The sequence below is a fragment of the Myxocyprinus asiaticus genome, chromosome 18 (genome assembly GCF_019703515.2).
Source record: "Myxocyprinus asiaticus isolate MX2 ecotype Aquarium Trade chromosome 18, UBuf_Myxa_2, whole genome shotgun sequence".
In the NCBI taxonomy this organism is placed as follows: domain Eukaryota; kingdom Metazoa; phylum Chordata; class Actinopteri; order Cypriniformes; family Catostomidae; genus Myxocyprinus; species Myxocyprinus asiaticus.
The window spans coordinates 40,912,711-41,014,656 of NC_059361.1; the positions used below are offsets into that span (position 1 = coordinate 40,912,711).

General features: G+C 38.5%; 1 protein-coding gene across 1 annotated transcript; it reads left to right on the top strand.

Annotated features, from left to right (window-relative positions):
* Positions 1-648: 648 nt before the first annotated feature.
* LOC127456340 (tumor necrosis factor alpha-induced protein 8-like protein 3) lies at positions 649-64,023 on the top strand. Its single transcript, XM_051724786.1, has 2 exons — positions 649-919; positions 61,023-64,023. Exons 1-2 carry the CDS (start codon positions 874-876, stop codon positions 61,583-61,585), a joined length of 609 nt encoding a protein of 202 aa, XP_051580746.1. The 5' UTR covers positions 649-873; the 3' UTR covers positions 61,586-64,023.
* The last annotated feature ends 37,923 nt before the right edge of the window (positions 64,024-101,946 follow it).

Sequence of the window (101,946 nt, forward strand, 5' to 3'; positions counted from 1 at the left end):
GATCTTCCTACTAAACTGCAGAATCCAAATGTATCAGGCAGCAGATCACATGAGCTCCACTGCCTGCACTCCCATTGGTACTCGCAGCACTTCTCATTTACATAAAGTTGAACTCTGCTCAGCTTTCTGTTGCTTATATCACTGTAATCGCCAAGTCTCATTGAAAATGAATTATTACCAGTCACTATGGTCCTGCAAATAACTGTCAGTGTGATTGATCCTATTGACTTATCACCTAGTTAAGACAGTATCTTACTCTTATTATTTTTGGAGCTGGATAGTCTAGCAAAGCAACACAGAGTTCTACAGAACCATCCTCAACATGGTTTCATTTCTCATTCACTTCTCTTTTATTTTAAAAGTGAAGTGAAAGCATTTCATTTACATGAAAAACTAAACTTGCCCATTAAATAGCACTCAACAATGCCTCAGTAAAAGAAAACCTCTTTAATCTACAAAACATTCCTTACAGGCAAAAGAGTGATACTGGTACAGAAATAGTTTTTTCTCTTTAATGTTTTTGTAGGCATCACAATGTCTGAGCCAAGGGAAGAGGGGGAGGAACGAGAGAGAGAGAGAGAGAGAGAGAGAGAGAGAGAGAGAGAGAGAGAGAGAGAGAGAGAGAGAGGAAGGGAGGGGAATGAAGCAAATGAGAGGAGAAAGTGGAAGTGAGCTAGTGTCAGTAAAAGAAGGCAGTCTGACTACCAAGAGAGAAAAGAGAGTGCTCAGCAAACAGCTCGCACTCATTGTGTCAGTGAAATTCTGAACACGGACAGCTGGTGCATTTGAGCTGAAGAAAACAGTTTTCAGTGCACAAAAACAGAGGAAGTGGAGAGAAAAGAGATAAGGAGAGGAGAGGTTCTTCGTGGAAAGATGGACTCTGATTCTGGGGATCAGAGTGAGGGAGAATTCTCTCCAGGTAAGACATCCATTCTCTCTCCTTCTTTCTCTCTTCATTTAGTTCTCAAACTCTGTTCAGCAGCTGCTGTCTGGCAGCGCAGGCGAGCACAGGCACGTGCTGTTACTTTTCTCATTAGCACATTTAACATTCATCATCATGCTCATCTGCTTTGCCAAGCGTGACAACCAGAGACGGCGTCTATCCTCTAAACCCTTTTCAGGGCTGTACGTTAGCTCCTGTCTCTTCAGAGCTGTATTTCTTTGGCTGCTCTCTGAGAGGAGCAGTTAATCTGTGATATTTGAGCTCTCTGAATGCAGGGCAGTGGAGAGCTGAACACCAGCACTTTGCTTTATGAATGGGGTGACTGATATTCCAAAGGTTCACAGACTACTGCTCATGATACAACCTGATACAACAAACTAAGGGACAAGAGACCTAAAAAAGCATAGTAGGTAGTTCCTTGTAATTACGATAAAAATCTTGTTGCGAAAGGAACTGCATGCTGGTACTGATACAAAAAAAAAAGTATGACCAACATCAGAGCCTGCACACATTAAATATCACAAACCAGTGTTATCAAAATGTTTGAACTTCTTGAGTTCAAATAACTTTATGGAAGAACCTGTTAAGCAAGCAGTTGATACATTTTTATTTTTTCACTTACTTGCATTTCATTGTTTAATATTGATGATTATTTGCTAAAATTACTTGCCGAATAATTATTTCAGGGACTTGCTTTGGGTTAAATGTTTTACTCAAGGACACAATTTTGACTGAGCAAGATAGTGATCTCAACTCGACTAGGTCACCTTGGGATGCACTCACCTTTATGGGGGGTTAATGCAAAGAAGATGCTTTTTGTTGCTTTTTACACTTAGTGCAAATAGCCTCTGCCATATATATATATATATATATATATATATATATATATATATATATATATATATATATATATATATATATGTGTGTGTGTGTGTGTGCGTGTATATATATATATCAGCCTGATTAACATGATAATGGCAACATGTTTGCAAACCAAAATTTGTTTCATTACACATTTGGCTGCAGTTTCACACTTTAACACAAAAGTATAAGACAAATAATTTATTTCAAGCAGAAAGGGTAAATTCATGAACAGTTTAAAAATATGACTATTTAAAAGTAATGTGGACGATTAATATTGATGATATATTTGTTGGTATAATCAAATAATTATGTAATTAAAAAAATTCTATGTAATGTATTATGTTTAATTTGCCATAAATCCCATGAACCAAAGATTATTTATAGTCCATCACATAAAACAGCTGAAAATAATTTACAAAAGTTTAACTATGAAAAACTGAATAGGCTCCATTATGTGAATGAAGAAAAAGTTGGACCACTACTGTCCAATGTTGCATTTTTGTCTCAAATTTATGAAAGTTGATATTTTTAGGGAATGTTATCGTTGTTTAATCAGTAAATATGTTTACAGATCAAATACTTACTTCCAAAAGTTCCAAAAGTGCTACTGTGTCAACTAGCTGTGAACGTTTTGTGCAAATTTAACAAGCGCTGACAGTTAAAATGCATTTTTTTCCACCAAAACTGTTGTTGTGATACAGTTAAGAGTGTCAGCTATTGTTATGTGTATTTAATTAAAGTTAGATATTTTTAATTGCTTTTAACAAACACTGCAATTCTGCTACATCATGCCGGGTCTGAGTCAGCATGTGAAGCTCATATTTTTGTTAAACCACTTATTTTATTCTTTTCATACAAACATGTGTGTTATTGGGCGAATAAACTTCTGGTCATGCGTTATCAATGTAATTTCAGTGTGTGGATTTTTTGTAAACAGTCCCTGTCCGGTATCCTTGTGCATACCATGCAAAATTATTAGGATTAAAGGCATTGCATAGTCATGACAGGAGTTTAAAGATTGGTTAAAACTTTACACAGACCCATTTAGTTAACAATTTAATCACAGTATTCTCAAGTTAAGATGTTTAATGTAAAGTAATGTGTCTATACTTTCGAAATTGCATATGTATTTGAATGTCTATCCATGTGCAGCATTTTGCTCCATTGAGTAGTACTGTGCAGCATTTTGCCCCATTGTGTAGTACTGTAAAAGACACATTTTTTATTTTTATGGTAATCAACAGCATTGAGTGCTGTGCATAGAGCTTAACTTGTATTTAAACCCAAATATTCAGCTTATGGTGCTACAACCCCAATTCCAAAAAAGTTGGGACAGTATGAAAAATGCTAAAAAATAAATAAATAAAGGAGTGAATTGTAAATTATATTCACCCTTTGCTATACTGAAAGCACTGCAACTAAACATTATGTGATGTTTTACCTTGTGAATTCAGTTGATTGCAACACGCTCCAAAAAAGTGGAGACAGGGGCAATTTAAGTCTAATAACAATTGTGACAACACCACTCGCCACTGCATCCTCAGATGCAAGTTAATATTTTACTATGCAAAGCAGAAGCCGTACATCAACACTGTCCAGAAGCACTGCTGACTTCTCTGGGCTCAGCCTCATTTTAGATGGAAAGTAGGACATTTAAAAAATACAGCCGTCGTGTTATCCGGGTCCAAAGAGGAAAAGGACCATCCAAGATGTTATTATCATCAGGTCCAAAATCCAGTGTCTGAATGGGCCAGGGGTGTGTCAGTGCCCATGGCATGCGTAACTTGCACATCTGTGAGAACATTATGAATGCAGACAGATATGTACAAATTCTGGAGAAACATATACTGCCATCCAGCACCGTATTTTCCAGGGACGTCCAGGAATTTTCCAGCAGGACAACTTCAAACCACATACTTCCCAAATTACAAATGCATGGCTGTGTGAGCAGAGAGTGTGGGTGCTAGATTGGTCTGCCTGCAGTCCTGACCTGTCTCCAATTGAAAATGTGTAGCGCATTATGAAGCACACCATATGGCAACGAAAACCCCATACAACTGTGTAGCTAAAGACTACATAATGGATGAAAGGGGACAATTCCACTTTCTAAACTTAACAAACTTGTGTCTTCAGTGCCCAAATGCTTAATAAGTGTAATTGGAAAAAATGGTGATGTTTCACAGTGGTAAACACTCGACAATCCCAACTTTTTTGGAGCATGTTGCAATCATGTGATTTGAAATTACTGTACATTTAATAAAAAACATCATATAATGTGTAGTTGTAGTGCTTTCAATATAGCAAAGGGTGAATATAATTTACAATTCACTCCTTTTGTTTTTATTAGCATTTTTCATACTGTCCCAACTTTTTCGGAATTGGGGTTGTATGAAAGTCAGGAAAACAGATTTTAATCTGGCTGCCATCATGTCTCGATCACTTTGCCCCTCTTGCTCTCTGTTTTCCTGTCTCTCTCAACTTTGCTATACGTTAAAAGGCAAAAAGCCCATAAAATAGGCTAGTGCTGTTGGATCCTGGACTGCTGGGCGACTATGAGCCCATTGCTGATGAAGCATAAATGTGGTAATGTCAGTTGTGCATGTGTAAGTCATTAAATTAGTGGGGCGTCCCTCAGACCAGCTCATTTCTGTATTTGGGCTCCGAGAGCTGCTCAGTATGTCTCTCTGAGGGAAAGTTTGAGGTCCTCAGACAACTGTGAGGTTTGGATGAAGGTCTCATTTTGAGATCTCTGGGGTTCTGGACTTAAGGATCTATCATGTTTATACTCTTCTGTGGTCTATTTTTCTTTGTTTTATTGGCTAACTAAGTCACCAGTTTACCTCAAGTTTCAGCCTCATACAGCATGCCCGCCGACCACCCACAGTCCATTCACTCACATCTGATACATACTGCACACAAAAATGGCAAGAACTGGCTGAAATGGGCAATTCCAGTCTAATTGGCTTACGCAAGTTTTGTGTGTGAAACAGGCTTTCATTTCAGTCCGCCTGGAAACATAGTCATGTTAACAAGGTACCGGGTTGAAACAATGAGTGCTTCTGAGGAAGAACTAATCATTGGATTTGCCAAAGTTGACCAGGTTAGTGCCATCAAAAGGTGCACTTTGAAAGTTTTGTTTGAAAGTTAACTAAATATCTAAGATTTGCAGAACTGTATATTATGCTTTATGTCTAACTAGTACTTATTACTTTTGGACACACAGATATTCTGATCACAAAGTCGACACACATTATCATCTATTTTTCTGTTTGAGGAGACTGACTGCCATGCCATATGGTTAGGGTTAGGTTTAGGTTTATGGTATATGCATCTATTAAAGCCATTAGTCCGCGTTATTTTAACTTAATAAAAAAATAAATTGTGTTTAATATCGGGATTTCTGTTTATGAACTACACTACTCATAATCCTGAACAGAATACATCAACCAATTTTAGAATTATGGCAAACAAACCAGCGACCGCCCACTTCCATGACCTACTGTGAATGATGCAGTCAAGTTGCTCTCCCTACACTCTCAAACTACTTACTGTTTATATCTAAATATTCTGCAACACAATTAACACATATATTGTTTTTATACTTATAATCAACTACTTAAAATCAGCAGTTTACTATTTTTACATTGTTTTTTATTTGGTCATGCCGTTCACAATGCTTCATGGGACTGTAGTTAATTCCCTCTTGAAAGACGTTAAGTACACGTAAAGTGTCTTTTTGTCAGTTTTTCAAATAAATTTTTGCTTCAAATCAAAGTCTGTAATGTTGCGATTTACCTCGGAGCTGGTTGGTTTGGTTCACGCTTATAAATCTTTTATTAATTAACTTTATGAAATCCCTATAGAAAAAATTTATGGGAAAAATATTTCCAGAACCAAGAAGGCTGAAAATGTGGGTGGGCACTGTTGTGCTCTATTTGTACCATCTATTTCAGATAACCCCACACCTAAATGGTACATAAAACAAAACTGACAGTTTTACATTTCAGTCAGATGGTAGAATAGCATCCACATGCTTCTGTTCTACACATACTCACACATTCTTTCTCTCATACACATGCTGTACTCATGATGAGTAACTGCAGAGTTGATTAGAGACATCACAACACACAGAACCACATGTTAGACGAAAGACTCCAGGTTTCCCAAAGTAAAACATTCATAGCTTATGATTTAGAGGAGATTTCAGTTATAAAATCCTGCACTCTCAAATCAGCAGAGATAAAGTCAATATAGCAGAAAAGCAAAACAACTCACAGTTTGTGTAAAGTTTGTACATGTGTGTCAGTACGAGTCCTCTGGGAAATAGAAACCGCAGACAGTTTTTGGAATGTCTATTTTTCCAAAAGCCAGCAGTTTTGAGTGGATACTGCTGAAATGTTGTGCTTTGGGTCAGAGTGTGTGTTTTAGTAATCAAAGGTCTTGATCGTCTACCTGGGAAATCTTAGACTGTTTTCCAGAGAACTGGTTTGCGATTGGTTTGCATGCATGTGTTTGTTGTGTCAGCATTCTTGAGCCTTTATCTCTGAACTAAGACAGTCTGGAGCACACTGACATTACTGTTTTAGGAGTAATAAATGTACATGTGTGCATGTGAGTGCGTGTGTGTATGTGCATTCCACAGGCTCAAAGCCATTTGGTAAAATGGAACAAAAAAATTATAACACATGGACTCGAGTGGCATATTGCTTTTATAAAACAGCAACAACAGCACTATAGTAAAAGAGCAATGTTCAATACACAATAAAAAATAAATAAAAATAAAACAATTCTTTTGAAAAGGAATATTGTTCATTATCTTGTAAGCTGTTTACGGTTTCCAAGCAATGTAGCAACTTGGCACCTTGATATAAAGTGGGCGGTCATGGATGTGTGTTTATTTACAATGACCTCGAACATAGTTCATCCAATCAGAATTTAGAGTCTGAACCAAAGTCCGTTTCTAGGCAAGTCAGTCCACTCGACGCCCATCTTGGGAACACACCAGGGCAGCTATTTTCTATATATTTAAGCTGCATAACAGAATCTACTTGAATGGGGAAAGACCGAAATCTCCAAAACAGTTGGTCAAGACTATGATCAAAGAATATATTTCAAATCAGCTGTAAAATCTGACAACAATGGTATTATAAATTGTGTTTCTTTAGCTCAGATCACGGGCGGGGGGGGGGGGGTTGATGCAGCTGGATACTGCGGTCCAGTAGCAATGTCTAATAGCAATCAACATCACAGAGAATCAGCGACCATTAACGATTTAATCAGTCAGTGTGAATGCCCCTAAGTATTTTAACATTTAAAAATTACAGATTTCACTTTTAAAAGAGTTAAATAAAGTCTGGATCCATGTAAGATGCGCAAGTGTTCTTAAATCAGCTCAAACCAAGCCGACAGTAACAGGCTTATAAAGACTCACTCAAGTTGGCCTATGACCTGTTGCACCACATGACCAACCAGCAGTCATCATTAAACATACACATTGCAGAGAGAGGTCAAGAACAGAATGAAGGAAAAACTCTCTTCTCTCTCTCTTTCCCTATCTCTCTCTCACCTTTATTTTGTGGATCTGTGCCCAGTGAAAAATCTGCCCCTCCAAAAATTAATAGGACAAAGATTCCGAACTGGACAGCTCAGGAATGAGAGGGAGAGTGGTTTCCCTTTCTCACAGCATGAAAATTTGGTGTGTTTCTATGACTGTAAATGAGAGAAATAACCATCTCAACACTATTCTGAGCTTCTTGGCACTCTGTGTTTTATTCCTGAAAGTAGAAACATAATTTTAGCTCAAAGACATCAAGAGGGGGGAGAGAGAGAAAATAGAGCATTTTGCTGAAATGGGGGAATATTTCTCATCCACATTTAACAACATCACATCAGTGAAAACAGACAAAAACATTAGTGACTATAAACTCTATCTCTTTCTCCCCAAGGCGTACCGCAGTTATTTCCTTTCCATTCTCTTCTTTAACAGAGGAATGCTGTCGTAAGCACTGTTAATTGAACTGCTTGTGGTCTGTCAGGGCTTTATTAGTAAGTCACCATGTTTACAACATGCCTAAAGTGTTCAGATAATAACAATAATAAATAGATTTGCAGTTACTAAAGAAAGTAGCAGTGCTCGCAAGGCAGCAAAACAATTGTGTTAAAGGAATATTCAGAGCTGAATACAAGTTAAGCTCAGTCACAGCATTTGTGGCATACTGTTGATTACCACAAAAACAAAAAATATATTTTTAAAAATTTTCTTTTTCTTTTTCTTTTAAAAAAAGCAAAAATCAAGGTAACAATAAGGCACTTACAATGGAAGTGAATGGGCCAATTTTGTGAGAGTTTAAGAGGTTAAACCATGGCGACTTGACATGGTTACATGGCAGGACATGGAAACATGGTGAAACAAGGTGTGCAGCATGAGACCAGGGTGGAGCCCGTGGGGGTGGAGCCATGAGAGGCTCGAGGGACAGAGCCATGGAGAACTGGATACCAAGAGAGTAGCCGATGACTTGAAGGGTCAGGGTGGAGCTGGATGCAGGGAGAACCAAGGTGGCGCCGGAGGTTTGGAGGAGCAAGGTGGAGTTGGGGGATCAGAAGACTGAGGACCAAGGCAGAGCCGTAGGGAAGGAGGTCCTCGATGGAGCTGAAGGATCAGAGAGATGAGGCATAGCCACAGGATCGGAGAGCCAAGGTGGAGCCAGGTGACCGACAGACCAAGGAGGAGCTGGAGGGACGACCCTGGTAAAGCCGACAGGCTGAAGGACCACGGTGGAGCCGAGGTAACGTAGAGCCGAGGTGATGTCGAGGGATTGACAGGCCAAGGCGGAGTCCAGGGCTTGGAAGGTCTAGGCGGAGTCAGAGGTTCGAAAGTTCTCTGTGTCTGAGATATCTCAGAGGGCAATGATCGAGCCGGTGGCTTGGGGGAAACCGACTGATCAGGAGAACGGCACAAGGGCGGGAACCAATTCCAATTCAAATAGCCCAGTGAGAGATGGCTCTGGAATGGATGAGGTTTGCAACGCTGGCTCTGGGACGGATGAGGCGTGCAAAGCTGGTTCATTGGCCATGGCAGATGTGGGTGTTGGCTTGTTGACCGTGGCAGGCTTGGGCATTGGCTCGTTGACCAGAGGTGAGACTGAGACATTGCATGGAGCAGACTGAAGCTTGGCTGTGACATGGCATGGAGCAGGCTGAAGCGTTGCTGTGACATGGCATGGAACAGGCTGAGGCGTTGCTGTGACATGGCATGGAGCAGGCAGAGGTGTTGCTGTGACATGGCATGGAGCAGGCTGAGGTGTTGCTGTGACATGGCATGGAGCAGGCTGAGGCGTTGCTGTAACATGGCATGGAGCAGGTTGAGACATTGCTGTGACATGGCATGGAGCAGGCTGAGGCGTTGCTGTGACATGGCATGGAGCAGACTCAGAATCCGGGGCAAAAGATGGCGCTAGCTTAGCAACCATGACGTGGGACTCTGGCTTGGCGGCCATGATGTGGGACTCCGGCTCGGCATCCGCCTCCCCCACAGTGAATGTAGAACCAATTATCTGCAGGGCAAGGTTGATATCCTGAGCCAGATTGAGGGGACTGCGACCGCCAGGTATGAGGAAAGAGATTGGCTCATTCAATCCCACCTGGAAAATGTCCTTGAGGGCAACTTCATTAAAGTTCACCTGGCAGGCCAGAGCGCAGAAGTCCTCCACATAATTTTCCTGGGATCGATCCCCCTGGTGAAGATGAAGAAGCTGGATTGCTGGGTTCATTTTGGTCAGTCATGTATTCTATAACGTAGTCAAAGAGACGATGATGTGTGATGAACCCAAGTGCAGTTTTATTTACAAACGTGATATCCAAAAAACCATAACTCCAAACGTGAACAAAACATAAACATGAACTTGACTTGACTTAACATGACTTGACTATGAACTTGGCATAAATAATAACACAATGTTACACAAACAAACAATACCTGACAATGGACAATGGCAAACATGAGGCTTAAATACATGGACAAGGGTAACAAGTTAACCAATGACAAGACAGAACTAATAACAAGGTAACTAGACAATAAACCAATGAAAACAAGACACTTGAACATGGAGGGAAACATGAAATCACATGACCAGGGGACCACATGACAAGATCACATGACAGGGAAACAGGAACAAACATGGCATGGAACAAAACACATACAACCCTGACACGTCACAAAAATGCCTAATGTAGGTGGTGCTATAACACATTTTAGCCCTCGCAGATGTGTTCGCCCATAGACATTCAGCCTCATTTTCTGTTCTTGCACCACCCTCATTTTTACATTGAATATCTCGGCCTCTGAGTGGACTAGAAGCTCAATTTAGAAAGCTGAGATCCTCCCCTTTGCAATGATGTATAACATTTTAATAGTATAGTATAGTATTACATTAATAGTCGATAACATCTATTTCCGATGGTTTGTTTAGCATGCTTTTCCTGCGGCACAGCATATTTTGTCTGGACATCTAAGATCTAAGATATAACATTGGAAGCTTTCAAATGCCATATGCCTGTCTTACTGTATGCATACAGGGACTTGAGCATTTTAAGCATAAACTTTTTTTGTGTTGAAATCATGTTAACATACATATTGTTTAAGTCTTGTGTCTGTACTTTTAAAACAGGGAGTATTTAACGTTTACGGATTGGCCCCCATTCACTTCCATAGTGCCTCACTGGAAGCCAGATTTTTGCTTTTTTGAAAAGAAAGGAGGGACAAGTCGCATTTAATGTTAATTGGTAATCAACATTATGCCACAAATGTCCTTGAGTTCTTTCTAAAAGGTTGGGGAGCAATGGAACACATGTAATGGGACTGCATATTTAAAATACAAAATATAAGTAACTGTATTCCACTACAGTTACAATTTAAATCATTGGTAATTAGAATACAGTTACATTCAAAAAGTATTTTGATTACTGAAGAGATTACTTTGCATTTTATTGTCATTTGTTTCATTTAATATTTAGTCCTTTCAGATGGAAAACATTTATACATATAAATGATGCGATCCAAAGTGCATTTGAACAGCGGTGAAACACTTTCTTATGATGTGTTACATTCATACGAGCAGACAGAGAAGTAAGTTTGAAGTAAGTTTGGAGCACAAGAAATAGAAATAAACCTTGTGTAGATTGTCAGCTTTACGCTAAGCTAAAATGCTATTTCTAGCCATTTTACATGCACATGTTACCAGGCACGATCATATTTGTTTATCAAGAAAATTCACGTTGGATCATAATTTCAATTTTTCTAGTAAGATCTTTGATATTAGGGCAAAAATCGTATTCTTGATAATAATTTTTGTATTGTTTTCCTGTAAAAACATCTAAAAATCCTTAAAACAAGATCAGTTTGATTTATCTTGTTTTAGAAACAACACTGCATAAGATATTTAGGTTTTTTAGAGAATGTATTTTTAACATATGTATTTTGTCTTACTGTACTGGCAGAATTTTTATAGTCAAAACAAGTAAAAAAATCTACCAGTGCTGAAGAAGTAATCCAAAGTATTTAGAATACGTTACTGACCTTGAGTAATCTAACGTTATAAATTACATTTTACAGCATGTATTCTGTAATCTGTAGTGTAATACATTTCAAAAGTAACCCTCCCAACCCTGTCTTTCTTAGGTTATCAGAATTTTTACAGAAGAAAACTCATGCACACTCCCACACAAACACTCACTGCATCAGACTGAAGGAATTGTTAATCTCCTTGCTCCATTTTCCAAATTAATATGTAAAAATCATAGAATATATGGCCTCTGTAATTATAAAAGAATCCATTTATAGAGCTGTGAGAGTGAGTGAGACACTACCCCACACACACACATTAGTGTTATGGGAAAGCTGGCAGGCCTGACTCGAGCTGAGAGCTTTTCTGGACAGGAAGTGACCCACTGAGTCTGAGACTGCAGTTTGGGGCTTGGGGGTGGTGGGGGTTGGGGGGTTGTCTGTGCTGAATTGAGTGGTCTTTACCTGGATGTGTGTTTGGTTATTTCTGACCTAGTTTTACCAGTTTTGTGAGTACAAAATTGAATATTAATATCCTCAAAAGCTAAATCTGGTAAAAACCTGAGGTAACACTTGATATTAACTACACTGTATAAAGTATTTATAAAGCATTAGTTTATTGTTAATTTATTAGTTATAAATTATTGTTTTTATGTTGTTAGTACATTAATAGGCTATATGCGAATAGTATGTTATTCATTCATATTCACAGCAGCAAATTATTTATTGTTTAATATGATCAGGTATAAGCAGTTTCATAATGGTTTTCATCCTTAGAAAACAAGTATTTTTCAACCTAAATAAGGTGTATTTTAATTACCACAGAAGCACGTCAAGTCTTAACTATCACCAAAATGCAGAATGAGACATTTTTGTCTGCAAGCGCTTTTCATGTGAAGTTCAAAGCGGAGCTTGAGGCTGGCACTGACACAAATCATGAATGTGGCTTCACAAAGGCTGTAACAAAGGGGATAGCCACAGTCTGCCAGCTGATTAATATTGTGGAGGATGAGAGTTTAAGAGATTTAATGCCCATTGCATTGAATATGAAACCTATGTGGGGACTTGCTCTTTCAATTAGTCAAACTCCCACTTATTTGTTTAATGTTCCTTGAAATGGTGCTATTTTAGAGCATTTCTTTATACTGTGAAAGGTTTTGTTTGGAAAATGTTAGTAAAGCATTATATTGTTATATATTGTTTTGCTTTCTTTCCTAAGAAGAAAATAAATGCATTCTGACAAGAAAAGAAGTACTGTATATTTAGAGTCAAATTTCAGCCCTTTCAAAATCTGAGATTAATCACGATTAACGACGGAAAAATTATGCGATTAATCACAATTAAACAATGTAATCGACTGACAGCACTAGTTGAAACTTTTTATTTAAATCAATTTTTTAAATGTTTTATTAAATACAATTAAATATATTATATTTATTAAAGTTATAAAATAATTTATTATAATAAAAACTGTGTTGCAAATATTTATCTTTCAACAAGTGTAATAATTGATTTGAGTTTCACGAAACCTTATTCACAAAGCTATAAAAAGAATTCAGCCACTCTGACTGATTAAATGAGTTCATCAGACTGATTTAAGCTTGTGAGTTGGTGAGTTGTTTTGAGTGATTCATTAAAAGGACTGGCAAATAAGAGTAATTTTTTCATGAAACGGACGACACCAGTTATGCTGCGTTTTTTGTTGAGGCAGCCAGTGAACGCAATGGAAAGACGAGCTGTTTTGTTGATATTTTACACTATACAGTCTTTTTACGTCACCACATTCAATTCAGATGACGAGCTCAAAACTATCGACAAGAAAAAGAGAAAACCACTTACTGCTCTTAGCTTGATAGTTTATCTTGAATAAACCATCTAAAATCAAATATTAACTCTTATATTTATCCTTGTACAGTATATGACCATGTTGTCAACTGTTAGCATGAGAGACTCGCACAAACTTCCCTGTGGGAATGGTTCGCCATGGGACTGTTGTGTCACCTTCAGATATGCGGGGCATTCGCTGATATTCGTGAATCCACAAGCTCTGAGTGTAATGCGTCATAAAAAGAAAGGTTCCACCAATAATGCAAACTATAACGTGCGTGTAACACCGCAAATTAAAGTGTTTATTTGTCCTGCTGGCTGTATGTTTGACATCTCTGTCATAAACACTTTTTTACCACTGGTTTGCATCAACTGAAATACCTTAGACATGGTTAACTAGTTGATTTCTGTCAAAAGTCCCATCTGGGGTTGTTTTGTACATCAAATAGTGATAAGAGCTCCTTTCTCAATCACTTTATCACTGACACTGACCCTGCATCCCAATCCAGACCCTATCCACCCTAAACAGTACCGGAAATGAGAATTAGGGTGTCCCAAATCACAGTTTGTGGAAATGAGTGTCCCAAAGTAGTCCGGATGGTCCACTATTTCCTGTAAATTTTCAAAGTGCAGATCCGTGAACACTCTTTTGGCTAATACTGCCCACAATCCCTTGCTCGATGGAAGAGGAGTTTGACTGTCTGCTTCAGAACTACAATTGTTATACTTAAAAAACTACAAACTTGATGGTGAGACCGACGGCGCATCATCTCTACATCATGTTTTTACAACATAAAACAACATTCAAATTTACGTAAGTTTTGTTGAACGCTGTTAAGAGAAACTACGTTGTTCTCACTGTCGGACAAAGATACTGATCGGCTCAATAAATAAAGTGACCCAGCGCACAGGTTCATTCAAGTTTTCAGTCTTTCTGACAGTATAACATTCAAGTTAAATAGATAATCCAAAATTTTGCCTTTAGTTGATTATGAAACATAAGATCACAACTTCAACTTGAAATATAACTGGAAAAGAGACAAGTTTGATTTGCATTAACTATACGTGCATAATTCTATCAAAATATCAGTGGCTTTCAACACAAAACACCCCTCGATAGATCTTCAATGACATGCTGTTTCTTCTCTAATAAGGGAGGAATCATTGTAGGCTATCACAAATGAAATGCAATGAAGAATAATGAATGAATGATAGTAAAAATGAAATGAGAAACGTGCATGTCATGATACCTGTAACAGGGTGATTGACAGGTCGGTGTACGGTGACAGGATACACGTAATAATGCGAAAGAAGGGTCTTTTGTTTCAAGGCGCGATTTAATTACGTAATAGTATGTCCTAATTCCTGCAAACTTTTTTGATACGCACTAAAAAGTAGACACTTTTCCATTACAAAAAAAGTGCACACTTTAAGGGCATAGTATAAGTAGGCAAACTGGGATGCAGCAAGCATCACTGCTGTGTGTGTTTGCAGTGTAATGACACTGGGTGGACACACTGCAAAGGTTCCACCCTTCCAACCAGTGTTTATGCTGGTTTATGCTGTATTAACGGTATATGCGTTAATCGTTATTAATAAAAAATAATGCATTAATCTTTTTTAATTAATCGCATGTGTTAACGCGTTAATTTTGTTAGCTCTGCTTTAAACATTAAAAATAGTAATACAATGACGCTTCGTCCAATCCGGCACGTGATTAAAATGTGTTTGACACCCCTAGTTTATGAGAACATTAAGAAGCCATAAATTCATAGTAAAGAAATTATATACATTTACATACTGTATAAGCCCTACAATAAATTGGATATTCATTTATGCTTATTAATGTGTTTATTACTGTTTTAGGAACACACTCACTTAAAGCAATTAATGCTTAATAAAGGTCACAGCAAGGCACTGACTAATTTCTAGCTATGTATTTTGTGTGACACATAACCTAAAGTGATATCTATATATGCCTAAGTAGACATTTAGTAATGAATGGGAAATTTACACATAAAAAACATATGCTAACAGTAATAAACGTAAATGTATGTAATTCATTACATATGTAGATGAAAACATAATTTGTTTTATTAATTATGGATTTGTGCCTTCTTAATGTTCTCACAAACACGCCTTTACCACTGCTTTGCGTCATCTAAAATAGCTGGGTATGGCTAACAAGTTGTTTAACAATTGCTACAGTTAATATCAATGAATAACATACTATTAGTACAGTAAACTCTGTTATTACACGGCTCGCTGAAATACTCGATTCTGATATCAGTCATATCAGACTGGGTATTGCGAATCATCTTTCCTATTTCTTGGATCACTCTGCAATCTCTACAAGATAAAATGATTTCAACTCATATCAATGTTTTATGTCCATTTATTTATTAATTTGGCAAGTAGTCTTGTAATAAGCTGGATAATGAGCTGCCATACGGTCAATTTTTACAAAATAAACACCAACCAAACTCCAGCGCAAACCTGAGAAGGAATTCAGCTGTTCTCAGCTGTCAGCGATCTCTTTCTTCTCATATAATTTCATGATTTTAACATAAATAAATATTTGCTGTCCATTTATTTATTTATTTGGTTAGTAGATATGTAATAAGTGGGGTAATGTACAGTCATCTGGTTGTTATCACAATATAAACTGCTTCAGGGTGATACAGTAATAGACCCCTCTGTTTTGCGTCGGGGTCCTGATCACCCTGACAGGGTTTATTGTGCAGTGACAACCAGCTGCACATTATCCCTTATGTATTAACATTGTAGGAACAATGATTTATAACTAATGAATCAACTATAAACTACTCTAAACGTATGTTTTACAAATACTTTAGTTTATACCGTGTAGCTGATGTCCAGAAAAGGAAAAATAGTTTGTTAAACACTACATTTTTAGACAAGGGCGTAGGTTTGGTTTGAAAGCTGGTAGGGACATATTGTGAGGAGGATGATTTTCAAAATATTGGTATTTAAAAAAAAAATACACACCCTTACCTGACAGTTGTTCATCCTCAGAGGTGTTTTCTTCAATAAGGCACTAACTGACCGAAGCAGAAACCTCCATTAATTGGGCTGTATGCAAGCCTAGGACAATTATTTATTTATTTTAGTTTTTTACTTAGACTGAAAACATTTGTACACGAATATTATGCTGGTTTAATCTATCAGTTTCAGTGTTTGGATGGAAATCTGCCTGTGTAATCTCCAGAAAATGGTTTTAAAAACTCTTTACGCAATAATCACAAACGACTGTTCTTGGAGCTTACAGATGCCATGTGACAACGCCTTTTATGCGTAGTTTCTGAAGAGGCAGGACAATAATTTAGACTTGAATAATTACACTAAGATAGTATTTTCTATGTGTTAAATTGCCCAAATTTTGGTTGGGAAATTTTCGATACCAACCCTACTTAAATCTGCGCCTATATTTTTAGAAGTCTTTAACTTCTAAAAAAGCCAAAAGTCGTACTTTAGATAAGATTTACAGTTTGTGTAAGGTATTTTATATCATATATTTTACTGAGGCAACTGTGAGTGCTGCTTGCCTACAGTATGCAAAACCTGCCGCAATGTTGCTGTCATTTACACGATATAACCAAACGATAAAAGCTTAAAACAAAACAGCTCTAACTTATGTCCCTGTGATAAAGACAGAGAGAGAAATTACATTATTTTAAAACATCTAGAAAGGGAAGTTTGAATTCAGGCAGGTCAGATTATAAGAAACTGGCTTCACATATCTACAGTAAGTGTGTTTCTCTTTATAGTATGGCAGATGTCTGTGGTCTGATCACAGAGGTCCATCAGCATTGAAACAGAAGAAGACTAATATTAAATCAAGTTGTACAAGTGAGTTCTAGATAGAGGAGCATAAAGGTATCAGGGCTCGTCTGGCATTTCAAAATCTGTTGGGGAGGATACTAAAACTGTTAGCTACCATTTAAAACCTCCTGTGGTTTGTTCTGAGTCTGGAAAACGCACGTGTGTGCCAGACGAGAGGGAGCATAATTCAGCCCTCAAAGCGTTCCTTAAATCCATAAAATCACCCTGGGCTGTTCCTGCTTCTTTTCTGGAGGGGAACATTTATATTTGGCAGTGGTTGGCCAGTTATCTTTCTAGTTTTCTTCCTTTGTTGTTCACCTCAGCAGCTTCTCAATGTGATATCTCACAACAGCAGATGAACAGAGTGTCATTTCACTCTTTAAATGTATTGTTATGTCTGGCCTTTTAGTATATTCAGTGCATATTCCATAATTAGATTTGATTTCAAGCTAAGAGATTGGCATGTGCTTCTCTGTGCATGATGGGGAATTGCCCAATACAAATTAGCAATTTGTGGGTGTGTTTGTGCTGTTACCTACTTTGCATAGTAATTTAGTGTGATGAACAATCGGAACAGATGACATTCATGAGCCAGTTTATAGCAGAGCCTCTCCCTAACTATCAAGGCAAAGAAGAGTGGCTCCATTTTGACTGGATCATGGCAGGACCAACACAAACAAAGGTCAAGCACAGTGTGACAGAGAACTCCGTCACCGGCCGGGACAGCACTCACACTCCTGCACCCTTATTGTTCACTACACATCTCCACACACTCTTACAGTTGTTTAGCTTTTCCCTCAGGTGCACACTTGGGAATTCGCTACCGCTAATCTCATACATGCATACAGTCTCATTATACATCAAATATCTCCGCTATTCACCCTCTCAATAACCACACGCACACACCAGATAAGTTTAATCAATACAGCTTTATTACTTATCTGTATATTTGTTGTCTTTGTCTGTGTTTGTGTTGTGGATTATGCGCCATGTCATGTCTTCCGGGTCCAGTCCACCGAGGGTACGGCAAGCGCAAGGGGCTAAACACAAACGCCGGATCGCAAATCCTTAAATCAGAGAGTTTCCCATGCCACGCCTATGCGATGTCTCTGGCGGCTGGACTGTCCTATGTGTTTATGTGTCTGGGGGAAGAGGGGAACATTCCTGTTGTTAATTTATGAAGAATAACAATAGAGAGTGTGAAAAATATGTATATTCATAATATATTTATATTATGTTTAGTGTATTATATTATATTATATATGTATATAATGATGTTTACTTACCTGTTTGTAGATGGTTGCTGTACTGATACTTACCTTTTTATGGTATGATCCATGTGGGCGGAGCCTCGACTTTATAAGCGTGGCTCTTGCTTACATTTGGGGAAAAAAGAGAGCAGTGGGAGTTTGGAGATGTATTGTGTTGTGCAAGTGAAGTGGCAACGGAATTTATTAGTGCGATCCTTTGTGTAGAAGGAAATCCAACCAAGAGCTGTATATATATATTCTGTAAATATTTAATCTATTATTTTTGTTCCCTCATTCACTATTTTTATAAACATTTTTTTGGTGCACTTTTTGGGACTTTATTTGAACATGGACACTGTAAATAAACATCCTTGCACTGATGTGCTATTGCGGGTGAGCCATCATTCTTGTGCAGAGAGCCTCTACCTTCACGCCTCATAAAAACAGCCATCAGATAAGCTGCTCGGACAACTGCCAGACACCCCTTACAAGGCAGGAAGGACCTTCCAACATGTTGGAAAAGACTTCTCATTGGTCCACGAGTGGTTTCTTAGCAACCTCTCAAACCCCCGATTCTAAGGTTTGCCCCAAGACCAGAGTTGAGATAAAGACCACAAATATTCTTCAAGACCTCTCGAAACAGCATTAACTTACCATGTGGCAAAAGTTTAAACAAATAAGCCACAAAGACAAATCTTTATACACAAATTTTTACTCCTAACATAAACACCAACTGCAACACATCCACTCCATGTTTGCTCACAGAACTGTTTATGTAAATTGCAGTTGTTCTATTAGCACAATTGTGCACACAAACTGAACTATGGTGGTATAAATTAATGCATGCGTAATATGTAATCTTTCAATATCATGTTTGTTCTCTATATCTTCAGAAAAATACCAAGAGTATTTTTGAAGAGGTTTGGAAAAGGAACAATGCATAGATAAAACTTTAAAGACATTGTTCTAACTATGTACTTTAAAATATGCAAATGTTCCACACAGAGAAGGGAGGGTGAGCCACACTGTGTGGGCCCTCTACGATGTCAGCAACCAATCATACACCTGAAACAAGAAGCGCCAAACTGAAATCTCCTCCTCATCAGGAAGGTATAAAACTATCCTCCGGATGACCACACCTTCATCCTGAGTCCCTGTCCAGAGGGTCATTAACAGGATACACTTCTAAAACACCTTTGTCCTGAGTTGCTGTCCAGAGGGTCATTAACAGGATACACTTTGATAACACATCTCTGTTCTGGTCTCGCTCCAAGAGAGAGAGGATAACAGATCATCCAACGTTCTTAGTCTCCATCTGAGAGACAGCAGAAGATCGACCAATTACCAAGTCTCACTACAAGAGACTATTACAACGCCAAGTTCGGAATCCCTATACCAGGGAGATAACTACATCGACAAAGTTTAGCTCTGGCGAACAAACCTTCTCTTCAAGTTTCATGCATCAGCGTGTTCCAGATAAAGAAACTTGCGCTGACAGTAGGGCTATATATCTGCGTGTTCCAGATTGCAAGAACCCTCTCAGTGCTTCCAGGAGATCAGTGTTCCTCAGCACCATCATGTCCAAGGCTGTTGAAACGGAATCCAGCTCCAGCTCACTGTAACGTGGCCCTGAGCCCCAGTGAAAGATGTCGCCGTCACCAAACTCATTGACTGATCAAGGAGAATGTAAATATCACTACTAAACCTCTTTCCAGAGACCTTGGCATTAGTGTATACTATCAGTTTATGATTTTCTAATGTTCTTTAGATGACATAACCTGTGTATCAAATGTCTTGCAAATAATCTTTGAGTTATTTATTTAAATAGAAATAAAGTTTCACCTTTATGAATGAATTAACAAAGAAACGGCAATATATCTTTCCATAAGATAATAGTCATACTTTGCCATTGCTACATCCAGTTCAACCACTTGCATCTTTCCATCCTATGCACTTTTATTTACCTGTTCATTTATATTATTCTTTTAGTATATTAGTACCATTTTGTAGTTTTGTTAGTTATTCATGTTTATCTTTTTGTAAATAAAACTCATTTTATTAAAACTGTGTGTTCCTTGTTTTGATGATACAGAAAAGCTCTAAAGAGTTAGGCCGAATCTCATGAATCCTTCAGATTAATCAGATGACCAGCTCAGAGTTCAGTTCAAGTTTACAAAATTTTTCACAATAAAATAACTCTGACCTAGCTGTATAATTTACAAGCACTGATAAGCAAATCATATTTGTCCATGCGTTTGCTGTAGCAATGAGATAATCATTTACATAATATGTCTCTATATAGGGTTTGGAGAAGATTTCACAATGCATGGCACAACTCTAACCGGGCCAAAACACAAAACAAAAAATTTGTGTAAAAGCATAATGCAGGGCAACAGTCCACATACCGTCAAAAGTAGCCTACACGCTCCAAAACACATTTTACAACTGTACATCAAATTAGCCTGACCTAAAAACTCTTATGCAGTCAGTGAATCAGAGAGATCTTAAATACCACACAGTTACATACTAAACTGTTAAAAGAATAAAACTATCATCTCGGGACAAAATCCAGCAATTAATTGAACTGACAGATGACCTTTATGTGTGATAATGTCTAATCAGACATAACAGAAAAGCAGACTTGTGGAAACAACACACAGTCACAGAATAAAGTTAACTTTAACCGTCATAACCTCAATGTGTGTGACGGTGACAGCTTTTCCAAACCCCAATGTGCTGCCTCATTACACAGGCTGCTAAATTAATGACCAATTCTAACCGAAATGAACCAATTCTAACCGATATGGAAACGTCTTAACCCTTGTGCTGTGTTGACAATTTTTGTTCCCTGTCAAAAATGACTGTCCTATTAAAAATTGCTTATAAATCTCTTGTTATGCTATATTATCACCAAATATTGGATTAGATATTTTTGTCAACTTGTTTTCTTTCAATTAACACAGGTTTTGTATTTCTTTTTGGAACTTAATGATCGTAGGCCTCATAGACCTGAGCTTATGCACCTCCATTTTTGAGTGAAAAAAGCATTTTTAAAAATATAAAAACATTCTGTACTATTTATCACACTAGTGTGCTTTAATGTTTAACCAGGAAGTTTGTTTTGAAATGCTTTTATTTTGTACAAAATGGCACAAAGTCACACTTGTGGTGTTCCCGGTCAAAAATGACCGGCCATTGAAAATGAATGGCGGAAATCAAAAATAAGAGAACAATTGAGTGTTCAGGAGCATGTTCATCATGTTCATGTTCACGTATGTGCATGTGTGCTTGCAAACATAAAGGCCTCGGACCTGTGCATGTGCACATACACACACACACATGCGCATGCACACACAAACACACACATGCTCACAACCACGCACAAACTCTTTTGAGTATTACATGCTATCTTTTTCACAGAGATGAACTTTATCCATCCCTGAACTGCATCCAACATTCATCCATCCAACATTACCACACACACACACACACACACACACACACACACACACACACACACACACACACACTCCAACAGAATCTTTCTTTGATGATCTTTATTTCATCAAGCACTGTGTTTCAAATGCAGAGCACACATTTGCAAGGCACATGCAAAATCTATTGTCAGTCATGTGCATGAGGACACAAAACCACCAGGTGCTTGTTGATTTGGTTTGTTGTTGATTAGAAAATATAACAGGAATATGAACAGTGTTGGTGTTTTTGTTCCATGAAATATTCTTTATCTGACAGTAGTAATGTGTAAATAGACTTAGGCCAGTTTTCTTTGTCACAATGGTCAGATATGACATGGAACACCACAATTCTATTGATTTTATTGGAGAGGGGTCACTGTGGGGCAAAGACAGTTCTGGTGTGTGTGTGTGTGCATGTGTGTGTGTGTGTGTGTGTGTGTGTGTGTGTGTGTGTATGTGTGTGTGTTGTTATGTTGGATGGATGAATAGATGCTGGATGCAGTTCAGGGTAGGATAAAGTTCATCTCTATGAAAAAGAAAGCATGTAATACCCAAAAGAGTTTGTGCATGTACGTGAGTATGTGTATTTTCATGTGTGCACGCATGTGTGTGTGTGAGTGTGTGTTAGTGCGCAAGTGTACAAATCCGAGTCCTTTATGTTTGCAAGCACACATGCACATATGTGAACACGAACATGTAAGAAAGCATGTAATACTCAAATGTGTGTGTTTGTGTGTGCGTGCGCGCATGTGTGTGTGTTAGTGCGCATGTGTGTGTGTTTGTGTGGTAATTTTGAATGGATGAATGGATGTTGGGTGCAGTTCATGGTAGGATAAAGTTCATCTCTGTGAAAAAGCATGTAATACTCAAAAGAGTTTGTGCGTGTACGTGAGCATGTGTGTGTTTATGTGTGCTTGCACATGTGTGTGTTACACATGCACAGGTCCGAGGCCTTTATGTTTGCAAGCACACATGCACATATGTGAATATGAACATGATGAACATGCTCCTGAACACTAAATATTTCTCTTATTTTTGATCTCCCCCATTCATTCTTAATGGCTGGTCATTTTTGACCAGGAACACCACAAGAGTGACTTTATGCCATTTTGTACAAAATAAAAGCATTTCAAACAAACTTCCTGGTTAAACATTAAAGCACACTAGTGTGATAAATAGTACAGAATGTTTTCATATTTTATGTAATATTGCCAAAATTATCCAAAAATAATGCTTTTATGCACTCAAAAACAGAGGTGCATAAGCTCAGGTCAATGAGGCCTACGATCATTAAGTTCCAAAAAGAAATACAAAACCTGTGCTGATTGAAACAAAACAAGTCTAATCCAATATTTGGTGATAATATATCATAATGAGAGATTTATGAGCAATTTTTATAGGCTGGTCATATTTGACCGGGAACACCGGGTTGCAGTCAGCTCAGACACAAACACACCCCTTACACTGCGCTGCTCGAGCCAGAGCCTGTTACCGGGGAAATTGAGCAGTGATCTTAACCTATTGATAATAGCACATCACGGTTTTTGCTTATGTTGAGGCTGTACCTGTTGAGAAACAAGTAAGTTTCTCAAAGAGAGAGAAAAGATCACAATATTTCAACATTTGGAATCACAATACACTAAATATAAAGGGAAAAAAAACACTTACCCGTGCTGTACATCCCAAGATATGTGCATTTACAAATATGAATAAACTCTAGAAGCATCCAAGTCTCATTGTATTCAGTAGTGATCACCTCAGCAATTTTAAGCGTGAAATGTCTCGAACACAACCGTGAATTCACCTTTACTCCTTCTTTGAAATGTAATTTCAAGCCAGCTGGAAGTTTGGGGTAAGAAACGGGAGTTTTGGGGGGAAAATACACCTTTTCATCTCTGCATTAGCTGCTTTGATGTCAAGTTTGTTTACAAGACTTTTGAAGGGGTGGAGTTAAAACTGACTACCACTTGCATACGTCAGCAGTTAAGAGAAAGTCATTTCGCCGGAAGAGCAAGTTATGATATTTTGATTAAAGATTACGTGGACAATTTTTTTTAATATAAAATGGCAAATATGCATGGATGAATCCTTCACAATAAGACCAGTAACATGCATTAATCAAATAAATAGTCAATTTAGATTTTATGCAGACTTAAAGTGATGATTTAAGAAGCTTTTTAAGGGTAACTTTACACAAAGTACGCCAGAACTCAATTGTGATTAAAACTCATTCAGCTATCAGCTGATTGCATAACAGTCTTGAAAGAGTTGTTAGCATCTTGCTAAGCTAATTTATAATAACGGGTACAATTTCTGTTATTTGTGACTAAAACAGTACTTTTAGCAGTGCTTACAGTTTAACAGCTATGACAGAAAGTTGATCTAGATCAACTAATAATATTTAATATTTAAGTCGACCAACCACAAAAAACAAAAAGAAAACACAAGCATACCGTCAGTGTCGGGAAAGCAAATTTGAAACTGTAGCTTCCCAAGCTACAAGCTATTCATAATTTAAAGTTGTAAAAGTACAAGTCAAGCTACATTTTAAATTAACCATGGTTTTACTACAACAGTAAATATTATGAAATGTGTACTAATACTATATTAACCACAAAATTTTATGTGATTACTACAGTCATGGCTACTACAAAATTACAGTAGTAAAACTATGGTTAATTGTATCAAAACCATGATTTCCGCAAAAAAACAAAAAACAAAACAGGGTTACTACAATATTACTGTAGTAAAACCCTGACAGATTTCACAGTAAAATCGGAAACAGTAGGTTGACTGCCCACAATGGCCAAAGCGCAAACTGTTGTTGGTCATATTGACACGTGTGGACTCCATTTTCCAGGTGTAATGTCCACGGAGGGGTGTCAAAAGAAATTTGTTAAGCTAGTTGTTTTCAGCTAGACAGGATGAAATACAATGAAGAGGAATGCAAAATTTTATAAAAATTATAAAATTATAAAAACTTTCTTTTCCTGTCTCTGCTTTTCTTTTAATATAAAGAGCTCTGACCTTTTCCATCAAGCCAAAAGCCAAATAGAGTAGATCACTCTTTCCAATTAATTTTACTCTCTGTCTCTCCATCATTGCTCACACTTTCCCTTGCTCTGCTCTCTCTTTCGTTTCCTTTCACATTTTAGCCATTATCCCATTCCCGTTTCCTCTCTGAGATGGAAAGAGTGAAGTGTCGTTTAGTTGTGCCAAGCGTTCACTCACTGTGAGTGCCATCTCTGCCTGTGCGTCTTTTGAAAGTTGACAGCTCCTCACAGGACTAAACGTCAGTGTGGAGTTGGTGCAGATCCCAGTCGGAGAGGCCCACAACTTGGCCACCACCACACAACTAATCATACCACAAAACGTTATTGCAGTGCTTGCAATGCAACACTGTCTTGGTATTCCTCAAACTTTCCCATTAGATTTTTTTAAAAATTTGTTATGAATTCGGCCCAGACCTCTCAATATTTGTTTTGTTCATAATTTCAGCCTTAGATGTGTCATCCAATTCTGATATTTGTAAACTTTATACTTTAAAAAGTTTGAAAATCCACCGCTGAATTACATTGATTGAATGTTCAGCATTTAAAATGTAAGAAACTGATTGCATGTCATGGTAATATTTACATACTGATATTGTTAACCATTTATAAGCACTTTTAGGGGCCTTTCACACAGGACACTTTCTTTGTGTTATTCTGCCCTATTTTTAATTGTTGGCCTTTGTAAACATGTGCTAGAAGTCTATTTTTCTTAAGCCAAAGGTGCATTTTTAAGATGCCATGTAAAGTTAAACTTGTAAAAAGGAACAGTTTACACTAGAGCTGTCAGTCGATAAACAATTTTTTTGTGATTAATCACATAATTTTTAGTAGTTAATCGCTATTATTCTCAGATTTTGAAAGTGCTGAAATGTGCCACTATATATACTTAATTGCTTGTCAAAATGCATTTATTTCCATTTTAGGAAAGAAAACAATATGTAACAATATAATGCTTTATTAACATTTTCCAAACAAAACCTTCCACAATATAAAGATATAAATGCACTAAAAATATCACCAATTCAAGTAATATTAAACGTTTCCCAACGTCTAAGTGGACTTTAGGAGAAAAGACAGAGAACACAGCCCCATCACCATCAATGGAGCACCGGTGGAGAGAGTCAGCAGCTTCCATTTCCTGGGTGTCCACATCACTGAGGAACTCACATGGCTGTCCACACTGAGGCCATTGTGAAGAAGGCTCACCAGCGCCTCTTCTTCCTGAGATGGCTGAGGAAATTTGGAATGAACCGCCACATCCTCACACTGTTCTACACCAGCACTGTAGAGAGCATCCTGACCGGCTGCATCTCTGCCTGGTACGGCAACAGCACCGCCTGCAACCGCAATGCACTGCAAAGAGTGGTGCGAACTGCCAGACACATCATCGGAGGTGAGCTTCCCTCCCTCCAGGACATCTATACAAGGTGGTGTGTGAAAAAAGCTCAGAGGATCATCAGAGACTTCAGCCACCCGAGCCATGGGCTGCTCTCACTGCTACCATCAGGCAGGCGGTATCGCAGCATCAGGACCCACACCAGCTGACTACATGACAGCTTCTTCCCCCAAGCAATCAGACTTTTGAACTCTTGATCGCTCACGATACATATATCAGCACTACACTTTATTAATCTCACCCTGGACTGTCATAAATTATATTTCTCTTAACAACACACTGGCAACTGACTATCAGCCGACAGCCTGAATGTCAATACAACCACTATACAACCTTACTGCACATTTATATATTATTTTTATTGTATACTGTGTATTCCATATTGTGTGTATTGTACACTGTACATTGAATATTATTATTTGTATATTGTGTTGTGAGTAATTATGTGTATATTAGTTTCGTAAATTGTGTTTTGTAAATCTGATGTTTATTGTAAATTGGTATATGTCTCATCACTGTCATAACTGCTATGTTGCTTGGAACTGCACCCAAGACATTCACCCACTGCTGCGTGACAATAAAGTGATTTGATTTGATTTGATTTGATTTGAAGTGGGAATTTGACTAATTGAAAGAACTAGTCCCCACATTGGTTGCATATTCATTGCAATGGGCATTAAATCTCTTAAACTCTCATCCTCCACAATATTAATCTGCCGGTAGATTATGGCTATTGGCTTTGTTACAGCAATCGTGAAGCTGTGTTCATGATTCGCGTCAAGACATCAACACAAGCGTAAAGCTTTGAACTCACCATAAAAAGCACTTCCAGACAAAAACACGATGGTGATAGTTAAGACTTGACTTGCTTCTGTGGTAACTAAAATGCGCCTTACATATCCCATCTGGGCTTGTTTTGTACATCATGCAGTGCTAAGAGCTCCTTTCTCCATCATTTTACCACTGACAGGGAAGCACTGTCAAAGATTATTTAATTTTCTGATATAACAACCTCCGCGGCTCTATCATAGGAGAGTGTTACAACAGTACCGCCCATAGAATGTCTATGGGACTGCCACATCATGCTGTTTTATGCTAAGCTTGTAGGCTCATCTTGGTAGAAGGGCTCTGGCACTGTTGTGTGTCTGTTTGTGACGTGCGTGACAGTGTAATGACTCCAGGCGGACACATTACAAAGGTTCCGCTCTTCACCAAAATCTTTATGCTGCATTAACGGTAAATGCATTAATCGTGATTAAGAAAAATGAACACGTTAAACTTTTGAAATTAATCGAATGCATTAACGCTTCAATTCTGACAGCTCTAGTTCACACAAAAATTATAATTCTCTCATCATTTACTCACCCATATGATGTCTCAAACTCGAATTACACAAATAAAGATATTTTGATGGAGAAATTATGTGCAGGGGTGTATGGTGATGTGAATATATATATATAGGAAACTATAACGGACAGTCAGGACTGCTGAGAGGATTATTGGTGCCCCCCTACCCACCCTCCAAGACCTGTACATCTCCAGAGTGAGGAAACATGCAGGTAGAATCACTCTGGACCCCACACACCCTGCCCAATCCCTCTTTGAACTGTTGCCCTCTGGCCAGTGCTACAGACAGGGTTGGGGAGTAATGGAACACATGTAACGGGATTATGTATTTAAAATACAAAATATAAGTAACTGTATTCCACTACAGTTACAGTTTAAATCATTGGTAATTAGAATACAGTTACATTCAAAAAGTCTTTTGATTACTGAAGAGATTACTTTACATTTTATTGTCATTTGGTTCATTTAATAATTAGTTCTTTCAGATGCAAAACATTTATACATATAAATGATGCGATCCAAAGTGCATTTGAACAGCAGTGAAACACTTTCTTATGATGTGTTACATTCATACGAGCAGACAGAGAAGTAAGTTTGAAGTAAGTTTGGAGCAGAAGAAATAGAATAAACCTTTTGTAAATTGTCAGCTTTATGCTAAGCTAAAATGCTATTTCTAGCCATTTCACATGCACATGTTACCAGGCACGATCATATTTTTTTGTCAAGAAAATTCACATTAGATCATAATTTCTTTTTTCTAGTAAGACCTTTGATATTAGGGGAAAAATCGTATTATTGATAATAATTTTTTTTATTGTTTTCCAGTAAAAATATCTAAAAATCCTTCAAACAAGATCAATTTGATTTATCTTGTTTTAGAAACAACACTGCATAAGATATTTAGGTTTTTCAGAGAATGTATTTTTAACATGTGTATTTTGTCTTACTGTACTGGCAGAGTTTTTATAGTCAAAACAAGTGAAAAAATCTACCAGTGCTGAAGAAGTAATCCAAAGTATTTTTGAGTACTCTAACGGAATACGTTACAAATTACATTTTACAGCATGTATTCTGTAATCTGTAGTGGAATACATTTCAAAAGTAACCCTCCCATCCCTGGCTACAGAGCACTGAGCGTCAGGACATCCAGGCACAAGAACAGTTTTTACCCTCAGGCCATTTTCCACAGGAACAATTAAACTGCCTTCAGGACTCTCCCATAGTGCAATAATGTAAATTAATATCTCATGTACATACCATGGACATACATTACCACTTGCACATGTACATACGCAATTCATACGCCATTCTGTTATATGTCCTATTATTTGTGTCTATTTATACTCTTACCTTGTTTTATATTCTGTGTCTCACTGTAATGTTCTGTGTGCACTTGTTTCTCCTATCACCAAAAAAAAAAAAAAAAAAAAATCCTTGTGTACATGAGAAAGCTCATATCATGGCAAAATTATACATTTCTATAGATTTACTGTTTATAGGTATGTGTTTCAGTAAAATTAATATTTTTGTTTTATTCTATAAAGTACTGACAACATTTCTCCCAAATTCCAAATTCAAATATTGTCATTTAGAACATTTATTTTCAGAAAATGACAACTGGTCAAAATGACAAAAAAGATGCAGTGTTTTCAGACCTCCAATAATGCAAAGAAAACAAGTTCATATTCATTTTTAAACAACACAATACTAATGTTTTAACTTGGGAAGAGTTTAGAAATCAATATTTGATGGAATAACCCTGATTTTCAATCAAAGCTTCCATGCATCTTGGCATGCTCTCTACAATTTAAAATTGCTTCTTTAAAATTGCTGTTGGGTGACTCTATGCTACTCCTGGCGTAAAAATTCGAGCAGCTTTGTTTGATGGCTTGTGGCCATCCATCCATCTTGATCACATTCCAGAGGTTTTCAATGGGGTTCAGGTCTGGAGATTGGGCTGGTCATGACAGGGTCTTGATCCAGTGGTCCTCCATCTACACCTTGATTGACCTGGCTGTGTGGCATGGAGCATTGTCCTGCTGGAAAAACCAATCCTCAGAGTTTGGGAACATTGTCAGAGCAGAAGGAAGCAAGTTTTCTTGCAGGATAACCTTGTATGTGGCTTGATTCATGTGTCCTTCACAAAGACGAATCTGCCCGATTCCAGCCTTGCTGAAGCACCCCCAGATCATCACCGATCCTCTACTTGGTCGTCTAATGGTCAGACAGAGACCTGGAGAGGCCTTCAAGCCACAGTGTCTCGTACCCACTGTGAAATTTGGTGGAAGATCGGTGATGATCTAGGGGTGCTTCAGCAAATGAAGTGCTTAAATGCTGATCCAAAACCCAAATTGTTTTGGTGAAATACAATTGTGCACAGTAAAGCATCACAGTATTAATGAAAGCAGTGATTAAACTCTTGCTTGAGATATTTCCTAAATAGAATCAGGGGCGGATATAGGCATGGGCCTTCAGGTAGGTCCTTCAAGGTAGCCTGGAGAGGTGAGGTATCCAGGCCACACCAGCTGCTTACTGGGGTACCTCAGGGATCAGTGCTTGGGCCACTTCTCTTCTCTATATACACAACATCACTGGGACCCATCATTCAGGCACATGGTTTCTCTTACCACTGCTACGCTGATGACACGCATCTCTACTTGTCATTCCAACCCAACGACACCACAGTGACTGCTTGAATTTCTGCCTGCCTGGCAGACATCTCGGCCTGGATGAAGGAACACCACCTGCAACTCAACCCAGCCAAGACTGACCTCCTTGCCTTTCCAGCCAACCCTGCTGTTGAACACAACATCACTGTGCAGCTGGGTGCAACTACAGTAACGCCTTCCAAAACAGTCAGAAATCTAGGGGTAACCATCGACAACAAACTAAATTTCACAGACCACATCTCAAAGACCACAAGATCATATAGATTTACACTCTACAATATCAGGAAGATAAGACCCTTCCTCTCTGAACATGCCACACAATTGCTTGTCCAGTCACTTGTCATAACTAGACTGGACTACTGTAACGCTCTCATTGCAGGCCTCCCTGCATGTGCAATTAGACCCCTGCAAATGATCCAGAATGCAGCAGCAGTCTGGTCTTTAATGAACCAAAGAGAGCGCATGTTACACCACTCCTCATCTCTCTCCACTGGCTGCCGGTTGATGCACGTATCAAATTCAAGGCTCTGATGCTGGCATACAGAACAGTAACTGGGTCTGCTCCAGCATACCTTAAATCATTTATGTAGAGCTACACGCCCACTAGAAGCCTGCGGTCGGCTAAGTAACGTCGCCTTGTTGTACCAACACAAAGAGGCATCAAAACACTTTCCCGGACTTTCAGCTTCATCGTACCACGTTGGTGGAATGACCTTCCCACCTCCATCCGTGAAGCTGACTCAGTCTCTGTCTTAAAAAACCACTAAAAACACAGGTTTTCCATGAGCACTTAACCAGTCATTTAAAATAATAATAATAATAATAATTCTTGTTGCACATTAATCTGTTTTGAATACTATTATGATGCTAGTGAAACTTTGTAATATGGCACTTTTCATACTACTGTCTCCTTAAGATGATTCGCTTATATCTTCCTCTTTTGTTAGTCACTTTGGATAAAAGCGTCTGCCAAATGAATAAATGTAAATGTAAATGAAAATGGGCGATATGGGCAGCTGCCCGGAGCGCCCACAACAGTTCACTATCTGGGCAAACATACTAATTAAACTGAAAAAGGCTATGATTTAATTATATAAATATATAGTCTGTATGTGCTGTGCTTTACAGTGAATAAAGTTCTCTGCTCTTTGTCATTAATACACACGCACGCACGTGATGGTAATGATGCGTTTAGTGTATGAGTGCCCGGATTCTCACATTAACTTACTGTCGAAGCTTGTATTTTTGTTTAATTAAATTTCAGCCTTTTGTGGTTTTACACTAGGTCATATCATGATTTAATTTGATCTCAAATATGTCAAATTCCATGAAATCCCATGTTTTATAGTTAATTTAGTTTTTATGACTTTTGCAATTCTGTCCTTGTTTTCTGCATTGCAGACATCATAGGGCCCTATGAAGGCAGCATAAAGGTAATCCTTAAAAGGATAATTCACCCCAAAATTAAAATTCTCTGATAATTTACTCAGCCTCATGCCATCTGAGATGTGTATGACTTTCTTTCTTCTGCAAAATACTTTTGAAGATTTGTAGAATAAGATCCAGGCTCAGCAGGTCCTTAGAATGGAAGTGGATGGTGATTAGATATTTGTAGGTCCAAAAAGCACAGATAATAAGCATAAAAGTAATGCATCCTATCTCCAACGATGACATTAATGTCTTCTAAATCGAATCTATCACTTTGTATGTGAAAAAGAAAGATATTTAAGCACTTTTTAACTATAAATGATCGCTTCCAGTCAGGTATTGACGAATGGCTGAATTTACACGAGTGCTACCTTGAAGTGCAATGGCATGTGAACTGATGCGTGACAGACACACAGCCAATCAGTTGAAGGAACATGCCAACATGCTTACGTCATGTGAGCACTCAGGTAAATTAGGCCATTCGTCAACGCCTGACTGGAAGCAATCATTTAGAGTTAAAAAGTTTCGGATGCCATTCATAGAAATTTAGTATTCACAGTCAGCCACGATTACTTTAAACAATGAGTGAAAGAGTCAAATAACAGGATGGTTACTGAGATTAAACGAGTAGTATTTGGCTGGTCATGTGATTTTAACATGGCAGCCCCCATGTGCGGACCCTCTCCATGTAGAATAAAACAGCTTTTATAAGGTTACTGATATGACTGGAGACTTCATTTTAATTTGAGTGGTCATGATTTCTTACATATATTGCAAAATTACAATTCATGTCTTTAGGAGTTAAACTTTTATAATGAGAAAAAATTACTGAGTGCACTGATCAAAATATAACTATTTTTTCACTATACATTTTGACATCTGCAGTGTCCTTGAAGATCATGATGCATCAGCTGAAATCATGAAAAGAAGTAGAATTTTTGAACTATTCCTTTAAGTTTAAGTTTAACTTTATTGCTGCTGCCGCCAGTATTGCCACTACTAATTTTCTCCATTCATACAGCTTCATTAACCTGCATTTTTAGCTCTGGTAGTTCAAAATAGAATCCACATATGCAATCAAGTTCTTTACCTTTCAATGGACAAAATAACAAAAACAGAAAACAGATGGGATTTAATGACAAAAATAAAGTACTTTGTGGCCATTGTACGATGGAATTTTATTACCACAGAAGCACGTCAAGTCTTAACTATCACCTAAAAGCCAAACACAAGATACATGGTGCTGATGAGGGACCACAGGAGCAGGCTAGCTTGTTGGATTTCTCATGAGGAAGGTCTGTTGACTATATATTTATATTCGAGCACTGCACACATGTGATAATATGCTTCTATAAATGAACTCATTGAAAAAACATGTTTGCAGCAGGTATTATAAACACCTTGGTGTGAAACTTTGCCAATACAATTTGTCACATGAGCTGTGTCTAGCTGTTTTTGAATGAAAGAATGCATCATGCTGAAACAACTCCTCGCATCGTTTCCTAACCAAATGTAATGTGACAAGTACTTTGCCTGTTCAAACTGAAAGCAAAAATGTTGCGCGACATGGCACAGTATCAGCCATTCGGAAAATATTTGATGTTTAATATACAGCTATGTGAAGAGGGATTTTGGATCAATGACATTTCAATGTGGGCAGGGCTACCCAGCACAACACTACAGAAACAGAAACCAAACAATCAACAAAATGTCGCTTGTTGCAGCCAAAAATTCATATTTACATGGAAAAGATTCCTTGTTGCTTTGTTACATTGCACCTGGTAAGGATGTAGTAGAACAAAAACCTAAACTTACTTAAAACTTTTACTCTATTGTTTTTCTGCTTTGCAACCACTGGTATTTCCTTTTGGGAAATGCAAATTCAGTTTCCAAACTAAAACTGATCTCTCACACTCTACTTGGGATTGCAACTCGCAAAGTTAGATTTTCTTTTGCTGTCTCTGTTTTTATCGTTTAGTGTATGAGTCGTGATTTCTTGTTCAGAGTAGGAGAAATATGAGATAAGTTGAAGCTGTTTTTATGTTGAGTCTGTCCCTCAGGGGCCACACCAGAGAAGCTTTCAGAAATCAGAGTGTTCCCCTTAAAGAAAGAAGGAAGGGAGAGATTGAGTGAGACAAAGACAAGGAGGAAGAGAGAGAATAAGTTGTGCAAATTCATGGCATACTTGTATATACCATCGACCTCATGACCTGCAGTGTCCCTGCCTCTGGACGACATCACTTCCTCCTCTCCTCTTGTCCCTTTTTTAGCCTAAAGAGATTTTTTTTTCTCCTTCTATATCTTTTCTAGAGAGAGAGGGGGGAGTTTGGTTTGATGTGTCATAACAGTAGAATAACCACCGGAAAAGACAGAGACAGAATATGACAGAGAGAGAGAGAGAGAGAGAGAGAGAGAGAGAGAGGTGTAGCCTATGGACACATTAGATATAAGATATAGGACAGAAAAAAAGTCCTGTTTTTCATAAACAGGAATATTCCCAGAGGCAAACTGTTCTCAAAGCTGGGAGACTTCATCTCTTGTGGTTAAGATGTCTTTTTTGTGGTTATTAAATTATGAGTGTTTGAGCTTTATAAAGGGATGTGGAAAAAAAGGCTGATGAGGACTGCTACTGTACCATGTTCTACTGTAGATCATCTGCAGAGCAACAGAGCATTACAGTAGTCCAGTCTTGAGATGACAAGAGCTTGAACCAGCAGCTGCACAGCATGTACAGACAGGAAGGGTCTGGTTTTCCTGAACAAGTGTGAATGTGAATTACCAGGCAAGGAGTTGTCAAGATGTAGGCAGTGAAGTTCAAGTGGTCATCAAACATTGCTGAACCTAGCTGTATGGTGATGTTGTGATCGATTGATGGGCTGGCTGGGTTGATGAGGAGTTCTGTTTTTGCAAGGAGCTGAAGGTGTCAAACCCACCTCAAGGCTGAGATATCTGAAAGTCAGACAGAGATAAGAATTTAAAAGAAAATTCCAGGGTTACTTTCGATACTGTCTGTACCACATATAAAGCTGTTGATTAGTACATATGACTGTTTTGAAAGTACAACACTTAAACATTACATGCGATATTACATGCAACACAACATTACAAACTAGGAAGTAATTGTGTTCACTCCAAGACACAGGTTTGGTCCCATGGAAACTAGAAATAATGAACCAAAACTATGGTAAGTGTGATTCTAAGGTTGCATTTTTGCTCTAAAATTATATTTTTACTCCACTGATGGTTAGGTTTAGGGTTGGGGTTAGGGCGTATTGTTAGTAAAAGTTCCATAGTAACTCTATGGAGCTAAAACAATGACTAATGTATTTGAATATACATATGTATATACAGTATATATATATATATATATATATATATACATACATACACACACACACACACACACACACACACATACTACCGGTCAAAAGTTTTGAAACACTTACTCATTCTTTATTATAATTTGTTTTTCTTCACATTTTAGAATAATAGTAAAGTCATCAAAACTATGGAATGACATAAATGGAACTATGGGAATTATGTTGTGACTAAACAAAATCCAAAATAAATCAAAACTGTGTTACTTTTTTTTAAATTAAATTTTAGTTTTATTATTAAATAAATTAATATGGTGGCACAATTATATTTTTTCTACAAAACAAATTTCAAACATTTAAGCATACGCCTTCAGATCAAAAAATTTTAAGATCATGAGAAACATTTCAGTCAAGTGTTTCAAAACTTTTGACCGGTTGTGTGTGTGTGTGTATATATATACAGGTGCATCTCAATAAATTAGAATGTCGTGGAAAAGTTCATTTATTTCAGTAATTCAACTCAAATTGTGAAACTCGTGTATTAAATAAATTCAATGCACACAGACTGAAGTAGTTTAAGTCTTTGGTTCTTTTAATTGTGATGATTTTGGCTCACATTTAAGAAAAACCCACCAATTCACTATCTCAAAAAATTAGAATATGTTGACATGCCAATCAGCTAATCAACTCAAAACACCTGCAAAGGTTTCCTGAGCCTTCAAAATGGTCTCTCAGTTTGGTTCACTAGGCTACACAATGATGGGGAAGACTGCTGATCTGACAGTTGTCCAGAAGACAATCATTGACACCCTTCACAAGGAGGGTAAGCCACAAACATTCATTGCCAAAGAAGCTGGCTGTTCACAGAGTGCTGTATCCAAGCATGTTAACAGAAAGTTGAGTGGAAGGAAAAAGTGTGGAAGAAAAAGATGCACAACCAACCGAGAGAACCACAGACTTATGAGAATTGTCAAGCAAAATCGATTCAAGAATTTGGGTGAACTTCACAAGGAATGGACTGAGGCTGGGGTCAAGGCATCAAGAGCCACCACACACAGACATGTCAAGGAATTTGGCTACAGTTGTTGTATTCCTCTTGTTAAGCCTCTCCTGAACCACAGACAACGTCAGAGGCGTCTTACCTGGGCTAAGGAGAAGAAGAACTGGACTGTTGCCCAGTGGTCCAAAGTTCTCTTTTCAGATGAGAGCAAGTTTTGTATTTCATTTGGAAACCAAGGTCCTAGAGTCTGGAGGAAGGGTGGAGAAGCTCATAGCCCAAGTTGCTTGAAGTCCAGTGTTAAGTTTCCACAGTCTGTGATGATTTGGGGTGCAATGTCATCTGCTGGTGTTGGTCCATTGTATTTTTTGAAAACCAAAGTCACTGCACCCGTTTACCAAGAAATTTTGGAGCACTTCATGCTTCCTTCTGCTGACCAGCTTTTTAAAGATGCTGATTTCATTTTCCAGCAGGATTTGGCACCTGCCCACACTGCCAAAAGCACCAAAAGTAGGTTAAATGACCATGGTGTTGGTGTGCTTGACTGGCCAGCAAACTCACCAGACCTGAACCCCATAGAGAATCTATGGGGTATTGTCAAGAGGAAAATGAGAAACAAGAGACCAAAAATTGCAGATGAGCTGAAGGCCACTGTCAAAGAAACCTGGGCTTCCATACCACCTCAGCAGTGCCACAAACTGATCACCTCCATGCCACGCCAAATTGAGGCAGTAATTAAAGCAAAAGGAGCCCCTACCAAGTATTGAGTACATACACAGTAAATGAACATACTTTCCAGAAGGCCAACAATTCACTAAAAATGTTTTTTTTATTGATCTTATGATGTATTCTAATTTTTTGAGATAGTGAATTGGTGGGTTTTTGTTAAATGTGAGTCAAAATCATCACAATTAAAAGAACCAAAGACTTAAACTACTTCAGTCTGTGTGCATTGTATTTATTTAATACACGAGTTTCACAATTTGAGTTGAATTACTGAAATAAATGAACTTTTCCACGACATTCTAATTTATTGAGATGCACCTGTATATATATATATATATAAATTAATTGTAGAATTGTGACATTGTGAAGATTTTTGTGGTGTATTTTGTAAATGTGTATTTTCAAAAAGATTATTTTTTTAGAGGTGGAATTGTAAATATTCAGATTATAAAATTATTCCAATTTTCAGATTATGAAGAAATTCAGAACTCCAAATACAAATCTGTCAAATTCAGATTGCAGAAATTTAGATCATAACTAGGCCAAAGGTCAAGCTTTTGTGTTGTACATGGACAAGTAGAGGTTATCAGAATAGTCAAACATAGCATTTCGGCCAATCACAGAGCTCTATTCCCTTAGCATTCTGGCCAAACTGCTAAATTCGACTATTCAGATAACCTCTACTTTTTTTTTCTGAATGTTTACAGCTAATTTCACCTCTAAAAAAATCTAAACCAAACGTCTTCTGTAAAAACATACAAATATATAAATTGCGCCATAAAATCTTACATTTTGTAAATTGTCACATGTCTAGAATTCAAATGAACAAAATTCAGATTCAAATACTTTTGTCATTGTTCTAGCTCCATACAACTTGCTTTTGGTGCACACAGAAAATTCCAACTGGAAACTGGTCAAGAACACTTCCAGCTACGGCCACTGGGGGCAGTGTTTCAGATTTCAACAAGTACAGACCGATTTTAGCAGCAGAACTTTCAACCTCCTGTTGCCGAATTCACAATGTGATCAGTCTGTGTGAAACTCAACCCTTTCTGTGTAAAAGTTCAATTTTTCAACTCATGCCATGAGCAGCTAAAAATGTAAACATTTGCTTGATGTCTTTGCAAGGATACCAGGAAGCGATGTGATGTAACTATTAATAAAGCACTGTTTACATGCAACTGAGCTCTACAAACTCCAATCACAGGAATTACATCAGTAATACACAGTTTAATCACCTAGAAAAGAAGTCCTGCCTCAGAAGGATGATTTAGACTTCATTGCTTCAATAGCAAGTATTTTAACAGAATAATTCTAAAAAAAATCTTTACATATCTGCTTTAAATCCATTTAACAACTTTTTACACAATAGACTCCCATTATTGTGTACAAGTGTATTACTGTAAATATACTGTTTATATAAAATGAGTTGAAATCATTGTTTCATCATCGACTGCAAGTCACAGATGCTGTCCATAAATCAAAAAAATATTCCTTTAAGTGCTGTGTGGGTGGAGTGTGTTTTTGTTTGGGCTCAAGGTCAAATTTCTGAAAGAGATCAACACACACACACACACACACACACACACACACACACACACACACACACACACACACACTGTACCACAAGTACATTTTCATATTAGTGAACATCACTCTTAATTTCTCATCTTATTCCTCAGACTATCTCATCGGGTAACATTATTTCAATGTCTTTGTCTCTCATTAATAAGAAAATCTATTCTCATGGCTCATGTCTGAGCTGTGCAAATCTTTAGGGACATATGTGCCCATATAGTTTCTTACTCTTAAACTACAGCTACATTATACATTCAAAATATTCATAATGTCTACACCACAATCCCATCCACACAAATCAGCACACGAACACAGATAGAAAACAGCATTTGTTTATGTAAAATATCATATTTGTTTTTTCGGTACAGTTGAGGCAGTGAAAAGCAGGGACCTGTGTTGTGTTTAGTGTCATGTGTTTTCAACAACTTTTTAATGAATTCTTCAGTTTAAAAAAAAAAAATTATAGCTGACAGTTTCACACATTCATACACACATGAGAGGAAAAAATAGATCTGAACAAAATCTCACACTTACTTTCTGTTATATAAGATGCAGCTCAGATATAGTGTATGAAAATAGAGGGAGAGATGCATTGGATCAAATGGTTCGAAATGTTCGAACCTGTGCAAAACTCCATGATGCTAGCTTGTTGTGGATCGCTGCAAGATTGATTTCATGAAAATAACATGACTGTGGTGACATTTTAGCAAAATTATATTACGTGGGTCTTTACACATATCGCGGCTGTTCTCAAATATCCACTGTGTGGCATTAAAAGCGAGTTGTTCTCCCAAACAGATGAGGTTTTTAAGATTAATGCTCTATCGAGTTTTAACCCTAACCCATAATAAAACATACCTCCCTACCCTAAACCTTAAACCTAAACCTAAATGAAAGTGTCATATAAAGCAAATGTGAGATGAACAACTGAATTTCTTAAGCAACCATGTCATTTTGTGGTAGGGATGTGCCCAAAGCCGAATACCTTATTCGGTAAGGCACGAATAATGACTTCAAAAGAATAACGGATTCATCCAAATAATATAAAAAAATATTCGTATGACTGATTATCCAAGAGGCATGAGGATAAAGCAACATTTTAAATCAACATTTACAAATTACAATGAATTCATGAATCTGTGCAGCCAATATTTCTAAAGTGTAAACATTATGAATGAAAATGCGCATGTTGTGATTTCAGATCGGATGGGTTTGGTCTTAACTCAGTTTGCGTTCTCTGTTAATTGTTCGCGTCTGGAGCTTATCAAGTCTAACATTAAGATACGACATCATATACACTTTCCACTTCTTGAAATGTCTACAGTATGTTAATGTATCACACGATTCACACGTGATTCTCATGTATTTATTTAAAGCCTAAACCTGAGCGCGATGTTAAATTTCTGACCTGAAGTGATGACTTCACGTCGGAGCCCGTCTATCCGTCTTTTAAAGTTGACCACATTTATATTCACATCAGTGATTAAGGAAATGATCTGGTCAAGACTTTATTTAAAAATTATCCATAAAGGTTTAAATGCTCCTTAGAGTATTCAAATATTATGAATATTCCTCCTTATGTAAAACGAAGAAACTGAAACATGCTCCATCTTTTTTTCTTCTTCTTCTTTAACCTGTGCTACCTCTGGTAAGGTGCTATTTAAATTTAACATTATTATTATTATTATTATCTAACTAAATAATGGTGTCTTATTGTAAAAATTCCTGATAAATGTATGCGAATTTCACCTGTTTATAGGCTATATTGATTTTATTTTCATTTATTTTAATGTTTGAATTTGTATTTATTATTCACTGCAAAATGTGTGATTGACATTTAACATTTAGCTTGACACCGCCTGCCTTTAGAATAATGTTGTTATACATGCACAGACAAACAAAAATTCTGTTTCATGCAGCTATTAATATCAGAAATACCAGGAGAAACCACAGTTAACAACATATTCCACAGTTAATGTAGCCAAATACAAATTCAACTTCATCTGGTAAGAAAAAAAAAAAGAATAATAAAATAATATTTTTTTTAAATACTAGTTGCATAATAATAATAATAATAATAATAATACATTATTATTATTATTATTATTAGGCTATTATTATGAAAAGGCATTTACAAGGTATATTTTATTAATAAAAACTATAAATGTAAGAGTAACATTTAAAAATGGGCATTTCATTTAGTTTTGACACAGTTCCGGTTTAAGCCTCACCCATACACGGTTCTATCCGAATACAGAGACAGATACAGATAATTTTGTCATATAAACAAATACAGATAATGGCTTCACTGTACACCCCTATTTCGTGGTGATTCTATAACACTTTCGGCTCACGTGTCGACTCGCATGCTCTTTACGACTCATACACCGGTCCTTTGCATCATACACTGGCGGCCAAAAGTTTGGAATAATGTACAGATTTTGCTGTTTCGGAAGGAAATCAGTACTTTAATTCACCAAAGTGGCATTCAACTGATCACAAAGTATAGTCAGGACATTACTGATGTAAAAAACAGTACCATCACTCTTTGAAAAAAGTCATTTTTGATCAAATCTAGACAGGCCCCATTTCCAGCAGCCATCACTCCAACACCTTATCCTTGGGTAATCATGCTAAATTGCTAATTTGGTACTAGAAAATCACTTGCCATTATATCAAACAGTGTTTGACAAACACAGCTGAAAGCTATTTGGTTCGTTAAATGAAGCTTAACATTGTCTTTGTGTTTGTTTTTGAGTTGCCACAATATGCAATAGACTGTCTTAAGGTCAATATTAGGTCAAAAATGGCAAAAAAGAAACGGCTTTCTCTAGAAACTTGTCAGTTAATCATTGTTTTGAGGAATGCAGGCTATACAATTCTTGAAATTGCCAAAAAAACTGAAGATTTCATACAAAGGTGTACACTACAGTCTTCAAAGACAAAGGACAACTGACTCTAATAAGTATAGAAAGAGATGTGGTAGGCCAGATTTACAACTAAACAAGAGGATAAGTAGATCTCTTCTCTGGGCATCACAGGAACTGTGCTTGTCTGGTTTAATTCCTATCTCTCCGGTAGGTCCTTCAAGGTAGCCTAGAGAGGTGAGGTGTCCAAGTCACATCAGCTTCTTACTGGGGTACCTCAGGGTTCAGTGCTTGGGCCACTTCTCTTCTCTATATACACAACATCACTGGGACCCATCATTCAGGCACATGGTTTCTCTTACCACTGCTACGCCGATGACACACAGCTCTACTTGACTTTCCAGCCCAACAACACCACAGTGACTGCTCGAATCTCTGCCTGTTTGGCAGATATCTCGGCCTGGATGAAGGAACACCACCTGCAACTTAACCCAGCCAAGACCGAACTCCTTGTCTTTCCAGCCAACCTTGCTGTTGAACACAACATCACCATGCAGCTGGGTTCAACTACAGTAACACCTTCCAAAACTGTCAGAAATCTAGGGGTAACCATCGATAACCAACAAAATTTCACAGACCACATCTCAAAGACAGCACGATCATGTAGATTTACACTCTACAATATCAGGAAGATAAGACCCTTCCTCTCTGAACATGCCACACAACTTCTTGTTCAGTCACTTTTTGTAACTAGACTGGTCTACTGTAAAGCTCTCATTGCAGGCCCCCCTGCATGTGCAATTAGACCCCTGCAAATGATCCAGAATGCAGCAGCACGTCTGGTCTTTAATGAACCAAAGAGAGCGCATGCTACACCACTTCTTGTCTCTGTTCCCTGGCTGCCGGTTGATACACGTATCAAATTCAAGGCTCTGATGCTGGCATACAGACAGTCACTGAGTCTGCTCCAGCATACCTAAAATCATTTTTGTAGAGCTGCGTTCTCACCAGAAGCCTGCGGTCGGCTAAGGCAAGTCGCCATGTTGTACCAACACAAAGAGGCACCAAAACTTAATCGTTCCACGTTGGTGGAATGACCCTCCCAACTCCATCCGTGAAGCTGACTCACTTTCTGTCTTCAACAGCTAAAAACACATCTTTTCCATGAGCACTTAACCAGTCACTAAAAAAAAAAAAAAAAACATTTCTTGTTGCACTTTAATCTGTCTTGAAAACTACTATTCTGATGCTAGGGAAACTTTGTAATACGGCACTTTTCGTACCACTGTCTCCTTAACATGATTCACTTGTAATGTATTCCTCTTTGTAAGTCGCTTTGGATAAAAGCATCTGCCAAATGAATAAATGTAAATGTAAATGTACATCAGCGTCTTTAGTTTGAGAAATAGACACCTCACATGTCCTCAGCTGACAGCTTCATTGAATTCTACCCGCTCAACACCAGTTTCATGTACAACAGTAAAGAGAAGACTCAGGGGTGCAGGCCTTATGGGAAGAATTACAAAGAAAAAGCCACTTTTGAAACATAAAAACAAAAAGAAAAGGACAAAGTGGACAAAGAAACACAGACATTCATAGTCAACATTTTTTTCAAATTGTAATAGTAATTTTTCACATTAATAATGTCCTGACTATACAGCAGTTGAATGCCGCTTTGGTGAATAAAAGTACCAATTTCTTTCTATAAGAGCAAAATCTGTACATTATTCCAAACTTTTGGCCACCAGTGAAAATGCAATGTTCTATCAGTTGAGCTTTTTGATTGTGCTCAAATAAGCGTATAAATGTAGTTGGTTATGTAATGCAAAAGTTAAAATACATCATCTTAAAAGTCATGCGCTATAGTAAAAGTGTTTCGATGTCAGAAGATAGTAATGTGCGAGAAACAGGGTGACAAGTAAGTGTTGTGTTAGTGAGGAACTGATAATCTGCTGTTTTACCAGTACTCGTGACTTGTGTGAAAGTGAATAAAAGTCATTGTTCATTTCACCAGGAAATTGCCATGATACATACAACGAGCTATGTAAAAAATCATTTAGCAAAAATTTAGATATAGTAATGTGATTCTATGAGACCAGTTTATGCTATGCATTTGCGAGGGTGTTCTAAAATGTTGTAAGGCATTGCTAGGTGTTGGCTGTAGCTCCTCTTTCAATGTAAATCAGCATAACTTCCTCCACAAGATTTAAGGTAGCATATCAGGTAGCAAAAACTGTGTGGGATGAATTACAAACTGAAGTTTAATAATTCGAGTTAGGAGTTTGTTCAAATCGCCAACCATAAATATGAAAATAGTAATAGTGGTACTTGCCTTAGCAAACACCTTTAAAATTGTTTTCTCTTTAATCTGTTACAATTGACTGGAATTTGTGATGAAAGACGTTTTCTGTCTTTTGACATTCAGACTGATTACTCTTTGAATTCAGTGACAGGAGATCAAAAGTTCTGTTGCTGAAATCGTTCTGTGCTTACCGAAATTTGAATCACTGTCCCCAGTGGCTGAAGCTGGAAGTGTTGAGGGGTGAAATGTCCACAGAGTGGCAGCAAAACTAAGTTGTATTTTTAGTAGTAAATTACATTACACAGTCAACAGTAATGCATATTTTATTAAGCCTATTCCCCAATCAAAACATATTTTTGCCTATTTTTAAGATTTTAATTTAATAACAAAATTCCATCAAATTAAATAGTGTTATTTTAAACAGATTAACTTAAATAAAACAAATAAAACTCAGTTAACCCTGTGAGGGCCATGGTTGTAATATTACAACAATTATTTTGAGCTATCCTAAAAAAAAAAAAAACATCTTTAAGTTTTTTTTTTTTTCAGACCACATTTAAATAATCAATGGGTCATGTTGGTCTGCCTCTGAATCCTATTGGCCATTAAAATGTATAAAGGTGCCGATCCGAAGCTCACTCAACCTGCAAACTTTCTCGGAGCAACATAACCGGTTTTTATTGGATTGAATAGTAAGTAAAATGTCTTAAATATTTTTTTTAGTGATTATTACAATGTGTACAACATGTAGATATTTAGCTACTGTGAAGTTTGTTTAAAAAAAAATATTTTGAGCTTATTATATTTGTGTTGCTATTTTACAACACTGGTTGAGTCAGGTAGCATTTTTTCATGGGTATACATTGCACTTCTCACATGTGCCCAAATGGAAAACTAATACTAATAGAGATATAATGTCTTTGATTATTCACTATAACTAAGTTCTAAATGTGATTTCTTTGTTAACATTTTGAATTTAGACCTGAATTGAATAAATTACTACATTCTAGTTGTAAAAAATTACATTGAACTGGCCCTGGGCTTCGTTTGTTAGTCAGAAACAGTATAGTTTGTTTTCAAGAATACTCAATTCAGTTTGATGGAAATTTTGTTATCATATTGAAATGCGTAAATATTATAATTATTTTTTGAGCGTAGCCCAAACCCCAACCCTAAACCAAACCATCAGAGAAGTAAAAATGTAAACTTAGAGAGCAAATGCAACCTCTGAATCACATTCACCATTGTTTACATGAACGTGATTACTTCCTGGTTCCCACAAGACCTGAACCCGTGTGTCAGTAGTTGCGCTATCAGTAGCGATAATAATGTCTCGGTTACTGTCGTAACCTCCGTTCCCTGAAGGAGAGAACAAGATGTTGTGTCGATGTTGTGACACTAGGGGTCGCTCTTGAGAGCCCCGAACACCTCAGATCTTTGAGAAAAGGCCAATGAGAATTGGCGAGTGGAATTTGCATGCCACTCCCCTGGACGTACGGGTATAATAGGAGCTGGCTCACAACCACTCATTCAGGTTTTGTGCTGAGGAGACGAGACAGGGTCCCGACCACTTCAGCGGGTAGGACAGCATTGTGGCAGGGGGGACACAATGTCTCATTCCCTCCATCAGGGAACGGAGGTTACAAGAGTAACCGAGACGTTCCCCTTATGTCACTCACTCGACGTTGTGTCGGCCGCGGCCTTTTCTATCTATTGACGTTGTGCCAGCTGCGGCCTTTTCTCTCTCTGTTTTCTCTCCACAGAGTATTCTGTTATTCGGCTGGGGCCATTTTAATGCTCAATATATACGCCGGGGAAGATGTTCTTTTCCTGTCCTATTCTTTCAGGAGGAAAAGACCCCTCAGAGACCACATCCTGCCCAGAGGGGTGGTAACATGTGGCAAGCACGTCATGTGGGCTCAGAGCCGCACATGGAATAGGCGCAGTGGAAGGTCCTGCCTGAAAGGGGAGGAGCTCTACAAACACGGCGACTGGGACAGAGAGGGCTCTGTCGAAGGGAGACGCAGGTCTGCTAACAGGGAGACCGTACTGCTGAAAATACATCACAGGGGGTTACCAGAGTAACCAGCACCTGTGGAGCACCTAGCTCAGTAAAAGCATATTAGCACACGTACTGGTTCCGGCTGTGATTTCCTCAGCTGAATTCGCGAGCCACAGGGCTAGGGAGGAAGGACATCCAGGGTTCACGGGGTCGTGAACTCGCATGGGAAAAGAAGAGCACATCTTTGCCTCTTTGGAGGGGAAAGGCGCTATACGCAAGCGATACACCCGGTCAGCTCTCCGTATTCCCGAACTTACCTGTTCGTACCTGACAGAACACGGGACGAAACTGGCTCAACCCGAAGATTGTAAAATCTCGCAAAGGTATTGGGTGTCGCCCAGCCCGCTGCCCTGCAGATGTCTGCTAGAGAGGTGCCATGGGCCAGTGCCCACGAGGATGCCAGACTCCTTGTGGAGTATGCTCATATAACCAAAGGGGCAGGCACGGCCTAGGCCTGGTATGCCATAGCGATGGCATCCACGATCCAGTGGGCAAGCCTCTGTTTGGAGACAGCGTTCCCTTTCTGCTGTCCACCAAAGCAGACAAAGAGCTGCTCAGAGTGTCTAAAGCTCTGCGTGTGATCCAAGTAGATGCGCAAAGTACACCAGACACAGCAACAACGGGGCTGGGTCTGCCTCCTCCTGGGGCAGCGCTTGCAGGTTCACCACCTGAACCCTGAAGGGGGTTGTGGGAACCTTGGGCACATAGCCCGGCCGGGGTCTCAGGATTACATGAGAGTCACCCGGACCGAACTCCAGGCAGGTATCGCTGACAGAGAATGCTTGCAGGTCCCCAACCCTCTTGATGGAGGTGAGCGCAATCAGGAGGGCCGTCTTCAAGGAGAGGGCTTTCAACTCGACTGACTCTAACGGCTCAAAGGGGACTCTGCGAAGGCCCAGGAGGACCATGGAGAGATCCCATGAGGGGAACAGGCGTGGCCTAGGAGGATTCAGCCTCCGGGCACCTCTCAGGAACCTGATGATCAGGTCGTGCTTCCCTAAGGACTTACCATCCACTGTATCATGGTGTGATGCTATGGCGGCCGCATACACCTTCAAGGTGGAAGGGGACAGCTGTTCTTCCAGCCTCTCCTGCAGGAAGGAAAGCACTGACCTGACTGCACATCTCTGAGGGTCTTTAGCTCGGAAAGAACACCAATTCGCCAACCGACGCCACTTCAGGGTTTAAAGCTGCCTCGTGGAGGGAGCTCTGGCCTGAGTGATCATGTCTACCACTGCTGCTCCTCAAATGTACTGCTCCTCATCCTCCCTGACATTGCTCGTGCCGTGACTTTCGTCGCCCGGAGGGCAAGGGCGGTCGCCGAGCGCAGCTCCTGTATCACATCGGGATCAGGACTACCTATGTGCAGTTCCTGGTGTACTTGCAGGAAGGCCATGGCATACAGGGCAGGGGGTGGCCTGACCAGCGGCGCTGTAGGCTTTGGCCGTCAGAGACGACGTCATCCTACAGGCCTTGGAAGGGAGTGCCGGGTGATCCCACCAGATGGCTGTGCTTTGCGGGCACAGGTGCACCGCAACCACCTTATCCATCTGAGGGACCTCCGTATACCCGTGGGCCGCCCCGCCATCGAGGGTAGTGAGAGCGGACGAGCTGGGAGGTTGGTTTTGGGCAGAAAAAGGTCCCATCCATGACCTTGTTGTGCACTTCCGGGAAGAAGGGGGGGGGCTGTGAGCAGCGCCCCGAACCCAGGAACCAATCATCTAGCCGTGAGGGCTCGGGGGGGGGGGGGTAGGTGGAAGGTTCCACTCCAACCCCACCCGAAGATGGCATCCCAGTCGAGTCCTCGGCGTCTGACATCACCAGTACGCTCTCCGATGCAGCGATCGAGCACTCATCCCGCTCCGGAGCTCCAAAATAGACACTAAGCTGGCCCTGGGGCGAGCTGGTCTCCTCTCGGAACTCGCCGGGGGCAAACGAGCATGCTGGGGAATGGGAGGTCCACAGGGATTTACCCGCCGGAGCCGCGCCCATTGAAGCCCCCAAATCACCTCCAGCACCAGCCGGGCTAGATTGGCTTTCCCCCGGAAGAAGGAAAGCCGAGACCGCAAAGCTGTAATGGTCATATTCTCGCAATGAGAACATGTACCATCCACGAACGCTGCCTAAGTGTGATCGCTGCCCAGACACATGAGGCAGCACCCGTGGCCATTGGAAGCGGAGAGTTAGCGACTGCATCCAGGAATCACACAAAGACGTAAAGGCATCTTTATAAAGAGGCATCTTTTAAAAAGACGTTCGACATCAATGTGTGTGCTCTAATAGAGAAAATATACTCTTTAGCAGGAATATACACACTTTTAGCGCTGTCGAAGTGCCCAGGGGCGAAATCTGCACTCGTCGTGCAGAAGGAGAGAAAGCCACTGGAAATGCGCCATATATCCAACAGCATATGCTTCTTAAGAGGTGAATGGAACAGCAGTAGTATTCAGCTCACTGATAGTACAACTGCTCGGCTCCGAAGAAAAAATCTGAATGAGTGGTTGCGAGCCAGCTCCTTTTATACCCGTATGTCCGGGGGAGTGGCACGCAAATGCCACTCGCCAATTCTCATTGGCCTTTTCTCAAAGATTTGAGGTGTTCGGGGCTTTCAAGAGCGACCCCTAGTGTCACTACATCGACACAACGTCGAGTGAGTGACAGAAGGGGAACTGATGGTGATGACGCTTTTCAGTTGTTTGTCATGGCAATTTCCTGTGTGATCATGTAGGGAAAATCTGGGATTATTCTATTTATTTCTACTCTTTGTCAACTGCTTGTTTAACCCTTTAAGCTCTGAAGGTGTTTTTAAAGATTTCCTGTTTCAGTGGCATATCCAAAATTAAAGGCTAATAACTCGACAAAAACAAGGAGGGTCAAATGTTTGATATCATTGTAAAGAATATATATATATATATATATATATATATATATATATATATATATATATATATATATATATATATTTTTTTTTTTTTTTAATGAAATAGATTATGATACACTCTGATACTCTCATCATAAACAGCTAGAAAATGTAGCCAAAAATGTACGTTTTTTTCTTATTTGACATTATATATCTCTGGGTGTAAATAAGGTGGGTCCAAAAACTGCTTTTGTTTTGTTCCCAATCATGTCAATGGTATCTGAGACAGATTTTTTTTTATACGAAAAAGCAATCAAAAGTTATAGCATTAGAAAAATAATTGATCATATATAAATGTATCATTTATAATAATTGTGCCTCTCCAAACAAATAAAACATAATAATTGTACATAAGAACTAATTACACATGCAAACACAGTGACTAAAGGTTTGTATAGCATTGGAGACATGATTTTAGTAATGAGATTTTACAGAATGAGTGCATTTTGACTCAATGAGTCTGTTATTTACATGGCGCCATCTCCTGGTAGCCATATGTAACATTGTGCTTTGTGTGGAATATCTAAAGATCTATGCATCCGATTGCCTTGTGTGAGGGCTCCTTTGAAAGATAATCACCTCCTCTAAGTAATAGAGTATGTATGTGATATTTATCTATATTTATTTTATGTGAAGTTATAAGCGAAACATGGTATATAAGCAACACCAACATAATTGTCAAAGACGTACTTAGCTATAAAACAAATGGGCTGGTTGTATTCTACTCTTTGAGAGCTTTTCAACAACATATGACACATGGCTATTGGAGGAGTTTGATGTTTTTACTGACTGAAATAATATGTAGACCTTGGACCTGACAAAACCTTTCATTGTAAAAGTGCAATTTAAAAAGATTTTGTACGAAAACAGTCACCCATTACATAGTGATAATATGTCATATGTGACAAGTCCTCTGCAACGTCTGCATCCAAAATCAGACCAGAACCGATTTCAACAGCAGATAGTGTCACCTGTTTCTTTAATCTAAATGTGTCAACAGCTGTAAAACTTCAATGATAAACATAAATTAAATAAATATTTATAACAGAAATCTGCAAAATTAAAGTGGCTGAGGATATAAAAACGTACAAATGTAAACTGCAATAAACTTAATTACTGACAGACGATATTTTCCACACCAAGGTTAAAATTACTATACAAACATACTAGTACACTAACATTAATGTGAATGCTAAACACACTTTCAAATACACACACCGTTTACCACATTACTGCAGTGGTAAAGCTGGCATGTCATCCAGATGGAGTTTAAACTGTTTAATTTAAACCAGCAGATTCTGTTCTAAAAGTAGAGTATTTGGGTTTGGTCCCGCGGGTACAGTAAATACAAAGCCAGCTGGACACAAGGGGAAAATCACTAATGATTTAATCCATTAGTTTATTTGGTTTGTGTCCAAAATAAGCAAGCAAGCTCACTTGAAAAAGTTTACCTAAAAGTATTTTATTTTTTCCACGTACTCAGACAATATTTAGTATGTTTATTAAGCCTGGTCCCCATAATGTAAGCAAAACCTGACCTACACACACATAGACAAAGATAAGTACCTCATTGAGGTTAACTGAATTACATTTACATTAAAATGATATTTTATGTTTTCTCTTGCCTGTTTCCCTCATCAATCAGTCAGTTAAACTTGCCACACTGACATCACTGATTAAATTTACTAAACACACAAAAACACAAAAACATACAAACATACACACACACACACACACACACTGCCAAAATACCCCTCAATAATGTCTATTTGTGGCACACACTGTGACAAGCTTGTGTCATTCACACACACACACACACACACACACACACACATTTCCCCCTGCGGCAGGAAGATGTACCACTCCCTGACTCTGGAGCTGTGAGCTTGTCAGGTGAATTTAAGTGTGATGCTGTGACAACTCAGCAGTCATTAGAAGCTCTCTCTTTCTGTCACCATCATAAATGACTGGTAAAAATGGAGGATTATGGGTACCAGAGTGCCCCGGGCTGCTGTGACACACTACAGTCATTATTATCCAGATTTTCAACTAGAGTTTGTGCCTGCTGCAGCACAAAGTACTTGCCATGGTTATATATATATATATATATATATATATATATATATATATATATATATATATATATTTTTTTTTTTTTTTTTTACAAGGAAATGCCCTGTTTTATTTATTTATTTATTTATCTTTTAGGACATATATCATGAGAATGCCATGGTATTCTTTAAAGTACCATGGAGTGGTAAATATGTAATCAGTTAGTACTATGGTATTGGCCTATATCAAAGTCCCATTATTGTACCATTGTTCCACAACAGTACTCTACAGCCAAAAACATACTCTACTCAAGTACACAAATACAGGCATGAATGTGTAGCTAGCTAGAAATGACTAACTTTAACTTGTCCTGAAAGATTATTTTCAAACTGTTGCCATCACAGTAGTTGACTTAAAAAAGAAAACTAACCATAAAGGAAGACTATAGAACATAATAGTCTTGTTCTGGAAATCTTTTTTTTTTTTTCATAGGGGAATTGATTATTAACAATAACTTATAAACCTTTAAAGACAAACCTACCGTAAGCACTGAGGATATTAATCAATGGTGTATGCTTCTGTTGAAGCCATCAGTGTTATTTCATTACAACTTGTTAAACAGCAGATTTTGTGGTGAAGAACTACAGTGCCCATGATCCTGAAGGGAAGAGATCCACCATTCAGAGAATTGTGGCAAACAAACCACAGCAAAAGAGCTCTGCAGTGAGTTACCGTCAACTCGCAAGATGCACTGTGATTGACGCAATGGTGTCGGTCTCCCTAAACTCTCAAACTGATTATAAATTTGAATATATCTGAATAATTTCCAAAATATACTAATAATACTTTAAATATATTGTTTCTAGAGTTATAATCAACAACTTGAAATCAGTCGTTTTATATATTTCCATTGTTTTTAATTCGATTGTGTCATTCGCATTGCTGCATGGGATTGTAGTTTATGCACTTATGAATGAGGTAAAGTACACAGTCTTGTACCTTTGTCTTTTTATCCAATTTTCAAATAACTTTTTGCTTCAAATCAAAGATTGTATTGTTTTGATTCACTTCAGAGCTGGGCTGCATTTCTCAAAAGCATCGCAAGCTTAAGTTGATCATAGAGACCATTATGGTTTCTATGTTCTACTTAGGCTTACGATGCTTTTGGGAAACACTGGTTTGGTTCATGGCTTAGAACTCTCTTATAAAGATTTTATGAAATTCCTATGAGAAAAAAATTAATGGGAAAAATACTTCTGGAACCAAGAAGGCTGAAAAAGAAGGTGGGCACTATTGCGCTCTATAGTGCTCCTTGTGACAACATTGAGAATGCTACGCATACTTGTGTTGTGTTATGAACTGACACATTGGGCTCTATTTTCATGAGTGCGTAAAGCACAGCGCAATGCGTTACGACCGTGTACAACATCTTTTCCAGTTTTCATGAATTGTAATTGTAAGTGCACTTTTCGTGCCAGCACAAAGCACAAGTGGGCATGGCTGGGAGTGTTTGCGCTACTGTGGGTGTGGGCACACAAACTGTGGATGTATTGTATTTACATGAATTGGGGCAAAGCGCAATTTGCTATTTTCCTGAGAAATATGTCATTGTGCTAAGACATTTCAATACCACCTCTTAACTCAGCGCAAAGTTCAAATTTAGTTCAAAATCAATGTCGTCCGGTAGAAGTGAAGTGCGTACCAATACACTGTTAATACTAGCCAGGATCTGTGTGTCAGTGGATGCAAATGATTAAGAATACTTACAATCTCTGTAATTTAATGGAGCTTACATCCATATCCTGAACCACATTTTCTGTATAAAATGAGCATGTCTCATTTAACAAGGATGCACAAAGTAATGTAAATCCATATTTTTATTTTTCCAATTCATTGCATACAGTCCATTTACACTACCAATTTCTTATGAATGTACTGTCTTTGTTTATATCATTGGTGCTTGACAGGGAAAGGACTGTATAATAGGACGGAGGCGGTGCCGGAGAAAAACCTCCACTGACCTAATTTGCATGCGTAATTTCACCAAACCCACTTGCGCCTACACTTAGCGCACGCTTGCACGAAAATAGCAACACTTCATGGCCATGCCCATTGACTTTGTGCTTATGAGTTAAGGCATTGCTTGCAAGTTTAAAATAGGGCCCATTTTCTCCAATCACATCTTAATATGCAGAGACATCTATAAGCAAGTCATTTGTAGGTTCATTTTCTGGAAAACTGTAAAAACATTGTCTCTGTGCTGCTATAAAAATTCCTCTGTTTGTTTTGAGAGGCCCGTCTAATGTGACACAACAACATTGACTCAACCAATGGCGTGAGTTGGGGGCAGGACTATCTGTTTGATCAGTGTCTGAAATTAACTTTTACATTAAGGGGCAATATTTGCCCCCTGGATTGATTTTCAGTGGAATTTTTTATCTTTATGGGGACATATGATGAGACAGTTTCTTTTAAATGGTTAGACATATTTTAAAAACTTAAATTTAAGTGATCCATTAATAAAATTCATACAAATTATTAACACAAATTGAGAATTTATTACCTCTTACCCTAAGAATAAAATGTTAAAGTCTTTTTTTTTAATTCTTTTTTTACTATAAATCCCTGCCCAGTAGGTGGCGATATGCAGGAAGAATGCAAATCGACAAAAGCAAAAGAAGAATGTGAAAATGGAGATTGATATTAAAAAAGGACTTAAATATTGATCTATTTCTCACCCACACTTATCATATCGCTTCTGAAGACTTGGATTTAACCACTGGAGTCGTGTGGATTACTTTTATGCAGCCTTTATGTATTTTTGGAGCTTCAAAATTTTGGTCACCATTCATTTGCATTGTAAGGACCTACAGAGCTGATATATATATATATATATATATATATATATATATATATATTTATTTATTTATTTTTTTTTAAATCTTTGTTTGTGTTCAGCAGAAGAAAGAAAGTCATACATATCTAGGATGGCATGAGAGTGAGTAAATGATGAGAGAATGTACATTTCTGGGTGAACTATACCTTTAAGTCAACATCAATTACTATTTTTGTGGCGCTAGTGGCAAAGAAATTTCACATACTGTGGACACAAATATGAAAAAAAGCTCTCACAGCTCAAGCGGGGAAATAGCCAACATAATATGACTGGATTATTTGAATCAATGATTTTCTAGATTTTCCTTAATTTAAAATAAAAAAAAAAAAAATTAATAATTATTTATTTAAAAAAAAAAACTGTGGCAGTGCACAGTTATTTTTTTTTTTTTTTGTTCAATTTTGGTCAACAGTAAATTGTCATTAAAACTATTTAATTATTGTCATGATGCATGTTTTTTCATGTGTCATCTTCATTATTGACAAAATAAAAAAAACTCTTCATCAACAAACATTTTCGTCAGTAATTTCATTGACAAGATTAACACTGACAGCAGTAATCCAGCATCTCATCTCAGGTTACTGTACACACAACCTCTGTACAGCATGGTCGGCAACAACCTGAAAACAAACCCGACTATGAAGGAGAGAGAAGCACACAGTGTGGTTGAGACAGCGAGAGAAAATCAGTGTTATTCAAATAGACACCTCTTTTATAGGACAGATGCTGACAAATATGTCTTTATTCCAAAGACATTGCCAGGCATTTCACATCAGTAAAACATTATTTACTTTTACAAATAATTTTTTAACCTTTGAGGACGTTCCCTCTAGACCTTTTCCCTCTAGAACTTTTGAGGACAGTTCTGTCATATTTAGCTGACTTCTGGGGGACAATTTTGTTCCAAAGTATAGCTAAGCAAACACACATGCTCTGTTTGTACTGTTTTCACCTGACCCTCTATGCCTCCTTAAAACAACAGCACTAAAGAGGGCAGAGAGTGTTTTCAGGTTTGCTTTTGGCGCTTGTGGTCTGTGTTGATGCCACAGGTTATCTCAAACTTTAAATCATCACAGAGAGAGATGGTGAACAAAGACTCGATTCACATCAACAACAAACAACAGTACTGACAGGGAGAAGCAGTAACTCGAAGACAGTCAAACGCCTGTGCACTGCACAAACAACCACATGCAATACAGACTCCAAATTCAGAGCTATTTACAAATCATTTATTTTTTGTGGTGTTTGCTAAGGAAAGCATCACTTTTACTATAACTCATACTGAGGGTTATGCATTTGAATAAACCTCTTATCCCCAAGTATTAAACTCATCCCGCACCATTTGTTGGATGTTACTTCAAATTGTGTGGCTTGTTGTGGGAAGGGTCTGCTATTGCTTTTCTATGCAATTAAACACACACTTTTTGCCTGGTGGATAATAAAACGGTGAAAAGACCCCATAAATTTACCAACCTTGCCTCATAGAATCACATTACTAGAACTACATTTTTTAATAATGATTTTCACGTGGCTCATTGTAAGTGTAGCGGCACATTCCTGGTGAAATGAACACTAGAGGCGCTATAACTACAATGAGTTCACTTTGTACAATGAGTTTTGTTCACTTTCACACAAATAACGAGTAAAACAGGAGATTATCAGTTCAAAAACACGTACTTTTTACTCTGTTTCTCACACAAAGCTATCTTATGGCATCTAAACACTTTTACTAAAGCACATGTCTTGTCAGGCGATACATTTTATCGTTAACGTTACATAACCATATACATTTATAGGCTTATTTGAACGCAATTATGTTACGCAGTAGCTCATCTGACAGAGTGTTGCACTTGCGATGTAAAGGACCAGGGTACGAGTCCTAAAGACCATCAACATTTGAGCCAAAAGTGTCAATAGAAGCACCACAAAATGACGTGGCTGCTTCAGCAATTGCGTTTTTCACCTCGCATTTGATTTTTATGAGACAATCGGTTAGGTTTAAGTGTTAAGTTTAGGGTAGGGAGGTAGGTAGGTTTTGTTGATTTAAAACTCGACAGAGCTTCTTCTTCTTCTTTCGGCTGTTCCTGTTAGGAGTCACCACAGTGGACCATCCGTGATCCGCATATTTGACTTGGCACAGGTTTTACGCCGGATGCCCTTCCTGACGCAAACCCCAGTGGCTGGGGGACTCTCACTGACACCTACAGGGCAATTGAGGCTCCAATTCACTTAACCTGCATGTTTTTGAACTTGTGGGGGAAACCGGAGCACCCAGAGGAAATCCACGTGTACACGGGGAGAACATGCAAACTCCACACAGAAAAGAGTGAGTTTCCTTCTTGCTGTGAGGCTTAAAACTCAATACAGCATCAACCTTAAAAACCTTATCTGTTTGGGAGAATATTTAACTCGCTTTTAGCACCAAACAGTGGACATTTCACCAATAAATTGCCACAATATGTGTAATGAACCATATAATATCATTTTGTAAAAAAGTCACCACAGTCACAAGATTTTTATGAGATCAGGCTGCTTTTTCATCATTTCCTGTTCTCTACTGTTTCTGTGTAAATACATTTTGTAGCACCAATTTTGTAATTTTCATAAATGTTCTAAGTGAGCTATGCATTGTGTCTACATAACAAATTGAACTGTTATTTCATAAGAGCAAGATAAATCCTGTTTTATGATATGACCCATATAAGCCAACCAAACTCTCCTTACAGAGCCCACAAATGCCAGCACGCCAGAAAACATTAAACTTTCCTTTATAAGCCACAATTTATTCCAGATACACAGACACACACTCACACACACAAAATATCACTGCTTAATATTAGCGGTGGTTGATAAGGCAAGAATGACTATAACTATTGCTTAAACTGAGGGCTAGGGATTTGAACAAAATTAGAAAACGTAAAAATCCAGTAATACTCTGTTTTATACATTCACAATCCCTTTTGTTAGTTCAGAAAATCAGTTTGTCATTCAGAACGATCATCATTCCCAACATAGTCTCATAACATATCATAATACTAAGTATGATATGGAGAAATTGTAAAATATCATATGACTTGGCTCTTGCAAAAAGGTACAACTTTTATTCCCATATAGACCAACCAATCAACAAACAGAATTTCAAATCAATAAAATACAGACATCAAATTTTAGCTAGCTTCCTTTCCAACACTTTATTTTAGAAAACAAAATTGGTTTCTCATTCCATATTTATCTACTGTATGTAATTAGTGCTTTCAATCGTTTAATCGCAATTAATCGCCAGATTTTTCATAGTTAATCACGATTATTCGCAGATTTCGAAAGTGCTGAAATTTTACTCTGTACTTCTTTTCTTGTGAAAATGCATTTAGTTCCTTCTTAGAAAAGAAAACAATATGTAACAATAATTATTAATATTTTCCAAACAAAGAGCATTCCACAGTAAAAAGTTTATCATTAAAAGTTACACAAAGTGTAAGTGGGAGGTTGACTAATAGAAATAACTAGTAGTCTGCGTATTCATTGCAATGGGCATTAAATCTCTTAAACCCTCATCCTCCACAATGTTAATAGTTGCAATCCACTTTGCTACAGCAATCGTGAAGCCGCATTTACATGATTCACGGCACTTTGAACTCAGTATATGAAATAAGAGAGATTGGAGCGCTGGTCGGGCATTTCTGTGGCATTCTCGTGCCATTCTGTCCCATTCTCAAATGACGTATTTCCAGACAACCCTGTTGACACATAACAGTGATTTGTGTGAGGCACTAATTGAGAGCAATGAGCCGTCTGTAGAGGATAGACCAGCTTCTGTAATGATAATCACTTCTGTAGTGTGTCTGGGAGGTATCTAAATAAAATTATGATATCAGACATCACAATGGCCTGTCTTTCTGTCTACTGCCTATGTAGGCAGCTACCTTCCAAACCATCTTGGAACTTCATAAAAAAAGCGACAAACACATAGCGCTCCTCATGCTAAGTGCACAGGAGACTTGAAGGAAAAGTTCACCCAAAAATAAAAAAATATGTCATAATGTACTCATTCTCATGTCATTCCAATCCCATATGACTTCCTTTACAAAAAATCGAAACTAGAAATTTGCAGCAAATTTGCTGCTCATTATTATCACATGCAAATGAGCTTGTGATTCGCCGCAATTGTTTTCCAGAAGTTTGCAGCTCTTCACCGGTAGTGGTGAACCTCTGGCAAACCTTTAGAAACAATGACAATTTGCCACAAGTTTGCAGCAAAGCTAATTTGCATATTACAATTATCAGTGGCACATCTGCGGTAAGTTTGCGGCAAATTTGCCATGAACTCTCAATTTTTGAAAAGGCTTCTTTCATATGCAGAACACGAAAACTGTACTGAACAATTCAGTGAAGTCTGCCTTTTCAATACAGTGGCAGTTGATAGTGCCTGACTTTAAAACTTAAAAAAGGACCCAAAAGGATTATCAAAGAAATCCTTGCAACTCGTGTGTCATATTCCAAGTCTTCTGAAGACAAACGATAGGTCTTGGTAAGAAAGAACCCAAAATGTAAGTACTTTTTCAGTAAAAACCTTGACATCCATTGCGCATTCATAAGCGCTTTGAGAGAAGCTTGTTCTCAGTGGCAGTTATTCACATTGTTCTTAGCGCTAAACAATATAAATTATCACGTAAACAAGTGAGCCACTGTGAACTAGCTTTTCTCATACCGCTTATGAACGTGCAATGCATGTCAAACTATTCCTTTAACTAATTAATTAATTCCAATGAGGTTTGACTTGTTGCTACGCTAACAACACAACGGACACTTTTACTGAGTGATGACACGTTTCCACATTATTTAGCAGCATAAAATTTGCTACATTTTTTATATTTTCAATTTTGTACTTATTAAGTGTAAGTTTATAACATTATAGGCTACCTTTTATTATATTACCTTAGTATTAATAATAAAAAAACAAAAAACAAAACAAAAAAAAAAAAACTAGTAAGCACTGCTGCAATGGGGTTTAAAATACAGCTGCTAAGGGAGTAACAGTAAATTAGGCACCTTTCCCACTTTACTGCCGTAATCCACCGCTCTCTATGGATTTTTTCTATTGTTGATGGTGCAAATGTAAATGCAAGAATTAAATTAGCTGTGGTCTCCCATTCACCACTTTATAAGTTTAACCTGCTATAGTTCACTTCCACATTCCAAACCTGGAAATGTGAAAAGGGTCATGCTCTAGTAAGCATAAAATACTCGTGAATGTTTTCACTCATCACGTTTTATTTGGGATTGCCTTCTCTGCAATACAGTACATGTGATGTTGCATTGTATTTTGGCCATAAGAAGGTATATTGTGTTGAGAGCACACCGTTGATGCCTAGAAATGCTTTCTAGATAGGCAACTGGCTATGTTTCGGAACAGTGTTATAAAAAGAGGTGTACAAACAGTTTTAGTAATAAAAGGGGTTCCTCTCAGAGGAGTTCTCCATTTTGTTTCATTTAAGTATCAACTTTTTCATTTTGTCTCTAATTTGTGCCTAAAAAAATCCTTGGGAGAGATAAAAATAGGCAGAAATGAGACTGTTGTTGACACACAGTCAGATTATAGAGCTATGAAATGAGTTTGAGAGTATGATACATTGCCGAGATTTCTTCTAAAACAGGGTCTTTTTCTCAGGTGAAACATCAGTAAAAGTCTCCATTTATTCCCCATTTAATCTTATTATACTGTCTAGGTCTAGGAAAAACAGTTGAGATATCTCATTTGTGATTTTTTTGGCCAGGTTTTATTTCAATAATCTAAAAATCAAGGCAAAACTGTTGTGAAGTTTTGCTAGTTGGTTGGCATGTGCTTTAAACACACACACACACACACACACACACACACACACACACACACACTTCCTGGTGAATTTAAAACACAAATGAAGAAGTCCATTATTAATGGGGCGAGATTAATTAAAGAGGAATATGTCAAGACAATGACATAATTTCCACTGTACACAATCTTGAAAAAAACTGAAAATAAACTTCTGGGAGTGTGTATTTCCTCAGAAATGAGTGCACATTACACATCCCTGATGTCGATTATCTCCAGGGTTTCTTTCAGTCTGTTTAGCATCAATGTGCCGTGACATGATGTTTGACCTAGTAAAGATTCAGAGGAGAAACCTGCCCATACGAAACCATAAATCTGCTTCTCAGGTCACAAAATCCTACTTGCAATTCATTGTCAGAGCCAAAACAACCCTCAGCCCTCCGTAAACTCAATGCATTTTTTCATTCCCCTATTTTTGGCCCAGATCTTGTTATTGAGCTATTGAACGTGCAATTTCCACCTCTTGGACAACAGATCAGAGAGACAGCAAACCTCAGCAGACTCAACTCACAGACCTACTGACAGTGGTCTCTCATACACCCACTCAGGAACTCTGGGTACCACCCACAGTGAGCCAAACAGCACAATCTCAGCAGTCTGAACAGACAGCTTGTGCTAATATTCATGACAGCTTATAAGACACTGTATAAACTATTGAGGAATTGACAGCACTGACAGTTTTTCACACCTCACAGTTATGGTGACACACATCCAGTGGCCCACAAGAAGTATTTGGAGACTTAAGCAACACTTAAAAATGTTATTTGAATGCACTGTCTGCATTGTTTTTGCACCAGATGCACTAAAGAAATGATGTAAATAAGGCAACAGCGCAAACACGGTAATAAAATCCAATCTGGTCTCATAGAATCATGTTATTACAGTAAACCAACATTTGCTGAATTATTTTTACATTGCTCATTGTATGTATTCTGGCACTTTCCTGGTAAAATTAACACAAGAGACACTACAACAACGACTTCTATTTAAGTCACGAGTAAAATGGCAGACTATCAGTTCATAAACACTTTTAGCTCTGTTCCTCACACAATGCTATCTAAATTTTTACTATAGCACATGACTTGTTAGGCGATACATTTTAACATTTGCATTATATAACCAACTTAATTTACAAGCTTGTTCACTTGCTTCACTGTAACCCTAATTGTTTTGCTTTTTTTGAAGCATCAACATTATTCCACAAATGCTGTCGATTGAGCTTAACTTGTACTGAACCTGGAATACTCCTTTAAGATAGCATCGTTTAGCTTTTAGCAGCAAACAGAAGACATTTCACCTCTAAACTGCGGTGATTCTTGCAATAAACAACGTAATATAACTGTAAAAATGACATCACGGTCACTTAATTTTCACAAGCTCAGGCAGGCAAATTCTGTCTGTCAAAATCTGTGAGCCAGAGCGAAAGTAACGCAAATGCTTAGTGAATTTGTTTCTATATCTCTTGTTTTATCAAAGCAGAAAAATGTTTGAAACAGGCTCTTTCAGAGCAGAATATGTATCCAGTGTCGACAGCTTTTAATGTCTGAGTGTTTTTATGTCTTAAGGGTTTTAAATCTTTCAGTAGAACATTTTGTTTGACATTCATGTTTTATAGACTGTCCATGAACTGTGTTCAACACAGCATTCACAATGCTGTAGCCCATTCACAGAAAAAAAATTCCCTAGGAAAATCAACATTCTTGACTTTCATGGCGATTTATATAAGAAAAAAGCGAATTAGGTGGCTTACTTTGGTTTCTTCTTTGTCCATCTCTTCAAAGGTCAAGAGAGCTTCAACTCCAAGAGTTTGGCCCTTCAGGCCCAGAAGAAGATCTTGAGTAAAATGGCGACCATGGCAGTGGCGAACCTCCTCACAGACGACATCAGTAGCGAAATTCTGGATGAGCTTTACAAGGCCAGTCGTGAGTATACCAAGAGCAAGAAGGAAGCCCACAAGATCATCAAAGACATCATCAAGATCGCGCTGAAGATTGGCATCCTCTACCGGAACCACCAGTTCAGCTCTGAGGAGATGGAGACCGTTGAGCGTTTCAAAAAAAAGATGAACCAGGCGGCCATGACGGTGGTTAGCTTTTACGAGGTGGAGTACACATTTGACCGTGGCATTCTGTCTGAGCTGTTGATGGAATGTAGGGACCTTCTTCACGAGTTGGTGGAGCATCACTTGACGACACGCTCCCACGGGCGGATCGACCATGTTTTCAACCATTTCGCAGATGTGGATTTCCTAACTGAGTTGTATGGCCCGTCTGAAGAGTACAGACTCAACCTGAGGAAGATCTGTGATGGGGTAAACAAACTCCTGGATGATGGCGTACTTTAACCAAACCTCCAGTTTGCGGTTTCTCAGACTCCATCAGGCTGTTGGGATTTGAACTGACAGAAACATGTGTTGTTGTTTCTATGGGAAATATAGGGTGTCATGGTAACTTTATGATGTGATTGTAACTAGGGCTGGGCAGTATTTTAAATATTCACACTGGTTCTTATTTCTAAAGCCACCTTTTCACTGTCTCCGACACACTTACAAAAACTGAGAGTTCATGCAAACTTGCAGCAAATGTACCACTGATTATTTCCACATCCAAATAAGCTTTGTGGCAAACTTGTGACAATTTGTCCATTGTTGCAAAAGGTTTGCTGCAGGTTCACGCCTACCGGTGAAGAGCTGCAAACTACTGGCAAGTTTGCCATGAACTCTCGATTTTTGTAAGGGCATTCACATACGACTGAAACATTTGTTCACAATGGACTGTATTCTTTGCAAGGGAGAGGCACTCGTGGATCGCCTTGTCAAGTACCCAGTCCCTATATATTTGCAATGTAAATTATTATTTCTGACTCCTTTCATAATCATACAATTTGCCAAAGAAGCAGGCATTTACAATAAAGTTTAGGACAAAGGACCCATTGATATTTGTCACTTCACGCTCATAGTTTTTAATGAAAAACATCATATCAGTTCGAGCGTTGCATATGGTCTAGTCGCACGAAATTGAAATATTTAAATGCATCCAATGCTCAAATCCAATCTGAAAATTCTGCATCCACAGACTGTGGGACTCTCTACTGGAAATGAATGAATGATCTTCTGTCGGATGCAGTGAAAAGGTGGCTTAATAATTAATTGCGTATAAGTTGCGTTCTTAGGTTCATTAAAAATACTTTGTCTCAGACAAACATTCCGCCAGATTAAAAAAACGTTTCAGACACACATAAATTTGTTGTTACCTTCGTTCTGTACCATCTGTAATGGTTTTGATGGAGATATAAAATTAAACAAAATTGTGAATATTCCGACGATTTTAATGTGCTTTATTTTCGGCCATTACGTTAGACTAGGTTACCTGTCTCGAAACTCACTAGTATGAGAGCATTATGACTTTAGCGTTAAAACTTTAGTAGTAAAAACGCTAGTTCGTTGTTAGGTTTGATTCATTTGGTTCATTTCTGTTTCAATTAATTGACTCATAACTCTGAATCAGTGATTCGTTTGTGCCATCACTCGAAAATGTTCACGGAAATCTCTCTATGGGACATTCAATCTATTTAAATGTTATACTAAAGTGTTAAGTAAGCTTAATATCATCTCTGATTTCAACTTCAGTAGCAAAAATACTGTTGATTCATCTCCGTGAATCAGTTTAAACTGTCCATTTCAATGCTTCACCTTATAAACCTGATCCATAGACTAATTTGCATCATCATTCAAAAATGTTCCCTGAAGTCTCCACACAGCATTTTCATCAAAAGCTTAAAAATATTGAGATTTGTCATTATTTGTTTAGTTATATCACCCAGCCCTGATTGTAACCCAGCATGTAGGGATGGTCACCCTGGTGCAAATTAAAGTCAAATCCTGGTTTGTATTTCCAACATACCAGATGATTGTCTGAGGAACTCCAGGAACGTTTTAAATTACAAGCTCCTTTATATGCACTGTATGCAATTCAACCTACCTATCCTTTAAGAATGTTCTAGCAATGCAACCTTAGCTTTCTTCAGTGTGTGTACAAGAACCAATGAGGATGTTTAATTAATAGTTTGCCCAAAAATAAATGTACTCACTTTCATGTCATTCAAAAACTGAGGAACACAAATGGAGATGTTTAGCAGAATCTCTGAAATAATGAAGGTGAAAGGGGACTGGGGCTTCTAAGCTCCAATAAACAGCTTTATATACATTAACAACTTAAATTTTGGTTTCATCCTCAAAAAACAGGTTTCAAATGGCTTAAGAAGACATTGGAAAAAAATTGCCTATTTTTGTGGTGCTTTTTGATTGAGTTTGACAAAATATATGACTTAATCCAGTCAAATACTTTGATAGGATAGAAAAAAGAACCTCAGAGATTCTGCCAAACATCTCCTTTTGTGTTCCACAGAAGAAAGTGAGTTCAGAACTACACGAAGATGAGAAATTAATGACAGAATTTTCTTTTTTGAGTGAACTATTCCTATAATATTGCAAAAGCTTTGAGAGCTGATAAAATAAATGGCACAAACCTTTGTAGAACAGAGTGTGAGTCAAAAGAAAAAGATGAAGTGCAGCAGAAAGATTGTAAATAAACTTAGGGGTTTTGGTCTTCTGTCTTTTGCCTTTGTAATGACTGTGTCACAGCAGCTCCCATGATCCTGTGCTTGGTCTTTCCAGAGCCTTATACTTTAGCATGTAAATGTGTGTACAGGAGAGAAATGTGATTATTCCACAAGTCTGTTGAGTGTAGCACTATTATCATTAAACATTCCACATGGACTTCCTTAAGTGTCCCTTTGTTATTTCAACTTAATTTAATTAGTCTCTGTTTGATTGACTGTGTGTTTGATTGGTCCATGCTGATAAGTCAATTAAAATGTAATGTATAGTCCAGACTCTAATTTCTAACTGATTAGGGCTGTAAATATATATATATATATATATATATATATCACACACACACACACACACACACACACACACACACACACACACACACACACACACACAGTGCTGTGAAAAAGTATTTGCCTGATTCCTGATTTATTCTCTTTTTGTGTATTTTTCATACTAAATAGTTTTAGATTTTCAAATCAGATATAACATAAAACAAAGGCAACCTGAGTAAAAACTAAATTACAGGTTTTTTTACTGAAGCAAAAAGTTATCCAACGCCTATATCACCCATGTGAAAAACGAACTGCCCCCTTAAACTTAATAGCTGGTTGTGCCACCTTTAGCAGCAACAACTGCAAGCAAACGCTTCTGATAACTGGAGATCAGTCTTTCACAACGCTGTGGTGGAATTTTGTCCCACTCTTCTTTACAGAACTGCTTTAGTTCAGCCACATTGGAGGGTTTTCAAGCATGAACTGCCCGTTTAAGTTCCTGCCACAGCATCTTAATCTGTAAAATTCAAGTCAGGACTTTGACTGGGCCACTCCAAAACTTTAATTTTTGCTTCTTTTGAGCCATTTAAAGGTGAACTTACTCCTGTGCTTTAGATCATTGTCTTGCTGCATAATCCAGTTGCGCTTGAACTTCAACTCACGGACTGATGAACGATGTTCTCCTTTAAGATTTTCTGGTAGAGAGTAGAATTCACGTTTCCCTCTATTACTGCAAGTCGCCCTGAAGCAGCAAAGTATCCCCACACATCATACTACCACCACCATGCTTGACCGTAGGTATGATATTCTTTTTGTGGAATTCTGTGTTTGATTTATGCCAAATGTAACAGGACTCCCGTCTTCCAAACAGTTCCACTTTCGACTCATCAGTCCACAGAACATTCTCCTAAAAGGTTTAAGGATCATCAAGGTGTGTTTTGGCAAAATTCAGACGAGCCTTAATGTTCTTCTGGGTTAGCATTGGTTTTCGCCTCACCACTCTTCCATGGATGGCATTTTTGGCCAGTGTCTTTCTGATAGTTGAGTCATGAACAGTGACCTTAATTGATGCGAGAGAGGCCTGCAGTTCCTTGGATGTTGTCCTTGGCTTTTTTGTGACTTCCTGGATAAATCGTTGCTGTGCTCTTGGAGGAATTTTGGAAGGTTGGCCACTTCTGGGAAGGTTCACTACTGTGCCAAGTTTTCTCCATTTGGAGATAATAGATCTCACTGTGGTTCTTTGGAGTCCCAGAGCCTTTGAAATAGCTTTGTAATCCTTCCCAGACCGATGTATTTCTATCACTTTTTTCATCATCATTTCTGGAATTTCTTTTGACCTTGGCATAGTGTGCTACTGGGTGAGACCTTTTAGCAAACTTCATGCTGCTGAAAAAGTTCTATTTAGTTGTTGGTTTGAATGAACAGGGCTGGCAGTAATCAGGCCTGGGTGTGTCTAGTCTAGCTGAACCCCATTATGAATGCAGTTTCATAGATTTGGGGATTTAGTAACTAAGGGGGCAAATACTTTTTCATACAGGCCCAGATGGTATTGGATAACTTTGCTTCAATAAATAACATTATCATTTAAAAACTGTATTTTGTGTTTACTCAGATTGCCTTTGTATTATGTTATGATTTTGTTTGAATTTTTGAAACAATTTAGTATGAGATATACACAAAAACAGAAGAAATCAGGATGGGGGCAATACTTTTTCACAGCACTGTATATATATAGTTCTATTATCTTCCCTGAGGTCCATTGATAATGTTTTTCTTTTCTTTTCTTTTTTTTTGTTTTGTTTTTTGCATTAAAACAATCATAAATTATTAATATATGATTATTTTCCACCCTGTCTCTGGCCCTCTGTCTGAAACGCTCGGTTTTGGCATAAGCGCCTCCTTAAAACGTTCAACTGTTCTGATTGGCTTACAGCGTGCAGCCCCTCAAATTCAGCCATATTTGAAACTCAATCTGAACAAGAATGAACAAGCTCCACAACATTATAAAACTAAATTTCAGATTCTACACATAATGCACATCCAACACATTGCATCTGAATATATTAAACTGTTCTTCTCAAGCACAACTGTTAACACTCACACCCTGTCTACACCGGACACGAGAGTCACGTCGCATCACTTGGCATTTCAAGTCACTCTGTGAAGATTATATCAAGAAATATGAATCGTATTATGTTGTATTTGGGCTTGTTTTCATCATGAGTATCTGCAAAAAAAAGTCTAAATATCTTATACAGTGTTGCTTCTAAAACAAGATAAAGTATATGTCTTGTTTTAAGGATTTTTTTACAGGAAAATACTACAACAACTGGACCTACGTTATATCAGGTGTCTTTAACTACTATGTACTTAAGCATTTGATACAATGTACTTATTATGTAAATACTAGAGCTGTCAATCGATTACAATTTTTAATCAAATTAATTACATGGTATGTTGATTAATTGATCGAATTAATCGCATACATAAATATTTGTTGAGAAAGCCCCTCATATAACATGAATTCAATATATAATGATTAAATAATTATAAATAGTTATGTTTAAATAACTATAAATTAAATTATATATATATATAATTATAATACAGACAATTAAAATGCATTACATTATTTTGGCACTCAAGTAAAGCATTAAAAAAGACAATACAATAAGTGGCTTTAGAATGCATTATAAAGTTTATTTGTATATTATTGAACATAAGCCAGTCATTGGCCTACTGTTCACAGCAATCCATTTTGCAATTGAATTCATCAATAAGTCCGAGATTTATTATAAGGGCTTGTCTAAGGATGCATCAATGTACACCTGTGTCAGACAGACGCTTTTGAAAGGTCTTGGTTGCGTCACGTCATAATCGTACCGATTTTAGGTCGCTGTGTCAAGTTAAACGAAGTTTGAAACGTAGAAAAACACATCTTGAGATCCCTGCGTTCGAATTTGAGCTCCATCAAGCTGTGTTTAAAAGCAATCTTGTGTTGTCTGCTGTTTGTAAGTGTGGTTTGTACTCTTGTCTGAATAAGCTGCACATTTCCAATACAGCGAGTTTCTCTTACTGCCCCCTGGAGAAAACAGGTGGTACTACAAGATTGAATTGCTCAGATATAAGGAATATTCCATATTACGGTCCGGGGACATGATTAATTGCGTAAATTTTTTAACATTTAATTTTTTATAGAATTAATCGCACCGAATTAATGCGTTTTAAATCAACAGCCCTAGTAAATATGTGTTGTTGCATTGTACTTACATTTAAAGTACTTGCATTTAATTACATCTGTAATTACACTGTAAGTACACAAACCTTACCCCTAAACCTAACCCAACCCTTACTCTAACCATTAACCCTACTCATAAACCTACCCGTACCTCAACCTCAATTGCAGCAAATGTGAATCTTGTGAGAATTTTTCAGAAAACATGTAGTTACACAATAAGTTCATTGTATTCTATGTATTTATATGTTAGTAAATAGTAGTTATAGACCTATAATATAAAGTGGTACGCAACAGTTTTCATCAAGAATAATATTTTTGCAATACATCTTTGCCCTAATATCAAAGGTCTTCTAAGAGAAATCAATTATGATCTAATGTGAATTTTCTTGATAGAAAAAAATATATAACCGTGCCTGGGCAAGAAATAGCATTTTATCTTAGCATAAAGCTAAATATTCACATGACAATTTACACAATGTTAACTATTTCTGCTTCCAACCCCCACAGAGTGTACACAACCATATCTTTTTCTGAACATACTGCATGTGGATTCGCTCTCTCTCTGCATTTTGAATGGGATAAATCAGCCTCTGAAGGTCTCTCGCAGGGATAACAATCATGATAGCCATGCTGTGAGATCACTTCAAACAGAATTTCAAATAAAAATGATTTAAAAGGTGAATTCCGAAAAAAACTTTATTTATGAGCCCCACACCTTTCAGCCCTCCAAAGCTCTCACAGTAGATGGTAAAGTCTTCGAAGTAAATAGGGCATAGGGATGATCACTTCTGAATGGACATTTAGGCAGTGTTCCACTTCACTTTTAACATGCACTCGCTAACTTCCCTAAGCACTTCCCATCGGGGGAATCCCCGCCACCATTTTGGAAGTCCATTCCACTTCATTACATTTGTGTGGGAAGTTTCTGTTAACCCCTTGTTTTGACAGAGGGAGTGAGCCTACACAGATATACGATTTAGGCAGCTCCATACCGCACAATGCAACTCGATTGTGACATCACAGCAGATCACACTTTATCAACCCCCACCCCACACAACTTTAGTGAATGATATAACGGAAAGATGTTTACAGATGTTGGTGAAGTTAGGCCAATTAAGCAGTTTAGAAGAGTTATAGTGAGAGTTAACCGCATAATACATGTAGCTACCTTAAATTGACACAGTCATAGCCTATGTGTTCATTGCAATGTTAGAGACCATTTTCGTTTGTGCAAAACTTGATACATCTTTTCTAACAATTTATTCTAATAATTTGCATGACAAGATTTATCTATACACAAGCCTCTGAAATTACAACTAAACTTTACCTGAATCTGTGATTGCATCAATCTCTGAAGTCTTCTCAGGTGCAAAAATTGCCAAATAATTCCACAAAATTACATCAGCCTTATTGCACGAGCAACAACGAGCACCAAGTGATCAAGGGCTTAAACCGTTCCATTTCAATCCACTGCACGGTTTCCGCAAGAGAGTTACTATGTTGCTTGACAACCACAAACAGCATAAAGTTAGACACTCTTAGAAAAAGGTCATCATTGGGGTGGTATCCTTGTTTTGGATGTTTGTACCCTTAAGGAGACAAAAATGTACTTTTATTTGTTCCCACAGGCAGGGGCGTAGCACCAAATTTTGTCCCCCGGGTAAAGAACTGTTTTAGGGCCCCCTTAACAATTTGGGTTTGTGGTGGGGATAATATCCAGTATAAACATTTTAGATGGATATTTAACAGTGCTAATTCAAAACTTTTTATTTTCAAATGCAAATATTATTTAAATAAAGGAAAATATTATTATTATAATAAAAACACCTAATCAAATAAATTATACATGTATAAATGTATTAGTTTCTTGTTGGCAAAGTCACAATAACATTTTTGAAATGTTGTTCAGTCTATCTTGAGACATTTCTGCTGTCATGTAGTTTTAGAAAGTCCTAACTTGCCAACTGATATTTGCACAGGGTGCAAAATTAACTTTGAATATTAACTTTGAACTTTTAAAATTAGGGCTGGCCTGGGTATTGTTACAGGTTTCCAGATTCAAATTTATATTTTGTCAGTTTTTCATCATATTGGTCACATTTTAGCTTTTGAAAAATGGTCAAACTGATTATATTCCATCAATAAATGTCTTGAAACTGCATTTATTATTTTGCATACATATATTTGTTGCATGTTTGTTGTTTACATGCATATATTGTTCTGTTTACAATGATTTGCATCAGTACTCAGAACACATGCTAAATTGGTACTGTCTCTTTAAATAGACAACGGCATCTGAGCACAATTACAGTTGATTTTGTTCGTCACATATTCTTTTTGTGGCTTAATGTGAGGAAAATGTCACATGTATCTCATGTGAAATAACAAATAGGCATCATAGATAAACATCTGATTTTACACTAAAGGATAATGTGTTTATACAGTAGATGCGCGAGTAGCGGCATATGTTGACAGTTTGGTTTGAATTGTGCACATCACTTTATTAAGCAAGCATCTGATTGTTGTTCACTGTTTAATAAAAAAAAACATGTAATGATGCAGTTGCTAATAATGTTACTTACCACCTGTTGAATATTTCCCTTTAATTTTCTTGCCAAAAGCAATTTTTTCTCGCATGTAGCACGTGCAAAATGTGTTAATTTTGGACCATGTTTACATGAATATCAAACTAATATTCACAAAGGAGGTATGACTCACTTTTCTTCTGTAAAAAACTCAAAAATTGTCTGCTACCTCCTGCTCTTTCTCTGCTCCTTTTTTCTTTTGAAATGTCTGATTTTGGATTAATTTCTGTAGATACATTAACGGACTGGAGCAATGTACTACCTGCACTCACACACATAATTAACACATCTCTACTTACAGGCACTTTTCCCACTACATTTAAGCAGGCTTGAGTAACCCCGCTGCTGAAAAAACCTGCACTTAACTCCACACAAGTAGAACACTACAGACCAGTCTCTCTCTCATCCCATTCATGGCAAAAACACTTGAAAGGGCAGTTTTCAATCAAATCTCTGCCTATCTCTCACAGAACAAGCTGTTGGATGACAATCAGTCAGGCTTCAAAAGTGGACACTCCACAGAGACTGCCCTGCTGTCTGTCACTGAGTCACTGAGATAGGCGAAAGCTGAATCCAGATCATCCGTCCTGATTCTGCTGGACCTTTCTGTAGCTTTTGACACAGTCAACCATCAGATCTTACTCTCCACCCTCTCTTCGCTGGGCATCACAGGAACTGTGCTTAACTGGTTTAATTCCTATCTCTCAGGTAGGTCCTTCAAGGTAGCCTGGAGAGGTGAGGTGTCCAAGCCACATCAGCTATATACTGGGGTACCTCAGGGATCAGTGCTTGGGCCACATCTCTTCTCTATATACACAACATCACTGGGACCCATCATTCAGGCACATGGTTTCTCTTACCACAGCTATGCTGATGACATGCAACTACTTGTCTTTCCAGCCCAACGACACCACAGTGACTGCTCGAATCTCTGCCTGTTTGGCAGACATCTCGGCCTGGATGAAGGAATACCACCTGCAACTTAACCCAGCCAAGACCGAACTCCTTGTCTTTCCAGCCAACCCTGCTGTTGAACACAACATCACCATGCAGCTGGGTTCAACTACAGTAATGCCTTCCAAAACAGTCAGAAATCTAGGGGTAACCATCGATAATAAACTAAACTCTCAAAGACCGCAAGATCATATAAATTTACACTCTACAATATCAGGAAGATAAGACCCTTCCTCTCTGAACATGCCACACAACTTCTTGTTCAGTCACTTGTCATAACAAGACTGGACTGCTGTAACGCTCTCATTGCAGGCCTGCCTGCATGTGCAATTAGACCCCCGCAAATGATCCAGAATGTAGCAGAACGCCTGGTCTTTAATGAACCAAAGAGAGCGCATGTTACACCACTCCTTGTCTCTCTTCACTGGCTGCCGTTTGATGCTTGTATCAAATTCAAGGCTCTGATGCTGGCATACAGAACAATCACTGGGTCTGCTCCAACATACCTAAAATCATTTCTGCAGAGCTACACGTCCACTAGAAGCCTGTGGTCGGCTAAGGAGCATCGCCTTGTCGTACCAACACAAAGAGGCACCAAAACACTTTTCCGGACATTCGGCTTCATCGTACCACGTTGGTGGAATGACCTTCCCAACTCCGTCTGTGAAGCTGACTCACTTTCTGTCTTCAAAAAACAGCTGACATTTTTTTTTTCCATAAGCACTTAACCACTCAAAAAAAAAAAAAAAAATAAAAAATTCTTGTTGCTCTTTAATCTGTTTTGAATACTATTATTCTGATGCTAGTAAACTTTGTAATATGGCACTTTTCATACCACTGTCTCCTTAAGATGATTCCCTTATGTTTTCCTCTTTTGTAAGTCGCTTTGGATAAAAGCGTCTGCCAAATTAGTAAATGTAAATGTACATCATGATGTGTACTCAGTTTGGATCACGTTCTGGCTGATGGACCAGACCACTTTTGCTTTTGATGAGGGGGTGGGGGTGGCTAACATGGGAGGAGACAAAGCAGATTACAGGGGACATTTTTACAGGTGGAAAACAGACTCTTGCCACCTTTTATTCCAAACAATAGCATATTATTAATGTATGTATATAACAAATGATAATATAATGGAATATCAATGTAGCCTTTCTGTGAGCCCCCCTCCAGTGAGGGCCCCTGTTACTCAGGTCCATCATTACCCACGCTCCGAAGCCCCTGCCCAACAAAACTTTCAGTATAAATATACCTTTAAAAGGGTACTACCCAAGTGATGACCCTTACTAATGAATGTACTACTGAACCACTTGGTGGAAGAACCGTTTATTCTGACTATTATTATGAGTAAATATAACTTTTATAAACTATTTATTGAACAATAGTGTCTTTTATCATATTGCTGTTGCTGCCATTTTATTTACCCATGGTAAAAGCACTGTAACATACAGCCTCTCGTGGCTTATAGTTTCAGTAGAGTAATTCTAGTAAACACATCCAGGAGAATAACTCTACAAGACATTCTACATGCCTTGGAAAAGTGAGAATTTTAGTTATGACACATTAGTCCAGTGGTGTCTGAAGAAAGTGAGGCTTATTAACACTCTCACTCTTTTGACAAGCCATCATCCTCACCTTAAAGGCTGTTATGAAAGGATGGAACACCGACAGCTATATTTGACCCGACAGCAAACCCACAACCCATCGGTAAGTGTTGTTACTAATTTCAGATGCCTTAAAGGCACAGCAAAATCCGACCTGTTTAATTCTAAAGGGGAGTTCAAACTGACAGCAATCTGCAGAGATAAATTGACCAGAAGACTATTGTTTTCCACTAAAATTGGAAATTTGAGACAACATACCGAAAACATGGAGCAAAGCCTTGTTAATTTGAGAAAGGGCTCACCATTTGCAAACCATATCTGTCAGAAATTTAAAACCTTCCTTTTCTTTTAACATAGTGTTGTTAAAAACTGTTCCTCCTTTTGAAATACTTAAAGAATAAAACATTAACAACATTTGAGAGACCAAGAATGTAACACACTGCTAAACCACCATAGTACGATGCATTGTTGGAGAAATTAATATTCCTGAAACAGTACTAACTATGTTGCACATCCATCGTTCGAACCATGTGTGGTTCAACAACCTAGAGCTGTCTTTAATGACATTACACAGGGGGTGGTGAAATAACTTCTAAGGATATAAAATTATAATATCTCATTTACACGTACACCAGAAAGCTATTTAATGCGTGAAAGCTGCTGAAGACACGGAAGCTGTGTGAACTATGTACTGTAAATGTGACAGATACATTGTGCTGCAACAGTGGGGTTTCCCTTTACATCAGACTTCGGGATTCCTCCGACACACTTGAGCACATACGCACATGCGGACTCTTCAAAATCATAGAAGAACTTCACTTATTCATTAACATGGACACATAATAAGTCGTGTTCTCTGACAGAAGCTGTATGTGTTAAAGCGCTCTCTCTTAACCTCCTCGTGGTCGCTATAATGTGGTTCTCGCTCTCGGTGGGGTGCGTGGTGAGTTGTGCGTGGATGCCATGGAGAATAGCATGAAGCCTCCACAAGCGCTATGTCTCTGCGGTAACGCGCTCAAAAAGCCACATGATAAGATGTGTGGATTGACAATCTCAGATGTGGAGGCAACTGAGATTCGTCCTCTGCCACCCGGATTGACTTAGAGCACCCCAGGTATGGACAGCATCAAGACAGAAGTGACATTCAATCAGACAAAGATGGTTTGACGATAAACATCTGGTGAACATTTTCTTCATTACTTGCCATCCATTCGCTTTTATTAAAAATGACTAACAGCACACAAACTCAAGGGGGATAAAACAAAATTGAGACTCTAACAGAACATCAATTCACTTCGAACTACAACCTTTTAATAATCAGTCCTTACTCTTAATCATTACACCATGTACAGGTATCACCAGCCCTTTTGACAAATATAATTCTTGATATCAGCAATGGAATTATTACTAGTGAAAAACATTCTTGATATCTGTAACTGCATTTTAACTGGAAGAATTCCAAAATTATCTGTCCTTCACTCCTGTTCAAAACACAATTACAGATATTTATATACGTATATATATTAAAAAAAACTAAATACGCATATCAGCAATATACTTCTTATGCCCATTCCCGATATCAACAATTGTATTACAACTAGTAAAAATGCTAATTTTTGATATCAGTAATTTGGTTTTCATTAGTGGCTATGTTAATTTCAGTTATCTTTAATGTTATTTTCACTAAGATCTCTTTAATTACTCAACAATTTATTGATATCTGCAATCCATTTCCAGATCTAACATGTTGAAATACATTTACTGATATAAAATATTAGCATTTTAATTCCTTTGTTGATCTTAAGAATTACCAATTAACTTGTGAAAATTGAATTATTGATATCTATAATTCATATCCTGCATATGATTAAATGTTGAAAGGCCTTGTGATAAACCAGGCACAATGCAATAAACCAACAAGAGATAAAAGATATTCCTTCCATGTAAATCTTACAAATAAATAAATAAATAAATAAATAAATATTCCAGCCACTACCACAAGAAGCAACAAGACCATTTGGCATCACGTTACAATAAGGTTCCATTTGTTAACATTAGTTAACTCATTAAGTATAATGAACTAACAATGAACAATATACTGTACGTATATATATTTTAAAGCATTTATTCATCTTTATGTTAGTTAATAAAAATACATTTGTTCATTGTTAGTTCACGTTAGTTCATAGTGCATTAACTAATGTTAACAAACACAACTTTTGATTTTAAAAATGTGTTAGTATATGCTGAAATTAACATTAAGATTAATAAATACTGTATTAACTATTGTTAGTTCATGTTAACTAATGTAATTAACTAATGTAAACAAATGAAACCTTACTGTAAAGTGTTACTGACTTTATTTTGATCACTGCACTGAAAAAAATAAAATAATTGTAGTGAAGTAAATATAGCAGAAACATTAAGTACTTTCTAGATTGAATAAGTTAGTTTAAGCTTGAACTTAAAAATATTATAATATTAAATTCTACATTCAAACATGTAAAAATTAATGATTATAAATGCATATTATATAGGACTGTTTGTTATCTTTACAGTGTGTCATCATTTATCAATCCTAAAGTAGAAAACCTTGTCATGTCTATTTGCTAATTTGAGTGAATTTCACTGGTAAATAAAACAAGTACATTTTACTGAACTTTTCGAAGCTGGTGTTCCCAGCATGCACTAGGCTTGAATAATTAATAGACTTGCATGGTTTCACTGTTTGCATTAAACGTCCTTGTGGGAGGCCTCTACAGTATAAGTCATGTGGTACATTATTAAATGTATTTGTAAGGAAAGTTCAATATGTGACGTACTAATTAAATGCTTGTTTAAATTTTACTATATTTATTTAGGTAGCATGTCTATCATATTTGTAAGTAAAAGTACTGTATGTTTCAGTTAAATTTACTCACTCATTTTAATCAATATTATGTCATAAAGTTAAGTAGATTTTACCTAATCAACTTAAACCAAAACAACTGGCAAATGTTCTTTTTTCTGTTGAACCAGTCAAGCGTATAAATGTGTGCAAATACACCTGCATTGCTTTTATGATCTATTTAGGCATGGTATATAAACAAATGATTTATTTGCATAAAACAAACCACCATGGGTGAGCTTTAGCATTTGTTGACTACAAGCTTGTTTGCCTAGGGTGGCTATTCACTTTCTTTGATCCACTTCCTCAGTGTAACCCTGAATTTTGCTTCTTTTTTTTTTTTTTTTTTTTTTTTTAAAGAAAAGGAGGGACGAGGCAAAAATATTTTTGTGGTAATCAACATTGTGCCACAAATGCTGTTGATAAAGCTTAACTTGTGATAAACCCAGAATATTCCTTGACTGGTTAGATCAGCAACTCACTGAATGGCTTCCAGTCACTTTGTCGCTGCTAGTATGAACGCCCCTTTACAGTGTGTCCTAACTAGACGTAACACTATAAAATGAACAACACAAGACAAAAAGGTATCTCTTTCATGTTAATCAGATTCCCCCCCGCCCTTACCATCTGCAACCAAGATAAGTGATGTAACATTACAATACTTTGATAGTTTAGCATAGTTAGGACACAATGTTAGTCTTTTACCACCCCATTCCTACACATCTCTCAGCCCTTGTGTGTTTGTTAATAGATAAATATTAAAAATATTTATATAAGTTGGTTATGTTTTCAATAAGTAATAGTGTAGTTCTCTCGGCTGTGTTTAGTGCATTTTACCTTGTTTAAATCCATTTTGCAAAATCCCTAAAATTTTCCCTACAAATCAGTGCAAGTGCAGAATTTGTGTGGGGCTGCTAATGAGCAATAACACAATGGTTTTTAACAGCTCCAGTGGGCGGGATCTCCCACGCAGTGGCATCACAGATCAAGAATGTGCAACTGGGAGCCCAAATTTAGCTGCAGCAGCATCAGACAGCACTGTGTCGGGTCGCACATAAATAATATACAGTGGATATAAAAAGTCTACACACCCCTGTTAAAACAGAAGGTTTTTGTGATGTAAAAAAATGAAACAAAGATAAATCATGTCAAAAGTTTTGCACCTTTAATGTAAAAATTACAAATGCAATTCCACTGAAAAACAAAGTGACACATTTCAGAGAAAAAAAATAAAATAAAAAAACTTGGAATAACCTAACTGCATAAGTGTGCACATCCCTGAACTAATACTTAGTTGAAGCACCCTTTGATTTTATTACAGCACTCAGTCTGTTTGGATAAGAGTCTATTAGCTAGGCACATCTTGACGGGAATATTTTCCCACTCTTTGTAAAAATATTCAAGATCTGTCAAATTGTGAGGGCATCTCCTGTTTACGGCCCTCTTCAGGTCCCCCCACAGATTTCCTATAGGATTCAGGTCTGGGCTCTGGCTGGGCCATTCCAAAACATTTATTTTTTTTTTTTTTTTTTTTTTGCTGAAGCCATTATTTTGATGAGTGCTCTGGATCATTGTCATGCTGAAAGGTGAAAGATCTCTTCATTTTCAGCTTTCTAGCAGACGCCAGAAGGTTCTGTGCCAAAATTGACTGGTTCATGGACCTAGTCATGATTCCCTCCACCTTCATTAAAGCCCCAGTTCCAGCTGAAGAAAAGCAGCCCCAAAGCATGATGCTGCCACCACCATGCTTCACCGTGGGTATGGTGTTCTTTTGCCGATGTGCTGTGTTGTTTTTGCGCCAAACATACCTTTTACAGTTTTGGGCAAAAAGTTCAATCTTGGTCTCATCAGACCATAACACATTTTTCCACATGGTTTTTGGAGACTGGATATAGTTTTTTGCCGGACTTGGATGTTTGTTTGTTTTTTCGTCAGAAAAGGCTTGCGTCTTGCCACCCTGCCCCATAGCCCAGACAGATGAAGAATACGGGAGATAGTTGTCACATGTAGGGAGCAACTAGTACTTGCCAGAAAGAGCTGCAGCTCCTTTAATGTTGCTGTAGGCCTCTGACAGCCTCCCTGACCAGTTCTCTCTTTGTCTTCAATTTTGGAAGGACGTCCTGTTCTTGATAATGTCATTGTTGTGCAATAGTTTCTCCACTTGTTGATGACTGTCTTTACTGTGTTCCATGGTATATCTAATGCCTCGGAAACTTTTTTGTAGCCCTCACCTGAGCGATACCTTTCAACAATGAGATCCCGTTGATGCTTTGTAAGATCTTTGTGGCTCATGGCTCTTGTAGTAGCATGCAACTGAGAACAGCTAAGATTTATTTGTAGTTAATCAGAGTCACTTTAGGTGAAGACAGGTGTGTACTATTTCACATGAGTTTGATGATTGGTTGATTCTGAACACAGCCACATACCCAATTATAAAAGAGTGTGCACATTTACACAGTTATTGCGTAAGTGTGTCACTTTGGTTTTCAGTGGCATTGTATAGGTTGTAATTTTTATTTTAAAGGTGCAAAGTCTGATATGATTTATCTTTGTTTAATTTTTTACATCACAAAAACCTAGACTTTTTATATCCACTGTCATAGTAGTATTAGAGAACAGAGAAAGACATGACAGGCTACAGATCAACCCACACACAACAGGGGGATCTTTTAAGACAAATGACAAAGTAATTGTAAACCCTATAATGATCAAAGCTGTGGTTTTAAAGCCCTCAGGAAGAAGGAGCCTTTCTGTGGAATAGCTTTGGGGATTCAGATCCTTTTAAGTGTATCAGTTCATTTGAACGGATTGTTTTATTTGAGCCATCACACAAAAGTGTGCCTAAAAGTCCCTGCAAGGCATTTTCCACGTTTTTTTTTGTTTTGTTTTTTTGTTTTTTGGAAGTTAAATAAATATTTGGTTAAATACTTCAGATATCACTGTTTTTATATAGGGTTGTGGCAGACAAGCCTCTTGTTCACCGGGAAAGAAGGAAGCAGGAACCGGATTCACAATCAACATGACTTTAATTATAACATAAAGCACTGAACTGGAACATAACAACAGACATCAATAACACATACACACACACATACATACACAAAAAAACACACACACAGCTCCGTGTGTGTGTGTGTATGTGTGTCTCTCTCTAACTGGCATCCCCGGCTCCTCCTTTTATCTCTCTCCCACTGATTGGACTACTCAGCATCACGCGTGCACCCTCACGGCCCGGCCAGGCCCTCCTCCTTGTCTCAAGGTTTATATAAAGAGTGTGCAGGTAAGTTACTCAAAAAGTAATCCACTACAAACTACTTTATGTTGTAATCAGATTACTTTTATGATTACTTCATGGAAAAAGTTATCACATAACTAATTACTTTACTTATAAGTTACTTTCTAAAACACTTTTCACTGAAAAGTTTGGTCTTTTTAAAAAAAAAATCTAAATAATGTCTGTATTTACTCCCTATTCATTGTTGCACTGAAGTTATACTCAACACCACATGTTTCTCCCTTACAATGACTAAGGGAGTAGTCCTTCAACTCTCACCAAAAATGCAAAGACATGTACATATGAACATAATTAATGTTTTACATGTATTATACATAAATAATATTATTTTAGAAATACGTGTAATGTACTAATTATGTACTAAATTGAAATGTCTGTAACTGCAATCTGATAACAATTTAGAATGTGTGTTATACTACTTTTTGGACTAAAATAGTAATGAGATTACAGTAACTAATTACTTTGTAGTTGATGAGGGGGTTGCTCATGTACTGCTGCTCATCAAGGGGTATTTTAGGATTTAAATCTTAGGGGTGCTCAGCCCCAAGGACACTAAGGTGTGCGCATTTAATGTAGGCTTTTCCAATCTGTTGGTGTTTTGTTTTTGTTTCTTTGCACTAGTCAGTCTTTACAGGCAGGAAAAGTCACCAAAGCAGTCTGTCACTGTGAACAAGAGCTCACAATGGGCAATCACAGATTTGCATGCTCAGGTCACAGATTTTTAGGGGGCTGAGATAAAAAAACTTTGTGGGGGGGGGCTGAAGCCCCCCAAATAGAGTCTAGCAATGCCTTTGCTGCTCATCTACCTGTTACAGTACCTGTTGTCTTAAGATTATGACCTCCTGTCATTAGCATTACAGAGTCAACTATTTCTATAAATAGTAACAAATAAACATCTTTTCTGTCAATTTTAGGCCACGTCCACACTAATACATTTTCATTTGAAATTGCATCTTTTTCTCTACATTTTGGCCCTCCGTCCACACTGAGTTGGCGTTTTTGTCCAGCGAAAATTCAGCTTTTTCGAAAATGCTCTCCCAGGTGGATAAATTAGAAAATGCATCTTTGCGTTATATTGTGGACTGGGAAAACAGAGATATCTGAGGCCACGTCCACAATAATACGTTTTCGTTTGAAAACGCATCTTTTTCTCAACGTTTTAGCCTTTCGTCCACACTGAGAAAACTAAGCTTTTCGAAAACGCTCCCAAAGTGGAAACATTTGAAAAGGCCATCTTCGCCTTGTAGTGTGGATGTGAAAGATGGAGATATCTGAAAACGATGAAGTATTTGTTGTCATGTGATGCAGTCATGTGATCCATTCAACCCAATACATTCAATATGGCGGCCCATGTTGTAGTGGCATTGTTTTGCCTGTTATTCACATTGAAAGTGTTGTTAAAAATAAATGTTACTTTGTACAACCTTCACATTGCATTCCTACAAAGGCGATGGGAAGTTTACTCAGAATTGCTGTCCAGTGATGGAACACAAGGACAATTAAATTTCAGACCATACATGGAATGGCAATTTTTTTCGCATTCACAGTAAGGGGATTTAAGTGTTTTCATTCGTTTCAGCGTGGATGAGAAACTTTTGGAAAACGCTGTTTTCAAATGTATCCGGATGAATGTGGATGTGTTACTTTTGGCACTTTAAGCACTGTGAATTTCGATAGAAATTAAAATCTCATGAAACATTTTTTCACACTCTCACTGAATTTTTTTATTTGTCTGCTAACAATGTTCAACAGTGCATTTACATGCATTATCGGAGATTTATGTATTTTTTTCTGAAAGTCATGAAAATTCCCACCACAATGTCATTTCCATCACATCTCAAATTGTGTTGTGTTTAATAGAATTCTGTGGTGAAAATGACGCTGATGGAAGTAAAATGTTTAAAAGATTTGTAATTAAAATGGCTGGCTCCTTTATCTTGCTAGCCCAATACAAATATTTTGCTCACAAGTGATATTTAATTTTTTTTTTTTTCAAATATCACTTGTCTCATATTTAATTTCAAGCATGCTCTTCAGTCACACTTTTGTTGACTTGGTAACAAGTACACTTCAAACTTTTGAAAAATAAATAAATAAAAAATTTTAGAGGCAAAATTATTTAGTGTGGTTTTCATAGTTTAATATTGAAAGTCTGGGACAAGGCTATACATAAAAGGATTTTAAGAAGTACCCAAAATAAATTAAGCACTGGTAAAAAATTCATTTTTAATATGACCTTCATATAACAAAACAACAAAAAAATAATAATAATAATAATAATAATAATAATAATAATAATAAAGAAATCTGTTAGTTTAAAACAAAAATTAAGTCCTGGGGGCATAGTGTCTAAAGCAAAAAATAAATACAAATAGTATATATATATATATATATATATATATATATATGTTTATGTTTTGGTGTTTAAAAATATATATGATTTATCATCACATAAAATAATTATATTTTGGAACAGAATATGTTTAGAATTTATTTGAATATATATATTTAGGCTTGCAAAACACTTAATAGCAGATTTTTGTGTTAGTGCACGAAACACAAATGTTACTCTTTTCATTGAATGATGTGTTCTTCTGCCACTCAACCCTGAAATATGTTTTTTCATAGCTAAGTTTTTCTACCTGCTTGAAAACAAGATTGTTTCCACTACAGTTTTGCTCTCCAAAAAAGTTCTCCGTAACAATCCTGTAATTCATTAGAGAATCACTGCCCTCAAAAAATAAGAATCTCAAAAGAACTTTGGTAAATCGGGCATGACTTCTGTGAAACTCCAAACTTCTGAGTGGCAGTCAGACTTGCTTTTGAAAGCTGATTTTAGCTCATTCGTCTAATCCATAGTTACCCTCAACTTACATAGCATGCCTCTATATTTGAATATCTTTGAATAAAAGGAAAATGGCTCTATAATTATACCCATGACAGAGCGAGGTTGGGATGGTAAGAGAGTCGTTCACTCTGCTTTTAATCTTTTTATTTATAACACTCACTAACTAACTCTCACAGACCACCCACCTCTGCTCCATGACTCACTAAATGAACACACCAGCTAGCCAGAAACACTCATACATACTTAGACAGACTCTTTGTTTACACGAATCAACACAGAGCATGATTAACATTTCTAAACCATCTTTATACAGATTTATATCTTTATACAAATGCATTCATGACATTCACACAATCATATTGCTACAAGAATATGTGAACTTTACAACTCTAAATCTTTTCTCTGCTCTAAAGTGCTACAAATTGTTATTCTGGCAGGAAAACGGTTGCTTAAAATATCCATACATACAGCGTGAAGTCCTAAACAGAGGAGACATTCGCTCTGCAGACATCATATGATATGCTCAGAGTGTCACATGGCAGGTTAACATTCTGTATGTGATGAATAACTCATCTGAGATCATTTCATAAACAACAAACAATCCGTGAAGCTCCTGATATAGTCATGAGAAGCACTGAAAGGCACTAAATAAACCCTAATCTGTCTGTTATTGTTTTATTTCTGGCTAACAATGTTGCGCGAGATGAGTTCTTTCATGATCTCGTTGGTTCCTCCGTAGACAGGTTGAATGCGGGAGTCTACGGGTGCCCTGAAAAGAGAGACAGAGAATCATTGAAACTCTTCTGCTGTAGAAATATGTGGAAAGAAAGAAAAGTCTGGCTGGGTGAATGTCAAGAAAACATGCCCGGGTCCTATTTCACCCCAAGTTCTAAAAGAAAAAGCGTTGAAATATTAAATTATATTACATGAAGCCTATTTTTAGGACCAAGATTTTTGCACTTACAATAGAAGTGAATGTTGCGTATCTGTAAACGTTAAAACACTCAGCCACATCACAACACTATGCGTGTTAACATGATTTTAGTATGATAAAATTGTTTTATCTGTGTAAAATTATATCCAAAATTTGAAACCCTATAATCCCGGTATTGGATATAACTTTACACAGATAAGTTTAGCAAGCGATTTTATCACACTAAAAACATGCCATATTCTTGGCTGCTTTCCTGAGTTTCACCCAGCTGTCTATACAAACTCCTAGATGTTATTCAAAAGTGAATCTCCATTAAACAGCCACAGGTTTAGAAGACTTGGATCATTCTGGAAGGCTTCCCACCTACATATAAAAGAGGTGCTGCCAGCATACTGTACAAAAGATTGACTTTAAAATAGTAATTCCTGATAGACGGTCCAGTCAATCAATGAATGTCTTCTAAAGCAAACTGATAGGTTTGTGTAAAAAATAAATAGATATTTAAAACTTTATTGTTTTTTACAACAGATGAACAAACGTCATGCGAGAGTTAGGTCATTTCAAACAACAATAAAGCAGTGGGCGGAAGCAATGATTTAAAGTTAAAAACATTTTAATTATCGATTTGCTTCTTACACAAACCTATCAGTTTGCTTAAGAAGATATTCATTGATCGACTGCAGTCATGTGGATTATTTTTATGCTGCCTAAATATGCCTTTTGGACCATCAAACAGCCAGCAGCGCCATGGCACCCATTCACTTTCAATGTATGGACATACAGAGATGAAATGTGCTTATAAAAACCATAATTTCAGTTCTGCTGAAGAAGGAAAGTCATACACATCAGGGATGGCTTAAAGGTGAGTAAATCATGAGAGAATGATCATTTTTGGGTGAACTAACCCTTTAAGAAATCAATCAAGCATCTCGTATGAGGATTGTCCCCGTGAGCGAAAGACCGGCAATAAGCAACAGCCAAAGAAATATAGGGCGCAAGAGGAGAGAAAGGCATTGTGAAGCAGGAAACCAAAAAATATTTGAAAATAAAAACATCACCCATGTTTTCCGAACTGCTGTCTGTGCAAATCAGTGCAATAATTGGCACAAACCCGTCTTTCATGGTGTTTTCTTAATGTGTTGTCACGAATAAACTCTCCCATTGCTATGTGCTTGAGTTTATGAATTAATTTCGGGATCTTAGTTTCAGTCGGGGATGATGGCAGTGTGGTTGATACACCCAGTGTGTGATCTGCGATGTTGATACATTCAGTCTGAAAATCGATTCAGATTCATTGGAGAAAGAATCGCGATGCATCAGAGAATAATTTATTCTCCTACCCCTATCAAAGCGGTACGAGAAACCCGGAAGCTTATCAGACTGGTATATTTGTGTGCATTAAATCTCTTAACACAGACAGAGTGCATATTAAAGATCAACAAAATCAGAAAAGACAAAAGCGCGAAAAAACGGCGCCCTGTTTCTTCTAGATGCAGTTGAAATTTAATCGAAGCACAAACTCAACATGTCAAACAGAATTATCCATTATTTTCGTGGATTACCTGTAATAAAGGAGCTTCTGGTGTTCGTATTTCTCATCTGTTTTGATATCAGACACACTGAAGAAGATCCATGAAGCTCTCGTGATTGTGTATGTATCTGCTTTTTAAAATTTTCTGATTGGATGGTAATTTCCTTTTAAAGTCGCTCACAAACGGCAAAATTTAAATTTTTGTTTTAGTGCAGTGGTTGATCGACAGGTGAGTGGTGCCATTTCACTGCTGCCTGGACACATACAGGACAGATTAGCGTTTACACCTCAAATGTGATGTGGACACATGCATATTTTGACCACATTCATATGTGGTTTTTGTGATCCAATCACAAAACTTTTTAGACCCAGTTTAGACTTTTATTTAAGGCTGACCACATGTGATCGGATCACCTGAAATACATCTTAATACCAGCTGGAAACAGGGTCAACATGTAAAATTATAAAATGTGAAAGCCTTTATGTAGACTTAGATTTTATATGTGTTCATTACCCTAATGCTGTCAGCATTGTTTTTTTAAGTTTCTAACACCGGGTGAGTGCAAATGTTTTTTTGTATTTTTTTATTTTTATTAATGCATATTGTTTATTTACATTTGTTCTCAAAAGAAAAGCTTATTGAAGTTACCTTATTTTGAAACAAAATATACATTTCACGTATGTATCATACTGCTATTTTTAACTTACATTTAATTTACAAATAATTGATTACTCATTTTTTTGTGGGTTAGAGTACTTGACTTTGTAATAAATGATATTTAAATTGAAATATAACATAAAAAATGTAAATGGAGCCTGAAAGTCTCACCAGTATTTGGCCATAGATGCTGTGCTTGAGTCCAACTTCTTTTCACTGTGGAGCTGAAAGCAGCTGTCAGTGAACGCTTGTCCAACACAGATCTCAGTCTTCAGCTCAGCCAGTTTGTGCTGCACTGTCTGAGAGAGAGACAGAGAGAAAGAGAGAGATAGAGATAGAATAGCACTTATACGACTGATGATGATAAGATGTTATTAGTCCAAACCTGATTTACAGCTCACTGATTCTACTCAACTATATGTACAAATGAACTACATAATGGAGCTCATTCAATTTCTCCAAGCATCTGTCTCAAACTGTGAACAGGATGGTGGGATACAGTTACGAAGGGTGCACATGACCATGACCTTACATGAGGTTAAAAGCGGACTACACAAATGAGAAAATGGATTCTCATTGTGATGGGGAAGAGAAATTGATTAGACTGAACTTTTTTTTTTTTTTTTTTTTTTTTTTACGGGGTCATATCATGTGAAATCTATACACACACACACACACACACACACACACACACACACACATATATATATATATATATATATATATATATATATATATATATATGTATTTTATCTGGATAAAAATAAATGAAAGTCAACTGTAAGTTCTGGTCCTCGAATTTGATTGGCTAAGAGGTGTTCAATAGTGCTGATATTTAGTATAAAAGTACTGGGACAATTCACTCCGCTTGTCTGCATTCGCTGCTCATCCCAAAGACTTTCAATGTGGTTAAGGTCAGGAATCTGTAGTGGCCAATCCATGTGTGAAAATGATTCCTCATGCTCCCTGAATCACTCTTTCACAATTTGAGCCCAATGAAGAGGCTTGTACAGTGGGCACTATGCATCACAGGTGCATCACTTCATGCACTGACGCACCCATCGCTTTGGAATAGGGCAGGGTTTTTTTAAATCTTGGACAGTAAGCCCCCCTCTGAGAAAATTTACAAGAATGCACCCTCTTTTCCAATATTATCAAAATGCATCATATTTCAGGTGTTGTAGCAAAATGATCAATAACCTTAAATTCAGTCTGACAGACTCATTTGGCAATGCATTATACACTGATGCATGATTAACAGCTATAAATATATCTATTAATAATATGAAACCATATTCTGCATAACAATGGGATTAACTGTTTTTAGCCTATGTCTGTGATAAACTCGCAGCACATGAGCCAGTCTCCATCTCTGTAACGATGCTGGAAACAGGCAGACGAAGAGACGATGACAAAGTGTAGAAGTTGCAGTTTATTTACATGAGTGAAATCCAAAAACCATAAATCCAATTGTGAACAAAAGACTTGACATAAAACTAGACTTGACATAAAACTTGGCTTGGCTTGGCTTGGACAAAACAAATTTACATTCACAATACCTGACACTAGACAATGGCAAACGTTATGGTTACTTGTGTGACCTCCGTTCCCTGATGGAGGGAACGAGACGTTGTGTCAATGTAGTGACACTAGGGGTCACTCTTGGGAGCCCGAGACACCTCTGGTCTTTGATAAAAGGCCAATGAAAATTGGCGAGTGGTATTTGCATGCCACTCCCCCGGACATACGGGTATAAAAGGAGCTGGTATGCAACCACTCATTCAGGTTTTATGCTGAGGAGCCAATAAGGTCCGGCCATTGGCGGTGTGTGGTGGGCAGACTACTGTGTGCCTCATAGCCAGCACACCAGGTCGACACATAACCTCCCCAACATATTTATGAGTGTCGAACGGCCCTTTTTGGGGACAAGTCGACTACCCAAAAGATAGAGACAGGCTTAACCCAGTCGTGGCCTCTTTTCCCCTTCTTTTTTTCCACTCCCTAAAAAAGAAGGGGGATTATCCGACTGGGCCACCAGGTCTAATCGGGGGGTGTCCCTCCCAAGGGGAAGACACCGCGGAGACCACAACTCACCCAAAGAGAGGGGGGGATATTTAAATGGAAAAATACATCACATGGTCTTTCCAACCATGTGGGGAGTCTTCAAGGTAGATCCTACCCAATGGGGGAGGAGTTACTACAAACATGGAGACTGGGGAAGAGGGCTCTGCCCAAGGAAGATGCAGATTGCCAACAGGGAAACGAATTAGCGGAAGATAAATAACCGCATGGGGTTAGCCTTACAGGGAACCGCCACATGCGGAGCACCTACCCCAGAACTGGGCTCTTAGTTAGCACGTGTACAAGGCCAGCAGCGAGTCTCTCCGAAAACTCGACTGCCACAGGGCTCGGAGGAAGTCAACCAGGGAACAAAGTTTGTGAACACTACTGGGAATTAATGGCGCACGTCTTCAGCTCAAAGGGAGGTGGAAAGCGCTATGTACAAGCGATACACCCAATCAGCTATCCCGGGCTTATCCGCTTGTGTTGTGTGCCACTACCTGGGACCGGTTCCACCCGGAGGTTGTAGAACCTTGCACAGGTGTTGGGTGTTGCCCAGCCCGCTGCTCTGCAAATGTCTGTTAGAGAGGCACCCCTGGCCAGGGCCCAGGGAGCTGCTACACCCCTGGTAGAATGGGCTTGTAGCCCTACCGGGGGCGGCATGTCCTAGGCGACATATGCCATAGTTATGGTGTCAATGAGCCAGTGGGCGATCCTCTGCTTGGAGACAGCGCTTCCTTTCCGCTGTGCACCAAAGCAGACAAAGAGCTGCTCAGAAATTCTAAAGCTCTGTGTGCGATCCAAATAGATGCGTAAAGCACGCACCGGACACAGCGATGACAGGGCTGGGTCTGCCTCCTCCTGGGGCAGCACTTGCAGGTTCACCACCTGGTCCCTAAAAGGGGTGGTGGGAACATAGCCCGGTCAGGGTGTCAGGATTACGTGAGAGTAACCCGGATCGAACTCCAGGCACTTTCGCTGATAGAGAACGCTTGCAGGTCACCTACCCTCTTGATGGAAGTGAGCGCAGTCAGGAGGGCAGTCTTCAAGGAGAGTGCCTTAAGCTCGGCTGACTGCAAAGGCTCAAAGGGGGCTCTCTGTAGATCCTGAAGAACTACAGAGAGGTCCAATGAGGGTCTGTGCAAGCAGGCTCACTGGGGGAAACGCATATTTGTGCATGCCAGGGGGCCAGCTGTGTGCCAGCATGTCTATGCCGAGGGGGGCCTCAGTCAGGGCGTACCAGAGCGGGCAGTGGGGAGGATTCTTGGGAGGCGAACAGGTACACCTGTGCTTGTCGAATCGACTCCAAATCAGCTGGACCACCTGAGGGTGGAGTCTCCACTCTCCCCTGAGGGTAACCTGTCGTGACAGCGTGTCCGCTGTAGTGTTGAGGTTGCCCGGGATGTGAGCGGCTTGCAGAGACTTGAAGTGCTGCTGACTCCAGGAGGAGGAGACGGCGGGCGAGTTGTGACATACAACGAGAGCGCAGACCACCTTGGTGGTTGACATATGCTACCGTTGTCATGTTGTCTGTCTGAACTAACACATGCTTGCCCTGGATCAACGCCCGAAACCTCCGCAGGGCAAGCAGAATTGCCAACAACTTCAGGCAGTTGATGTGCCAATGCAGTCGTGGACCCGTCCAGAGGCCGGCGGCTGCATGCCCATTGCAAACAGTGCCCCAGCCCATTTTGGAGGCATCTGTCATGACCATGACGTGCCTGTAGACCAGTTCTAGAGGAACACCTGCCCGTAGAAATGAGAGGTCGGTCCAAGGGCTGAAAAGATGGTGACAGACTGGTGTGATACCCAAGCGACGTGTCCCGTTGCGCCATGCCCATCTCGGGACTCGAGTCTGGAGCCAGTGCTGAATCGGCCTCATATGCATCAACCCGAGCAGGGTGGCCACCGCCGAGGATGCCATATGCCCCAGGAGCCTCTGAAAAAGTTTCAGTGGAACTGCTGTTTTCTGTTTGAATGCCTTCAAACAGGCCAGCACTGACTGGGCATGCTCGTTCGTAAGGCACGCCGTCAAGGAGACTGAGTCCAACTCCACAACATCAATGGTTTTTCGAGATCCTGCGAGCTCAAGCAGAAAACTGGCTCGAGATCCGGAGCCTCATCGGCCAGGAGAGAGAGCTAGCGGTGACCCCGGACCACCGTAGCCAACTGCCTCACCCCACACTCCTGAAGATGGGCGTGGAGGACGATTCCGAGGCCTTCCTTGATTTATTTGAGAGGAGCGCGGAGCTCTGGGGCTGGCTGCGTGACCAGTGGGCAGCCAGGCTCCTCCCACTACTGTCCGGGGAAGCCCAGCTTGCGGCCCAACAGTTGCTGGCGGCTAATCTCCTGGCCTATGATGACCTTGAAAAGTCTATCCTGCAGCGGGTGGGTCGTAGCCCAGAACAGTATTGCAAACTGTTCCAGACCTTGAAGCTGGGGAAGACCGACTGCCCATTTGCCTTTTCCCAAAGGCTCTGAGATGCGTGCCAGAAATGGCTGCTGGTGGGAAATCATGATGTCGGGGGAGTAATCGACCAGGTGGTACTGGAACAGCTAATTCATCGACTGCTGCAGGGGACAGCGGAGTGGGTCCAGTGCCACTGCCCGGTGTTGCTGGAGGAAGCTGTCCAGCTTGCAGAGGACCACTTGGTGGTGTACCCGATGGCGGAAGAGCCCTCCTCTCTCTCTCTCCTTCTCTACCCCATCCCTCTGTGTGTTCCCCCATCCCTCTCACGCTGCTCTCTCCCCAGAGCCCATTACTGTCCTGCGGAGTCGGGGAGCTCCGCCACCATGGCCAGTTCCTCACCTGAGGAGGTGGACACCGCCCCCTACCTCTACAGTGCCCCGTCGCTCTCCCCCCTCAGGTGGAAGTGCCCACCGACGCAGGTGCGGGCATGGCGTCTGGGCCAGTCTGCTGGGGTTGCGGGGATCTGGGGCACTTCTGGGATCAATGCCCGGTGATGGACGGTGACGGTGGTCTGGATCCCCGACACCCCACAGGCTGCCCCCAACCGAGCCGGAGCATACTGGATACCAGTAAGAATCAAGGGGGGTACTCACCAAGCATTGGTGGACACAGGTTGTAATCAAACCATGGTCCACCAATGCTTGGTTCAACGCGAGGCATTGGGCACTGCTAAAACGGTGAGGGTGAGGTGTGTGCATGGGGATATTCACAAATACCCTATGGTGACCCTGGTGATTAAATTTCGGGGAACAAAACATAGAGTGGAGGCCATGGTTAGTTCCCGCCTCACCATCCGCTAATTTTGGGGACTAATTGGTCTGAATTTGGAAACATATTAAAGGGAATATGCGCAGATGGGATGTGGAGATGTGAAGTGTGTGATGCTCTGGCAGGGGAGGCGAAGCCAGGGCCATCTTCGTCAGCTCCACGTCAAGATGACGTGAGGGGGGGAGAGGCTGCCGCCCCTCCCATCCTCAGGGGATTTCCCGAAGGGGATTTCCCGAAGGGGATTTCCCTCTGGAGCAGTCACGAGATGAGACCCTCAAGCACGCCTTCGACCAAGTGAGAGTAAATGATGGTCAACCACTCCGGCCAAGTGTCGCACTTTCATATCCCTATTTTATGATTCTAAATGAGCGGTTGTATAGAGTGATGCAGGACACTCATACAAAAGAAGATACAACCCAGCTCTTAATACCACGGAGCTGCCGGGAAATGCTATTCCAGGCGGCTCACTGTAATCCGATGGCGGGACACCTAGGGGAAAGGAAGACACTGAACCGCTTATTAGGCCGTTCTTATTGGCCGGGCATTGGCGGCGATGTCCATAGGTGGTGTGCGGCGTGCCGTGAATGTCAGCTGGTGAATCCACTGGCCACCCCAAAAGTGCCATTGCGCCCCCTTCCATTGATCGAGGTCCCCTTCGAGAGAATTGGCATGGACCTCGTCAGGCCATTAGAGCAATCAACACGCGGACATCGCTTTGTATTAGTCATAGTGGATTATGCAAGTTGATATCCGGAAGCAGTGCCTCTGCGCAGCATCTCAGCACGCAGTGTGGCGGAGGCACTCTTCAATCTAACGGGTGGGGATTCCAAAACAAATCCTCACCGACCAGCGCACAACTTTTATGTCATGGTCGCTAAACGAGCTTTACGAATTATTGGGCATTAAGGCGATACGCACCAGTGTCTACCACCCACAGACAGATGGCCTGGTGGAGCGTTTTAATAAAACCCTTAAGAACATGATTCATAAGTTCATGCACGAGGATGCTAGGAATTGGGATAAATGGCTAGACCCCCATTATTTTCAGTACGAGAGGTCCCGCAAGCCTCCACTGGCTTTTCCTCATTCGAGCTGATGTATGGGCGGCGCCCGTGCGGGGTGCTTGACGTCATCCGCGAAGCTTGGGAGGAGGGACCTTCAGATAGCAAGAATGAAATTCAGTATGTACTTGTTCTTGAGCAAAACTCCACACTTTGGTACAACTAACACAGGAGAATTTGCTTTAAGCTCAAGAACGACAGGGCCGACTGTATAACGGGTGCTCGGCTGCGGGAATTCTCACCGGGAGATAAGGTACTTGTATTACTACTCACATCGAGCTCCAAATTACTTGCCAAGTGGCAAGTACCCTTTGAGGTCACATGACAAGTGGGGATCTCAATTATGAGGTAAAGTGAACCAATACAGGGGGTGCACGTCAAATATATCAACTCAACCTCCTGAAATTGTGGAGGGAGGCGGTCCCTGTGACGTTGCTATGGTAGTTCCGGAGAGGGCGGAGCTCGGTGAATATAAAACTTAATCATAGTACCCTGGTCACTTGTGGAGACCACCTCTCACCGTATCAGCTCGCAGAGGTTGCCAAGTTGCAATAAGAATTTGCAGACATGTTCTACCCTCTACCGGGTTGTACAAACCTCAGCCAGCACCACATCGAGACCGAACCGGGAATTGTAGTACATAGCCGTCCCTATCACTTGCCCGAACACAAAAAGAAAATAGTTTGGGAAGAATTGGATGCGATGCTTGATATGGGGGTAATAGAGGAATCCCACAGCGATTGGTCCAGCCCGGTTGTTCTAGTGCCTAAGAGCGACGGGTCTGTATGGTTCTGTGTGGATTATAGAAAAGTCAACGTGGTGTCTAAATTTGATGCGTACCCGATGCCCTGCTTTGATGAGTTTCTCGATCGGTTAGGTACTGCTCGATTTTATTCAACATTGGATTTGACAAAGGGTTATTGGTAGATCCCCTTGACACCAATTTCCCACGAATAAACAGCCTTCTCCACGCCGTTTGGATTGCACCAATTTGTGATGCTTCCGTTTGGTTTGTTTGGGGCCCCAGCTACGTTTCAGCATCTCATGGACCGAATCCTCAGACTGCATTCGGCTTACGCCGCTGCCTATCTAGACGACATTATCATTTACAGTAATGATTGGTAGCGGCACATGCAGCATCTGAGGGTGGTCCTGAGATCGCTGCGGCAGGCGGGACTCACAGCAAACCCCAAGAAGTGCGCGACTGGGCAGGTGGAGGTACGATATCTGGGGTTCCACTTGGATCACGGGCAGGTGCGTCCCCAAATTGACAAGACTGCAGCGATTCCGACCTGCCCGTGACCCAAGACCAAAAAGGGGGTGAGACAGTTCCTGGGGCTGGCTGGCTGTTATAGGAGGTTTGTACCAAATTATTTGGATGTCTCCAGCCTGCTGACTGATCTCACTAAAAAGGGGGCTCCAGACCCGGTCCGATGAACGGAGCAGTGCCAACAGGCGTTCATGCAAATTAAAGCCGCACTTTGCAGGGGGCCGCTTTTGCATGCACCTAATTTCTCTCTCCCTTTCCTATTACAGACGGACGCTTCAGACAGAGGACTGGGGGCCGTACTCTCACAGGTGGTAGAGGGGGAAAAGTGCCCAGTGCTGTACATCAGCCATGAGCTCTCCTTGAGGGAGACCAAGTACAGCACTGTGGAGAAGGATTGTCTGGCCATCAAGTGGGCGGTCCTCACCCTCCACTACTACCTGCTGGGGCGGGCCTTCACCCTCTGCTCGGACCATGCCCCACTCCAATGGCTCCCCCGCAGGAAGGATACCAACACGCGGATCACCTGTTGGTATCTGGCTCTCCAGCCCTTTAAATTCAAGGTGGTCCACAGACCGGTGGCGCAGATGGCTTTCGCCAACTTCCTTTACAGAAATGGGGGGGAGTGGTAGACAGGCTGGATGGTTCCCCGGCCTGAGTCGGGCGGGGGGGGGGGGGGGTATGTAGTAGCGGGGGCATGGTAGAGCACCTGTCCGGAGAGAGAGAAAGCGGTAAGGGCACTTACACCTGAGCTAAATTATGTCTAACACCTGTCTCTATTTCCAATGAGCTTGGGGAGAGCGGTATATAAACAGCCACGCCACCACCAGAAGAGAGAGAGAGAGTCTGGCATGAGAGTCTCATGGTGGAGCTACTGAGTTCGTGATGCTAAAGAGTTGTGATAAAGACTTTGTGATGATTAAGAGGCTGTGACTAGGAGCCTGTGATGCTAAAGAGTTTGTGAAGCTGAAGTTACTGTGCCAGTTGTGACTGTGTTACCCCGAAGTTTGTGATTAAAAGCTCACCTGAGACCTGAACCTTCCTGTCCCAGTGACCTCCTTCCCTCACATTGGAGTTTCTAAGTTTTGGACCCTGTTAACTTGCATTGTATGGACCTACAGAGCTGAGATATTCTTCTAAAACTCTTTTTGTTCAGCAGAAGAAAGAGAGTCTCTTTTTTTGTAGAATTTGTGATATGGTCTCAGCCCACTTTTCATTATTTTATTTTTTTGGAACCCAATAATAAGTTAAGAAATTTTTCCCTAAGTATATATTTTTAATAATATTAACAACAAAAATAATTATTTTTACTATTACTATTGTTGTTGTGAGGAGGCAGGTGAGGAATGAGGATCTAAATGCAGCTTTTAATGGAAACCGAAGATAAACAAAGTATTCAGAATAAAACGAAACAAAACACAGGAAACCAGGCACAGAACGTGACAACACATGAAGACTGACAAAGAAACCAGGGGAAATAAGGGCTTAAATACAAATGGGCAAACAAGGAAACGAGGAACACCTGGGGAAAACAATCAGGGGAAAACCAATCATGAAAAGAAAATACAAAGGACAACAAAATGAACAGGAAACAGGAACGGGGAACTAAACAAGAATTTCAAAATAAAAATCTAAGCAAAAACACAGGGAATACGTGACAGTTGTTATGAAACAGTACCATATTTATGTAATAATTTCTTAACTTTTATATAGTATTGCTATGTATGTTAAACCCTTAAGCCTTTATTTTGGTGAAAGATTTTATTTTGCCGGATAATTTCTATTTGTGGTTGAGTTGGCAATGGCATTGTAATGCAGAGAAATGCTCTCATCCACTCTTCTGTTTGCAAAAAGAGGTTACTTTAGATTTGTATAGTAACTTAGCAGCAAAGGATATTTGAAATAACACAAATGTGCAATTAGTGAATCTAGAGCGCTGAAAATATAGCGCCAAAGCTGATTAGCCTCACTCGTGCTTCCAGTATGTGTAATAGACATGCAGTGAGCAGCGCATGCAGACTATTTTTTTTTTTTCATTAAATAGCAGCCCTTGTGGTTTGATAATCGTTATATCAGGATTTATATTTTATTTTGATTAATTGATCAGCCCTTTTCTTGTTCAAAATGCAATTGCAGATTAATGAATAATTAGTAGTAATAATAATTAATTTTGTACTTTTTGAAATTCCAAATACACTTATTAGCAATATTCTTCTTATTAGTTTAAATTTAAATTTAACTTGTCAATTTATCAATATTTACATGGTTACTAGTAAAACTGCTCATTAAAAAAATAAAAAATAAATAAATTATAATATATATATATATATTATTTTTTTTTTTTTTTTCTTTTTTACTTATAAGAAGATAGCTAATAAGTGTATTTAGAATTTTAACCAGCAAGAAAAAATGTTTGTATGAAATTACCCTTTTCATGTTTACCTGCAAGTGAGCGATGGTTCGGCCAAATTCCTTCCTCACGTAGTTCCTTGTCTCTTCAAACATGAACTCACAGCTAGGCCATGGCTGCTATTATAAGATGTTCCTGCAGAATGAGAGAGAGAGAGAGAGAGAGAGAGAGAGAGAGAGAGAGAGAGAGATACAAACTGAAATTGTTCCCTTTTCCTATTATAGTATATTATAATGGGATATCAGCCTGTTTGTAGAGCTGTTAAAATTTGCTAAATCTTTTATCATATGCAGTATGACATGTTATACCAACAATGCAATCTGTGTACAAATGATCTACTGAAGCACAATGCAATGTGTTACAGCAGTTGTGAACACTTCTACTTTTAGATCGGTCACAGAGTCAGCCTGAGAACTACACAAATGCTAACTCGGTAACCAACACTATGTCTGTGCTTTCTCTCATATACCTGTGGCAGTTCGTTCATTAGGTAATAGAATCCTTTATTGGCCTGACCCAACAGAGACTCAGCCGGCAAACGCACATCCTCAAAAAACAGCTCAGCTGTATCCTGTGTGAAAACAATGAATATATCCACTGTATCTCACTAAACCTTTTGACTAATCAATGATATTAAACCATAATGCTTCAATGATATCTCAGTGAGCTCTCACCTGACAACTTTGAATACAACTATGAATTTCGAGACTTAGAAACACTGTGTATGAAAAACTTGAGAGAACCTGAGCTTTCAGTCAGATTTTTTCCAGCTTGCGGCCTTTCTGGAAGCCCTTAGTGCTGTTGTCAGGGAGGCAAGAACAGACTTATTCCATGAGCTGCTGTCATGGCAATTACAATCACCACCACTGAAAGAAAGAGTGCTGTGAATTAACAAAACCAGATGGAAAATTATAGCAGTCAAAAAGATTCAAAACAAAAAACTACCAATGAACCAACAACTACAGAAGTTTCACTCACAAAAGATTATATATCACGTTAAAACCCCTTCCAGTCTAATATTTTAATATTTACAGTAAGTATTACGACAGTGCCTCATCCGAGTGGATAGATGACATGAAGCGATAGTCGAGATTAGTTACGATGATATCATTAACTACTTTGAGTTGTTGTTATGACTCAACGGCACAGGTTGAGCCTGAACTCATTTTTACTTCAACACTTAAAATGGTAGTTGTTCTCCATCTGGGTCGCTCGTTTCGGTAGTTTTTGCATCACTTCTTATGGAGACCCGAACCAGGAAACAGTCCAGCGGCAATCAGAATCATCATAGCGCCACCCCATGGCTGCTCAGGAAAACTGTGGCTCGTAAGTCATGGAATATAGTACGGCTGTCAACAGGGTTGAGAAACAAAATTCTAATTTTTCACAGAAATATTACCAAAATTATTCAAATTAATTCAAATTATCTTTGAATTTTAAAGACATTATTTCAGGTAGATTTGGAAAATCTACAAGACATCTGATTTTGAAATCGACATTGTCTCCTACGTCCACAAAAGGGTACAACAAATTAGTATAAACCAGTCAGCACCGCGTTGTAGCGATTGTTTATTGCAAAGAAAATATCTGGTTGTTAACAAATGTGTGTAAAATGATAAAGTCAAAAGATTTAACCAGTTCATATTCTTAAATATGTAGTAAAAAAGTAAAACGAAAAAAAACATTTCAATAGACGGTTCTACGTTAACTTGGTGTTGCACAGTAGCCTATACTGGTGCCATAGTATAAACCACGGACTCAGCCTTCATAATACCGGCAGTACCACAGTGTTTTTCATTAAGTACAGTTTAAATACACTATGTATGTACCTAATTATTATGCAGCGAGACACAACCACCAAAGACCTTCACCTCTGGGTGCCGTTCACTCCAAATGCATCCATCTTTTTGAATGTACGCATGCGCTAGATGGACGTCTTTGATCGTTGTACTGTGTCTCGCTGTTTTTTCAGAGTCTAATGCAGTAACAGTGCATTTTTTAGATGCTGTGTCAATTTAAAAGGAAATTCAACCTTTAAAACGCGGGTGTATTGAGACACGTTTTAAAGGTTTTTAACTTTTTTTAACTGTTTTAGCTGGAGAATGTCATCGTCAGTGCTTGGCACAAAATTTGAAGGATCATTTTATCATTCGGATGTGTGTTTTTAACTTAAATTCAACTAATATTTCAATTTTGAATTTAAATTTGACTGCCATAGAATATAGCATGTGTCGTATGGACTACTTTTATCGTGCTTTTTTGTCCCTTTTGGATCTCGACAGTGTCTGTACCCATTCACTTTCACTTATACAGATTTCCCAATTTGATTCCGATTCATAAGCTCTTGATTCAATTTCGATTCGATATCTATTCATAAGGGGATATTTTAGTTAAAATGTCCCTTTTGTTTACATATGAAAGAAATTATCTCCCAGCTAATGCTGTTAATTACATAGGGGACATTCAAACTAGGTACAATACAAAAAATATAAATTTTACCAATTAAAACTGATTAGTTTTTCATTATTTTGGTCACATTTTGGCTTTTTAAAAATGAACAAATCCATGTATTCAATCAATAAATAAGATATTATATTTCATTTACTATTTTTTGTTACATGTTTATTGTTTAATTGGATAATCTGGACTATTTAAAGGTATTTGCATTGATTAGTTGAACACGTGCTGTCTCTTTAACAAAACTAGAAATGAGCACGTTAACAAGAGAGACTCCAATAGCTATATCTCATCCATTGTATGCATGATTAGAATACAGTTCTAATTCTAAAAAACAAAAGAAGAAGAATGTGAAAGTGAAAGTGGAGATTTCCAGCCCCCCTAAAATCACTACTGCTGCGTGATCACGACATCATGCTCAGGTCATCCTAGAAAATGCATTCACAAACACATTCTCAATGTATTCACACACACACACACACACACACAGAAATAAGAATTTTATATTCTTAAAGGTGCACTCAGTAACTTTAGTTTTTGTGACATCTTGTACTTACACTGACACCTAGCAATTTGGATGCAGCATAATTTAAAATCAGTAATTTTCAGTTTCAGATGCATTTGTAGAAATTTTGTATTCACAGTCAACCACGATTACTTCAATGAGTGAAAGTGTCAAATAACAGGACGGTTACTGAGATTAAACGAGTAGTATTCGGCTGGTCATGTGATTCTAACATGGCAGCCCCCATGTGCGGACCCTCTCCATGTAGAATAAAATAGCTTTTATAAGATTACTGATATGACTGGAGTATTCATTTCAATGTGAGTGGTCATGATTCCCTTCATATATTGCAATTCATGTCTTTAGGAGTTCAACTTTTTTAATGAGGAAATATTACTGAGTGCACCTTTAACGATATACAAACACTTAATATAGAAAAAATGTTTGGCACCTGCAAACAAATGATGCTTGAGCTTTCTCATAACTAACTTAACTTTTCTAGCTTTTTTTACAATTACTTTTAACCAACTGGTGTGATTTAAGTGGATGTATGAAGTCAGTTCTCCTCAAGTTCACACAGGTGCCCAAGCAATTCAAACCTTTGTGAAAAGTTTTGCTTGAAAAGTTTTTGTGCTACATGTATTTAAAATACATTTTATCGAATAATGGTCTGTTATCTAATGCAAAGACATTCACACATTTTAAGTGTGATTCCCGTTTAGGTGTCCAAATACTGTTTGGGTCCGTTGTTACTGAACAGTGCATGCACCTTCACATCTCAAATTCTGACAAATTTGGAATTTGTGGTCATTATCTGCACTATCCCCATCTGCTTGGACCCTGCTAATTAGTGTATGCAGCTTAGTTCAGTGAATACATGTATTAAAATCTCTGTCTTCTCCCGGAGAGAAATGACATCAGTGACCTCTACTGGACACTATTGATCATTACATACATACCAAAAATCTTTTTAGTTTTTAATGGATATTTTGAATTATTTATTCATTAAAAGTATTTATTTATAATGTATTGTTGTTTGTTTTTGTTTGCATTTTTAATAATTTTTATTTCTTTTTCAGTAAAGTTTTACATTTTAAGTTTTATTTTCAGCATTCCAAATGATTATTTATACTAGACATTTTCACCACAAACCACCTCCTGGAATAGTGTCTAAAGTTTTAGCATTACATTTGCTCTGAGTTTAAATGCTTCCAAACGATTCACTGATTAGAAACTGTTTTAGTTCTACAAGAAAAGCCTGATCTTCTAAATTCAGCAGAGATTGACGCATGAGGCAGTGAAACTGATTCAGTACATGTGAATCAGAGCGCATGGAGAGAGTGAACAAAGTGTGTGTTGTGTTCAGACTCAGAGAAGAGCCGAGCGACCTCTGTCCCACTTTCACACAGACATACAGCTGTCTGCTATACAAACACACACAAACACACTATGACATACACACACAGTGATATTTACACACACATTGCACATGCATACACAGTCAAATCAGTCTGAGTTCATTCTTTGATGAATTTTAATAAATATTATAAATGTGTGCATGAATATTGTCATTGTGTGGTCGTTTACGTATATACTCTTTTGGACACATGCAGGATTTTGGGTGTTTTATTGTGTGCAGATAAGATGATTATTGAGAGGATGACATGATTATTGTGGCTGAAACCTGAATTAGACATCCACTTACCCTATCATACAGTGTCAGAAATGGGCTTCTTTTAATTATTATTATTATTATTATTAAGGAGCAATATTGCTACCAATCGTTTATCATGGGGTTTTTTTTTTTTAGCCTTTATAAGGGCATATTTCTTTTTACTTATAACACACAGGTATGTTAAACACTGAAACTGAATCAATTATAATTGAAATGATCACTACAATAACTAGAACAAAATACCATTCAAATATATAAAACATGAAATAACATAAAACTAAGGTGGTATTGTTTTGTCCCCACATTTTAAATATCTGGGGCATTTTTGTCACATTTGGGGGCATTTTTGCTATAGATTAACCCAGAGTAATGCACACAATGCACCACATCAGACATATGCGTGGCCAAAACTAACAAGTGACATTAAGTTTATGATTCTCTGGTTTAACAGGGCACAGAGTCTCACAAAATGTTTGAAAGTTTCAGTGAAAGACGAAGCTATTGCTTTAATTGGTGACACTTTACAATAAGGTTCCATCTGTTAACATTAGTTAATGCATTAGGTATCACGAACTAACAAGTAACAGTACATTTGTTACATCATTTATTCATCTTTGTTAATATTAGTTAGTAAAAATACAATTGCTCATTGTTAGTTCATGTTAGTTCATATGTGCATTAACTAATGTTAACAAACACAACTTTTGATTTAAAAAATGTATTACTATATGTTGAAATTGACATTAACTAAGATTAATAAATGGTTACTAAGTATTCTAAGCTCATGTTAACTAACTGTTGTTAACTTATGTTAACAAAAGGAACCTTATTGTAAAGTGTTACCATTTAATTTGAGACGGTCTGAAGAATGAGAATGAGAGGCATGTGTATATATATATATATATATATATATATATATATATATCCCTTGGAGAATTGGTAATATATGTACCATTTTTAAAGAAAACATGAGTGAGCAGGCAAAACACATTTCTTTTATTTCTTATGGGATTCATATTCAACTGTAGGTTATAACAGAATGGCACAATCACAAAACAAAACATGGCAACAAAGAAAAAAATGAAATGACCCTTGTTCAAAAGTCTGCATACCCTTAGTTCTTAATACTGCGTATTGCCCTCTTTAGCATCAATGACAGCGTGCAGTCTTTTGTTATAGTTCTTGCAGGTGTTATAGCTGCCCATTTGTCTTGGCAAAATGCCTCCAGGTCATGCAAAGTCTTTGGTCATTTTGCATGAACCGCACGTTTGAGATCTCCCCAGAGTGGCTCGATGATATTAAGGTCAGGAGACTGTGATGGCCACTCCAGAACCTTCACCTTTTTCTGCTGTAACCACTGGAGGGTCAACTTGGCCTTGTGTTTAGGGTCATTGTCGTGCTGGAAAGTCTAAGAGCGTCCCATGCGCAGCTTTCGTGCAGAAGAATGCAAATTGTCTGCCAGTATTTTCTGATAACATGCTGCATTCATCTTGCCATCAATTTTTACAAGATTCCCCGTGCCTTTAGAGCTCACACACCCCCAAAACATCAGTGAGCCACCACCATGCTTCACAGTGGGGATGGTATTCTTTTCACTATAGGCCTTGTTGACCCCTCTCCAAACATAGCGCTTATGGTTGTAACCATAAAGCTCTATTTTGGTCTCGTCACTCCAAAGGTGTGTCAAGGTGTTGTTGGGCATATTGTAACCAGGCTTTTTTGTAGCATTGCCGCAGTAAAGGCTTCTTTCTGGCAACTCGACCATGCAGCTCGTTTTTGTTCAAGTATCGTCATATTGTGCTCCTTGAAACAACCACACTGTCTTTTTCCAGAGCAGCCTGTATTTCTCCTGAGGTTACCTGTGGGTTCTTCTTTGTATCCTGAACAATTCTTCTGGCAATTGTGGCTGAAATCTTTCTTGGTCTACCTGAGCTTGGCTTGGTATCAAGAGATCCACGAATTTTCCACTTCTTAATAAGAGATTGAACAGTACTGACTGGCATTTTCAAGGCTATGGATATCTTTTTATATCCTTTTCCATCTTTGTAAAGTTCCATTACCTTGTTACGCAGGTCTTTTGACAGTTCTTTTCTGCTCCCCATGGCTCAGTATCTAGCCTGCTCAGTGCATCCACGTGAGAGCTAACAAACTCATTGACTATTTATACACAGACACTAATTGCAATTTAAAAGCCACAGGTGCGGGAAATTAACCTTTAATTGCTATTTAAACTGGTGTGTATCACCTTGTGTGTCTGTAACAAGGCCAAACATTCAAGGGTATGTAAACTTTTGATCAGGGCCATTTGGATGATTTCTGTTATCATTATGATTTAAAAAGAAACCAAACAACTATGTGATAATAAATGGCTTCATATGATCACTATCCTTAAATAAAAGACAGTGTTTTTGCATGATCAGTCATATTTTCAAAATCAATGGCAAAATTTCACAATTTCTGCCAGGGTATGCAAACTTTTGAGCACAACTGTATATACACATGCTTGTAGGAAAAAAAACAAAAACAATTGAGATGGAGAACAGGGCTAGCTGTCACATGGGGAAGTTGCCACAAAGGCTGTATGTTGTTTTTACTAGCGCGCTCAAAAAA

Coding starts and splice junctions, on each gene's coding strand:
- LOC127456340 (XM_051724786.1), top strand. CDS start 874: ATGGACTCTGATTCTGGGGATCAGAGTGAGGGAGAATTCTCTCCAG. Junction 920..61,022: donor TGAGGGAGAATTCTCTCCAG/GTAAGACATCCA, acceptor ATCTCTTCAAAG/GTCAAGAGAGCTTCAACTCC.